This window comes from Diceros bicornis, chromosome 31, assembly GCF_020826845.1.
Source record: "Diceros bicornis minor isolate mBicDic1 chromosome 31, mDicBic1.mat.cur, whole genome shotgun sequence".
In the NCBI taxonomy this organism is placed as follows: Eukaryota; Metazoa; Chordata; class Mammalia; order Perissodactyla; family Rhinocerotidae; genus Diceros; species Diceros bicornis.
The window spans coordinates 16,893,364-17,028,789 of NC_080770.1; the positions used below are offsets into that span (position 1 = coordinate 16,893,364).

Consider the following 135,426-nt stretch of genomic DNA (forward strand, 5'->3'; position numbering starts at 1 on the left):
ACCTTCTCCCTCTGACTTATTTCACTTTGCATAATACCCTCAATGTCCATCCATGTTGTCACAAATGGCTGGATTTCATCGTTTCTTATGGCTGAGTAGTCAGAATGACTATAATTAACAGGAGAGGAAACAACATGTGTTGGAGAGGATGTGGAGAAAAGGGAACTCTCATACACTGCTGGTGGGAGTGCAAGCTGGTACAGCCACTATGGAAAACAGTACGGAGATTCCTCAAAAAATTAAGCATAGAACTACTATATGATCCAGCTATTCCACTGCTGGGTATTTATCCAAAGAACTTGAAAACACCATTGTATAAAGATACATGCACCCCTGTGTTCATTGCAGCATTATTCACAATAGCCAAGATTTGGAAGCAACCTAAGTGCCCATCAAGAGACAAATGGAAAGAAGCTGTGGTATATATACACAATGGAATACTACTCAGCCATAAGAAACGATGAAATCCAGCCATGGATGGACATTGAGGGTATTTGCTGAATCTTCTTTATACTTCATGACAGTCTAGGATGCTTCTATCCAACTTTCTCTCCTCTCCTTCACTTGGAGTCAGACTTGCATCTTGGTCTCACATCACTCTCAGCCTTTCCCAGGGCCCTCCCTATTTCCTTTTACACAGGCATTCCCCTAATAAATTTTTTCATGAGTAATCCCATCTTGGTGTCTACTTTTAGAGGACAGACTAACATATCCTGCCAATGGACATTTGAGTTGTTTCGAGTTTTTTCTACTCTGTACAATGTTATAAACTTTATTGTACATGTCAGTGTATTTTTTTTCATGGATATTGTATTAGTTTCCTATTCCTATTGCTGCTGTAACAAATTATCACAGAGTACTTGTCACTTCCTGTTCCTCAGGTCCAATGATGTCATTCCTATAGTGGACCAGAGTGATGTTCTACAGGTTTCCGGATGGCCAAGATCGCATAGGCTATACTGTTGCTGAGGAGAGTTAACACAGCCTTGGGGAAAGATTGGGAATGCATACTTATATCTATGCCAAGAGAATGTGCCTTTCCTCTGATCTTGCTTCCTGGTACGTGTTGAAGAGAATGCATTTCCAAATCAGTGCCAGTACATAGTGCTGGAGGCTGTTTGTCTGTTTTGGTAACAATGGCACATCTGGCACAGCAGCTGAGATCAGTGCTAACATTTGGCTAACTTTGTGGTAGTCCATCATCTGCCATAATTTGTTTGGTTTTTGCAGGGCCTGGACTGGTGAATTAAATGGGGCCATGATGTAGGCCCCCACTTGGGCTTTATTCTAGTTTCAGAGAGTGACACCATTTTAATCTCTTTCCACTCCACCTGGAGTGCTTCTGAGATACTTTTATGTTTACTGTCCCAACTAAATCACCTCCCCTTTCACTGTGGTGGTGGGTAACCATTATATTCTGCCTCTTAGCTTGAGTATCCTTGGCAGTAGTCTGACCTCTTTCTTAACATCATTGATCAGTTATCTATACAAAGAATAATATCAAGTATCTAAGATTAATCCATGAAATGTGTGATTTGCCTGCAAGGGAATGATAAAGATGCCATCCACACATCACTGTTAGAATTGCCCACTGCTTCTCTGGGTGAAATGACAACTCTGCTCTCCTTACTGTTCATAGTTCCCCATGTTATTAAATAATTGTCTCCACGTGTCTTCTGTGACACACACACTTCTGACCTCAAAAACAAAAACAAAATCAGTAATAAAAACAACAACATAAAAATCCAATTCTTCATCAAAAATAACAAAAAAGACAAAACCAGTTAGTTTTTGGAGTGAGATCTCTGATAACTTGCTTAAGTTACTAAAATAGTTTCACATATTTATTCCACAAAATGTGTGTTAAGAAACTAATAACCTCTGACCATTTTTTCATTGGGTTGTGTGATTTTTTGTTGTTGAGTTGTATGAGTTCTTTGTATATTTTTGATATTAACCCCTATCGGACATATGACTTGCAAATATCTTCTCCCAATTGATGGGTTGTCTTTTCATTTTGTTGATGGTTTCCTTTGCCATGGAAACACTTTTTAGTTTGATGTAGTCCCATTTTTAAACTTTTTCTTTTGTTTCTCTTGCCTGAGGATACATGATATTCCAAAAGATTTGCTAAGAATCTAAGACCAATGTCAAAGAGCATACTACCTGTTTTCTTATAGGCGTTTTATTGTTTCAGGTCTTACATTCAAGTCTTTAATCCATTTTGAGTTAATAATTGTGTATGGTGTAAGATAATGGTCTACTTTCATTCTTTTACGTGTGGCTGTCTAGTTTTCCCAACACCATTTATTGAAGAGACTTTCCTTTCTCCATTGTATGTTCTTTGATCCTTTGTTGAAAATTAGCTGTCCACAGATATGAACAGACATTTTTCTAAAGAAGATATACAGATGGCCAATAGGCACATGAAAAGATGTTCAACATCACTATTAGGGAAATGCAAATCAAAACCACAATGAGATATCACCTCGCACCTGTCAGAATGTCTATCATTAAAAAGACAAGAAATAACAAGTGTAAATTGTTGCAGCCACTATGTAAAACAGTATGGAGATTCCTCAAATAATAAAATTAGAACTACCATATAATCCAGCTATCCCACTTCTGGATATTTATCCAAAGAACATGAAATCACCAATTCAAAAAGATATATGCACCCCTATGTTCATTGCAGCATTATTCATTATAGCAAAGACTTGCAAGCAACCTAAGTGTCCATTAAGGAATGAATGGAGAAAGAAGATGTGTTTTATATATATAGAATGGAATATTACTGAGCCATAAGAAGGTGAAATCTTGCCATTTGTGACAACATGGATGGACCTTGAGGGTACTATGCTAAGCGAAATAAGTCAGACGGAGAAAGGCAATTACTATATGACATCACTCATGTGTGGAATATAAACAAACAAACAAACACATAGATATGGAGTCTAGATTGGTGGTTACCAGAGGGGAAGGGGACAAGAGGAGGACCAAAGGAGTAATGGGGCACATGTGTATGGTGACTGATGGCAATTAGACTTTGGTGTTGAACATGATGCAGTCTATACAGAAGGTGAAATATAATGATGTACATCTGAAATTTATACAATGTTATAAACCAATGTGATCTCAATAAAAAAAAAACTAATAATGTCAAGGTACTTAGGATCTGCTCTTTTATATCCTTTGTGCTCTTTCATTCTATCCTTCTGCAGATAACATGACAGAGACTTACTTTAAAATTTCATTCTGTGTGTTTATTTCCACTAACACTATCTTGATGTTGTTACAGGCAGTTGTTTCTGCCAAAAAGCTGGCAAAGTTCTGGCTGCTCTTTTACTTTTTTTTTTTAAATTAAGACTTTATTTTTCTAGAGCTGTTTTAGGTTCACAGCAAAATTGAGGAGAAGGTACAGAGATTTCCCATATACCCCGAGTCCCCATACATGCATAGTCTTCTCCATTATAAATATTGTCCTATGGAGCAGTACATTTGTTACAATTGATGATCCTACATTGACCCATCATAATCACCGAAAGTCTATAGTTTACATTACAGTTCACTTTTGGTATTGTACATTCTATGGGTTTGGACAATTGTATAATGACATGTATACATCATTATCGTATCATACAGAGTATTTTCACTGCCCTAAAAATCCTCTGTGCTCCACCTATTCATCCCTTACCACTCCCTACCCCTGGCAACCACTGATCGTTTTACTGTCTCCACAGTTTTGCCTTTTAGAGAATGCCATATGGAAGGAATCATACAATATGTAGCCTTTTAAGATTGGCTTCTTTCATTTAGTAATATGCATTTAAGTTTCCTCTATGTCTTTTTATGGCTTGATAGCTCATTTCTTTTTAGCACTGAATAATATTCTATTATCTGGATGGACCACAGTTTATTTATCCATTTACCTATGAAAGGACATCTTGGTTGCTTCCAAGTTTTGGAAATTATGAATAAAGCTGCTATAAACATCTGTGTGAAGGTTTTTGTGTGGACATAACTTTTCAACTCCCTTGGGTAAATACCAAGGAATGTTATTGCTGGATTGTATGGTAAGAGTATGTCTAACTGCCAAACTGTCTTCCAGAGAGGCTGTACTTGTTTGCATTCCCAGTGGCAATGAATGAGAGTTCTTGTTGTTCTACATCATGGCCAGCGTTTGGTGTTGTCAGTGTTCTGGATTTTGGCCATTCTAATAGGTGTGTAGTGGTATCTCACTGTTGTTTTAATTTGCACCTTCCTGATGACATTTTTGGAGCGTCTTTTCATATGCTTATTTCCCATCTGTGTATCTCCTTTGGTGACTGTTTTACTTTTCAACCCAGAAACAGCTGTGCTGGACTGCACCTTACCACTTTCAACTCATGTGAGAGTGTTCTGCCTGGATTTCAGGTCTTTTATTTTATGCTTTCATTTGTCCATTTGTTTATTCAACAAATCCAATGTTGAGCAAGTTACTTCCTCACTTTCATGCTTTTGCATTGCTGGGGACATTCCTCTCTCCTGCTAGCAGGATGAATCATACAATAATTAAGGAGAAAACACGGAGGGGAATTAACCAGAAGCAAGGATGTTACAGCATTTCCTATGTAATTAGGGATCTTTCCAACTATCCTTAGGGAGGAAGTGTTCTTTAATCCCCCTTAAGCCTGATATGGTGAAGTCAGTGGCTTTACAAACTAGTGCAGTATCAGAATCTCCTGGTAAAGTTACATTTTTAGTCCCAGTAGGTGTTCCTACTATACTTCCTACATTTTAAGACCTTATCTATTGAAAGAAGAAGCATTAGTTTAAGATGTGAACAGGTTCCCTATGTCATAAGCATTCAGTTGTGGTCTAACATCTCTACTGGATGCTTTGATGTGTCCAATTTTAACAATTTCAGTCCAATCTAGAAGAACTTTTTCTCCATCACTTTTAGAGCTTCTTTTACTTCCTTATTTCTCAAACTGTATGTCAGGGGATTCAACATGGGAATCACAATGCTATAAAATATGGAGGCCATTTTCATATTCTCCTGGGAATTATTAGAATGAGGCTGTAAGTACATGTATGATAGGGTGCCATAGAAAATGGTGACTGTTGTCAGGTGGGAGGCACATGTGGAGAAGGCTTTTTTCCTTCCTGCAGTAGAAGACATCTTTAGGATGGCAGCTATGATATAAAGGTAGGAAAAGATGACGATCAACACAGTGAACATCAAGTGAAATCCCACAAAGATGACAAGTAGCATGATGTTGATGTCAATGTTGGAACATGAAAGAGTGAGAATTGGGGGAACATCACAGTAAAAGTGATTGATGGTATTAGACTTGCAGAAGGACAGTGAAAATGTAAAACCTGTGTGTACAGAAGCATTTATTGAGCCCATGACATATGAACCAGCTACTAATTGGATGCAGGCTCTTTGAGACATCACTATGGGATAGTGAAGTGGGTTACAGGTGGCTACATACCGGTCCACTGCCATAGCAGCCAGGAGGTAACAGTCACTGGTAGCAAATGTTGCATAAACTAATAATTTTATGACACAGCCCCCAAATGATATTGATTTATTTTCTACTATGAAGTTTTGCAGCATCTTGGGAGTGATAGCAGAGGTATAACAGATGTCAACGAAAGCCAAATGTTGTAGGAAAAAGTACATGGGTGTTTGAAGTCTGGAATCTGTCTTGATGAGTAGGATCATTCCAGTATTACCCACCATGGAGATCACATAGATCACTAGAAATACAATGAAGAGGACATGCTGCAACTTGTGCTGGGCATCAAATCCCAGAAGAAAGAATTCAGTCACTTCAGTGCTATTTCCTTGTGTCATGGCTACCAAGTCTAGAAGACACCAAGAAAAGGACCAAGAAAAGAAGGGAAGTCTTTGTGAAATAAAGAGGCTCTTACATTTTTTATGTCACTTTTTTTTGAATTGGATTTTCACGACAAATACTCACATCAAGGCTTTTTGCTTTTCAAAATTCTTTTCTATTTTTTTAATAAGAAACCACCACATAAACAGTGATACGTGAGACATGAATTAATTTTGAAAATAAAGATTTAATACAAGAAGATTGACTTCTAATATGTGTGATTCTAAGAAACACATTAAAACACGTTTCTACTGTATTAAACAGGTATCCATATTTGCTTAAAGCAATATGTCAATATGGTTTTGTACCTTTTCAACAATGTATAGTTTTTCTCAGCCACTTATCATTTTAATCCTGGTTAAAACTATTGAAATTAGTGGTACTTATTAGAGAAATTTTCTGAGATATGTTCATGGACCACATACGTTTGAAGGCTTCAGGGTGTCTTTGTGCTACTATCGTTAGCAGGGAACTGCCATTTAGGTGACGTTCTTCACAAGCCACATAATCCTCTCATTTTACGTATATACATATATGTACGGGTTTCTGAGAAATAGTCCTGCATTTCCCATTGCATTGTTTTTCATTTTAGTTATAGCCTAGCTGTAGGACGAATCATCTTGTAAAACTTTTACTAGTATATAATGATGGTTTATTTTAAGTCATAAATCTCTTTGTTTTCTACTTTGAATCATGCTACCTCTGTACCTGGTTATGTAGACAGCTGAGATGCCTTCATCTGTGATTTTTCATATACTGAAAGCCCTCAAACTCCTTGATTCCAATGCTTTTACTTTTAAACACCATTCCATATTGCTGAGCACTGCTCATTGTGGAGGAATGTATCATGGACCCTTGGTATGGCAGAAACTGACTTGCTGCTCATCAATACATTTGTCTTTTCTTATGTGCACAGCATCAGCGCACATTGGCAACCAAACTTTCTCATGTGTGGCCATGATACGGTGTTCATGTAATGAATGCTGCTTCTAGGACTGAACCAGCTACTCCCTGCTCCTCTCAAACTGGAACCACATGACTTTCTACTCTCTTTCTCCTCATCTGGTGGCTGGGTATTGACATTATGGGAAAATTTTGGAGGCTATATTTTAGGGTTGCCAGATAAAATACAGGACACCCAGTTAAATTTGAATTTTAGGCAAATAGTGGAAACTTCTTTTAGTAGAAGTGTGACTTAAATATTGCATGGGAAATATTTATACGAAAATTACTTGCTATTTATTGCAGTTCAAATTTAACTGAAGCTCTTGTATTTTTTTCTTTTTTTTTTGTGAGGAAGACTGGCTTTGAGCTAACATCCATTTCCAATCCTCCTCTTTTTGCTGAAGAAGATTAGCCCTGAGCTAACACCGTTGCCCATCTTCCTCTACTTTGTATATAGGACAACACCCACAGCATGGCTTGATGAGCAGTGTGTAGGTCCGTGCCCAGGACTCGAACCTGTGAACCCCAGGCTACCAAAGTGGAGCATGTGAACGTAACCACTATGCCACTGGACCAGCCCTGAGCCTCTTGTATTTTTATTTGCTAAGTCAGGAAACCCTACCTGTGTTCCTTACTGCAGCCTCCTTCAGGCTGTGTTCTCAAATGTCTGTGTGCAGCAGAGCCCACTGCTAGCATCCCCTTTCTCCACTGGATTTTATGTGATTGAGAACTTCTATTGTGATAAGTCACTGAGATTTTGTGATTTATTTATCACAATATTAGTCTTATCTTTACCAACTGTCTTTGGAGTCACACACCACAAGAAGGATTTTTTTAAAAATTCATAAACATATGAAGATATAAGAATAGTACAAATTTTCAACCTGGAAAGTGAATTGATGAGTGATGAATCATTTATCAGAGCCAAGAAGATGAAATCCTGAGCCAGAAACGGAGAAAGCTGAGAATCAACTCGATTTGTACTGCAGAATCCTTAAAAGGCTCAGGAAGTGATATCAGCACATACACTGGAAGCAGGCTGAAGGATGCATTGAAAGAATGAGTATTGGTTAAGAGCAATACTAAGAATTATAAGAAGCAAATTATAGTGAAACACATCATCAGTAGCACATTTTGAGAAATAAGCACAGTGGGATAACTTTGTAGTAACAGAACAAGAAAGAGTTCTTTTCAATTCAACATTTAGTGAGGGCAGAGGAGAAATGTTAGTGCAAGTTCCTTCCTCACATTAATTTGCTGTAAAACGCTTGAAATGCAGTCTTTTCAGGGAGACGTTCATCCATTGAGTATAAGCACTTATCAGAGGAAGCTAGATCAGGGGTTCACTATATAGAATCTTGATAGAGTAAATATAATTACATTTATCATATCAATTTGATTTTAATCATTCTGATTCAATAATATGTCTTAACAATATGACATCATGGGGACTCTTTTCAAGAACTAAAGAAACTAGTACAAGCCCCACTGCCCACCTCCACACACAGACTCTGTTCATTAAAGATGGGTTGGCTCAGCATGAAATTGTTGTTTCATCTGTGATGAAAGTATTTGCTAATCAATAGAATGCTATGAAGAAAATTGCCAACTACCTGAGTATTTTGAATGTGCTTAACCCATACTGAGTCTCAATGCTTCTGAAGCTTCCTGCATACTCAGCGCTGGGCAGTGGAAAGGAAACCAGCAGACCTGGGTTTGAGTTCTTGTCCCATTAGTTAAAAGAGACAAAGAATGTAACCACTTCAGCCTCAGTTCTTTCCTCTGGAAAAGGGAGATCACAGAACTTACTTAGAAGTTAATGATGTCCTTTGAAACACTGTTTATAATAACAAAAGTTTGGAAATAGGGTTAAATAGATCACAGTGTAGAGTCATATTATGGATCAAGGCACAGTCCAAAATGGACGAGAGAATTATACACTTTTACAAAAAGGTGCCCATGTCGTATTATCAACTAAGGAAAGTAAGTGGTAGAATGACAGGTAGAGTGTACTCTTCTAAAAATCAAACTCTTTCTCTTACTCCCACTCCCTCTTGCTTTCATTCTCTTTATTTATTCACAGATCAAGGCCAGGTTGGATACACATCAAACTCTTAAGTAATAACTCTTTCTTAAGTAATCAAACTCTTAAGTTATCTGTAGGTATGGTTTTGGGTGAGAGAGAACCTCACTTTTTAAACTTATAAACTTCTGCACTATTACTTTCATTTTAAAGTGGGAATTCATGACTTTTATCATTTTAAAAATGAAGAAGACCATTTACATTTTATGTAGTCATTGATATGCTAAGGCTTAAGTCTGCCATTTTTTAAACTGTTTTCTGTATTTTTTGTTTCTGTGTTTTATTTTTCTTGCCTTTCTATGGGTCACTTGAACTTTTTTAGAATTCCATTTTGGTTTATCTATAGTGATTTTACTGCATATATTTGTATAGCTTATATATATATACGCACTATGCAATTTTATAATATAATGTTAATTCTCCTTAAATTTATATATAGATTTAATGCAATCCCTATCAATATTCCTGTGAGATGTTTTTTTACATATGGACAAGATTAATCTAAAATTTATATGGAAAGGCAAAGTGATTAGAATAGCTAAAACAATTCTGAAAAAGAAATAAATTGGGATGAGTCACTTTACCTGATATGAAGATTTATTACATAGTTGTAGTAATTAACACTTTAAAATTTGCAGAGGTATAGACACAAAGACAGAGAAGAATAGAGAACACACAGGTACAGGCAACTGACTTTTGATAAAGGTGCAAAAGCAATTGAATAAAGGAAGGATAATCTCTCCAATAAATAGTACCATAGGAATTGGACATCCATAGGCAAAAGAATGAAGCTCAACCCAAATATTACACCTTACGCAAAAATTAACTCAAAATGGATCATAGTTTAAAATGTAAAATATAAAACTATAAAAACTTTTAGAAGATAATATAGACAAAAGCTTCATGACCTAGGGCTTAGTGAAGAGTTTTGAGACATGACACTGAAAGAAAAATCCATAAAAGAAAAAAAAATCAATAAATTGTACTCCATCAAGATGAAAACTTGCTGTGTTAAAGATCTGGTTAGGAGGATGGATGGGCATGCTATAGACTTGGAGAAAATATTTTCAAACCAGCTATCTGACAAAAGACTCATACCCAGAATGTAAAGAACTCTCAACTTCAATGTTAAAAAAACAATCAAACTAGAAAATGGGTGAAAGACATGAACAGGCAATTCGCCAAAGAGGGCTATATGGATGGTAAATAAGCACATGGAAAGATGTCCAACATCATTAGGCATTAGGGAAATGCAAATTAAGAACACAATGAGATATCACTACACCTGTCGGAAGGGCTAAAATAAAAGCAATGACAATAGCAAATGCTGGCAAGGATGCATAGCAGCTGGATGTCTCATCCATTGCTAGTGGGAGTGTAAAACGGTATAGTCACTCTGGAAAATAGATTGGCAATGTCTTAAAAAACTATACACTCAGTATATGACTCAGTACTCGCACTCATGGGAAATTATGTTAGCACAAAACATGTCCGAACAAAAATCTGTACACTAATTTTTATAATAGCTTCATTTGTAAAAGCCAAAAATTGTAAACAACCAAAATGTCCTCCTAATAGGTGACTGGTTAAAGAAACCTTGGTACATCCATACTGTGGAATATTACTGAGCAATAAAGAGGAACAAACTATTGATATAAGCAGCAACTTGGATGGATTTCAAGGGTATTATGCTGAATGAAATAGAGCCAATCTCAGAAGGTCATATAGTATATGATTCCTTTCATATAACATTCTCAAAATGACAAAATTAAAGATATGAGAACAGATTAGTGATTTCTAAGGGTCAGGGTGGTAGGGGAGGGGAGTGGTGAGTATAAGGGGTAGCACCAGGGAGGCCTGCATGGAATCTGACATCTGTGATAGCATAGGTCTGTATCTTGATTGTAGTGGTGGTTGCATGAATCTACACCTGTGATAAAGTGACATAGAGCTACATACCACATTGTCACACACACCAACATCAAAATCCTGCTTTGATGTCATAGTATAATATAAGATGGAACCATTGAAAAAACAGAGGTGAAGGATACATGGGATCTCTCTGTATGATTTTTGCAACTTCCTTTGAATTTATAATTATTTCCAAATAAGTTTAAAATCTGAAGAAAGAGGAAAAAGTAAAACCTGCTTTGCAGTGGTGTGAGGTTCAAGTCAGCAAATTTATGTAATCTTGCCAACACAAGGCCAGGTATTGAATTAGTGCTCATCAAACGGGCATAATAATACATGCAAGTAACACATTAAGCACATATAATATTGATTCATTGATTGATTGATTCATTTAATTATTTGTTCATTGATATCCTTTCCCAAGGAACACTCAGCCCAGCTGAGTTCCCTGACTCCATTTCCACTACCTCACCAGTGATGAAGGGATTCCCCCTGGTCTGGGGGCAAAGCATGGTGGACGTGTGGCTCTGATCCTTTTGCTCTGCCACTTCCTGCACACACTGCGATGATACGTAGCTGATGTTGAAAAATGAGATTTGCTTTGTTTCACTTACACCAGTGTTGCCTCCAGATTCTCTTTCTGCAACTGGTGCAGGCTGATTGCCCTCCAAGGTCTCTCTGTGTGGTTCCTTCTAAGTGGGGATTTTGTAGCTGGGACCTAAGGGACCAATACTTGCTCCCTTGAGAACCTGAGGTTCTGGGGCTGAGATGGAATTGGAAAAAACAACATTAATTAGTTATTCTCTGCTGAAGAAAAGTTCCTATTTCCAGAGGGGATGAAATTTATTTTTGTGTTTCTGCCATTAGGGACTTCCTGCTTTCATTTTTGAGAATTGCCTTGCTATTGACAAATTATCTTCTGTCCCTCTCTTCCTTCCTTCTTGCCTCCCTTCCTTCCTGTCTTCTTGCTTTCCATTGTGTGTGTGTGTGTGTGTGTGTGTCACAAACCATCCACACGGTCAAGAATTCAGAAGTATAAAAGTGCATAGAGTAAAAACCAAGTCCCCCTCTAGTCCTTGATTTTAGTCTTTAGTTTCCCTTCCTGGAGGTCACCACTGTTATAAACTTCTGTCTTCTTCCAGATATAAGCCTTGTGTTGCATTTGCAAACATACTAATACTTATATTCTTTCTTCCTCACTCATATAAATGGCAGTGTATTATTGACATGTTTGTGCAGCTTGCATTTCACTTAATAATTCTGGGTGATCTGTCCATGTCAGTACAGAAAGAAAACTCTCACTCTTTTTAAGAGCTGTATTATATTTTATTGAACAGCTGCATTGCTTGACTAAACATTGACTATGCTAAGTCAAACTCTCCTCCCTATTGGTAGATATTTAGATGGTTTCCAATCTTTAACTATTACAAACAATGTTACCACATATATTAGTGTGCATAAGTATGAATACATCTCCAGGATTAAAAGATATTCAGGAGAGGAGTCTCCAAGTCAAAGGGTACGAACAGTGTAAGATTTGATAGATATTGCTCAACTGTCCTTGAGAGCAAGGCGCTGCCAATTTAAATTGTTTCTGGTGAATCTAGGGTGACTACTTCTCCAAATCCTCTCCCACACAATGTTAAGAAACGTTTATTGAATTTTGTCATTGTGATAGGTGAAAAAGAGTATATTTCAATTTTACTTTCTTTTCTCTCCTATAAACCAGATTGAGCATCTTTTCATATATCTCAGAACCATTAGTATTTTTTTCTGTGAATTATCTGTTTATATATGTTGTCGTCTTAAAAAGTATTTTGTTTGCTTTTATATTGATATTTTGAATCAAGAACCTTTCTTTATAAAAAAGTTGCAAATATTTATTTCTCAATATTAATTATTTTCATTGCTAATTGTGTAGTTTACCATGCAAAATATTTTATTTTTATGCCACAAATTTAGTTTGTATTTTGTGTCATTTTCATAGAGGCCTTCACTTTAAAGGTTTAAAAAAATTTACCATTTATTTATTGCCTTTAAGGTTTAGTTTTTATTTACTTATTTCTTTATTTTGTTTTACAATGTACAGTTATATTATTTTAGTTATTAGTCTCAAATATGTAATGTGTATTTTTAACCAAGTCTGAATTTGTTCATATCTGTAGTCTAGTGCAAAATAAGACAAGTTACTGACAGATTTTTATCTTCATCTGTAAAGCTCCTTCCTAAATTCCAAGAATTTTGCCTAGAATTTTAATTATAATTACATTTAAATATTTATAAGATTACTGTTATTATCTTATCACAATCATAGTCTTTAGGTTGGCCAAAATGTCCTATTGATTTTTTTTTATTAAGGTATAATTGGCATATGACATTCTATTAGTTTTAGGTATACAACATAATAATTCGATAACCATCATCATAGAGACGGTTAGCCAGAGAGAGTGCTTAAGATCTTCTTAGGTCTTTTCTGAATGTGAACACACCCCTGGGCTAGCTCACAGTATGACAGGTATTCATAGTCTTCAGGTTCTCAGAAATATATTGGGAGTTTTTAACACCCCTGTGGAAATTTCATTCCCCAGCCTTTATTTTTAAGCTTTTTGCCTTTCCTGTTGTTTGGCTCAACTTTTACGTGTACCCTTAGGCAGCTGCAATGTTAAAAAATTTCTTCATATTGTTTTAGACAAATGCCCTTGGGAAAAAAATCTCTTTACATTGGATGAGCTTTGAGTCGGTCAAATGGCATTTTGAGTGGGATTTCATTGAAAGTATTGATCAATCCTGTGAGAATTGGCATTTTAATAATATTGAGTTTTCCAATTCTTCAACATGATATATTTTTCTGCTAATGTAGGATTTCTTCATTTTTCTCAGAAATGTTTGTACTTTTCATCATACAGATATTATACATACTTTGTTAAATTTAAGTATTTAACAAACAATTAATTAACAAATAAATAATCTAAGTATTTTATGCTTTTGGATGCTATTATAAGTGGTATTTAAAAAACTTCATTTCCACTTTTTGCTATTGTATAGAAATAAGATTGATTTTTCTTCTATTATATTTTAGTTTGCTGTCTTACTATTTGGTTTAATGATTTAGGTATACTAATTTTTGTCTAGCGATGTTATTGATTTCTATTGTACATAACAGTTAATTCTCCTGGGATATCCAGAGAAAATCATGTCATCTTCAAATAATAAGTTTTACTCCCTTTTGATTTATTTCTTTTTATTGATTTCTACAGTCTAAGTGCATTGATCACTAGTTCCAGAATAATTTTGAGACTAACTTTGTGCAGGGCCTTTTTTTCACCTGTTCCCAACTCTAAATGGAATGCTCTTAGTGTTTTCTCATAAATATGATCAAGTCTTTGGGTTGAAATATTTTTAACTTTTATTAAACACCAGGATTAAGAATAAATGTTTAATTTTAGCAAATATTTTTCAGCATCTATGGAGAGGATTTCATGATTTATCTTTTAAAAATCAATTAATAAATGTATTATAATAATAGATTTTCTAATATCGAACTATTATGTGCTCCTACAATAAAACTAACTTGCTGTTTTATTCTTAAATATGCTGCTGAGGTTTTTTTTTTGTGTATGTGCTGGTATTTTTACTGTGTATTTTTGTATTAATATTTGAGGGCGGTATTGGACTATAGTTTTTGAGCTGTCTTTGATAGTCTCCTCCATAAAAAATTATTTTGAAACATTCCTTCTTTTCCCATGTTCTCCAACAGTTCAAGCACCATTGATATTGTCTAGTCCTTAATAATTGATTAGAACTCCACGGCTTGGTGCTTTTTTTTTGGGAAGGAGAAGGTTACACTTTCATGACTTTATTCCTTTTTTTTTTTTTTTTGTGAGGAGATCAGCCCTGAGCTAACATCCTCCAATCCTCCTCTTTTTTTGCTGAGGAAGACGGCCCTGGGCTAACATCTGTGCCTATCTTCCTCCACTTTATATGGGACGCCGCCACAGCATGGCTTACCAAGCAGTGCTTCGGTGCGCGCCCGGGATCCGAACCAGCGAACCCTGGGCCGCCGCAGCGGAGCGCGCGCACTTAACCGCTTGCGCCACCGGGCCGGCCCCCATGACTTTATTCCTTTGATGTTAATTGCTCTTTAATCTCTTCTGTGGTAACTTTTGGCAATCAAAATTCTCTTAGAAAAACCACCCATTCCATCAGGTTCTTGAATTCATTTGCTTATTGTTGAGCTGAACATTCTTCCCTCATTTTTTAAAATTTTCTTTGTTCCCCAGTAGTATTTTCCTGATAAATTAGCAAATGATTTATCCATTTTTTTGTTACTTTTAGCTTCAGAAAATAAGTTCTTGTATTTATTATGTCTGTCATTTAAGAGGTTTTAATGTTAATTAAAAGGAAGAATTATTGCCCTCTTTTCTTTAATATTATTTTCTTATAAATATTTATGTAATGGTTTGTAAAACACTATTTTACAGATATTTGGAAATTTTGTTTTTATTTCATCTTCAACCAGAAGGCTGTTTACATGATAGTTTTTGGTTTTAGGTGGTAGAATTTTAGTTGTTTTTACCTTCATGCTTTATTATTAAATTCTAGTTCTAGTTCATTGGATCAGAGAATATTTTCTATATTCTTTCTGATTTTTGGAATTTATGGTATTTCTATAATTCTTTCATGGACACATAAAAAGGAAGGAAAGAAGGAAGGAGACAAGGGAAGAAGGGAGGTAGGGAGAGAGGAAGTGAGAGAGGAAGGAAGGATGGATGGAAGGAGGGAGGGATAGAGGCGGAGAGAGAGAGAGAAAAAGAGTTGGAGGAGAAAAGAAAGATCTATTCTTGGTTTCAAGTTATTATGAAGTGAAAATCAGGTCTGTCAGTAAACCAAACTGTGATGTGTCTAATACAATGTCAATGGTCACAGAAAGCCAGTAAGAAACAGTGTTTCTAACTGAACTCCCCAAGTCCACAAGGCAACTGTACAAAGACTAACAACTCCATCTATCAAGTGACTGCTACTTTCTTATCAATGAAGTGACTATTCCTACTTTATTCCTGCCACCTTTGAGCAATGCTTACTGAAATATGTAGTCGCTGATTTGCCGCTGCTTTTTCACAGTATCCAAATCTAGAGGGAATACTTGCTTCCCTAATCGATATTTGGATTCATTCAGCAAAGCCCATATCCTATATAAAGCACCCCCCCCCCACCATTGAGATGTCTACAGCTTCTGTGTGGTGTGTGCTGCAGAAGCAAAATAAAATTTTGACTCCAGGTGTGTATGATTGGTGGGCTTTAACAATATAGCGTTTCTGCATATGAATTTATTCTGATTAATTATGTCAAACAGCTCTTCTGTAACTTTATTTTTAAAATTTTTCTCAACTTGATCTGTCATGGACTGGAAGAGGTAAATTAACATTTAGTATTAATATTGTGTTTCTTTTGTCCATGTATTTCCTGTTTTTTCACTTTACGAACATTAAGTCAATATTATTTAATACACGGATTTTCCATGAATATTTCTGCATAGAACAATTCATCTGTGCAAGACATTTACAGCCATTACATTTAAAAATGTCTGTATAAGGAGACATATCAGGATAATAAAACTTAGAGATGTCTCCCTCTCCAGAGAAGGCTCAGGATAGTAAAGATAAAGACGACTCCTTCTCTCTCTGGGGAAGATTTGCTTACATTCTAGAGTACAAGTGAGGTTTCTCTCTACAGAGATGGGCAGGTGACCAGCAATCCTAAGTAAGATCAGTTTCCTAATTTTGGGATTCCTGTCCTTTAAAGCACCCTGCTGCAATGGCTGGTACCATCTGTTTTCTCTTGGTATGGTTTGGGTTATGCTTGGTTCCATATCACAATGTTCCTGCCTCAGCCCTAGATTTGGAACTTCTGGAAATGTTCAGAAAGACAGTGAACTCCCATCCAGTCAATCCTCCCACAACTTTCTAGGGTTTAACTGATTAACGAGATTGAGAGAAGAGATATAACATGTGACCTCAGCCTTTTTGTTAACACTGCCTGTTCACAGGATGAGTATGTGCTTGAATATTTTTTCCCCAAGTGAATAGAACAGTCAAGACCAAGCCCAGGTATGACGTCTACTGTTTAACCTGGATTCCTCTATCTCTCCCCACTCATAGAGATTGAGGGAAATAAGGCATCAATTCTGGGTGAAAGAGTCTGCTCTGTAGCACCACAGTCTGCATTAGATTTTGTTATCTTAAAGTGTATACCTGCAAGTGGATATAGCTGGAGATTCAAGTTATATTTCAAATACAATTTTATCAATAATAAACTGATATGCTCTATATTTGCCTGTTTCCTGTGTCAATTTCCTAGTTGGTTAGAGACCCTGCATGGAAAGTAAGGATATTGATTCTATTGTCTGAACATGTATGAGGATTCATTCAAGTGTTCTGTCCTTCCTCTTTCTTTTTTGCACATTTTCTCCAAAGAAATGGCCGGTTCAATTACTCTTTACAATATTAAAATAACTTACCTATAGAGTAATAGCGAGAGTAACAGTACCTTTCAAGGGAAGACCAGAAAAGATTTTTGTCTTGGTGAGTCTTTACATTATAGTTGCTGGGGGCACTTAACAACGTTGATTACACACTTCTTTTTCTTTTTTTCCATTTTAAAAGGTAAGTATTTGAAAAAAGCACTCCTCAAAATGTACAAAAGCAGTATCAAAGGTCTTTTCAGATGTTTTCTCTGTAAGAAACACATGAATTAGAAGCTTATTTATGTAATCATATGAGATTTAAAAAAATTTTTTCAGATGTTATTGACATAATTAAGGAGTGCCTTTGTGTCTCATAAACATTTGCTACATCTTCTGCTGTTGAGAAACAAGAGAGAATTGTTGGTTTGTTTGTTGAACCATGCTGGGTTAGAAATCGAGGTTCAAACTAGAAATACTTCTTTCCAACTCCTTTTAGGGCTTCTTTCACATCTTGGTTCCTCAGGCTGTAGATGAGGGGGTTTAACATAGGAATAATAATACCATAAAACACAGAAGCCATTTTTTCTTGCTCTTGAGACTCTGTGCTACGATGGTGCAGATACATGTAAGAGAGAGTCCCATAGAAAATGGTGACTGCTGTCACATGGGAGGCACACGTAGAGAAGGCCTTTTTCCTCCCTGCAGCAGAAGACATCTTCAGGATGGCAGCCAGGATATATATGTAGGAAAAGATGACAACCAACACAGTGAATGTCAAGTTAAACCCCACAAAGACTGTTAGTAGTATGATGCTGAAGTAAATATTGGAGCATGATAGGGCAAGAATTGGGGGTTCATCACAGAAAAAGTGGTTAATTTTATTGGATTTGCAAAAGTTCAATGAGAAACTAAAACTTGTGTTTATAGAGGCATTTAGGAAACCCATGAAGTATGAACCAATTAAAAGTTGATTGCAGACTCTCTGGGTCATAAGTACTGGATAGTGGAGAGGGTTACAGATAGCCGTATAACGGTCCACTGCCATAGCAGCCAGGATGTAGCAGTCAGTTGTTGCAAAAGCACCATAGACTAGTAATTGCACTATACATCCTATGAATGAGATTGACTGCTTTGTCCCTACAAAGTTTTGCAGCATCTTGGGAATGATAGCAGAGGTGTAGCAAAGATCAACAAATGCCAGGTGTTGGAGGAAGAAGTACATAGGAGTGTGAAGGCAGGAATCAATCTTGATGAGTAGGATCATGCCAATATTGCCCACTAGGGTGGCCACATAGATCACCAGAAATATTATGAAGAGGATATGCCAAGACTTGTGTTGGCCAGCAAATCCCAGGAGAATGAATTCAGTCACTTCAGTGCCATTGTTTTGTTCCATGGCTAGCAAGATTAAATATCAGCTGAAAAAGTGCGAAGAAAAGAGAACTGAGAAAGCTAAGACAATTGTGATCCTTTATCTAATTATGGAATTGTAAATGGTATAATATTTGATTTCATAGTGGGGTCAGAGAATATTTTCTATCAGATAATTGACTTAGATTTTAATGGCTGAACCTTGACACCTGACTTTGATAATTTCATCTACAGTTGGGGTAAATTGCCTTGGACCAGTAGCTGTGTGCTCAGGATAGAAAGTGATTTATATTTCATAAATACATCAATTAGGGAACATATAAGAATATATTTTTATTTAATTATTCTTTTTTTTATGCTCTCTATTTTTTAATAGAAACCCTAATTTTCCTAAATACTAATTATTATATCTGAAATCGTGACATACCCATAGAGCTAGCTCTCTATTCTCATTTCATCCTTTTCCTTTCCTTAGTAACTATTCTCTGCCATGATGGACATCTGGACCTGTGGAGTCCTTTATAGACGTGTGCATCAAAATACAGATGGTAAAGGATAATTTTCTTTGTAAAACTTCCAATATGTAGTGGTCCAATATTTTTGCAAAAATCAATGTAAAGTTCCCAGTACTGGCAAAATTCTGTAATAGTTTAAATTCTCAATCTCACTTTCAGTAGCTACCTCATCATAGAGTGGAAACAGAGAGTCCAAAGACTGGTGCTGGTCCATGGACTACACATCATTGAGTATCACGCTCTATAGTGTCCATCCATCATATTTTACCTATATGGTTTCCTAGTGATGGATAGATGATTGCCTACAACTTGTCTCCACTACAAATAACTCAGTGTAAAAATTTTTAAAATATATTCCTAGGGACAAAATTTTTGAGTCTGAGGGTATGCACACATTTAACTTGGCCAGATTTTTCCAGCTCACTTTCTGTAATGGATGCACCAGTGTACACCTTTACTAATTGTGCATGAGGGTTTCCATGTCCTCAGTTCCTTGTGAACATTGGTATTTTCCTAGTATTTTTTATCCAGGAAAATAGGCGGAAAGTGATATCTCATTTTTATTTGTTTTCTTCCGCTTAATTAGAAGGAAATTTGATCATTATCTAATGTTCTCTTTAGAATTTGAGGATTCTAGTGTTTTGTAAATCGCCTATTTATATTTTTTGCCAATGTTTCTATTGAGTTGGTTTTAGATGTTCTTTGTTTATCCAAGATTTGAATCTCATGTCAGTTGTTCACTTGACAAAGTATTTCTCACATTCCTTCATCTATTAATTTTGTCCATGATATCCTTTATAGAGCATAAATCCTTAAATTTGAAGTAATAATTAATCATTTTTTTTTGCCTTATGGTTTGTTCTTTATGAAAAATAACTGAATAAAGTCCATTCCTTTCACTAGTTCCTTTCCCTGGGAAAGTAAAAAGCAATAATAAAACTGTTTTTCCATATTAAACGGGGTTGCTGGCACATGGTATTTATTGCACCATGATATTTTATACCATACACACAATCTGATAAACATTATTTTTGTTTTCTCAATATTTATTTATTTATTTATTTATTTATTTATTATTATTTTTTTAAAGATTTTATTTATTCCTTTTTTTCCCCCCAAAGCCCCAGTAGATAGTTGTATGTCATAGGTCCACATCCTTCTAGTTGCTGTACGTGGGACTCGGCCTCACGTTGGACGGAGAAGCGGTGCCCTGGGGCGTGCCCGGGATCCGAACCCGGACCGCCAGCATCAGAGCGCGCGCACCCAACCGCTAAGCCACGGAGCCGGCCCTCAATATTTATTTTTAAAAAAAGAAAGCAGACTAACAGGATAGAGAGTGATAGTAGTCAGTATGCGTGTGTCTTTCTGTGTGTGTGCATGCAAAATATTTTAAAACCATTAAGTCGTTTGACTTGTTATTTAAAAATTTACTCACATAGGCACTACATGAAATTATGTTACAGGAAAGTTTTATCAAACATTTATGGAACAACTAATTCTAATATTGTACAACCTTTCCCTGCAAGTAGCAAAAGAAAACATTCCCCAACTTATTTTGCGAGACTAATGTAACCTCGACACCCAAGTAAGTAAGGTTTGAGAAAAGAAAACTAGAAACAAACTTACTTGTGAATATAGATGCAAACAGCTTTAAAAATACACATTCGCTAATCAAATCCAACCATATATTAAACAAACGACTGCTGAGATCACATAGGAGGCTCCAGTGAAGAGGTATTCTCTTCTTTTCCTAGGAGTTGAACAAGTTGAGAAATAAAAGATAGTGTATATATGGAGACTATAATATCACCTTTAGACACTGGAGGAAGACTTGAAGTTTATTATTCAAGTTACTTGTTTCCAATGAACATCATAAGTAAACAGGCTTATCTACCCAGTCTTGCTGGCCGTGACTGGGGCATGACTCTTGAGCGTTGTGGGGAAGTGCCTCTGAAATACAGGGGAATGAGGGCTTCAGCAGGATGGCTAAGGGCAGAGCAGGGCATGCCAGGTTGTTCTCAGATTTACCAATCAAATATGTCACTCCACCTTTCCAGTACACGCGTGAATAAAATAGGGAGAGAAAGGCTATAATTACGCAAATTAAGCTCCCTTTGCAGAAAAGAAACTTCAGAAGCAGGAAAAAAATATTTTCCATCAGCAAGCAAGACCAAATTGTATAACATTGTATTTTTTCCCCATATTAATTTATAAATTCAATGTAATTCCGATGGAACGTTGAGAGAATTTTGCGTGCATCTTCACAGACTTATAAAGTTTATATGGAAGAGAAAAGAGCTAAAAATAGCCTAGAGAATTTTAAAGGAAAACAAGGTGGGAACTTGTCCTACCAAATATCAGAACTTATTATAAAGTGATAATAATAAAGACAATGTGGTACTGAGGGTAGACAAATAGATAAATGGAATTGAGAAAAGCAAATCATACACAGACTCACAAGTCTATGGATGCTTGATGTAAGAAAACAATACATGTACACCAATGAAAAATGGCTCAATAAACTGTGGTGCTATAAATGCTTATACAAGTGAAAAAGTATTGTATTCTTAATGTACATTTTAGAAAAATCAATTCCAAATGCGATAAAGACTTCAATTGTAAACTTGAGAGTAACACATAGCAGACTACCTATGACAGATATGCAGAAAAAATTAAAACGTCGTGAATGCACAAAACATAAAACATTAAAAATTCAACTATATCTAAATTAAGAACACAACATTATAAAAAAGAGAAGTGTAGACACTGACTGGAAATTTACTCAGGTAAATTTGTTTGCCACACATATAAATAGCAAAGAATCAGTATCCAGTATATAAAAATAATTTGTATAAATTACCCCAAGGGAAAAATTCACAAAAGATATAATCAGGATAATTATAAAAGGAAAAACCAAAATAGTCAATAGAAATATGGTAATATACACAACTCACTAGTATCAGATAATTATATATTAATACTGTATTGAAATATAATTTTACACCTAGTCTAACATGCAAAGTTTTGGTGAGAATGTGGAGACATATTTCTAGTGAGAAAATAAATTAGCAGTCCTGTTGGAGACAAGCTTGAAATAAATAGTAAAACTAAATATACGTCCTCCTATGGTCCAGAATTTCCATTGGTACATATTCTAGAGAAATTTTTGACCACATAAATAAGGATATACACACACACACATATACTTGTAAGTATATGTATGAATATGTGTACATATAAATACACTTATACAGACAAAAGTATGTTCATGCAGTGTTGTTGATCATAGAAAATAAACTATTATATATATTTATAAACATATAAAACAAACTATTAAATAAATCGGTGAAAATTCAGTAAACTGATGCTAGAACATCTACGTGTATAAATTTCTCACGTGAAATGATGAGTAATAAAAAGCAAGTTGCGAAAGTTAGATGGTGGCTACATGAATGGTTACATTATTTTAAATATATTTTTATACACTTTAAATGTTGTACAATAACAGACATTCTTCACAAAGGAAAAACCATGTCCCCAATATATCAGTAGCAGGCTGTTTTACTCTGATGTCGGTTAATGTCAGGCAGAGCCACAGTTCCCTAGATGAGACAGTCCATTTTAGATAAGAATGTGCCTTTAGTGGTGGAGAATATAGCAATGAAACCTGTTGTTGATGTTTCTTGGGTAACCTGGTTCTCTCAGATATCTTGAGAAATGAAGAGAGTGGGATAAGTCTGTAGTGATGCAACAGGAAACAATTCTCTTAAACTGAACATTTAGTGAGGGCTAAGGGCCAATAAATTTGTGTGAGTTGCCTCCTCAGGTAAATGTTCTGTAAAATTGATTAAATTCAGCCCTCTCAAAGAGGCTTCCATCCAGTGGGTAAAGGCACATGTGAGAGGAAGATAGAATTGGTCATGGGTCCACTTTTAAACTAGAATCTTGATAAGGTAATGATATTTACTATATCAATTTAATCCTTTTGAATTCAAATAAAATGTGTGACGTATTAGAGGACACTTTTCAAGAACTATGGAAAACCAGTACAAGAGACACAGCACACAAATACACATACACATACACACACACAAGCCATGTATCCGAGTATTTTGAATTTGCTAAACCTATTCTGAACCCTGGTGCTTTTGCTGAGGAAGATTGGCCCTGAGCTAACATCTGTGCCCATCTTCCTCTACATTATACGTAGGATGCCTGTCACAGCATGGCTTGATAAGGGGTGCATAGGTCCACACCCACACACCCATGATCCGACCTGTGAACCCTGGGCCACTGAAGCAGAGCACACGAACTTAACCACTATGCCACTGGGCCGGCCCCCACAACAAACTTTTAATGGTTATCCTTGGGCATGGGAGTGGGGAGAGAAAGTCTTTAAACTCATAAATTTTTTCACTTTTTCTTTTAAAAATAGCTTTAATTGTTTTAAAAAGGAAGAAGAAGAGAAAGAGATAAAGTCTATTTTGTAATGATGTGACTTAAAGTGAGGTGATTTATGTAAAATTCCCAGCACAGGGCCAAGTATTGAATGGTCATAATTATAAATGCAAATAAAACACTAAATGCATATAATATTCATTCATTCACTCTTCTAATCTTTCAATCATTGTTCATTCATATCCTCCTCAGGCAACACTGAGCCCAACTCAGTTCCTCAACTGAATTCAACTAGGTCTCCAGGGATGAAGTGATTATTCCTGGTCTTGGAGTGAAATATACGAGAACTTTGGCTCTAGCCCTTTTGCCCCATCATTTCCAGCACACCTTGGGATGATACACAACTGATGTTGAAAAATGGGATTGCTTTGTTTACTCACATCAGAGCAGCCTCCAGATTCTCTTTCTGCAAGTGGTGCAGGCTGATTGCCCACCAGGTTTCTCTGTGTGGTTTCTTCTACTTGGGGAGTTTATAGTGGGGCCTAAGGGATCAATACTTGTTCCCTTGAGAATCCGAGGTTCCAGGGGCTGAGATGGAATTGGAATAAACAATGTTCGGTAGTTATTTTCTGCTGAAGAACGTTTAAGTTTTTTAGAGAGGATAAATTTAATTCATGTTACTGTCATTAGGGACTATTTTTTTTTCTGTGAGTGTTGCCTTGTTATAGAACGGCTCTTCAAATATTTTTCTTGTTGTGAATCAGATTGAGTATCTTTTTATATGTCTAAGAATCTGTGTTTAGGTCTAGAAAATTGACCTTGTCCCCATAATCAGCAAAAAAACATAGCTATCTGAAAAAAAGAAATCCAAAGCTAATCAAAATTTCAGGGCACATGGTCACTAGTGTGACAAATAGAATGACTACTATTTGAACATATTTGATATTATCACTTTGACTATTTTTTATTCAAAGAAAAAATTTACTCTTCATTCTTTCTTTTTTTTCCTAAAAATGTTAACATTTCAAAAATCAGCCCTGGATAAAGACACTCTTTCTTTCAGTTGCACTTTACTTCATCAGAATATTTCAGATAACAATCTGCGGAATATGAGATTTTGAGTAGTGTTTAGCTATAAAGCTGCTAGGGCTAAACTTTTAATTTAATAAGTATGAAAGGAAATATCTAGATTCAGTGACTTTGTAGCTCTGTGATTAACAAGCATACCTACGAAGGAGAGTTATTGTCAAAAGGCTGGTGAATTGACATTCAACATTACTGATTGCATGACCAGTGTCTCAATTAGGAATGCCTTCAACTGCTAGTAGAAGAACACCCAACTTCCTTTGGTTTAAAAATAGGGCCTCATTTTCCTTCATAACAACAGTTTGGAAGACAAGACTCGCACTTTTGTGATTTGCTTAGTCTTTCCCATATGCTGGTTGCCTCACAGTCTAACAAGTCTACCACAGCCCTAGACATCACCTTCCCTTTCAAAGCATGAAAAAGGATCCAGGAGGGCAGAGTGACAACCACATATATACTCTCGATCAGGAAAACAAAAGATTTTCCCCAATCCAGCAGACTTCTACCTACATCAGTGAGGCGAGAACTATGTTATATGGAGTAGCAGAAATCTCTGTCTTGCACCACATCTCCTCAGCTAGTTGATTTCAGTGCATCTGTGGTAGGCAGCTTTGTCTGTGCTACTAGTGGCAGCTTTCCTATGGTTTTTCTCTGTGTCTCTGTCTCAAGAATATCTCAGAAGCCGTGGAAGATCTTTGGCAACCCTCAAACCCTGGGACAGGGAAACTGAATGATTGTTTTAACCTCTTGTCCTCAGAGGGGCAAATTTGTGGGACATCCTACATAGTTTATCAAGTTCCGGTTCCCAGGTGTGTCAGCTAAGTTATTCACTCTTTCCTTGGTTTTCTCCTTCTATATCTCACTCTTCCTTCTCTGTCTCTCTGCTGCTTGGAATAACCTCTTTCAAAAACCTTGGCAAACTGCACAGTGTGAAGAAACAGTTCCCCTAGGATTGATATCACTTTAGATGGCAGTCAAAAATTTGGAGGTCCTCAGAGCCACACTCGTTCATAGCTTGTCATAAATTTGGAGGTCTCCACAATCACCTTCAGGTCTCATAGTTTACTAGGAAGGACTAGGTGATATGGACTGAATGCTTGTGTCCCCCAAAATTCCTATGTTTAAATCCTAACCCCCAATGTGGTGGTATTAAGAGGTGGAGCTTTGGGGAGTTAATTAAGTCAGGAGGGTGCAACGCTCATGAATGGGATTCATGTCCTTATAAAAGAGACCCCAGATAGCTCTCTTTTTCTACCATGTGAAGACATAATGAAAGAATAGCAGTCAGCAACCCAGCACAGTATTCTCACCAGAAGCCGGCCATGCTGACAACTTGATCTCTGACTTTAACTTCCTTGTTAATAAGCCATTCAGTCTACAGTAATTTGTAATAGAGCCTAATCTCACTAAGACATTAGGAAAATACTATAGATACAATTACAGTTTTATTATAGCAAAAGGATACAAATTACAACCAGCCAAAGGAAGAACTATATAGAATAAAGTCTGTGAAGGTTCCAAACATGAAGATTCCATCATCCTCAGAGATGCATTACCCTCCTGGTGTCAACGTGTGCAATATGCATGGAGTAGGGCCAACTGGGGAAGCTCATTTGAGACTCTGGTGTCTAGAGTTTTTATGTGGGCTCTATGACATATTGTTCACATGGCTGAGCTTTAGTCCCCAAGCCCTCCTGGAAGTTCAGGGTTATATCTTTAGTCTCCGGTTCCTCTGGAGGTTGGAACTGACATGGCATGTCCCAAAGCTCCATCATAAGTCACACTTTTAAGCTGTCCAATGCCATAGCCTCCAGGAAAACAGAGAATTCCTATTAGGGAGGACATTCCAGAAGCTGTGAGATCACCTCCTAGTAGCTGAGGGGGAAGGACAAATCTTTCTTTAGGTAATATTAATTCTTCACAACAACCTCCATACATTACTTTTACCCAAGGCTATATTCTCAGGAATGCAAACTAAGACACATACCATCCTAGCTACAATGGAAGCTGAGAAGTAAAGTACCTATTTGTCTGGCTGCATTACCCTCCATATGACATGGGAGTTCTTTTAGGAAGGAATTAGAGGAGAATGGATAGTGGATAGACAACCAACTATATTTTGCCAAAGCCAGTCAGTACACATAAGAGATGGTGAATAGATTCTTTCTTTCAGCTTCTGTAGGTATTCTCTTCTCCATGTCATTCTCATGTGAAACTTTTAGATGTGATGCCACATTTTATTCCATCTCAGTCTAGATGAATATTTCCAATAAAGTTGGCCATCTTTAACAATCCTTGACTTCAAATTCTGGTTGAAGAGTTGAGCCTTTATTATAATGTTTTGGAGACAATTGCTGGACCTAAAAAGTCTTTACAAAACATGGTCTGCTACAAGAACAGTTAGCTCTACTGGGCTGTAGCTAGTGTTCTTTCTCATTGTAGTAACTACAGACACATTTTCTCTGTGCATTCTTTGTTCATTCATTCAGTAAGCATTTCATGAGTTTACTTATATAATTAATGAGCTTAATTTAACATATTCCATACAATTAATAGATGCTGGGGATATAATAGTGAGAAAAATACAAATTATAATTATGTTTTGAGAGATTAAATTTTAGTGTTTCTCATATATACACTTATGACAGTATGGATAGAAAGCAGATCAGGGTGTCAGCTAAAAAAACAACTTATTCTGGGCAGGAACATGGTGTGATAAGTTATAAAAATGGGCACAAATTCTTTCCTTCATGCACCTACACCATTGCAATGTAATGTTGCAGATCCTTCCAGTAAGTGGTGGAGTCAATTACTCCAACTCTTTGGATCTGGGTTGGCCATGTGAATTGCTATGGCCAATGTGATATCAGCAAATTCAGGAAAGCACTCACCACTTGGATACTTCCGGCCATCTTGGTTAGTAATTTATGCCCAAGCAAGAAGAACTTAGTCCTTATTGATTGTAGAGATTCTTTTACTTCATTATTTCATAGGCACTAGATAAGGAGGTTTAACTTGAGAATTGTAATGCCATAAAATATGGATGCTGCATTTAATGGCTCTTGAGACTCAGTAGATCTGGGCAGTAAGTACATGTAAGGGAGGGCCCCAGAGAAAATGGTGAGAGCTGTCAGGTGGAAGACATCTTTGGAGGAGGGCCTTTTTTGTCTCTTATTGTAGAGGGCGAGCCCTGGATTCTGGAGGATATATGTATACAAGAAGGTGGTGATCAGTACAGTGAAAATGAAGTTAACCACAGCATAGATTAGCAAACATTTTCATTAAATGTATTTTAAATAGAATTTTTCTTGAGATGATTATAGATTCATGAGCAGTTGTAAGAAATAATTCAAAGAGGTCCCTTGTGATGTTTGCCTAGTTTCATCCTGTAATAGCCAGAGTAACAGCTTCCCAAAGATGTCCATATCCTAATCCCTCGAATCTGTGAATATATTAGGTTACATGGCAAAGAGGAAGTAAGGTTGTAGATGGAATTAAGGTTGCTAATCATCTGACCTTGAGACAGAGAGACTATTCTGGATTTACCAAGAGTCTTTAAAATGGGAAGAGGGAGGTGAAAGAGTGAGAGTCAGACAGAGATTTGAAGATGGGATGCTTCTTTGAAGATGAAGAAAATAGGTTATAAACTAAGGAATATAAGTGGCTTCTGCAAGCCGAAAAAATCAAGGAAATAGATTCTCCCTTAGAATCCCCAAAAAGGAACCCAGTCCTGCTGACACCTTGATCTAGAGACCCATTTTGGCCTGCTGACTTATAGAATTGTAAGATAAGAAATGTGTGTTGTTTTAAGGCATTATATTTGTAGTAATTTGTTAGAGCAGCAATAGAAAACAAATACAGACCCAATAGAACATTTCACAAGATGATAGTATAATATCACAACAAGGATATTGACATTGATGCAATCCACCGATCTTATTCAGATTGCCCCAGCTCTACATATTTGTGTGTTTGTTAGTATTAACTTTTACAAAATTTTATCACCTGTGTAGGCTCCTGTATTCACCAGCAGAGTCAGGATATCGAAGAGTTCCCAAACCACAATGATCTCTTGTATTGTTCTTTTATAACCACCTTCACCCCATCCTTTATCTTCCCCTCCCTCCACCCTTACCTCACTGCATCCCCAACCCCAGGCAACCACTAATCTCTTATATAAATGGAACCATACAGTATATAACCTTTGGGATTGGCTTTTTTCACTGAGTACATTTCTCTGACAATTCTTCCAAGCTGTGTGTATCAATAGCTCATTTATTTTTATTCTTGAGTGCTTTCACTTTTTAGGAGGGTTTCATCTTGATGGTTGACCTTTGGACTTCTGCTTCATCGATATTTGCTTAGTCCATCCTGGTTTGGCCTCTAGCTGCCCTTCCAATTGTTCTTTCTGGCTCCTGAGCTGCTATTATAGGCTGTGAATGAGTCCTACATTTCTATCCCTCCCTTTCCTCGGGAAGCAGGGTGTTTTAAAAAACTTTCTTTCTCAATTATTTTATTGAAATCATAAAGTTTTATAACCTTGTGAAATTTCGGATGTATATTATTATTTATCAATTTCTGTACAGATTTCATCGTGCTCACCACCAGTATTCTAATTTTTATCCCTCAGCATACATATGTGCCACTTTACCCCTTTCACCCACCCCCCACACCACTTCCCCTCTGATAATCACTAATCTGTTCTCTTTATCCATGTGTTTATGTTCCACATACGAATGAAATCATTCACTGTTTGTCTTTCTTTGTCTGGCTTATTTTGCTTAACATTGTACCCTCAAGGTCCATCCATGTTCTTGCAAATGGGAAGATTTTGTCTTTTTTAATGACAGAGTAGTATTCCATTGTACATATATACTACATCTTCTTCATCCATGCATCTGTAAAAGGGCACTTGGGTTGCTTCCATGTCTTGGCTATTGTGAATAATGTGGCAATGAACATAGGGGTTCATAAATCTCTTTAGATTTTTGATTTCAAGTTCTTGGATAAATACCCCATAGTGGGATAGCTGGATCATAATTTATTTCTATTTTTATTTTTTTGAGAAATCTTCATACTGTTTTCCTTAGTGGCTACACTGGTTTGCAGTTTGCATTCCCCCCAGCAGTGCATGAGGGTTTCCTTTTCACCATGTCATCTCCAACATTTGTTATTTTTTGTCTTGGTAATTATAACCATTATGACAGGTGTAAGGTGATATATCGTAGTTTTGATTTGCATTTCCCTAATAATTGGTGATGTTGAACATCTTTTCATGTGTCTGTTGACCATCTGTATATCTTCTTTGGAGGAATGTCTGTTCATATCCTCTGCTCATTATTTGATCAGGTTGTTTGTTTTTTTGTTGTTGAGTTGTATGAGTTCTTTATATATTTTGGAAATTAACCCCTTGTCGGATATATGATTTACAAATATTTTCTGCCAGTTGGTGGGTTTTCTTTTCATTCCCTTCGTGGTTTCCTTGGCTGTACAGAAGCTTTTTAGTCTGATGGAGTCCCATTGGTTTATTTTTTCTTTTGTTCCCCTTGCCTAAGTAGACATGGTGTTTGAAAAGAAGCTGCTAAGACTGATGTCAGAGAGTGCACTGCTTATATTTTCTTATATGAGTTTTATCGTTTCAGGTCTTACATTCAACTCTTTAATCCATTTTGAATTAATTTTTGTGTATGGTGCAAGATAATGGTCTACTTTCATTCTTTCACATGTGGCTGTCCAGTTTTCCCAACACCATTTATTGAAGAGAATTTCCTTTCTCCATTGCATGTTCTTGGCTCCTTTGTTGAAGATTAACTGACCACAGACGAATGGCTTTGTTTCTGGGATTTCAATTCTGTTCAATTGGTCTGTGTGTCTGTTTTTGTGCCAGTACCATGCTGTTTTGATTGCTATAGCTTTATAGTATATTTTGAAGTCAGGGCTTGTGATGTCTGCCGCTTAGTTTTTTTTCTCATGATTCCTTTGGCTATTCGAGGTCTTCTTTGTTCCATGTAAATTTTAGGATTCTTTGTTGTATTTCTGTGAAGAATGTCATTGGGATCTGACTAGTTTTGCATTGAATCTATAGATTGCTTTAGGTAATATGGACATTTTAACTATGTTTATTTTTCCAATCAATGAGCATGGACTATCTTTCCATTTCTTTATATCTTCTTCAATTTCTTTAAATAATATCTTATAATTTTCACTGTACAGGTCTTTCATCTCTTTGGTTAAGTCTATTCCTAGGTATTTTATTGTTTTTGTTGCGATGGTAAATGGGATTGTATTCTTGACTTCTCTTTCTGCTAGTTCGTTATTAGTGTACAGATTTGTATAAAAATGCAATTGATTTTTGTAAGTTGATTATGCACCCTGGAAATTTGCTGTAGTTGTTGATTATTTCTAATAGTTTTCTGATGGATTCTTTAGAGTTTTCTCTATATAGAATCATGTCATCTGCAAACAGTGAGAGTTTCATTTCTTCCTTTCCAATTTGGATACATCTTATTTCTTTTTCTTGCCTAATTGCTCTGGCCAAAACCTCCAGTGCTATGTTGAATAGGAGTGGTGAGAGTGGGCACCTTTGTCTTGTTCATGTTCACAGAGGGATGGCTTTTAGCTTTTCACTAAGTATGGCGTTGGCTGTAGGTTTATCATATACGGACTTTGTTATGTTGAAGTGCTTTCCTTCTACATCCATTTTATTGAGAGTTTTTTTTAATCATAAATGGATGTTGGATCTTGTCAAATGCTTTCTCTGTATCTATCGAGATGATCATGTGAATTTTATTCCTCATTTTATTAATGTGCTATAACACATCGATTGATTTGTGGATGTTGAACCATCCCTGCACCCCTAGAATAAATCCCACTTGTTCATGGTATATGATCCTTTTAATGTATTGCTGTATTTGGTTTGCCAATATTTTGTTGAGGATTTTCGCATCTATGTTCATCAGTGATATTGGCCTATAATTTTCCTTCTTTGTGCTTTCCTTGCCTAGTTTTGGTCTCAGGGTAATGTTGGCCTCGTAGAATAAGTTAGGAAGCATTGTCTTCTTTAATTTTTTTGGAATAGTTCCAGAAGGATAGGTCTGAAATCTTCTTTGAATGTTTGGTAGAATTCTCCATAGAAGCCATCTGGTCCTAGGCTTTTGTTTTATGTGAGGTTTTTGATTACTATTTTAATCTCTTGTGATTGGTCTATTCAGATTTTCTATATCTTCTTGATTCAGTTTTGGGAGGTTGTATGAGTCTAAGAATTTATCCATTTCATCCAGGTTAGGCAATTTGTGGGCATATAGTTTTTCATAGTATTCTCTTATAATCCTTTGTATTTCTGCAATATCCATTATAATTTCTTCTCTTTCATTTCTAATTTTATTTATTTGAGCCTTCTCTCTTTTTTTCTTAGTAAGTCTGGCTAAGGGCTTGTCAATTTTGTTTATCTTCTCAAAGAACTAGTTCTTAGTTTCACTGATCCTTTCTACTGTTTTTTTTTTAGTCTCTATTTCATTTATTTCTGCTCTAATTTTTATTATTTCCATCCTGTTGACTTTGGGCTTTATTTGTTCTTCTTTTTCTAGTTCTTTTAGATATAGTTTAAGATCACTTATTTTTTATTTTTCTTTTTGTTGAAGTGGGCCTGTATTACTATGAATTTCCCTCTTATAACCACTTTTGCTGCATCCCATAAAAGTTAATATGTTGTATTTTCATTTTCATTTGTCTCCAGGTATTTTTTGATTTCTCCTTTTATTTCTTCATTGATCCAATGGTTATTCATCAGCATGTTGTTTAGTCTGCACATATTTGTGACTTTCCCAGCTTTTTTCTCGTAGTTGATTTCTAGTTTCACAACATTGTGGCTGGAAAAGGTGTTTCGTATGATTTCAATCATCTTAAATTTCTTGAGGCTTGCCTTGTTTCCCAACATGTGGTCTATCTTTGACAATATTCTATGTGCACTTGAGAAGAATGTATATTCTGCTATTCTTGGATGGAATGCTCTCTATATATCTATTAAGTCCATCTTATCAAGTGTTTCATTTAAATCCACTGTTTCCTTGTTGACTTTCTGTCTGCATGATCTAGCCATTGATGTAAGTGAAGTGTTGAGGCCTCCTATTATTATTGTGTTACTGTTAATGTCTCACTTTAGGTCTATTAATATTTGCTTTATATACTTTGGTGCTCCTGTGTTAGGTGCATATATATTCACAAGTATTATGTCCTCTTGATGGAAAGTCACTTTTATTAATATATACTGCCCCTCTTTGTCTCTTGTTGTCTTTTTTATCTTGAAGTCTATTTTGCCTGATATAAGTGTGGCAACACCTGCTTTCTTTTGTTTGCCATTTACTTGGAGTATCATCTTCCATCCCTTCTCTCTGAGCATACGTTTGTCTTTAGAGCTGAGATGTGTTTCCTGGAGGCAGCATATTGCTGGGTCTTGCTAATCCATCCAGCTAATCTGTGTCCTTTGATTGGAGAATTCAATCCATTTACATTTAGAGTGATTATTGATATATGAGGGCCTCATACTGCCATTTTATCTCTTGTTTTCTGGTTGTTATATGTTTCCATTATTTCTCTTCCTTTGTATTTCTGACTGCCCTTTCATTTTGGTGGTTTTCTGTGGTGGTTTTCTCTTTTTTCATGAATTGTGGCTCTGCTCTGATTTTTTTGTTCAGTGGTTACTGTGAGGTCTGTATAAAAGATCTCGTAGATGAGATGGTCTATTTTCTGATAGCCTCTAATCTACACAACCTGAGTAAGTTCCATCCCTTTCCTCTTCCCCTTCTGAGTTATTGTTGTCACAAATTATTCTGTTTTGTGTTGTAAGTTTGTGACTAAATTGAAGTGTTTATAGTTACATTTGATGCTTTCTTTCCCTTTATCTTTTAAGTTATAATTAAGTGTTTGCTACTCTTTTCTGAAAGAGAGCTGCAGTTTTCTGATTTTGTGTGTCTATTTATCTCCTTGCTCAAAGCTTTGTAGACCTTTGCCTTTTCGTTTCAGGCATGAGGACATCCTTGATCATTTCTTATAGGGGAGGTCTAGTGGTGATGAGCTCCCTCAGCTTTTGTTTATCTGGGAAAGCTTTTATTTCTCCATCCTATCTGAAGGATAGTTTCACTGTATAGAGTATTCTTGGCTGAAAGTTTTTGTCTTTCAGTATTTTGAATATATCATTCCATTCTCTCCTAGCTTGTGAGGTTTTGGCTGAGAAATCTGCTGAAAGTCTGATAAGGGTTCCTTTGTAGGTTATTTTTTTATTCCTTGCTGCCTTTAATATTTTTTTTCTATTGTTGACTTTTCCCAGTTTTACTATTATATGCCTTGGAGAAGGTCTTTTAGCATTGATGTAATTAAGAGTTCTATTGGCTTGATGTATTTGTAAGTCCAGTTCCTTCCCCAGGTTTGGGAATTTCTCAGCTATTATTTTTTTGAAAAAACTCTATGTTCCTTTCTCCCACTCTTCTCTCTCTGGAAGAAGGAGAATTCATGTTGCTTTTCCTAATTGAGTCTGATATTTCTCAAAGAATGCCCTCATTTTTAAAAAATCTTAGTTGTCTCTCTTCCTCCACCTGAAGTTTTTCTATGTTCCTATCCTCTGAATCACTAATTCTTTCTTCCATAATGTCAGATCTATTTTTTAAGGATTCTATATTATTTTTTATGTCATTAGTTGTGTTCTTCATTTCCAGAATTTCTTTTTTTTTTTAATAGTTTCAAATCTCTTTGGTAAGGTATTCTTTCTTCTCATCAATTTTATTCCTGAGCTCATGGTACTGTCTTTCTGAGTTTTCTGGTAAACTTGTTGAGTTTCTTTTTGACAGCTATTTTGAATTCTCTGTCATTTCGATTGTAAATTTCTGTGACTTCAGGGTTGGTTTCTGGAGACTTGTCATTTTTCTTCTGCTCTGACTTGTTGTAGTTTCTCATGGTGTTTGATGAACTAATCTTTTGCCAGCACATTTGTGGTAGTATCAGGTCACAGATTCTACCTGCTACCACTGCGGGGAAGCAGAGGCTGTGTTTCTGATCCCACGCCATCTGCTGGAAATTGTGTGGGTACAGTGGGTGGTCCCACAAGCTGGGAAAATGTTCACACATGGCTCAGGGATGCCGCTGTGCTGAGGCACATTCCTATTTGTTGGGACACAGCAGTACTGTGGGTGCTCATGCTGGCTGGGGTAGCATTTGCATGCATGTGTATATCTGCTGCCACCTCTTCTTACAGTTGCACCAGCCAATGTGCTTGGTGGATGGGGCTTATTCATGGGTTCTGAGCCTGGGGGACTTGGTGGGACTGCAGTGGCAGGATGGGTTCTCCCATAGTCCAGGAAAGCATTCATGCACGGGCCCAGGGCTGCCGCTGCCCCTTCCCACAGTTTTGCCAAGGCATGTTTCCACTTTCAGGGCTGCAGCAGAACTATGGGTACTCACACTGGCTGGGAAATCATTCAGGTGTGCAAACAGGGCTGCTGGGGAAGAGTAGGGGAGTGCTCATCTATCTCCCTGACTTCCTAGGGAGCCAGTTCATCCACCTTCAGATATGTAGCTGCATGGGTCTCTCAGGCGTCCGATTGTGTTGTGCAGGTATCCTCTGCTGGTCAGTGAACGTCCATTTAGTTGTAGTTCAAAGGGAGAGAGATAAAGGGAACTGCTCATTCTGCCATGTTGCTGTGTCATTCTTAAAAAACTTTTTTGAGTGACTCAGGTGCTTCCTAAATCTGTTACTAGAGATAGTATCTGATTCAGTTATGGGTGCCCAGTGATTCTATATGAGGCCCTCGATAAATGTTTGAAATTGCAAATAAATAAATGACTGCACAAAGTATTGATTTAGCCAAGTTTGGGGTCTATATTTCCTGTTCTCCCCAGTCTAGGCTGGGCTGAAACAGCCAAAGTTTAGCAGATGATTTATGAAACAATGTATGATTATGCCACATCAGACCATCACTACTCTATATAATGTCATAAAGGAAGGGTCTGTCTTGGATAAGTGCTAATAATTGCTATTCATCCCAGGGCCAGAACCCAGAAAACTGTTTCCTCCTTCATGTAAACCTCAGAGATTTTGCTACTTTTATCTATTTGTCACAGAACTTATTTCCTTTTGGGATTTCTTTCAGCCTGATATTGAATACATAGTACTGTGTGACTCTCCATTCTGTGCCCTATTTCCAGTTTGGCCACTTAGACTTCCCAACATGTACTAAGTTTTTCTTTTTTTGTCATCCATTTCCCCCTAGGTTTATTGAGGTACATTTCACAAAATTTGTATATATTTAAGGTATACAACTTTATTTTTAATATTGGTATACATTGCAAAATGATCACCACAATCAAGCTTAGTAATACACCCATTACTTCACATAGTTATCATTTTCTTTTTTTTGTGTGGTGACAATGCTTAAAGTATACTTGAAATCTTCACAAATTTCAAGTATGTGATACAGTATTATAACCATAGTCACGACGCTGTTACATTAGCCTCCAGTTTTCCTCCCCAGGGCCTCAGGACATCCTCTGTCTACTTTGCCAGTGACTCTCCAGCAACTGCCCCTGGTCCTGGTCTTGTAAGATACTTGGACCTGCCCAGGAGAGAAAATCTCTTCCTTTATAAAGACAATCTTTGCTAGGGAGATTCTGGTCATCGTACATTGACTTCAGGTTAATTTATGTAGGATATCTTATTAGAAAAATATATCTTCTTCTCTTGCCCAAATCTCTTTGTGCTCTTACCTAACAGGGCATTTTCTGGGCGGTTCATTAGAATGTTGCCTGTTATTTTGGTGTGAGTATTGCTCATTCATCTAGCTAGTATTGCATCTTTAGATTCATGAGGGGAGGTGCCATCAATCTGTCTATTAAGCACCTTAAATCTATCTACTAACATTTTTTTGTCAACAGTTCATCTTCTTTATTAGAATGGCTCTTGGCCTCTCATCAACTTCTCATTGAATTCCTATAGTTTAAAGTAATTTTTCTGGAACTAAAATGACTGATATGCCTTTCATAAATGAATGACGTTTAAGTTTTTAGATACATCCACAGTGGAGATTTTCTATCTCTATTGGAGAAAGATATAGAAAAGTTTTTCATGAGTTTCCTAACCTTATGCAAGAAAGAGATGGAGTCAGAATAAAAAGAAGTCATAACATCACATAAGAGATAAGTGTTTTCAAGTGCTCGAGAATGTAACTAATGTGGGAATATTAGGTTGAACGTATAGCCTGAGTCATAAGGTGTTTTTCAAAGAAGTGTTTATTTTATATCCAGGTTTATGCAATAACTGGAAGAGAACACATGAAGAACCTCTTCGTAGACAATTTACGGAACTTGTTTAAATGAATGGAACATAAAGAGCTTCAATTTTAATATTGATTACACACAAAATTGGGGTTTTCTAGTCTTTAGGAATATGTTTGAAATATATTTGAAAGAAGTAAACACTTTATAAAGTATACACATATTTCTTAATATTTTAAGCAATTTCAATAGAGCCATTCTTCATGGATAGGATGAGGTATATTTTTCAAACTATATTCAAGGGAAAATTACTCTCATGAGATATTACTATATTCCTGCATTCTAAAACGTATCTATTGAAACACGGAGCATTGGCTTCAGATTGAACGTGTTCCTAATTTCAGAAACATTAAATAAGGGTCAAACATCTCTACTAGATGCTTTCATGTGCTGAATTTTAACAATTTCAGTGCAATCTAAAAGAAATTTTTCCCCTCACTTTTAGAGCTTCTTTTACTTCCTTGTTTCTCAAACTATAGATTAGGGGGTTCAGCATGGGAATCACAATGCCATAAAATATGGAGGCCACTTTCATATTCTGCTGGAAATAATTAGAATAAGGCTGTAAGTACATGTATGATAGGGTTCCATAGAAAATGGTGACTGTTGTCAGGTGGGAGGCACACTTGGATAAGGCTTTTTTCCTCCCAGCAGTAGAAGACATCTTTAGGATGGCAGCCAGAATATACATGTAGGAAAAGATGACAACCAACACAGTGAACATCAAGTTAAATCCCACAAATACAACAATTAGCATGACGTTGATGTCAATGTTGGAACATGAAAGGGTGATAACTGGGGGAATATCACAGAAAAAGTGATTGATGGTATTGGACTTGCAGAAGTTTAGTGAAAATATAAAACCTGTGTGTACAGAAGCATTTATTGAGCCCATGACATACGAACCAACTACTAATTGCATGCAGGCTCTTCGAGACATCACTATGGGATAGCGAAGTGGGTTACAGATGGCTACATACCGGTCTACTGCCATAGCAGCCAGGAGGTAACAGTCACTGGTCGCAAATGTTGCATAAACCAATAATTGTATGACACAGCCCCCAAATGATATTGATTTATTTTCTACTGTGAAGTTTTGCAACATCTTGGGAGTGATAGCAGAGGTATAACAGACGTCAACGAAAGCCAAATGTTGTAGGAAAAAGTACATAGGTGTGTGAAATCTGGAATTTGTCCTGATGAGTAGGATCATTCCAGTATTACCCACCATGGAGATCACATAGATCACTAGAAATACAATAAAGAGGACATACTGCAACTTGTGTTGGCCACTGAATCCCAGAAGAAAGAATTCAGTCACTTCAGTGCTATTTGCTTGCATCATGGCCACCAGAGTCTAGAAAGGACAAGAGGAGGACCAAGAAAAAAAGGGAAATATTGGTGACTTCTTGAAAGGAAACAGGCTCTTATATTCCATGTCACCTTTTTTGAATTAGTTTTTCATTGCAAACACTTCAAACAGGGTTACTGCTTTCCAAATATTCTTTCTATATTCTTGTTAAGAAACCCCCACATAAACAGTGATATGTGAGCAATGCATTCATTTTCAAAATAAAGAAGATTTCATAGAAGAAGATGGACTTCTAATATGTGTGATTCTATGTAACATAGATTAAAACATGTTTCCACTGTATTAAGCAGGTATCCATATTTACTTAAAGCCATATGTGAGTATGATTTTGTACCTCTTCATCAACTTATAGTTTTCTCAGCCATTTATCATTTTAATCCTAGCTTATAGTCCTGAAATTAGTAGAATTGCAGAAATTTTGTGAGATATGTTCATGTTCCACATATGTTTGAAGGCTTTAGAGTGTCTTTCTACTACTGTCCTTAGCATGCAACTGTCATCTAGGTGACATTCTTCACAAGCCACATAATCATCTCTTTTTACATATATAGATATATGTATGGATTTCTGAGAGACAGTCTTGCTTTTCCCATGGCATTCTTTTTTTTTCTAGTTATAGCCTAGCTACAGAACAAATCATCTTGTAAAAATTTTATTAATATATAATGATGGTTTATTTTTAGTCAAAAATCTCTTTTTTTCTACTTTGAGTCATGCTACCTCTGTACCTAGTTAGGTAGACAGCTGAGATATCTTCTTCCATGATTTTTCATATACTGCATTCCCTCAAACTCCCTGATTCCAATGCCTTTACTTTTTTTTTTTTTTTTGGGTGAGGAAGATAGCTAACATCCATGCCAATCCTCCTCTTTTTGCTGAGCAGGACCGGCCCTGAGCTAACATCTATTGCCAATCCTCCTCCTTTTTTCCCCTTTTTCTCCCCAAAGCCTCAGCAGATAGTTGTATGTCGTAGTTGCACATCCTTCTAGTTGCTATATGTGGGACGCTGCCTCAGCACGGCCGGACAAGCGGTGTGTCGGTGCGTGCCTGGAATCCAAACCCGGGCTGCCAGTAGTGGAGCGTGCGCATTTAACCACTAAGCCACGGGGCCAGCCGCCCCAATGCCTTTACTTTTAAACACCATTCCATATTGCTGAGCACTGCTCATTGTGGAGGAAGGTATCATGGACACTTAGTATGGCAGAAACTGACTTGCTGCTCATCAATATATTTGTCTTTTCTTCTGGGCACAGCATCAGTACACACTTTCAACCAAACTTTTCCACCTGTGGTCATAATACCATGTTCTGCCCATGGAGTGTGAGCAAATGTAATGAACGCTTCTTCTAGGACTCAGCCACCTCCTCCCTGCTCTCCTCAAACTGGAACCGTATGACTTTCTATTCCTTTCACTCCTCGTCTGTCAGCTAGATATTGATGTTCAGGGAAACTTTGAAAACTATGTGTTAGGATTGCCAAATAAAATACAGGACACCCAGTTAAATTTGAATTGCACATAAATTGTAGAAATTCTTTTTAATAGAAGTGTGACTTAAATGTTGCATAGGAAATATTTACACTAAAATAACTTTCTATTTATTGCAGTTCGAGTTTAACTGAGCCTCTTTTATTTTTATTTACTAAGTCTGGCAACCCTACCTGTGTTCTTTATTGCAGCCTCCGTCCAGGTGTTCTCAAATGTCTGTGTGCAGCAGAGCCCCCTGCTAGCATCCCCTTTTCTCCACTGGATTTTATGTGATTGAGAACTTCTACTGTGATAAGTCAATGAGATTTTGGGATTCATTTACTACAATAGTCTTATTTTTACCAACCGTCATTGCAGTCACACAATATGAGTTCTTTTTTAAAGGAATAAACAGATGAAGATATAACAACAGGACAAGTTTTCAACCTATAATGTGGATTGATAAGTGATAAATGATTTATCAGACCCAAGAAGATCAAGTCCTGAGCCAGAAACGGAGAAAGCTGAGAATCACTAGATTTATACTGCAGAATCCTCAAAAGGCTCAGGAATTAATATCAGCAGGTACACTGGAAGAGGGCTGAAGGGTGTATTAAGAGAATGAGCATTGGTTAAGAGTCTTCCAAGAAGCAAATTGTAGAGAAACCTATCATTAGTAGCTCACCTAACATCTCAAATCTTCCTTCACTCATCAACAAACAAACACAGCTACTTGATAACTGAAGAATGAGGAAAGAAACCAAAGACCACTGGGAGGAAGCAGATGCTACAAATGGTGATGAAACATTTTCGAAACTCAACTATTTCCCCCTAAACATGTGTGCATGTGTGTGTGTGTATGAGATTAATGTACATACATTGTAGAATAGTTGCTACTTTCATGGAGGATAATTGGCAATGTACTTGTTGAAGGATACATGAATAAGTGGAATATATATGAATAATGAAATATATATATATTCCACATGAATTATATATATATTCATATATCCTCATATATCCTCAAAAATTACATTCCCAATTATATATATGTGTATATATATAAATTATATATTACACATCATTATATATTATACATGTAAAATTATACATCATTACCAAGTGGCATTTATTACAAGGATGAAAGACTGGTTCAATATTTGAAATCGATCAATGTAATCCACCATATCTACAACCTAAAGAACAAAAATCAGGGGCCGGCCCGGTGGCGCAAGAGGTTAAGTGCGCGCGCTGCAGCGGCCCGGGGTTCACAGGTTCAGATCCCCGGCGCGCACCTGACGCATCACTTGTTAAGCCATGCTGTGGTGGCGTCCCATATAAAGTAGAAGAAGATGGCCATGGTTGTCAGCTCAGGCCCATCTTCCTCAAGAAAAAAGAGGAGGATTGGCATCAGATGTTAGCTCAGGGTTAGTCCTCCTCACAAAAAAATAAAATAAAATAAAGAACAAAAATCACAGTGTCTTATAAATCAATGAAGAAAATGCATTTGACCAAATTCAATACCTATTCATGATTTAAAAAATCTCAGGAAACTAGGAATAGGAGGGAACATCCTCAACTTGATGAAAAACATCTACAAAGAACCTACAGCTAACATCATAGTGGTAAAAGACTGAATGCTTGGCCACTAAAATCAGTTACAAGGCAAAGATACTCACCCTCACCAATTCTATTCAGCATAGCTCTGGGGGTTCTAGTCAGTGGAATAAAGGAAGAAAAGGAATAAAAGTCGTACAGATCAGACAGGAAGAAATAAAATGGTCCCTCTGGCATGTGATGTGTTGGCTGTGTAGAAGATCCCAAGGAATCTAGCAAAAATTCCAGGCTTAATAAGTGAGTTCAGTAAAGTTGTAGAATATAAGATGATCATACAAAAATTAACTATATTTCTGTATTATCAAAGGATACATGGGAAGTGTAATTAAAATATAACAACCTTTACAATCACTCAAAAACTGAAATACTTAACTGAAAATCTAAGAGAACCTGTACAGGAGTTATAGGCTGAGAATGACAAAACACCAATGAAAGAAATCAAATAAGACCTAAATAAATACACATACTGGGTTCATGGATTAGAAGACTCCATATAATATAATGTTAATTCTCAAATTGATATACAGGCTTAATGCAATCCTTATCAAAAGTCCTGCAAGACATTTTACGGATATGGAAAAGATTATTCGAAAATATATATGGAAATACAAAGTGGTTAGAATGGCTGAAACAATTCTGAAAAAGAAAGTGGAATGAATCACTTCATCTGATGTGGTTTATTATATAGTTATAGTAATCAAAACTTTAAAATTTGAAGAGGGATAGGCAGAAAAATGGAGCAAAATAGAAAACACACGGATACAGCCAACTGATTTTTGATGAAAGTGAAAAAGCAATTCGATAAAGGAAGGATAGTCTTTCCAATAAATAGTGCCAGAGGAATTGGATATCCATAAGCAACAGAATGAATCTCAACCCAAATATTACACCTTACACAAAAATTAACTCAAAATGGGTCATAGATTTAAATGTAAAATATAAAACTATAAAAATTTAAAAGATAATATAGGACAAAACCTTCAGGACCCAGGGCTTAGTGAAGGGTTCTTAGACACGACACTGAAAGCACAATTCATAAAAGAAAAAAAAAATCAATGAATTGGATTCCATCAAGATGCAAACTTTTGGTCTGTTAAAGATGTGGTTAGGAGGGTGAAAAGGCACGCTACAGACTTGGAGAAAATATTTTCAAACCAGCTATCTGACAAAGGAATCATAGTTAAAACATACAAAGAACCCTTAGCCTCAATATTTAAAAAACAATCAAATTAGAAAATTGTGAAAGATATGAACAAACAATTCATCAAAGAGGGCTATATGGATGGTAAATAAGCACACGGAAAGATGTCCAACATCATTAGGCATTAGAGAAATGCAAATTAAGAACACAATGAGATATCACTACATACCTATCCAAGAGGCTAAAATAAAAAACAGTGGTGACACCAAATGCTGGTGAAGATGCAGAGTAGCTGGATCTCTCATACATTGCTGGTAGGAATGTAAAATGCTATAGTCACTGGAAAATAATTTGGCATTGTCTTGAAAAACTAAACATACTCTTAGCATACCACTCAGTAATTGCACTCCTGGGCAATTATGTTTGCACACAACTTTGTCCACACAAACACCTGTACATAAATTTTATAACAGCTTCATTTAAAATAGCCAAAAACAGTACACAACCAAATGTCCACCAATAGGTGAGTGGTTAAAGAAACTGTGGTACATCACATACAATGGAATATTACTCAGCAATAAAGAGGAAACAGCTATTGATACAAGCAACAACTTAAATGGATGTCAAGGGCATTATTCTGAGTGAAAAAAAGACCAATCTCAAAGGGTCATGTAGTGTATTATTCCTTTCACCTAACATTCTCAAAATGCAAAATTATAGAGATGGAGAACAGATTAGTGATTTCCAGGGGTCAGGGTGGTGGGGGAGGGTAATGGTGAGACTATAATGGGTAGCACAGTGTAAGTCTGTGTGGAATCTGACATATGTGATATCATAGGTCTGTATTTTGACTTTAGTGGTTGTTACATAATCTACACCTGTGATAAAATAACATAGAGCTACATATACACATTGTCACACACACCAATAAAAAATCCCACTTTGAAGTCGTAGTATAATTATGTAAGACATAAATATAGAGAGAAAACTGGGTGAAAGATACATGGGATCTGACTACAGTATTTTTGCAACTTCCGGTGAATGTATAATTATTTCAAAATAAGACGTTAAAAAGACAAAGAAAAAGAGAACAAGTAAAACCTGCTTTGCAGTGGTGCGAGATTCAAGTGAGCAAATTTATGTAATCTTGCCAACACAAGGCCAGGTATTGAATTAGTGCTCATCAAGTGGCCATAATAATACAGGCAAGTAATACATTAAGGGCATATAATAGTGACTGATTGATCGATTGATTGATTCATTCAATTATTTGTTCATTTATATCCTTTCCCAAAGAACACTCAGTCCAGCTGAGTTCCCTGACTCCATTTCCATTACATTACCAGCGATGAAAGGATTCCTCCCGGTCTTGGGCCAAAGTATGGTGGAACTGTGGCTCTGACCCTTTTGCTCTGCTACTTCCTGCACACACTGCAATGATACACAGCTGATGTTGAAAACTGGGATTTGCTTTGTTTTACTTACACCAACGTTGCCTCCAGATTCTTTTCTGCAACTGGTATAAGCTGATTGCCCTCCAAGGTCTCTCTCTGTGGTTCCTTCTAATTGAGGAGTTTATAGCTGGGGCCTAAGGGATCAACACTTGCTCCCTTGAGAACCTGAGGTTCTGGGACTGAGATGGAATTAGAAAAAAAAACATTCATTAGTTATTCTCTGCTGAAGAAAAGCTCCGATTTCCAGAGGGGATGAAATTTATTTTTGTGTTTCTGCCATTAGGGACTTCCTGATTTCGTTTTTGAGAATTGCCCTGCTATTGACAAATTACCTTCCTTCCATCCCTTCCATCTTTTTTTCTTTCCATTCTGATTCCTTGCTTTCCATTTTGTGTGTGTGTGTGTAAGTAACCATCCACATGGTTAAAAATTCAGAAGTATGTAAGGACATAGAGCCGAAACCAAGTACCCCTATGTTCTTTGATTCCCAGTCTCTAGATTCTATCCCTGGAGATCACCACTGTTGTAAGCTTCTGTCTTTTCCATCCATAAGCCTTGCATTGCACTTGCAAACATCCTAAGAGTTACACTCTTTCTTTCTCACCCGTACAAATGGCAGTGTATTATTGACATTTTTCTGCAGCTTGCATTTCACTTAATAATTCTGGGACATCTGTCTATACCAGTACAGAAAGAGAAGTCTGACTCTTCTTAATAGTTGCATTATATATATATATTTTTGTGTGTGTGTGTGTGTGAGGAAGACCAGCCCTGAGCTAACACCCAATGCCAATCCTTTTCTTTTCTTTTTGCCGAGGAAGACTGGCCCTCGGCTAACATCCGTGCCCACTTTCCTCCATTTTATATGGGACGCTGCCACAGCATGGCCTAACAAGCGGTGCATCAGTGCACGCCCGGGATCCGAACCGGCGAACCCCGGGCCACTGTAGCGGAGCACGCGCACCTAACCGCTTGCGCCACTGGGCCGGCCCTGTAGTTGCATTATATTTTATCCAACAGCTGCATCGTTTAATATGTTTATTCAAACTCTCCTCCCTGTTGGTAGATATTTAGATAGTTTCCAATCTGTTACTACTGTAAACAATGTTACCATAAATATTAGTGTGCCTAAGTGTGAATGTATCTCTAGGATTAAAAGGTATTTAGGAGAGGAGTCTCCAAGTCCAAGTGTATGAACAGTGTAATTTTGGTAGGTACTGCCAACTGTCCTGCAAAGCAAGACTCTCTCAATTTAAATTACTTCTAGCAAATCTACCATGACTGTTTCTCCAAATCCTCTCTAATGCAATGCTGAGAAATTTTTATTAAATGTCGTTATGATAGATGAAAACCAACATATTTTGGTTTTATTTGCTTTATTCTCCTAAAAACCAGATTAAGCATCTTTTCAAATGTCTAATAACCATAAGTAATTCTTTTTCTGTGAATTATCGGTTTATACATATTATCCTCTTAAAAAGTATTTTCTTTGCTTGTATATTGATATTTTGAATCACTGAAGCCTTCCTGATAAAAATTGCAAATAGTTCTCAATATTAATTATTTTACATTGCTAATTGTGTATCTTACCATGCAAAAAATTTTTATTTTTATACTAGAAATTTATTTTGCATTTTGTGTTATATTTATAAAGGCATTCTTCACTTCAAAAGTTTAAAAAAATTTACCAATTTTTTATTGCCTTTAAGGTTTAATTTTTATTTATTTAGACTTATAATCTACAGTTATATTATTTTAGTCACTAGCCTTAAATATGTAACTTGTGTATTGTTAACCGAGTCTGAATTTATTCATATCTTTTATCTAGCGCTGCATAAGACTAGTTACTGAGAGATTTTGACTCCATCTGAAAAGCTCATTCCTCAATTCCAAAGTAGTTTGCCTAGAATTTTAATTATAACTGCATTTAAATTTATATAAAATTGCTGTTATTATCTTATCACAGTCAGTTTTTAGGTTGGTCAAAATGTCCTATTGAGGGGCTGACCCAGTGGTGTAGTGGTTAAGTGCACTCGCTGAGCTTTAGCAGCCCAGGGTTTCCAGGTTCAGAACCCGGGTGCGCACCGATGCATTGCTTGTCAAGCCATGCTGTGGTGGTGTCCCATATAGAGTAGAGGAAGATGGGCACAGATGTTAGCTCAGGGCCAATATTCCTCAGCAAAAAGAGGAGGACTGGCATCAGATGTTAGCTCAGGGCTGATCTTCCTCACACACACACACACACACACACACACAAGTCCTATTGATTTTTTTATTGAGGTATAGTTGACATATAACATTATATTAGTTTCAGATACACAACATATGATTTGATATTTGTCCATCTTGCAAAATGATCACCATAATAAGTCTAGTCAACATCCATCACTGTACATAGTTCCAAAATTTGTTTTACTTGTGATGAGAACTTTTAAGATTTACTCTCAGCAACTTTCAAATATGCAACACAGTATTAACTGTTATTAACTATAGTCACTATGCTGTACATTACAGTCCCATGACTTATTTAATTTATAACTGTTAAGTTTGTACTTTTTGACCCCCTACACCCATTTCACCCACCCTCCACACCCCACCTCTGGCAACCAACTATCTTTGTTATCTGTGGGCCGAGTGTTTCTTTTTGTTCTTTGTTTCTTTTTTTAGTTTCCCCCATATAAGTGAGATCATGCAGTATTTGTTTTTCTCTGCCTGACGTATTTCACTTGGCAGAATGCCTTCAAAGTCCATCACCTTATATAATATTTTTATAGATATATATAAGACATTTTCTTATCCATTCATCCACCAATAGACACACAGGGGTTTTCCAATCTTGGCTATTGTAAATACTGCTACAATGAACATGGTGGTGCATACATCTTTTCGAGTCAGTATTTTCATTTTCTTTGGATAAACACCCAGAAGTGGAATTGCTGGATCAGACGGTAGTTCTATTTTTAATTTTTTAAGGAACCTCTATACTGTTTTCCATAGTTGCTATACCATTTTGACATTCCCACCAACAGTGTAGAAGGGTTCCAATTTCTCCACATTCTAGCCAATATTTGCTATCTTTATTTTTTGATAATAGCCATCATAACTAGTATGAGATATTACATTATTGCAGTTTTGATTTGCATTTCTCTGATGATTAGTGATGTTGAGCACCTTTTCACATACCTGTTGGCCAACTGTGTGTCTTTTTTGGAGAAATGCCTAAGTCATTTGCCCATTTTTAATTTGGGTTATTTGGTTTTTTATACTATTGAATTGTGGGAATTCCTTATATATTTTGGATTTTAACCCTTTATGAGATATATGGCTTGTAAATATTTTCTCCCATTTCTTTTCATTCTGTCGATTATTTTCTTTGCTGTGCAGAAGGCTTTTAGTCCCCCTTGTCTATTTTTGCTTTAGTTTTTTTGTGTTTTTGGTGTCATATCTAATAAATCATTGCCAAGGCTAATGTCAGGAAGTTTTCCCCCTATGTTTCTGGTAGGAGTTTTATAGTTTCAGGTCTTATGTTTAAGTCTTTAATCCATTTTGAGTTTATTTTTATACAGGGTGTAAGATAGGGGCCCAGTTTTATTCTTTGCCTGTGGACATCCAGTTTCCCCAGCACTGTTTTTTGAAGAGACTATCCTTTCCCCATTGTGTATTCTTGGCACCCTGTCGAAGATCAATTGACTGTATATGCATGGATTTAATTCTGGGATCTATGTTCTGTTCCATTGCTCTATTTGTCTATCTTTATGTGAGTACTATACTGTTTTAATTACTGTAGCTTTGTAATATATTTTGAAATTGGGAAGTGTGATGTCTCCAGCTCTGTTCTCCTTCTCGAGATTGCTTTGGCTATTTGGGGTCTTTTGTGATTCCTTATGAGTTTAGGATTGTTTTTCCTGTTTATGTAAAAAATGTCATTAGGGTTTTGATGAAGATAGCATCAAATCTGTGGACCTCCTCGGGTGGAATGAGCATTTTAACAGTATTTAGTCTTCCAATCCATGAACATAGATGTCTTCCCATTTATTTGTTTTTAATTTCTCTCATCAATGTTTTGTAGCTCTGCCTCCCTTTATGTTGTTATTGCCACATATTACATGTTTACATATTGTGTGCCTATTAAAATATATTTATCATTATTGTTTTATGAATTTGTCTTTTAAATCATATAAGAAAAAAAGAGGAGTTACAAACCAAAAATAGAACAATACTGGCTTTTATATTTATCCATTTGATTACCTTTACTGGTGTCCTTTATTTCTTCATATGGCTTCAAGTACTGTCTGTTGTTCTTTCATTTTAGCCTGAATGACCCTCTCTAACATTTCTTGTAGGGCAGGTCTACTTGTGACAAACTCCTTCAGCTTTTCTTCATCTGAAAATGTCTTCATTTCCCTTTCATATCTGAAAAATAGTGCTGCTGTATATAGACCTTTTGGTTGGTAGTTTTTTCTGTCAACGCTTAAAATATGTCACCCCTATGGCCTCCCTGCTTTCTGAAGAGAAAATAGCTGTTAACCTTATTGAGAATCCATTTTACGTGATGAGTCAGTTCTCTCATGCTGCTTTCAAGACTCTCTCTTTTTCTTTGAATTTTGACAGATTGTATATTGTCTAGGTGTGTATCTCTTTGCTCTTATTCTGCTCGGAGTCCATTGAATTTCTTGGCTGTGTAGATAAATGTTTTTCTTTATATTTGGGAATACTTCAGCCAATATATTTTAAAACATTTTCTCTATCTCTTTCTTTCTGTCCTCTCCTTCTGAGACTCCCTTTATATATATGTTAATATGCTTGATGGTATTGTGGGAGATCAAGATTTGGCCACCCCGAAATATATCTCTTTACCTTGATTGTTTTCTCTGATGGACATTTGACCTCCCCCAATACCTGCCTAAAGAATTTGACATAGTAACTCCTTTTCCTGGAACAGATCTTCTATCTGATGGCTGTAATATAATGTAAAATAGATGTTACAATAGAAAAGGCACCAACAAGCCCATTTTATCGGAAGTTCTGTCTTTCGGGCCACATTCTCTGGATGGCCCTGCGAGGAGTTGCCAGACAAACATTTACATTCATAAGGGAAATCTCCATTTGTAAAGTTATCTCCTTCTCTGTATTGGGAAGAGGAGGGATGACCTCATTTCTAGAAACTTATCAATGTGGAAAGTGAGGCTTTAAATCTGCATAATAACCTTAACTCTTGTTTACTGTGCTTTAGTGGTAATCTTCTGTAACTGACTCCCCCCACCCCCAACATCCTCCTTTGTCTTTAGCTGAACATGGTATTTAAGACAAGAATTTCTGCTATTGTGTTGAGAAATGCAGTGTCCCTGGTTTCTCTCATGTATACATGTTATTAAACTTGGTATTATTTTCTCCTGCTAACCTGTCTGGTTAATTATTTGGCCAGCCATAAGAACCTTAAGGGAAAGGGCAGAGGAGGATTCTCCCTCTTCCCCCACAGTATTCTACCAGTGTCTCGGGGCTGTTTATTTTTCTTTATATTTTTTTCTTTCTATTCCTCAGCCTGGATAATCTCAGTTAACTTTGCTTCAAGGTAACTGATTTTTTCTTCTGCCTGCTCAGATCTGCTGGTGAGCCTTTCTGGCGAATTTCTCATTTCACTTATTTTATGTTTAACTTCAGAATATCTATTTTTTAAAAAATAATTTCTTTCATTTTACTGATATTCTCTTTTTGGTGAAATATTATCCTCATATATTTTTTTTAGTTCTTTAAAAATGGTTTTCTTTAGTTCTTTGAACATATTAAAAACAGTCAATTTAAAGTCTTTGTCTAGTAAGTCTAAAGTGTGAGCTTTCTCAGGATAGTTTCTATTGATTGGCTTTTTATCCTGTATATGAGCCATATTTTCTTCTTTTATTGCATGTCTTGTAATTTGTTTTTTTTTGAAAACTGAACATTTTATATAATACAACATGGCAACTCTGGAAATCAGATTATTTTTCTCCCCTGCATTTGATATTGTTTCTGTTTGACGTTCTTAATATTTTTTTGTTTAGTGACTTTTCTAAATGAATCCTTTAAAGAGTGTCATCTTTTTCATGTGTCATTGCTGAGTTCTCTGCTCAGTTTAGTGGTTAGCTAATGATTGCAATAAAATTATTTAAATGCCTGAAACCAATAACTTTTCCAGTCTTTGCCAAGGAGCTCTGAGTGTATATTGGAGTATACCTTCAACACTCAATAAAGGCAGTTTATAACTCCAGCTCAGTCTTCACAGATTAATTTTGCCAATCTACGGTTCGTCTTTTCTTTTCCTTAATAGCATCTTTAGAACCAGAAATTTTAAATTTTGATAAAGAAAAAAATATATATTTTTCTTTTATGGTTTGTGCTTTTGGTTTCCTATCTGAGACTTTTTTGCTATCCTAAGGTCATGGAGATTTACTTCTATCTTTTATTTTAGAATTTTTAGTTTTAGCATTTACATTTGTATGTAATATACATTGGGTATATAATCCTTTTCAAATTAATTATGGTGCATAGTGTGAGAAAAAGATAAAATTTATTCACTTTTTCTCTATGGCTATATACCTTTTTTTCTTTTTTTGAAAAGACAATAATTTCATCATGGAGTTGGCTTATTCCTTTTGTTGAAAATCAATTTACCATATATTTGTTGATCTAATTTCTTCACTCTATCTTTGTTGCAGTGGTCAATATATCTGTCCTTATGTTATTATAAGACTAATTTATTTACTATATCTTTAAGTTAGTCTTGAAAATAGATAGCATATGTCCTCCAACTTTGGTCTTCATTTTCAAAAGTATTTGGCTATTCTAGAATTTTTGTCTTTCCAAATAAGTTTTAGAATTAGCTTATCAATCTCTACTGAAAACCTGGCATTTTGAGTGGGATTTCATTGAAAGTATTGATGAATCCTGTGAGAACTGGCATTTTAACAATATGAGGTTTTTCAATTCTTCAACATGATATATCTTTCTGCTTATGTAGGATTTCTTATTTTTTCTCAGAAATGTTTGTAGTTTTCATCATAAAGATATTACACATATTTTGTTAAATTTAACACAAGTATTTCATGTTTTTGGATGCTATTGTAAGTGGTATTTAAAAAATTTCATTTCCACTTTTTGCTAGGGTATAGAAATAAGATTGATTTTTCTTCTATTATATTTCAGTTTTCTGTTTTCTATTTAGTTTAATGATTAATGTATACTAATTTTTGCCTAGCCACATTATTGACTTCTGTTGTTTATATGAGAGAACTCTCCTGAGATATCCAGAAAAAATCATATCATCTTCAAATAATAATTTTTACTTTTTGATTTATTTCTTTTTATTGATTTCTATGGTCTAAGTGTTTTGATGAGTAGCTTCAGAATAATTTTAAGAACAACTTAGCAAAGCTATCTTTTACTTGTTCCCAACTTTAAATAGAATGCTTTCAGTGTTTTCCCGTAAATATGATGAAGTCTTTGGGTTGAGGTATTTTTAGCTTTTATTTAAACGTTGGGAAGAAGAATAAATGTTTAATCTTAGCAAATGTTTTTCAGCATCTATGCAGATGATTTCGTGATTTATCTTTTAAAATCACTTTAGAAATAGTATTGTATTAATAGATTTTCTTATATTTTACTATTTCGTGCTCCTATAATAAGAATAACTTGGTTTGGTGTATTATTCTTTAATATGCTGCTGAGGTCTTTTTTTTGTGTTTGTGCTGGAATTTTTATTATGGATTTTTGTATTAAAAATTATATTTAGTATTTGAGGATGGTATTGGAGTATAGTGTCTGAGCTGTCTTTGATAGCCTACTTCAAAAAATTATCTTGAAACATTCCTTCTTTTCGTGTGTTCTCCAACAGTTCCAACACCATTGATACTGTCTAGTCCTTAATAATTGTTTAGAACTCCAGGGCTAGTGCTTTGGAAAAGAGAAGTTTGCATTTTTACTACTTTATTTCTTCGACGTATACTGCTCTTTAATCTCTTCTGTGGTAACTTTTAGCAATCAACATTTCTTTAGAAAAAGCATCCATTCCATCAGGTTCTTGTATTCATTTGCATATTTGAGAGTAAGTATTCTTCTCTCATTGTTTAATATTTTCTTTGTTCCCCAGTACATTTTTCTTGATATATTAGCAAATGATTTGTCCATTTTACTTTTATTTTTAGCTTCAGAGAATGAGTTCTTGGGTTTATTATTTCTGTCATTTAAGAGGTTTTCAATATTAATTAAAAAAATTATTACTCTCTTCTCTTTTCCTTAATATTATTTTCTAATGCCCTGAAATGTTTGCTTACTTAATTTATTATTGTTATATCCTATTTATCATTAGTATTTATAGCGTTATAAATTTTATTTGAACAGCCTTTGTAGTGTATAGATATTTATGCAATGGTTTGTAAAATATGATTTTATAGACATTTGGCAATTTCATTATTTCCATCTTCAATCAAAGGGTTGTTTAAATGAGAATTTTCAGTTTAAGCTTTAGAATTTTTGTTGTTTTCACCTTCAACCTTTATTATTAATTTCTAAATACAGTTCATTGTCTCAGATAATATTTTCTATACTCTTTCCAATTTTCAGAATTTATTGTATATTTTATAATTCTTCCATGGGCACATAAAAAGGAAGAAAAGAAGAAGGAAGAGAGAAAGAAAGAAGAGAGAAAGAAAGAGAGAAGGAAGGGGAAGAAGGAAAAAAGAAAGATCTTTTCCTGGTTTCAAGTTATTATGAAGATGAAAATCAGCTCTGCCAGTAAATCAGACTGTGATGTGTTTAACACAATGTCAATGGTCACAGAAAGCCAATAAGAAACAGTGTTTCTAACTGGACTCCCCAAGTCCACAAGGCAACTGTACAAAGACTAAGAACTCCATCTTTCAAGTGACTGCTACTTTCTCACCAATGATGTGACTATTCCTACTTTATTCCTTCCACTTCTTGAGCAATGCTTACTGAAATATCTAGTTGCTGATCTGCTCCTGCTTTTTGACAGTATCCAAATCTAGAGAGAGTACCTGCTTCCCTAATCCATACTTGGATTCATTCAGCAAAACTTGTACCCCATATAAAAGCCTCTCCTATCCCTCTTACTGAGATGCCTGCAGCTTCTGTGGAGTGTGTGTTGCAGAAGCAAAATAAACCAAAATTTTGACTCCAGATGTGTTTGATTGGTGGACTTTAACAATATAGAGTTTCTGTATATGATTTATTCTCATTAATTATGTCAAATAGTTCTTCCGTAACTTTATTTTTAAATTTTTTTTATCCACCTGATCTGTCATGAATTCAAAGAGGTAATTAATGTTTACTATGACTTCTACGTTTCTTTTGTCTGTGTATTTCCTGTTTTTTTCACTTTTTGAATATTGAGGCAGTATTATTTAATATATAGATTTTCCATGAATATTTCTGCATAGAACAATTCTTATGTGCAAGGCATTTACAGCCACTACATTTAAGAATGTCTGTATAAGGAGACATATCAGGATAATAAAACTTAGAGATGTCTCCCTCTCCAGAGAAGGTTCGGGGTAGTAAAGATAAAGACCTCTCCTTCCCTCTTCGGGGAAGATTTGTTTACATTCTAGAGTGAAAGTGAGGTTTCTTTTTACAGAAGGAAATATGGACATGTCACCAGCAACCCTAAGTAAGATCAAAGTTTCCTAATTTGGGGATTCCTGTCCTTCAATGCACCTTGCTGCAAGGGCTGGTATGATCTATTTTCTCTTGGTATGGTTTGGGTTATGCTTGGCTCCATATCACAGTGTTCCTGCCTCAGCTCATAGATTTGGAACTTCTGGAAATGTTCAGAAAGGCAGTAAGCACCCATCCTGTCAATCCTCCCACTCGCAACTTCCTATGGTTTAACTGATTAATGAAATTGAAAGAAGAAATATAACATGTAATCTCAGCCTTTTTGTTAACACTGCCTGTCCACAGAATGAGTGTGTGTTTGAATCCTTTTACCCAAGTGTTATGAGAGGTTCAGGGATTTGATCGGAGATGTAAAAGAAACTTTCCACTCCAAACAAATGGACTGAAGGTATATTTTATTGTATAGAGGAGAGTAAAGGTGGTAGTCTGCAAACAGATCTTAATAGGTCAAATAATAAGAGGGAAAAACATCAGCCCGATCGGAAAGGGAAACACCAGATCAACTGAGATAGTGGCAGATTTGAATAGGTCATTAAATAAGAGGGAAAAACATCAGATCGATCGGAAAGGGAAACACCAGATCAACTGAGATAGTGGCAGATTTGAATAGGTCATTAAATAAGAGGGAAAAACATCAGATCGATCGGAAAGGGAAACACCAGATTGACTGAAGGGAAATGACAAAAATTAACTGGAAAGAGAAACACCAGGTTGACTGAAAAGAGAACAAGTCAGATCGGTTACTCACAACATACATGCCCCACTGCCAGCAAGAGTCCCTTCAATTGACACAGCTGGGCAGGAATCCAATCATCACAGGTCCTGGGCAGGGCATTCCCTCCACAGATGAGACTCTCACCAGGCCTCAATCTCCAGCAGTTTACATAGCATCGGTGGTTTCAAGAGTAAATAGTTACAGAGTTTATAGAGCAACAATTCAATGTTCCCATGCACAAATGGTTATCAGTGGCATACATGCACTGAGCCTCCTGGCTATCATCCCAGCCCGGGAGTTGTGTACGTGCATTGTTTTCCCTGATTATCACCCCAGCCCAGCACAGATGGCCAGTCTGCCCCGGACTGTGATGGCCAAAGGACCTTGAAATGTTACAAATTGAAACTATCTCTGTGGGAGAAAGGCCAGTTCCTGGGAAAAAGGCCAGTTCCCACCACACAGAAGGCAGCTTTATATTTCTTTGTGTGCTGGTGGCTGTAGGTTAATGGAACGGCCAAACATGGCTGTACTCATGTCAAGACACCAAGTGGATAGAACACTCATGTACTGTCCCAGTTATGATGTCTATTGTTTAACCTGGATTCCTCCATCTCTCCTCACTCATGGAGATTGAGAGAAATAAGGCATCAATTCTGGGTAAATGAGTCTGCTCTGTAGCACCACACTCCGCATTGGATATTGTTTTCCTAATGTGTACCCCTGCAAGTGAGTATAGCTGGAGATTCAAGTTCTATTTCAACTACAACCTTATCAGTGATAAACTTATATGTTCTATATTTGCCTGATTCCTTTGTCAGTTTCCCAATTGGTTAGACACCCTATGTGGAAAGGAGAGAGATTGATCCTAAAGTCTGAATATGTATGAATATTCATTCACCTGTTCTTTCTTTTATCTTTCTTTTCTGCACATTTTCTCCAAATAAATTGCCCTTTCAATTATTTTTTACAATACTAAAAGAGCTTTGCTATAGGGTAATAGCAAGAGTAACAGTACCTCTCTAAGGAAGACAAGAAAAGATTCTTGTCCTGGTGAGTCTTTATATTATAGTTGTTAGGGGCACTTAACAACATTTATTATACACTCCCTTTTCCTTTTCTTTTTTTTAAAGGCAGGTATTTGAAAAAAGGTTCCCTCAAAATGTGTAAAAGCAATATCAAAGATCTTATCAGATGTTTTCTCTTTCAGAAACACATGAATTAGAAGCTTATTTATTTAATATTTAAGATGTTTTTCAATATCCTTCAGATGTTATTGACATAATTAAGGAATGCTTTTGTATCTCATAAACATCTGCTACACCTTCTGCTGTTGAAATATAAATGAGAACTGTTGGTTTGCTTGTTGAATCATGTTGAGTTAGAAATCGAGGTTCAAAGTAGAAATACTTCTATCCAACTCCTTTTAGGGCTTCTTACACATGGTTTCTCAGGCTGTAGATGAGGGGGTGTTACACAGGAATAATAATACCACTAAACACAGAAGACAGTTTTTCTTGCTCTTGAGGCTCTGTGCTACAACGGTGCAGATACATGTAAGAAAGTGCCCCATAGAAAAACGTTACTGCTGTCAGATGGGAGGCACATGTGGAGAATGTTCTTTTCCTCTCTGCAGCAGAAGACATCTTCAGGATGGCAGCCAGGATATATATGTAGGAAAAGATGACAACCAACATAGTGAATGTCAAGTTAAACCCCACAAAGACTGTTAGTAGTACGAGACTTAAGTAAATATTAGAGCATGATAGGGCAAGAATTGGGGGTTCAACCAGAAAAAGTGGTTATTTGTATTGGATTTGCAAAAGTTCAATGAGAAACTAAAACTTATATTTACAGAGGCATTTAGAAAACCCATGAAGTATGAACAAATTAAGGGCTGAACGCAGGGTCTCTAAGTCATGAGTATTGGATAGTTACAGAGAGGGTTACAGATGGCCATATGACAGTACACTGCCAAAGCAGCCAGGATGTAGCATTGACTTGTTACAAAAGCACCATAGACTAGTCATTGCACGATACATCCTGTGAATGAGATTGAATGCTTTTTCCCAAAAAAGTTTTGCAGCATCTTGAGAGTGATCACAGAGGTGTAGCAGAGATCAACAAAACCAAGTGTTGAAGGTAAAGTACATAGGGGTGTGAAGGCTACAATCAGTCTTGATGAGTAGGATGATGCCAATATTACCCACTAGGGTGGCCACACAGATCACTAGAAATACTATGAAGAGGATATGGTAAGATTTATGTTGGCCAGCAAATCCCAGGAGAATGAACTCAGATATTTCAGTGCCATTGTTTTGTTTCACGGATAACAAAGATTAAATATCAGCTGAAAAAGTGCAAAGAAAAAAGAGCAAAGAAAGCTAAGACCCTTGTGATCCTTTAACTCTGGAATTATAAATGGTATAATATTTGATTTCATAGTGGAGTCAGAGAATATTTTCTATGAGATTATTGTCTTGGCATTTAAAACCTTGATACCTGACTTACATAATTTCATCTTAGTTTGAGGGAATTGCCATGGACCAATAGCTGTGTTCTCAGGGTGCAAAGTCATTTGCATTTCATAAATATATCAATTAGGGAACATATAAGAATATACCTTTATTTAATTATGCTTTCTTTTATGCTCCCTATGTTTTAATTAGAAACCCCAATACTAATAAATACTAATTATTATATCTGAAATCATGCCTTCCTATAGAGTGCTATATGACCTTGCTCCTACTTATCTCCGTAATTTCATTTTATCCTTTTCCTTTCCTTAGTCTCTTCTCTGTCATGATTGACTCATGGACATGTAGAGTCCTTTATAGAATTGTTTGTCAAAATATGTATGGTAAAAAATAATTTTCTTTGCAGAATTGTCAGTATGTAGTGTCTCAATAATTTTTTAAAAAGCAATAAAAAATTCCCAGCATTGTCAAAATTCTGTAATTGTTTCATGCTCACTCTCACTTTCAGTAGTTATCTCATTGTAGAGTAGAAACAGAGGGTCCAAGTAGTGTTGCTGGTCCATGGACCACACATTCAGTAGCATGCTCTATGTTGTCCACTCTATCATAATATACCTATGTGCTTTCCCAGTGATTTTCTAGCAGATTGCCTACAACTTTTCTTACTAGAAATAACTCTGTGAAAAATTTCTTTTGGTATACTCCTAGGGACATTTTTGACTCTACGTGTATGCACACATTTAACTTGACCAAGTTTTTCCAGATCTCTTTCCATAATGGATGCACCAGTAGATACTTTTACTAATTGTGAATATGATACTGAATCTCTTAATCTCAAATTCATATGCCCAATGCAGAGTAAGCCAAACACTGAGACTTCAGTTTTTGGAGATGGAGAAAAATTTATTCAAATTGGTGAAAACAAGAAGGCAGGAGCTTGGTTTTGCTGAAATCTGCCTTAATAAGAGAAGAAAGTAGGGGGTTTTATAGAGCTAAGCGGTGTAGCAGAAGGAGTTTAGGAGAAACAAAGTGGTAGTCTGTGTTTTTTCCACTCCCAATAAGCCCCTAGGCAGTCTGACTTCTGACAACTGCAGCTTCGGACTGGTTATCTGGTGATCCTTGTCACTTTCCCAGTTTTTTTTTCCTGGTTCATTTCCAATTTCATAGCCTTATGGTCTGAAAAGATGCTTGTTATGATTTCAATCCTCTTAAATTTATTGAGGCTTGCTTTGTTTCCCAACATATGGTCTATCCTAGAGAATGTTCCATGCGCGCTTGAGAAGAATGTGTAGTCAGCTGTTTTTGGGTGGAGTGCTCTGTATATGTCTACTAGGTCCATCTCGTCCAGTTTTTCATTTAAGTCTAATATTTCTTTATTAACTTTTTGTCTGGATGATCTATCCATTGCTGTAAGTGGGGTGTTAAGATCCCCTACTATTATTGTGTTGTTGTTGATTTCTCCTTTTAGGTTTGTTAATAGTTGTTTTATGTACATTGGTGCTCCTATGTTGGGTGCATATATATTTATAAGTGATATGTCTTCTTGATGGAGTGTCCCTTTTATCATTATATATTTCCCTTCTTTGTCTTTCTTAACCTGTTTTATCTTGAAGTCTACTTTGTCTGATATGAGTATGGCAACACCTGCTTTCTTTTGTTTGCCATTAGCTTGGAGTATTGTCTTCCATCCTTTCACTCTGAGCCTGTGCTTGTCTTTAGTGCTAAGATGTGTTTCCTGAAGGCAGCATATTGTTGGGTCTTGCTTTTTAATCCATCCTGCCACTCTGTATCTTTTGATTGGAGAGTTCAATCCATTTACATTTAGGGTAATTATTGAAATATGAGGGTTGAATGTTGCTGTTTTGTCACTTATTTTCTGGTTCTTTTGCATTTCCTTTGTTTCTTGTCCCATTTGTTTTGGACTGCCAATTCAGTTTGGTTGTTCTGTCTTATGATTCTTCTAGTTTTCTCTTTGTTTATCATATGTGGTTTTAATTTGATTATTTGTTTAGTGGTTACCTTGAGGTTTGGGCAAAAAATCTTCTGTATGAGATAGTCCATTATCTGATAGCCTCCTATTTCCTTATACTAAGTCAATTCAGTCACTTTCCTCTTCCCCTTCTAAGTTGCTCTTGTTATACCTTATTCTATCTTGTGTTGTGGCTGTGTGTTTACAGTGATGAGGTTAAATTTATTTTTGGTGAATTTCTTCCTTTGATCTTTGAGTTTAGTATTTAAGTGGTTGCTAACCTATTCCGGTAAAGATCTACTATTTCTCTGATTTTGTCTGCCTACTTTTCTCCTTACTCCAAGCTTTGTGTTCCCTTTCTCTTCTTGTTTTCGGGCCTGAGGGCCTTCTTGAGTATTTCTTGTAGTGGCGGTCTCGTGGCCATGAACTCCCTTAGCTTTTGTTTATCTGGGAGAGTTACTATTTCTCCATCATATTTGAAGGATATTTTTGCTGGATAGAGTATTCTTGGCTGAAAGTTTTTGTCTTTTAGTATTTTGAATATATCATTCCAGTCTCTTCTAGCCTGAAAAGTTTCTGTTGAGAAATCCGCTGAGAGCCTGATGGGAGTTCCTTTGTACGTTATTTTTTGTTTTTGTCTAGCTGCCCTTAATATTGTTTCTTTGTCGTTGACCCTGGCTAGCCTTACCACTAGGTGTCGTGGTGAAGGCCTTTGTCTGTTAATATATATAGGAGTCCTGTTGGCTTCGCTTACTGGTATTTCCTGCTCCTTCCCCAGATTTGGGAAATTTTCAGCTATTATTTCCTTGAATAGGCTCTCTGTTCCTCTTTCCCTCTCCTCTCCCTCAGGAATACCTATAATTCTTATGTTACATTTTCTAATAGAGTCCGATATTTCTCGGAGTCTTTCTTCATTTCTTTTTAGTCTTAGTTCTCTCTCTTCTTCCATCTGGAGTATATCTGTATTCCTATCCTCTAAAGTACTAATTCTTTCCTCCATATTGTCAGCTCTGTTCTTTAAAGATTCCAGATTCTCCTTTATCTCCTCCATTGTGTTCTTCATCTCCATCAGCCCTGATAGGTTTTTCTTTATGATTTCAATCTCTTTTGTGAAGAAACTCCTAATCTCATTGAATTGTTTGTCTGTGTTGTCTCGTATTTCGTTGAGTGTTTTTATGATAGCTATTTTGAAATCTCTGTCATTTAGTTTATGGATTTCTGTGTCTTCGGGGTTGATTTCTGGTTGCTTGTCATTTTGTTTCTGGTCTGGTGATTTCATATATTTTTGCATTGTGGTTCCTGTGTTGGTTTTGGTTTTCCTCATCCTGGAAGTCTCTGGTTGCACTTTCCACCTGCCGCCACTGTGTGGTGGTGAAGGGCTGTGTAGTCTAAGCCCCCTGCGCTCTGCCCCAGTTTTTCTGCTGCGATCCGCAGTTTTGTTTTGTTTTGTTTTGTTTCTTTTCCCCACTGCGATCCACGGGTCCAGTCCAATTTATTCAGGTCTGCCTCGGACCGCTAGATCTGGTCGAGCTGCAGACTCCGGGTTGTGGGGAGGGGGGAGCTCTCTCTTTTGCCCTCTGGGTCCCTGACGTGGGAGGCTTCTCGTTTGCCCCTCTTTATCCGCTCTCTGGGTTGCTCAGATGTTGATGGTAGCCCTGTGGCTCCTCTGAGCCCTCTGTGCGGGAGTTTCCCACTGGTTGAGAGCGCCCGAAGAGCTGCAGTTTCCCGCCGAGGGCCGCCCCTCCCCCCTCTCTGGGAGCCGCGCGGACCGGATCGCTGATCTGATGGGGAGGGAGCGGAGTTCTCCTTACCTCTCCCCACTTCCTCCGGGGGCCCAGCACGTTCCGCTCTCAGATGTGCGGCAGTGTGGATCCCTCCGCTCCAGCTTTTGACTGTCTGGGATTCCGTTGTTTGTCTGTGGCTGTTACTTTTGTTGTATTTTGTGGGGGAAGAATTCACGGGAAAGCTCACTCCGCCATGATGCTGACGTCACTCTCTATCTGGTGATCCTTGAAGGCATTCTCTTTCTTGTGTAAAACAAGTTCATAAATCTTTGTGATCTTTGAGTTACCCCTTAGGTTAAACAGGAAAATAGCAAATTGACAAGATTAGCTTCTTTTCATAACAAAGTTGAAAAGTAATCTTACTGAATATTTATAGTAACCCTCAGGTACCTGGCTTCAATCCCCACTGTCTTTTTTCCCTTCCTCATTTCTGTAGGAAGCAGGGCATAGATCATTCTGGCTACTTCCTTCCTAAAGGGGGCAAAGATGGGGAAACTGAGGAATGAAGTTTTCAACCTGAGATAGAAAATACTCTCAGGTACTAGGTTATATTTTGCAACTTGCATTATTAGAATTCTTGAGAAATTCTAATAATCTAAGTATCCTTCAAGGTTTGGGGGTCAAAGTCAACAAGGAAGCATAATAGCCAGTTCATAGATAGAAAACAAAAACCTCAAAGACAATCTACTAGAATCTAATATCCACAAGTGTGTATTATAGTTTCTACTGATACATAATTTCTCTCTCTAATGTCACCCTCATTTTTACCAAAGATAGCCAAATTAAGACTAATTGGTTAACTTGGCCTAATTATTTACATAAGTATAGCAAGAACAGCAATTGATCATATAGGCTCTTTTAAATCTGTTTTTCTGGAACTTTTTATGAGGAATCTCAGATTGAACTTTAAAGGCCTCTCGAGGCAAGGCCAAGCAAAGCCCAGGACTTGTCGTCGGACTCTGCCTCAACAACTATAGATTTGGGTGAATTCCTCTCTTCTCTTGAGGTTCCGCAAAATATCCTGAGGTTCCTTTCACCTGCCAGAGAAGTGATCTTCTTTACTCACCTGGTAAGGTTTCTGGGCACCTTGTAAGCAAGGGACCAGGCCGATATTTCCAAGTGGCTTTATTTCATGAAGTCAACCTCTGTCCCTTAGCTGCCTTGTCATATTCGAGCTCACATGTTTTTCTCAAATAAGACATTCCAGATAAAGCCTTGGTAATATAACCAATGTTTCTAATCTTGTAGAACAGATCCTTATTGAACTTATGCAAATGACTATATTGTCATGAAAATAAGAATATTTACTCACTAAGAGTTTCCAAATTCTGAAGGGATCAGGTAGAGAGAAAAAGATAAACATTTCAGTTCTGCTTACAAAGGTATAATTTACCAAATTACTATAAGTCATAGTTAGCTTAAGAGAAAAGAGAAAAAGATTTCCTTAAATCTGGAGAAAATAAAACAGTAAAAATAAGCAATATCTCAAATGAAAGTTATAAAAATTATAATCATCCTCATCAGTTCAGTTAGTCCCATGTAATCAATTTTCAATCTTTTTTTTAGCAGTTTCATGAAGTCATCAGTTTCTCTGTTAAGAGTTCTTTAATTTCTTACCCAGTTCAGTTTTATGATCTGAAAGTTTATCCAAAATCTGTATTCTACAATAAATGTCAGAGTCCTTTCCATGAATCTCTCTGAAGATGAAACATATTTACACAAGCAGAACTAGTATAATGACTAGTATAGTATAACCAGGACAGATAAAACACTTATATCAATAACATTTACCCACACAATATCATTGGTTCATATGAAACAATTTTTAGTTATCCATTTAACCATAGTGGCAATTAAAGATTTCCAGGCAAATGCACAAAATTAAATAGCTGTCCTGTTATTAAAGACCTCATAAAAACAGTACAGGAAATTAACTTTGCTAAAACATAAAATCCATACACTTCTGGTAGACTACTCAAAGAAAAATATTTCAGAATCACTTTATCAAGAGCAGACTAAAAGTTTAAGAAAATTATCCTTAAAAAACCACCAAATTCTGATTTTGTACCAGCTTTTGATATTAAAATTCATTAAGTTAATTGAATGAATTTTAATCGTAGCCAACTTGACCATGCACAAAATTCCTGTCTCAGAGTTTTTCTTCCATAAACCTTCTATAACCTTTTTTTAATAAACAAAAATATCTTCATTTCTTAATACCTTTTTACTGAAAAGATACATCTTACTTTCCTTGAATACAATGATGTGTCCCCTACTAATTTTAGTAGCTTTATTCACATATATTAATTAGAATTTTTAACCCTTAGAAACCTTAAATTTTGTTGAAAACTAAGAAGTAAGCAATTATAAACCATCTTTTACTTTAGCATCCTGTGGCTCGGCAAATTTATAAATACTTTTTACAATTTCTAGAAACATGCTACTTCATAGTACAGTCTTTTGAATTAAACACAAGACATTTTTACTAATTGACCCAAATGTCTTTTGGTTTCTGTGTAATAAGCCAAAGGTAGACAAACCTATATTTAGTAATTAATGTCTAATATTTTTTATTTGGAAATTATCTAGGTATTCAATAAATTTTCAATCATTTAATTTGACCTAGCAAAACTTAAAAGTTTCAAGTTACCAAAAGGTTTTTAAGTTTGGTACATACACCATAACATATAATTATTGTTAAAAACTTCACCCAAAAAATTTTATCTTACTTACATCTATTTAGTTTACTTGTGTCCAATAATTATGCTTAGATTCCCTACAAAAACTTCATGAGACATTAGACAAAATCAGCTTATCATTTTAAGTTATTATTTTGCTGATAAATTTGTAACAGGGATAACATGAGCTTATTTTACTAGTAAACCCAGGCTGCATATCTGTGTCATATTCAATGCTGATAACTCTGAGGACATGCCTATTTCAATCAAACAAACAAAATTAAACACACTTTCATTTACAAAGATGATTTCATATCATGTTAACTTGACACACTTTTGGGTTAGTTTCTATTGCATTTAGAAATAATTTATATATTACTTTAAGAAATCAAATAGAGCTCTTAATTTTGGCCATATCATATGGAGGTAGAAAAATGTCTCACACTGTGGAGCCAGCCCTGCGGCCTAGTGGTTAAGTTTGGCACACTCTGCTTCAGCAGCCTGGGTTTGCTGGTCTGGATCCCGGGTGCGGACCTTCCCCACTCATCAGCCATTCTGTGGCAGCAACCCACATACAAAATAGAGGAAGACTGGCACAGATGTTAGCTCAGGATGAACCGTCCTCAAGCGAAAAGAGGAGGATTGGCAACAGATGTTAGCTCAGGGCAAATCTTCCTCAGCAAAAAACAACAAAAAAATTCTCACATTGTATGGGCTCAGGCAACCCTATTGACTTCCTTTAGCATGTTTAATTAACATTGTCTGAAGGGAAGATTTATGTGCTGTTTTACAATATTAATACTGGGGGAAGGTTTCCCCCAGTGAGACACAATGTCTATCCCCACAATACAATTTATCACACAATCATGCAAAAGACGTGTAATCACTTAATTCCATCCAATCTTATATATCTAATCATAGCTTTCATTAGGACTTCATCAACAAGTCTCAGTCATTTTAAATAATGGCTCTCAGGTCCTAGAGAATACGAGAGCAGAGAATCTACATCACAAAGGCACAGAAAAAGCATTCAAGTTTTCTCCAAGATGAGTTTCTTGGGCATATTTGCCTCATCAGTCCCAGTACCTATGAGAAATTTTCAGAGGAACAGGCGAGTCTTTGGGATTGGCAAAAGGACAAGTGAACTTTGAACCACTTTCTAGATCCACACCTCTGGCCTTGCAGGGATTTGCAAGCAAAGATGGTTGTTTTCAGTTCCCCACAGAACTGGATTACAGTCTGAATGACAAGAGACTTTGACCCACACTTTCAGCTACATTTTTCCAATTGCTTCTTTATATCAGGGAGATTTTAACTTAAGAAGTGAATCAAAAGATTTTTATGTTCTAAAACTTCAGGACAATGTATTGTACCTTTAAAAAGTCTGCACAAAGAATTCAATAAAGTCCATATTTACAAGTGCACAGTTCAACTCTAGACCAATTTACTCTGGGTAGGCTGGTAGCTTTCATTAGCATCTATAAGACAATGAGAGGAAACTGAGACCCCAAATCTGATTAAGTTCTTAAGACTAGTCATTACAAGAGCTCTCTAATTATTTTTACAATTTAGAAGTTTTTCCAATTTAAGGATCTGTAAAGAGTATTGTGGCCATGTGGTGTTATAAAACAGTATCTTTTTCCTTTTTCATGGGTTTGTAGCTAAAAGTTGCCCAGTTTTGGAGACTGTAGCCCAGGAGGCTACAGGTAGGGATTGAATTAGTGTTCCCCACAGCTGACTCATACACAAGACAAATGTACCCACACAAAGCCAAAATCCGACTTCTGCAGGACAAAAACAGAAGGTGATGTCCAACAATCCCCTGGATGTCTCCCAAATGAGGGTCCCTCCTTTCTAACCACACAAAATGCAAACAGAGATACAGAGAATTGATGACTGTACATGTTGTAGTGACTCACCCAGTAAACACAAAGCTGAAAGTACTCACATATAAGACAAACACATCCAAACAAGGACAAACAGTAGGCCAAGGTCCAACATGTTTCTCCACTCCAAGCAATCATTGTGCTGAGGGCGGCTGATGCCAGCTGGAGGGGGGGAGCCACAGGGGAAGTCTCCTGGGCAAAGACACCTTGGCAGCTGCTGGGATCAACTAACCACCTCAACCCTCACTGGTGCCGTCCAGCCGCAGGCACAAGACTCCTGGCTGGCTCACCAAAATTGATACCAAACCTCTTGATCTCAAGTTCATGTGCCCAATGCATAGGAAGCCAAACATTGAGATGTTGGTGCTTGGAGATGGAGAAAGGTTTATTCCAACTGGCCAAAACAAGAAAACAGGAGTATGGACCCACTCAAATCTGCCTTAAAAAGAGAAGAAAGCAGGAGGTTTTATAGAGATAAGGGGTGTGGCAGAGGGAGTTTCAGAGAAACAAAGGGGTAATCCGTCTTTCTTTCACTCCTGATAAGCCCCTGGGCAACCTCATTTCTGGGCATCAACCACAGCTGGGGGCTGGTTATCTGGTGATCCTTGAAAGTACTCTCTTTGTTCTGTAAAATAAGCTCATAAATCCTTGTGACCCTTGAGTTGTACCTCAGGTTAAACAGGAAAACAGCAAATTGACAAGAATAACTTCTTTTCATAAAATGTTGAAAGGTAATCTTATTGAATATTTACAGTAACCCTCAGGTACCCAGCTTCAGATGGAGGTTTCTGTATCCTAAGTTCTTTGTGAACATTGGTATTTTCCTAATATTTTTTAGCCAGGAAAATAGGTGGAAAGCGGTATCTCATTTTTATTTGTTTTTTCCTTTTAATTACAGGTAAATACAATCACTGTCTCATGTTCTTAGAATTTTGGGATTCTATTGTATTTATTATTCATTTATTTATATCGAGGCAACATTGGTTTATAACATTATATAAATTTCGGGTGTACATCATTACATTTTGATGTCTGTGTAGAGTACATCATGTTCAGAACCCTAAGACTAATTACCATCCATCACCGTACACATGTTCCCTGTCACCTCTTTTACCCTCCTCCCTCCACCTTTCTTCTCTAGTAACTGTCAATCTAATCTTTGAATCTATGTGTTTGTTGTTGTTGTTGCTTTTATCTTCTACTTATGAGTGAGATTATATAGTATTTGACTTTCTCCATCTATTTCACTTATCATATTACCCTCAAGGTCCGTTCATGTTGTCACAAATGGCAAGATTTCGTCTTTTTTTTTTATAGCTGAGTAGTATTCCATCATGTATATATACCACATCTTCTTTATCCATTCATCCCTTGATGGGCACTTAGGCTATTTCCAAGTCTTCGCTATTGTGAATAATGCTGCAGTAAACATAAGGATGAATGTATCTTTATGCATTTGTGTTTTCAGGTTGTTTCAATAAATACCAAGCAATGGAATAGCTGGATCATATGGTAGTTCTCTTCCTAATTTTTTGAAGAATACCCTGATATCAAAACCAGGCAAGGACAACGCAAAAAAGGAAAATTACAGGCCAATATCATTAATGAACATAGATGCAAAAATCCTCCACACAATACTAGCAAATTCAATACAACAATACATTAAAAAGATCACACATCATGATCAAGTGGGATTTAGTCCAGGGATGCAGGAATGGTTCAACATCCACAAATGAAACAACATGATACACCACATTAACAAAATGAAGAATAAAAATCACATGATCATCTCAATATATGCAAAGAAAGCATTTGACAAGATATAGCCTTGATATATGATAAAAACTCTGAAAAAAATGGGTACAGAAGGAAAGTACCTCAACATAATAAGGGCCATAGATGACAAACCCACAGCTAATAACATTGGTGAAAAACTGAAAGCTATCCCTTTAAGAACAGGAACCAGACAAGGATGACTCTTTTTGCCACTCTCATTTAACATATTATTGGAAGTCCTAGCCAGTGCAATCAGGCAAGAAAGAGAATTAAATAGTAACCAAATTGGAAAGGAAGAAGTAAAAATGTCCCTACTTGCAGATGACATCATTTTATATATAGAAAACCCTAAAGAATCCACCCAAAATCTGTTAGAAGTAGTGAATGAATACAGTAAAAGTTTCAGGATACAAAATCAACATACAAAAATCAGTTGCATTACTATAGTCTAACAACAAAATAGCAGAAAGAGAAATTAAAAATACAATCCTATTTATAATTGCAACAAAAAGAATAAAATACCTAGGAATAAATTTTGCCAAGAGGTGAAAGATCTGTACACTGAAAACTATAAAACATTGTGGAAAGAAATTGAAAATGACACAAAGAAGTGGAAAGGTATTCTATGCTCTTGGATTGGAAGAATTAACACAGTCAAAATGTCCATACTTCCTAAAGCAATCTACAGATTCAATGCAATTCCTATCAAAGTTCCCATGACATTTTTCACAGAAATAGAACAAAGAATCTTAAAATTTATATGGAACAACAAAAGACCCCAAATATCCAAGGCAATCTTGAGAAAAAAGAACAAAGCTGGAGGTATCACACACCCCGATTTCAAAATATACTACTAAGTTATAGTAATCAAAATAACATGGTACAAAACAGGCATAAAAACAGACAAACAGATCAATGGAACAGAATTGAGAGCCCAGAAATAAACCCACACATCTATGAACAGCTAATTTTTGACAAAGATGCCAAGAAGATACAATGGAGAAAGGAAAGTCTCTTCCATAAATGGTGTTGTAAAAATTGGACATCCTCACATGCAAAAGAATGAAAGTAGACCATTATCTTACACGACACAAAAAATTAACTCAAAATGAATTAAAGACTTGAAACCATAAAACTTATAGAAGAAAAAATAGGCAGTATATACTTGGATATTGGTATTAGCAGGATGTTTTCAATGACCACATCTAATGGGGCAAGGAAACAGAAGAAAAAATAAGCAAATGGGACTACATCAAACTAAAAGGCTTCTGCACAAGCAAAAGAAACCATCAACAAAATGAAAAGACCACCTAACAATTGGGAGAAGATATTTACAAACCATATATCTGAGAACGGTTAATATCCAAAATATATAAAGAACTCATACATCTCAACAACAAAGAAACAAACAACCCAGTTAAAAATGGGCAAAAGATCTGAACAGACATTTTTCCAAAGAAGATATACAGATGGCCAACAGGCACATGGAAATATTTTCATTACTAATTATTAGGGAAATGCAAATTAAAACCACACTGAGATATCACCTCACGCCCGTCAGAATGGCTATAATTAACAAGACAGGAAACAACAAGTGTTGGATAGGATGTGGAGAAAAGGGAACTCACGTACATTGCTGGTGGGAATGTAAACTAGTGCACCCACCATGGGATTGTATTGTTTTATAAATTGCCTGTTTATTTTTTTTTGTCAGTGTTTCTATTGAGTTGATTTTAGATGTTCTTTGTTTATCCAAGATTTGAATCTCTTATCAGTTGTTCACTTGACAAAGATTTTCTCATATTCTATCTATTAATTTTGTGTATGATATACTTTATAAAGCAAAAATTCTTAGATTTGAAATAACAATTCATCATCTTTTTGACTTATGGTTTGTTATTTTGAAAAAATAATTGAATAAAGTCCATTCCTTTCCCCAGTTCATTTCCCCAGGATAGTAAAAAACAATAATAAAACTTTTTTCCATTTTGTACTGGGTCACTGGCACACGGTATTTGTTGCAGCATGACATTTTATATCATATGGATAATTTGATAAATGTTACTTGTGTTTTCTCAATATTTATTTTTTAAAAAAGAAATCAGACTCACAGGATAGAAAGTGATAGTAGTCAGTGTGTGTGTCTCTGTGTGTGTGCATGCAAAATATTTGAATATTTTTGTGTGATTAAGTGATTAGACTTGTTGTTTAAAAATTGACTCAGACAGACACTAGACCCAATCATGTTGCAGGATATTTCTACCAAACATTTATGGAACAACTAATTCTAATATTATGCAATCTTTTCCTATAAGTTGCAAAAGAAAACATTCCCCAACTCATTTCATGAGACTAATGTAACCTTGATACCCAAGTAAGTCAAGTTTGAGGAAAAAAATGAGAACAAATGTCACTGGTAAAATAGATGCATATAGCTTTTAAAAATACACCTTCACTAATCAAATCCATCCATAAATTAAACAAACGTTTGCTGAGGTCTCAAAGGAGGCTCCAGTGAATAGGTATTCTCTTATTTTCCCAGGAGTTGAACAAGTTGATGGCTCAAAGATAGTGTATATATGGAGACCATAATATCACCTTTAGTCACTAGGGGAAGACTAAGTTTATTAGTCAAGTTACTTGCTTCTAATGAGCACCATAAGCAGACAGGCTTATCTATCCAGTGTTGGTGGCAGTGACTGGGGTGTGCCTCTTGCACATTGTGGGGAAGTGCCTCTGAAATGCAGGGGAATGAGGGCTTCAGCATGAAGGCTGGTCCTGAGAATAAGGACAGAGCAGGGCATGCCAGTTGGTTCTCACATTTAACAATCAGATATGTCACTCCACCTTTCTAGGGACTGAGTGAATAAAATTGGGAAAGAAAAGACAGGATTACACAAATTAAGCTCCCTTTGCAGGAAAGAAACCTCAGAAGCAGGGAAAAAGTATTTTCGATCAGCATTGAAGATCAAGTTGTACAAACATTATATTTTTTCCCCATAAGAATTTATAAATTCAATATAATTCCAATGAAATACTCGAGAGAATTTTATGTGCATCTTCAAAGACATAAAATTTATATGAAAGAGAAAAGAGCTAATTATAGCTAAGAGAATTTTAAAGGAAAACAAGGTGGGAACTTGTCTTACCAGATATCAGAACTTATTGTAAAGTGATAATAATAAAGACAATGGGGTACCAGTGTGAGGGTGGACAGACAGATCAATGGAGTTGAGAAGAGGAAATCATAAACAGGCCTGTAAGTCTATGGAAGCCTGATGTAGGGACACAGTACATGTACACCAATGAAAAATGGCCCACTAAACTGTGTTGCTATAAATGTTCATACACATAAAGAATAATATTGTATTCTTACTTTACATTGTACAAAAATTAATTCCAAAAGGAATGAAGATTTAAATTGTAAAGCTTTGAGAGTAAAATAGCAGAATATCTATGACTTAGATATGCAGAAAAAATTTAAACAAGATATGAATACATGAAACATAAAACATTAAAAATTCAACCATACCTAAATTAAAAATACCAACATTATAAAAAAGAAAAGAGTAGATTCTGACTGGATATTATCTCAGGAAAATTTGTTTTCAACACATATAAATGTCAAAGAATTAGTATTCAGTACATGCAAATAATTTCTATAAATTATGCCAGGGGAAAATTCACAAAAGATATAATCAGGATAATTACAGAAGGAAAAATCTAAATGGTCAAAAGAAATATGAAAATGCACACAACTCACTAGTAATCAGATAATTTATATTAATACTGCATTGAAATATAATTTTACACTTAGTCTAACATGCAAAGTTTTGGTGAGAATGTGGAGTCACATATTTCTGGGGGGGAAATGAATTAGCATGATCATGTGGAGACAAACTTGAAATAGTTAGTGAAATTAAATGGCCTCCCTATGGTCCAGAATTTCCATTGGTACATATTCTAGAGAAATTTTTGACCACATAAGCAGGGATATATACACAACATAATACACATGTAAGTATATGTATGAATATGTGTACACATAAATATACTTATACACACAAAAGAATATTCATAGCAGCACCATTGATCATAGAAAAAATATAAATTATTAAATCAGTGAAAATTCAGTAAACTGGTGCTACAACACTTTGTGGATAAATTTCTCAAATTAAATGTTGAATAATAAAAAGCAAGTTGCAAAAGTTAGATGGTGGCTACATGAATGCTTGTTACATTACTTTAAATACATTTTTGTACAACTTAAATATTGTGCAATAATAGAAATTCCTCACAAAGGAAAAATCATGTCCCCGATACATCAGTAGAGGGCTCCTTCACTCTGATGTCAGTAACGCCAGGCAGAGCAGTAGTTCCCTAAATGACATGGTCAGTTTTAGATAAGAATGTGCCTTTAGTGGTGGGGAATATAGCAAATGAAATCTGCTTTTGATGTTTCTTGGGCAATCTGGTTCTTGAAAATATCCTGAGAAATAAACAGAGTGGGATAACGCTGTAGTGATACAACAGGAAACAATTCTCTTCAATTGAACATTTAGTGAGGACTAAGGGCCAATATATTTGTCTAAGTTGCCCCTTTAGGAAAATTTGCTGTAAAATAGATTAAATTCAGCCCTTTCAAGGAGGCTTTCATCCAGTGGGTAAAGGCACTTTTGAGAAGAAGTTAGAATTGATCATGCGTCCACTTAAACTAGAATCTTGGTAGGATAATGACAATTACCACAGCAATTTAATCATTTTGAATTCATATAAAATGTATGACATATTGGAGGACATTTTTCAAGAGCTATGGAAAACCAGTACAAGGGACACAGCACACACACACCGACACCCACCCACCCATCCACACACATACACACATGCAAGCCAAGTACCTGAGTATTTTCAATTTGCTTAAGTTATTCTGAACCCTGGGGCTTCTGAAGCTTCGTTTATATTTGGCACTGCAGTATAAAAGAAACAGGCTCACCTGCGTTTGAGTTCCAGTCTCAACACTTCATAGAAACAAAGATGTAACTCTCTTCAGCCTCAGTTCCATCATCTATAAATTGGGGATCCCAGAATTACTTAGAAGGTAATGATGTTCATCGTAACGCTGTTTACAATAGCAAAAATTTGGAAATAAAATTAAATAAATCAGAATAGATTCATATTACAGATCAATACATAGTCCAAAAAGAATGAGATAAATATATAGTCTGATGGAAATGTGCTCATGTCATATCAGCAAATGAGGAAAGCAAGTTGCAGAACAATACTTGGAGTGTGGCTCCTTTAAAAATGTAACTTGCTTTCGCTCCCACTCTCTCTTTTTCTCGTTTTCTTTATTTATCCACAAAAAATCTCAGGAAGGGGGTCTGGCCTGGTGGCTAGTGGTGAGGTTTGTGTGCTCCGCTTTGGCAGCCCTGGGTTCACTGGTTCAGATCCTGGCGCGGACCTACGCGCCGCTCATCAAGCCATGCTGTGGCAGGCGTCCCACCTATAAAGTAGAGGAAGACGGGCACAGATATTAGCCCAAGGCCAATCTTCCTCAGCAAAAAGAGGAGGATTGGCAACGGATGTTAGCTCAGGGCTAATCCTCCTCACCAAAAAAATAAAAAAACCCAAAAATCTCAGGAAGGATTCACACCAAACTTGTAATGCTTATCCTTGGGCATGGGGGTGTGGAGAGAAAGTCATTAAACTTATAAACTTCTTCACTTTTTATTTTTAAAATATCGTTATATTTTAAAAAGGAAGAGAAAGATGGGCCCAGCTCTGTGGCCAAGTGGTTAAAGCTCCATGCACTCTGGCAGCCTGGATTTGTGGGTTCGGGTCCCGGGTGCAGACCTTCTCCAGTCACCAGCCGTGCTGTGGTAGTGTCCCAGGTACAAAATGGAGGAAGACTAGCACAGATGTTAGCTCAGGGATAATCTTTCTCAAGCTAAAAACAGAGGAGGATTGGCAACGGATGTTAGCTTAGGGCGAATCTTCCTTGGCAACGACAACAACAACAAAAAAAAAAAAAAAAAAAGAAAGAAAGAAAAAAAGGAAGAGAGAGAAAGAAGTGAAGTCCATTTTGTTGTGATGTGACTTCAAGTGAGGTGATATATGTAAAATTCCCAGCACAGGGCCAGGCATTGAATGATACTAATAATACATGCAAATAAAAGACTAAAGGAATATATTACTCATTCCTTCATTCATTCACTTAATCTTTCAAACACTGTTCATTTATATCCTTCTCAGACAACACTCAGCCCAATTCAGTTCCTCACTCCATTTCCATTGCTACCAGGGATGAAAGGGTTATTCCTGGTCTTGGGGTGAAATATATGAGAACTTTGGCTCTGGCCCTTTTGCCCCATCATTTTGAGCACACCCTGGGATGATACACAGCTGATGTTGAAAAATGGGATTCACTTGGTTTTACTCATGCCAGAGATGCCTCCAAATTCTGTTGCCACAAATGGTACAGGCCGATTGCCCACCAGGTGTCTCGGTGTGGTTCCTTCTACTTGGGGAGTTTATAGCTGGGGCCTAACGGATCAATACTTGCTCCCTTGAGAATCTGAGGTTCCAGGGGCTGAGATGGAATTGGAGAAAACAATGTTCAGTAGTTATTGTCTGCTGAAGAACATTTACGCTTTCTAGAGAGGATAAATTTAATTGACGTTACTGTCATTAGGGACTTTTTTTCTTTGTGCTGCATTGTTATAGAACAACCTTTTAAAATTTTTTTCTTGTTATGAATCAGATTGAGCATCATTTTACATGTCTAAGAATCTGTGTTTAGGTCTAGAAAATTGACCTTATCAGCATTATCAGCAAAATACATGGATATATGAAAAAAAAGAAATCCAAAGCTAATCTAAATTTCAGGGCATATGGTCCCTAGTGTGACAAATAGAGTGACTACTATTTGAACACATTTTATATTATCACTTTGACTGTTTTTTATTCAAATAAAAAATTTACTCTTGATTCATTCTTCTTCTTCTTTTTTTTTTTTTTAAATATCTCAACATTTTAAAAATCAGCCCTGGATAAATACACCCTTTCTTCCAGATGTACTTTACACAAACAGAATACTTCAGATAATCTATGAAATAAAGGTTTTGAGTTGTGTTTGGCTATAACACAACTGCTAGGGCTAAACCATTAATTTAATCAGTGAACGGAGAAAGCTAGATCCAGTGAGTCTGCTTGCTTTCTTTTTTTTTTTTTTGCTGAGGAAGATTCTTCCCGAGCTAACATCTGTTGCCAATGTTCCTCTTTTTGTATGTGAGCTGCCACCACAACATGGCCACTGACACATGAGTGGTGTAGGTCCATGCCCAGGAACCAGGTCCTGGCCACAGAAGTGGAGTGTGCCAAACTTAACCACTAGGCCACCGGGACTGGCAAGTGTAGTTTTTTGATTAACAAGCATACCTATGAAGGAGTGTTATTGTCAAAAGGCTGGTGAATTGATATTCAACATTACTTATTGCACCACCTGTGTCTCAGGAATGTGTGCCACTGCTAGGAGAAGAAAACTCAACTTCTTTTGGTTTAAAAGTAGGGACTTATTTTCCTTCATAACAATAGTTTGGGAGCCAAGACTCGCACTTTTGTGATTTGCTTAGTCTTTCCCGAATGCTGGTTGCCTCACAGTCTAACATGTCTACCACAGCCCTAGACATCACCTTCCCTTTCAAAGCATGAAAAAGGATCCAGGAGGGAAGGGTGACAACCACATATGTGTTCTGAATCAGGAAAACCAAAGCTTTTCCCCAATCCAGCAGACTTCTACCTACATCTCGTTGGCGAGAACTATGTTATATGGAGTAGCAGAAATCTCTGTGTTTTGCACCACATCTCCTCAGCTAGCTGATCTCAGTGCAGCTATGGTAGGCAGCTTTGTCTGTGCTACTAGGGGCAGGTTTCCTACAGGTTCTCTGCTTCTCTGTCTCAGAAGCCATGGAAGATCTTGGGAAACCTTCAAGCAATTAGAGCGGGGGAATTTACTAAATTTTTTAGCCTCTTGTCCTTCAGAAGGACCAATCTGTGGGACATTCTACACAGTTTATCAAAGTCCCCTGGGGGATTGAGTTCTAGTTCTCAGGGTGTAAGCCAGCTAAGTTATACCCTTTTCTTGGTTTTCTCCTCCTATATCTCACTCTTCCTGCTCTGTGTCTCTGCTGCTTGGGGTAACCTCTTTCAAAAACTTTGCCGAACTGCATGGTCTGAAGAAATAGATCCCCCAGGACTGATATCATTTTAGACATCAGTCAAAAATTTGGAGGTCCTCAGAGACACCCTCATTTGTAGCTGGTCATAAATTTGGAGGTCTCCACAATCACCCTCAGGTCTCATATTTCACTAGAATGACTCAATGATATGGACTGAATGTTTGTGTCCCTTGAAATTTCATATGTTGAAATCCTAAACTTCAATTTGATGGTTTTAGGAGTTGGGGACTTTGAAAGGTAATTAAATCACGAGGGTGCAACCCTCATGAATAGTATTCATGCCCTTATAAAAGAGATCCTAGAGAGCTCTCATTTTTCACTGTCTAAGGACATGATGAGAGGTCAGCAGTCTGCAACCCAGAAGAGTATTCTCACCAGAATATGATTACGTTGACACCCTGACCTCAAACTTCTAACCTCCCTGTTTATAAGACACTCAGTGTATGGCAATTTGTAATAGAGCCTAAACTGACTAAGATGCCAGGAAAATACTATATATAGAACTACAGTTTTAGTATACCAGAAGGATACAAATTAGAACCAGCCAAAAGAAGAACTGTGTAGAATAAGGTCTGTGAGGTTTCTAAACATGAAATTTCCATCATCCTCAGGGATGCATCACCCTCCAGGTGTCAACGTGTAACAATATGCATGGAGTATGGTCAGCCAGGGAAGCTCACCTGAGCTTTTGGTGATGAGAGTTTTTATGTGGGCTCTATGATATATTGTTCACATGGCTGAGCTTTAGTGCCCAACCTCTCCCGGAGGTTCAGGTAATACCTTTAGTCTCCAGTTCCTCTGGAGGTTGGAACTGACATGGCATGTCCCAAAGCCCCCGTCATAAGTCACACTTTTAGACTGTCCAGTGCCAAAGCCTCCAGGCCAACAAACACACTTGTATTAGGGAGGATGTTCTAGGAACTTCGAGACCACCTCCCAGTAGCAGAGGGCAAAGTCCAGACCTTTTTTTTAGGTAAGGTTAATTCTTCATTACACATTCTTACATACATTACCTTTACTCAAGTCCATGTTTCAGGAATGCAAATTAAGACACATATCGCCCTAGCTACAATGGCAGCTGAGAAGTAAAGAACTTATTTATCTTGCTGCATCACCTTCCTCATAACACCGGAGATCTTTTAGGAAGGAATTAGAGAGAATGGACCATGGATAGACAACCAACTGTATTTTGCCACAGTGGGTGAATACACATAAGGGATGGTGAATAGATTCTTTCTTTCAGCTTCTGAAGGTATTCTCTTTTCCACGTCATTCTTGTCTGAAACTTTTGTGTGTGATGCCATATTTTCTTCTATCTTGGTCTAGATGACTATTTCCTATAGAGTTAAACATCTTTGCTAATCCTTGACTTCAAATTTTCGTTGAAGAATTGAGCCTCCTTCATAATGTTTTACAGACAGTTGCTGGACCCAAAAAGTCCTTATAAAACATGGGCTGCTACAAGAAAGCACAGTTATCTAGACTGGGCTGTGGCTAGTATTCTTTCTCACTGGAGTAACTACAGTAAAGTTTTCTCTCTGCATTCTCTGTTCATTCATTCAGTAAGTAGTTTGTGAGCTTACTTATATAATTAATGAGCTTAATTTAATATATTACAGACCATTAATGGCTGCTGGGGATACAATAATGTGCAAAATACAAATTACTATTATGTTTTCAGAGATTAAATTTGAGTGTTTCTCATATATACATTTATGGCAATATGAATCATATCATGATCAGAGTGTCAGTTAGAAAACGATTTACTCTGGGTAGGAACACGATGTGGTAGGTTATAAAAATAGCCCCAAATTCTTTCTCTCCATGCATCTACAGCGTTGCAATGTGATGTTGCAGAGCCTTGCATTAAGTGGTGGAGTCAATTACTCCAACTCTTCGAATCTGGGTTAGCGATGTGACTTGCTATGGCCAATGTGATATCAGCAAATTCGGAAGAGCACTCACCACTTGGATGCTTCTGGCACTCTTTGTTAGTAATTTACGCCCAAGTGGGAAGGACTTAGTCCTTATTGATTGTAGAGCTTCTTTTACTTCTTTATTTCATAGGCACTAGATAAGGAGGTTTAACACGAGAATCGTAATGCCATAAAATATGGATGCTGCTTTTAACTGCTCCTGAGACTCAGTAGATCTAGGCGGTAAGTACATGTAACAGAGGGCCCCAGAGAAAATGGTGACAGCTGTCAGAGGGAAGACATCTGTGGGGGAAGGCCTTTATCTTCCCCTAAAGTAGAGGGCAAGCCCAAGATGCTGGAAGATATATGTGTATGAGAAGATGATGATCAGCACAGTGAAAATAAAGTTAACCACAGCATAGATTAACAAACATTTTCACTAAATATATTTTAACAGAACTTTTGTTGAGATGATTATAGATTCATGTGCAGTTGTAAGAAATAATGCAAAGTGGTCCTTTGTGCACTTTGCCTATTTTCCTCCTGTGATAGCCAGAGTAACAGTTTCCCCAAGATGTCCATATCCTAGTCCCTGGAATCTATGAGTATGTTAGGTTACATGGCAAAGAGAAAGTAAGGTTGCAGACGGTATTAAATTTGTTAATCACCTGATCTTGCTGTGGAGAGTCTTTTCTGGATTTTCTAAGAGTCCTAAAATTGGAAGAGGGAGGTAGAAAAGTGAGAGTCGGGGAGATTTGAAGATGCTGGGATGGTAACATTGGAGGTGGAGAGAAAGTAGGCTATAAGCTAAGGATACAGTTGGCTTCTACAAGCTGAAAAAATCAAGGAAATGGATCTCCCCTAGAATCCCCCAAAAGGAACACAGCCCTGCTGACACTTTTTTCTAGAGGCTCATTTTGGTCTGCTGACTTATAGAACTGTAAGATAATAAATTTGCATTGTTGTAAGCCACTAAATTTGCAGTAATTTGTTACAGCAGCAACAGAAAATGAATACACCTCCAATGGTAACTTTTTGCAAGATGATAGTATAAATATCACAACCAGGATATCGATATTGATGCAATCCACTGATTTTATTCAGATTTCCCCATTACTGTGCGTGTTTGTTAAGTTCTATAAAATTTTATCACTTCTGTAGTTTCCTCTACTCACCACCACAGTCAAGAAACTGAACAGTTCCCAAACCACAAGGATCCCTTGTATTGTTTTTTTATAACCACTCCCACTCCTTCCTTTTCCTCCTCCTTCCCCCACCCCTACTTCACTGCATCCCGAACCACAGGTAACAACTAATCTCTTAAATAAATGGAACCATACAGCATATAACCTTTGGGATTGGCTTTTTTCACTTAGTACAATTCTCTGATGATTCTTCCAAATTGTGTGTATTAATAGTGCATTCATTTTTCTTTCTTTTGCTACATATTCAGCAGGCTTTTATTACTAATTCATATTTTAAATAACTTTTTTTCTTTATTGTGAAATTTTTTTTGTTCATTATTGGTTGTCAGTCACCATATAAATGCCTCCCTTCACCCCTTGTGCCCACCCCTCACCCCTCTTGCCCCTGGTAACAACCAAACAGTTCTCTCTATCCATGTGTTGGTTTATCGCCCACTTATGAGTGAAATCGTGTGGTGTTTGTCTTTCCCTTTCAGGCTTATTTCACTTAACATAATACCCTCCAGGTTCATCCATGTTGTTGCAAATGATATGATTTTATATTTTTTTATGGTTGAGTAGCATTCCATGGTGTATATATATATATATATATATATATATATATATATATATATACACCACATCTTCTTGATTCAATCATCAGTCGAGGGACGCTTGGGTGGCTTCTATGCCTTGGCTATAGTGAATAATGCTGCAATGAACGTATGGGTGCATAAGCCTCTTTGGATTGTTGATTTCAGGTTCGTTGGGTAGATATCCAGTAGTGGGATAGCTGGATCATAAGCTATTTCTATTTTTAATTTTTTGAGGTATTTCCATACCATTTTCCATAGAGGCTGCACCAGTTTGCATTCCCAATGGCAGTGAATTAGTGTTCCCATTTCTCCACAGCCTTTCCAGCATTTATTGTTTCCTGTCTTGGTGATTATGGCCATTCTAATGTGTGTAAGATGATATTTTAGTGTGGTTTGATTTGCATTTCCCTGATGATTAGTGATGTTGAACATCTTTTCATGTGCCTATTGGCCATCTGTATATCTTCTTTGGAGAATTGTCTGTTCATTTCATCTACCCATTTTTTGATTGGGTTGTTTTTTTGTTGTTCTGTTGTGTGAGGTCTTTGTATACTATGGAGATTAATCCCTTGTCAGATATATGGTTTACAAGTATTTTTTCCCAGCTGGTGGGTTGCCTATTCATTATGATCCTGGTTTCATTTGCCTTGTAGAAGTTCTTTAATATGTTGTCCCACTTATTCATTTTTTTCATTTGTTTCCCTTGTCCAAGTAGACATGAAATTCAAAAAGATCCGTTTATGATCAATGACAAATAGTATACTGCCTATATTTTCTTCCGGGAGTTTTATAGTTTCAGATCTCACCTTCAGGTCTTTAATCCATTTTGAATTAATTTTTGTGTATGGCGAAAGAAGATGGTCTACTTTCATTGTTTTACAAGTGACTGTCCAATTTTCCCAGCACCATTTATTGAAGAGACTTTCCTTTCTCCATTGTATGTTCTTAGCTCCTTTGTCAAAGACTAGCTGCCCGTAGATGTGTGGTTTTATTTCTGGACCTTCAATTCTGTTCCATTGATCTATGTGTCTGTTTTTGTACTAGTACCATGCTGTTTTGATTACTATCGCTTCACAGTATGTTTTGAAGTCAGGGATTGTGATGCCTCCAGCTTTGTTCTTTTTTCTAAGGATTGTTTTAGCTATTTGGGGTCCTTTGTTGCCCCATATGAATTTTAGTATTCTTTGTCTATGTCTGTGAAGAATTTCCTTGGGATTCTGATTGACATTGCATTTAATCTGTAGATTGCTTTAGGTAATATAGACATTTTAACAATGTTTATTCTTCCAATCCATGTGCATGTGATATTTTCCCATTTCTTTATGTTATCATTGATTTCACTCAATAATATCTTATAGGTATTATCTTATAGGTATAAAGACCTTGTATAGGTCTTTCACTTCCTTGGTTAAGTTTATTCCTAGATAGTTTATTCTTTTTGTTGCAGTTATAAATGAGATTGTCTTCTTGAGTTCTTTTTCTGTTAGTTAGTTGTTGGCATATACAAATGCAACTGATTTCTGCAAGTTGATTTTGTACCCTGCAACTTTGCTGTAGTTGTTAATTATTTCCAATAGTTTTCCAATGGATTATTTAGGGTTTTCTACCTATATGATCATGTCATCCTGAAACAGTGAGAGTTTCACATCTGTGTTACCTATTTGTATTCATTTTATTCCTTTTACTTGCCTAATTGCTCTGGCCACAACCTCCAGTACTATGTTGAATAAGAGTGGTGAGAGTGGGCACCCTTGTCTTGTTCCTGCTTTCAGATGGTTGGCTTTCAGTTTTTCCCCGTTGAGTATGATGTTGGTTGTGGGTTTCTCGTATATGGCCTTTGTTATGTTGAGGTACTTTGCTTCTATACCCATTTTGTTGAGAGCTTTTATCCTAAATGGATGTTGGATCTTGTCAAATGCTTTCTCTGCATCTATTGAGATGATTGTATGGTTTTCCTTCCTCATTTTGTTAACGTGGTGTATCACATTGATTGATTTGCAGCTGTTGAACCATCCTTGTGTCCCTGGTATAAATCCCACTTGATCACGGTGTATGATCTTTTTAATGTATTACTGTATTCAGTTTGCCAATATTTTGTTGAGGAGTTTTGCATCCCAGTTCATCAGGGATATTGGTCTGTAGTTTTCCTTTTAAGTATTGTCCTTGTCTGGCTTTGGTATCAGAGTGATGTTGGCTTTATAGAATGTTTGGGGAAGTGTTATATCTTCCTCTACTTTTTGGAATAGTTTGAGAAGGATAGGTGTTAAATCTTCTTCGAATGTTTGGTAAAATTCTCCAGAGAAGCCATCTGGTCCTGGACTTTTATTTTGGGGGAGGTTTTTATTACTGCTTCAATCTCTTTACTTGTGATTGGTCTATTGAGATTCTCTATTTCTTCTTGATTCAGTTTTGGGAGGTTGTATCAGTCTAAGAATTTATCTATTTCTTCTAGATTACCCAGTTTGTTGGAATATAGTTTTTCATAGTATTCTCATATAATCCTTTGTATTTCTGTGGTATCCATTGTAATTTCTCCTTTTCATTTCTAATTTTATTTATTTGAGCCTTCTCTCTTCTTTTCCTTAGTGAGTCTGGGTAAGGGTTTGTCAATTTTATTTATTTTCTCAAAGAACCAGCTCTTTGTTTCATTGATCCTTTCTACTGTATTTTGGTTTAGATTTCTTTTATTTCTGCATGATATTTATTATTTCCCTCCTTCTGCTGATTTTGGGTTTTGTTTCTTCTTCTTTTTCTAATTCTGTTAGGCATAAGTTGAGGTTGCTCACTTGAGCTTTTTCTTTTTTGTTAAGGTGGGCCGGTATTACTATCAGTTTCCCTCTCAGGACCACTTTTGCTGCATCCCATATGAGTTGGTATGGTGCATTTTCATTTTCATTTGTCACGAGATATGATTTGGTTTCTCCTTTAATTTCATCAATGATCCATTGGTTGTTCAGTAGCATGTTGTTTAGTCTCCACATCTGTGTCACATTTCTGGGTTTTTTTTTTTTCCCCTTATAGTTGATTCCTAGCTTCATGGCATTATGGTTTGAAAAGATGCTTGTTATGATTTCAATCTTCTTAAATTTATAGATGCATGCCTTGTTTCCCAACATATGGTCTATTCTTGAGAACGTTTCATGTGTGCTTGAGAAGAATGTGTAACCTGCTGTTTTTGGATGGAGTGCTCTCTCTATATATCTATTAATTCCATCTCATCCAGTTTTTCATTTAAGTCCATTATTTCTTTATTGACTTTCTGTCTGGATGATCTATCCATTGATGTAAGTGGGGTGTTAAGGTCCCCTACTGTTATTGTCTTGTTGATATCTCCTTTAGGTTTGTTAATAGTTGCTTTATGTACTTTGGTGCTCTTGCGTTGGGTGCATATATAAGTGTTATGTCTTCTTGGTGGAGTGTCCCTTTTATCATTACACATTGCCCCTCTTTGTCTCTCATTACAAGTTTTATCTTGAAGCCTACTTTGTCTGATATAAGTATGGCAACACCTGCTTTATTTTTTTTGCCATTAGCTTGGAGCATTATCTTCCATCTTTTCACTCTGAGGCCATCTTTGTGTTTAGAGCTGAGATGTTTTTCCTGGAGGCACCATTTTTTGGGTCTTGTTTTTTAATCCATCCCACCACTCTGTGTCTTTTGATTGGAGAGTTCAGCCCATTTACATTTGGGGTAATTATTGATATATGAGGGTTTAATGTTTCTATTTTATTGCTCATTTTCTCGTTCTTTTGCATTTCTTTTGTTTCTCTTCCTATTTGTTTCTGACTACCAATTCAGTTTGATAGTTCCATATGATGCTTCTCTTAGTTTTCTCTTTATTTATTGTGTGTGACTCTGTTCTGATTATTTGTTTAGTGGTTATCATGAGGTTTGCATAAAAAATCTCATGGATGTGACATTCCATTTTCTGATGGCCTCTTATTCCCTTAGACCAAGTCAATTCAATCCCTTTCCTTTTCTCCTTCTAAGTTATTGTTGTCACAACTATTCTGTCTTGTGTCTTGAGTTTGTGGTTAAAGAGATGAGGTTCTATTTATTTTTGATGTTTTCCTTCCCTTGAACTTAGGTTTTATAATTAAGTGTTTGCTAATCTATTCTGATAGAGAACTGCACTTTTTCTGGTTTTGTTGAACTATTTTCCTCCTTTTTCAAATATTTGTATCCCCCTTCTCTTTTTTTCCCCCAGGCATGAGGGCTTTCTTGAGTTCTTCTTGTATGGGGGTCTTGTAGCAATGAACTCCGTTAGCTTTTGTTTATCAGGGATAGTTATTATTTCTCCATCATATCTGAAGGATATTTTTGCTGGATAGAGTATTCTTGGCTGAAGGTTTTTATCTTTGATAATTTTGAATATGTCGTTCCACTCTCTCTTAGCCTGTAAAGTTTCTGTCAAGAAATCGGCTGAGAGTCTGATAGGAATCCCTTTGTATGTTATTTATTTATTTATATTTTTGTCTAGCTGCCCTTAATATTTTTTCTTTGTCATTGACTTTTGCCAGCTTTACTGCTATACGCCTTGGAGAGGGTCTTTTCATGTTGATATATTTAGGAGATGTATTGATTTCATTCACTGGTATTTTCAGCTCCTTCCCCAGGTTTAGGAAGTTCTCAGGTGTTATTTCTTTGAACAAGCTCTCTGCTCCTTTTCCCTCTCTTCTCCCTCTGGAGTACCTATAATCCTTATGTTGGATTTCCTAATTGAGTCAGATCTCAGAGAGTTTCTTCATTTCTTAAAACTCTGGTTCTCTTTCCTCCTCCATCTGAAGCATTTATTCATCACTGTCCTCAATATTGCTAATTCTTTCCTCCATATTGTCAGATCTGATGTTTCAGGCTTCCAGATTTGTCTTTATCTCCTCTATTGTGTTTTTCATCTCTAAGATTTCTGATTGGTTTTTCTTTATATTTTCAATCTCTTTTGTGAAGAAATTCTGGATTTCATTGAATTGTCTATCTGTATTTGCTTGTATTTCATTAAGATTTTTTATGATAGCTATTTTGAATTCTCTGTCATTAAGGTTATGAATTTCTGTGCTTTCAGCGTTGATTTCTGGGTGCTTGTCATTTTCCTTTTGGTCTGGAGAGTTAATATATTTTTGCATAGTGCCTGTTGGCTTTGGCTTATTTTTCATCATATTGAAAATATCTGATTGCAGTTTTCTCTTGCCACCACTGGGTGGGGGTCAAGAGTTGTGTATTCTGTGCCTGCCTCAATCTGAGGGAGCTCTGGTTTGCCCATGGCTGAGCTGAGGTGTGGCTGAGCTGAAGCATAGCTGGATTGAAGCACTGCTGAACAGAGGCTGCTGGGGCTGGAGCGTGGGAACAGCTGGAGCTGGAGCACAGGAACAGCTGGGACTGGAGTGTGGCTAGGCCAAAGCAGCTGGGGCTTGGGAGCGGGTGATCTGAAGAAGCCGGAGCTGGAGCACGGCCAAGCTTCAGTGCAGCTGAGTGGAAGCAGCTGGAGCTGGAGTATGGGAACAGCTGGATCTGGAACACGGCTGGGTTGAAGTAGCTGCAGCTGAAATGTGGCTGGGCCAAAGAAGCAGGAGCTGCAGCTGGAGCACCACTGGGCCCAAGAAGCTGGAATTGGAGTGCAGCTGGGCAGAAGTACCTGGTGCCAATCTGTTGGAGTCTGAACGCGGCCAAGCCAAAGCAGCTGGACATTCATTTTTATTCTTCAGTGATTTCACATTTTAAGAGGGTTTCCACTCGATGGTTGAGCTTTGGGATTCTGCTTCATGGATATTTGCTTCGTCTTAATCCTGTCTTGGCCTCTAACTACCCTTCCAGTTGGCTCTCTCAGGCTCCTGGGCTGCTATTCTAGGCTGTGAATGAGTCCTACATTTCAATCCCTCCCTTTCCTTGGGAAACAGCATCTTTATAAAACACTTTTTTGAGTGACTCAGGTGCTTACTTAATCTGTTACTAGAGATAGTATCTGATTCCATTATGGGTGCTCAGTGATTCTATACTAGGCCCTCCATAAATGTTTGAAACTGCAAATAAATAAATGGTTGTGCAAAGTATTGACTCAGTCAAGCTTGGGGTCTATATTTCCTGTTCTCCTCAGTCTAGGGTGGGCCCAAACAACCTAAAGTGTAGCTGATGATTTATGAAACAATGTATGATTATGCCACATCAGACCATCACTAATCCATATAACCTCAGAAAGGAAGATTCTCTCTTGGATAAGTGCTAACAGTCACTAATCATCCCCAGGCCAGAACCCAGAACAACTCTTTCCTCCTTCATATATGCCTCGGGGATTTCATTGCTGTTGTTTATTTGTCACAGAGCTTATTTCCTTTTGGGATTTCTTTCACTCCAGTATTGAATGCACAATGATATGTGACTCTCCATTTTGTGCCCTATTTCCAATTTGGCCACTTAGACTTCCCAACATGTACTAAGCTTTTGTTTTTTATCACCTTTCTCCCATCTTTATTGAGGTACAATGACCAAATTTGTATATATTTAAAGTGTACAAATTGATATTTTGATATTGGTATACATCATAAAATGATCACCACAATCAAGCTCATTAGCATAACAATCACCTCACATAGTTATTGCATTCTTTCTTTTTAGGGGGGGTGATATTACTTAAAGTATACTTGACATCTTAGCAAATTTCAATTGTATGATACAATATTTTAACTATAGTCACCATACTGTACATTAGTCTCTAGTTTTCCCCTCCAAGGGCTCAGGACATCCTCTGTCTATTTTGCCAATGACTCTCCAGCACCTGCCCCTGGTCCTGGCATTTGAAGATACCTGGGCCTGCCTTGGGTAGACGATCTCTTCCTTTATAAAGACAAACATTTTGCTGGGGAGATTCTGGTCATTGTACATGGACTTCAGATTAATCTTTTCTCTTCTTTTAGAAGTTATGCAGGATATTGTATTTGAAAAATATATCTCCTTCTCATGCCCCAAACGCTTTGAGATGTTACTTAACAGTACATTTTCTGGGCAGTTCATTAGACTGTCTACTGTTATTCTGATGTGAAACTTCCTTTCCTTTTCTTTTTTTTTTGGTGAGAAAGATTAGCCCTGACTTAACATCTGTTGCCAATCCTCTTTTTTTTTTTTTTTTTTTGCTGAGGAGGATTGGTGCTGGGCTAACATCTGTGCCCATATTCCTCTACTTTATAAGTGGTGCATAGGTCCACACCTGAGATCTGAACCTGCAAACCCTGGGTCATCAAAGTGGAGCATGTGAACTTAACCACTATGCCACTGGGCCAGCCCCTGAAACTTGCTTTTTCATCTAGACAGTATAGCATCTCTAGATCCCTGTGGAGATTTTCATCAATCTTTCTAATAAGCACCTTCAATCTATCTACTAACACTTTTTCGTCAACAGTTTATCTTCCTGATTCAAAGGGCTGTTGGCCTCTCTTCAACTTCTCATTGAATTCCTATAGTTTAAAGTTGTTTCTCTGGACTAAAGTGATTGGTATGCCTTTCGTAAATGAATGACCATTGTTTACTTTTTTGGATCCATCCATGTTCTAGATTTTCTATCTCTACTGGAGAGAGATATAGAAAATGTTTCTAGGAGTTTCCTTACCCTATGCAAGAAAGAGATGCATTCAGAATAAAGAGAATGACAAAAGACTAACGATAAAAAGAAGTCATAACCTCACACAAGAGATAAGTGTTTTCAATTGCTAGAGAATGTAACTAATATGAGACTATTAGGTAGAACATATAGCCTGAAGGTGCTCTTCAAAGAAATATGTTTATTTTACATTAAGGTTTATGCTATAATTGGAAGAGAACATATAAAGAGCCTCTTTGTGGGCAATTTAGGAAACCTGTTTATATGAAGGGATACTAATGAACTTCAATTTTAATATTGATTATATACAAAATTGGGATTGCCCAGGCTTTAATAACATATTTGAAATATATCTGAAAGAAATAAATACCCTGTAAAGTCTATACATCTTAATATTTTAAATAATTTCAATAAAACCCTTCTTCATGGGTAGTATGAGATATGTTTTTCAAACTATATTTACAGGAAAATTACTCTTCTGAGATGTTACTGTATTCTCACATTCTAAGAACTTATCTATTGAAACAGGTAGCATTGGTTTAAGATGTGAATGTGATCCTAATTTCAGAAACAATAAACAGTGGTCAAATATCTCTACTGAATGCTTTCATGTGCTGAATTTTAACAATTCCATTCCAATCTAGATGAAATATTTTCCCATCAATTTTATAGCTTCTTTTACCTCCTTATTTCTCAAACTATAGATCAGGGGATTCAACATGGGAATCACAATACCATAAAATATGGAGGCCACTTTCATATTCTCCTGGGAATTATTAGAATGAGGCTGGACGTACATGTATGACAGGGTTCCATAGAAAATGGTGACAGTTGTAAGGTGAGAAGCACATGTGGAGAATGCTTTTTTCCTCCCTGCAGTAGAAGACATCTTTAGGATGGCGACCATGATGTATATGTAGGAAAAGATGACAACTAACACAGTTAACATCAAATTAAATCCCACAAAGACAACAAGTAGCATGATGTTGATGTCAATGTTGGAGCAGGAAAGGATGAGAATTGCGGGAACATCACAGAAAAAGTGATTGATGGCATTGGATTTGCAGAAGGACAGTGAAAATGTGAAACCCGTGTGTACAGAAGCATTTATTGAGCCTATGACATATGAACCAGCTACCAATTGTATGCAGGTTCTTCGAGACATGACTAGGGGATAGCGAAGTGGGTTACAGATGGCTACATACCGATCCACTGCCATAGCAGCCAGGAGGTAACAGTCACTGGTAGCAAATGTTGCATAAACCAATAATTGTGTGACACAGCCCCCAAAAGATATTGATTTATTTTCTACTGTCAAATTTTGTAGCATCTTGGGAGTGATAGCAGAGGTATAACAGATGTCAACGAAAGCCAAATGTTGTAGGAAAAAGTACATGGGTGTTTGAAGTCTGGAATCTGTCCTCATGAGTAGGATCATTCCAATGTTACTCACCATGGAGGTCACATAGATCACTAGAAGCACAATGAAGATGATATACTTCAATTTGTGTTGGTCACTGAATCCCAGAAGAAAGAATTCTCTCACTTCAGTGCTATTTCCTTGTGGCATGGCTACAAAAGTCTAGAAAGGACCAAGAGCAGGACCAAGAAAAGAAGGGAAATATTGGTAACTTATTGAAAGGATAAGCCTTTAACATTTCATATCACTTTATTTGAATTGGATTTTCATGGCAAATACTCCCAACATGGTTTATAGCTTCTGAAATATTCCTCATATTTTCTTGATAAGAAACCACCACATAAACAGTGATATGTGCGCAATGGATTCATTTTCAAAATAAAGAATATTGAGAAATATAGATTAAAACATGTCTCCACTATATTAAACAGGTATCCATATTTGCTTAAAGCAATACGTCAGTATGATTTTTTACCTTTTCAACAAGCTATAGTTTTTATCAGCCATTTATCATTTTAATCCTGGTTCAAACTCCTGAAAATAGTAGAATTAATTACAGAATTTTCTGAGATATGTTATGGTCCACATGTGTTTGAAGGTTTCAGGGTGTCTGTGCTACTGTCCTTAGCATGCACCTTCCATTTAGGTGACATTCTTTACAAGCCAGATAATCCTCTCATTTTACATATAAATACATATATGTATTGGTTTCTGAGAGATAGATTTGCATTTCCCATTGAATTGTCTTTCTTTTTAGTTATAACCTAGCTGCAGGACAAATCATCTTTAAAAAATTTTATTAATACATAATGATAGCTCATTTTTAGTGATAAATCTCTTTGTTTTCTACTTTGAGTCATGCTACCCCTGTATCTGGTTAGGTAGACAGCTGAGATGTCTTCATCCATGATTTTTAATATATTGAAAGTCCTCAAACTCCCTGATTCCAATGCCTTTACTTTTAAACACCATTCCATACTGCTGAGCACTGCTCATTGTGGAGGAATGTATCATGGACCACTGGCATGGCAGAAACAGACTTGCTGCTCATCAATACACTTGTCTTTTCTTCTGAGCACAGTGTCAGTGCACACTTCCAACCAAACTTTCTCATGTGTGGCCATGATACCATGTTCTGCCCATGGAACATGAGCCATAGTAATGAACACTACTTCTAAGAGTGAACCAATCTCTCCCCACTCCTCTCAAACTGGAACCATATGACTTTCTACTCCCTTTTCTTCTCATCTCTTGGCTCGATATTGACATTCAGAGAAACGTTGGAAGCTATATGTTAGGGTTGCCAGATAAAATACAGAACACTCAGTTAAACTTGAATTATAGATATATACCAGAAATTTTTTAGTAGAAGTGTGACTTAAATATTGCCTGGGAAATATTTATATGAAAATAACTTGCTATTTATTGCAGTTCAAATTTAACTGAGCCTCTTTTGTTTTTATTTGCTAAGTCTGGCAACCTTACCTGTGTTCCTTATTGTAGCCTCCTTAAGGCTGTGTTCTCAAATGTCTGTGTGCAGCAGAGCCCCCTGACAGCATCCCCTTTCCTTCATTGGATTTTATGTGATTGAGAACTTCTATTGCAATAAGTCACTGAGATTTTGGAATTTATTTGTTACATCAGCAGTCTTATTTTTAGCAATGTCATTGAAGTCACATACCACAATAAGGATTTTTTTTTCAAAAGGCATAAACATATGAAGATATATGAATAGTACAAGTGTTCAACCTGGAAAGTGGATTGATGTGTGAGAAATAATTCATCAGACCCAAGAAAACCAAATTCTGAGCCAAAAATGTTGAAAACTGAGAATCAACTTGATTCATACTGCAGAATCCTCAAAAGGCTCAGGAATTGATATCAACAGGTACACTGGAAGAGGGCTGATGGGTGTATTGAAAGAATGAGTATTGGTTAAGGGCCTCTAAGAAGCAAATTATACTAAAACACATCATCAGTAGCTCAGCTAAGACCTAGAGATTTCCTTCACTCATCAACATGAACAGAAAAACATGGCTTAACAATTAACTGAAGAACAAAGAAAGAAAAAAAGGCCACTAGGAGGCAGCAGAAACTACAAATGGAGAAGGAACATTTTTTGAACTAACAAACAACCTTTCCCCCAAACACACACACACACACACACACACACACACACACACACACACACACAAACAGACACATGAGATTTATATACATACATTGTAGGATAATTGTTAATTTCATGGTGGATAATTGAAGGGTACATAAGGGGTCTAAATATATCAGCCATTATTTGTATTTTGAATTATATCATGGCTAAATATGTTGTAATTGCATTATTCTTCATATAATTTTCTGCATTTACACACATAAAATACTATGTAATAAAAGAAGTTGATCATAGTGGGAATATCCACATCCCCAGTGCATCGTTAGAGGGTTCCTTTACTCTGATGCCAGTAACTCTGAGCAGAGCTATATACGCACATAGATGAGATGGTCAGTAAGAATGTGTCTTTAGGGGGAGGAATGTAGCCAACTGAGCCTGTTGTTGATACGGGCTTCTCTGGTTCTTTAAATATTTTGAGAAATATGCACAGTGGGATAACTTTGTAGTAAAAGACCAAGAAACAATTCTCTTCAATTCAATGCTTAGTGAAGGCTGAGGAACTATTGCAAGTTCCTTCCTCAGGTTAACTTCCTGTAAAACACCTGAAATGCAGCCCTTTCAAGGAGGATTCCAAGCAGTGAGTAGAAGCACTTATCAGAGGAAGCTAGATCAGCAGTCCACTTAATCTAGAATCTTTATAGGGTAATTATAATTATATTTATTATACTAATTTGACGTTAATAATTCTGATTCAATAATATGTCATAATGATGACATCATGGGGACTCTTCAAGAGCTAAGGAAACCAGGTCAAGCCCCACCGCCCACCTCCACAGACAAAATCTGTAGTTAAAGACAGTTGGCTCAGTATGAAATTCTTTGTTTCATCTACGGTGAAGTCATTTGGTAATCAATAGAATGCTATGAAGAAAATCACGAACTACCTGAGTATTTTGAATGTGCTTAGCCTATAATGAGTCTCAGTGCTTCTGAAGCTTCCTGCATATTCAGCACTGGGCAGTGGAAAGGAAACCAGCAGACCTGGGTTTGAGTTCTTGTCCCACAAGTTAAAAGAGACAAAGGACGTAACTCCCTTCAGCCTCAGTTCCTTCCTCTGTAGAAGGGAGATCACAGAACTTACTTAGAAATTAATGATGTCCTTTGAAACACTATTTACAACAACAAAAGTTTGGAAGTAAGGTTAAATAGATCACAGTAGATTCATATTATGGATCAATACACAGTCCAAAATGGACAAGAGAAATATACACTCTTACACAAAGGTGCCCATGTCATATTATCAAATGAGAAAAGTAAGTTGTAGAATGATAGATTGAGAGTGGGCCATTTTAAAAATCAAACTCTTTCTCTCACGCCCACTCCCTCTTGCTTTCATTCTCTTTATTTACTAAGGGGTAAAGGTTGGGTTGGATACACAGCACACTCTCAAGTAGTAACTGTTACTTAAGTAACCAAACTTAAGCTATCCATAGGTATGGGATTGGGTGAGAGAGAACTTCACTTTTTAAACTTATAAACTTCTGCACTTTCACTTTCATTTTAAAAATGGGAATTCATGACTTTTAGCATTTTAAAACTGAAGAAGACATTTGCATTTTATGTAGTCATCGATATGCTAAGGCTTAAGTTTCCCATTTTATTATTCTTTTCTGTCTTTTCTGTTTCTGTGTTTTATATTCCTTAGCTTTCTGTGGGTCACATGGACTTTTTTAGAATTCCATTTTGATTTATGTATAGTGTTTTTAATGTATATCTTTGTATAACATATGTATACATAATTATACACTATGACCAAGTGGTGTTTATTATATTGATAAAAGGCTGGGTCAGTATTTGAAATCAATATATGTAATCCACCATATTTACAATCTAAAGAAGAAAAATCACAGGATCTTTTAAAGTGATTAAGAAAAGACATTTGACCAATTTAACACCTATTCATACTTTTAAAAAATCTTAGAAAATTAGTAATAAGAGGAAACATCCTCAACTTGATGAAAAACATCTACAAATAACCTACAGTTAATATCATACTTGGTGGTCAGAGACTGAATGCTTGCCCCCTAAAATCGGTTACAAGGCAAAGATATTCATCCTCACCAATTGTATTCAGCATAGCTCTGGAAGGTGTAGTCAGTGGAATAAAGGAAGAAAAGGAATAAAAGTCATACACATCAGAAAGGAAGAAATAAAACTGTCCCTTTTGCAGATGATGCGATGGTTATGTAGAAGATCCCAAGGAATCTAGCAAAAATTCTAGACTTAATAAGTGAGTTCCGTAAAGTTGTAGACTGTAAGATGATCATACAAAAATTAATTGTATTTCTATATTAACAAAGGACACATGGGAACTGAAATTAAAATACATTATCCTTTACAGTCACTCAAAAATTGAAATACTCAAGTGGAAATCTAAGGAAACCTGTACTGAAGTTGTATGCTGAGAATTACAAAATGCCAATGAAAGAGATCAAATAAGATCTAAATAAATAGACATGCTGTGTTCATGGGTTGGACGACTCAATATAATATAATGTTAATTATCCTTTAAATTAATACAGGTTTAATGCAATCTTATCAAAATTCCTGAAAGATGTTTTATGGATATGGACCTAATTATTCTAAAATTTATGTGGAAATACAAAATGCTTAGAACAGCTGAAACAATTCTGAAAAGGAAAGTGGGATGAATCACTTGACCTGATAGGAACATTTATTATATAGTTATAGGAATCAACACTTTAAAATTTGCAGATAGATACACACAAAGATGGAGCAGAATAGAGAACACACAGGTACAAGCAACTAATTTTTGATAAATGTGCAAAAGCAATTCCATAAAAGAAGGATAGTTTATCCAATAAATAGTGCCAGAGCAGTTGGATATGCATCTTCATTTGCAATAGCCAAAAACTGTAAACAACCAAAATGTCATCCAATTTGGGATGGCTAAACAAACTGTGGTACATTCATACTGTGGAATATTACTGAGCAATATAGAGGAACAAACTATTGATATGCACAACAACTTAGGAGGATTGCAAGGGCATTATGCTGAGTCAAAAAGAGCCAATCTCAAAAGGTCACATAGTGTATTATTCCTTTCATATAACATTCTCAAAATGACAAAATTATACAGATGAGAATAGACTAGTGATTTCCAGGGGTCAGGGTGGTAGGGGGAGGGGAGTGATTTGACTATAAGGGGTAGCACCAGGGAGGCCTGCATGGACTCTGACATCTGTGATAGCACAGGTCTGTATCTTGATTGTAATGGTGGTTGCATAAACCTGTGATAAAGTGACATAGACATACCACGTTGTCACACACTCCAATATCAAAATCCTGCTTTGATGTCATACCTTTGTAAGGTATAACCATTGAAGGAAAACTGGGTGAAGGATACATGGAACCTTTCTGTAGTATTTTTGCAACTTTCTGTGAATGCATAATTTTTTCAAAAGAAGAAGTTAAAGAAAAAGAAGAAGAGGAAAAAGTATAACCTGATTTGCAGTGGCGTGTGGTTCAAGTGAGCAAATTTATGTAATCTTGCCAGCACAAGGCCAGGTATTGAATTAGTGGTCATCAAATGGCCATAACAACACAGGCAAATAATACACCAAGGACACGTAATAGTAATTGATTGATTGATGGCCTGATTCATTCAACTATTTGTTCATTTATATCCTTACCCAAGCAACACTCAGCCCAAATGAGTTTGGGCTCTCTCCATTTCCCTTACATCATCAGTGATGAAGGGATTCCCCCTGGTCTGGGGACAAAGCATGGTAGACCTGTAGCTCTGACCCTTTTGCTCTGCCACTTCCTGCACACACTGCAATGATACATAGCTGATGTTGAAAACTGGGATTGACTTTGTTTTACTTACAACCATGTAGCCTCCAGATTCTCTTTCTGTAACTGGTGCAGGCTGATTGTCCTCTAAGGTCTCTCTGTGTGGTTCCTCCTAATTGGGGATTTTATAGCTGGGGCCTAAGGGATCAATACCTGCTCCCTTGAGAATCTGAGGTTCTGGGGCTGACATAGAATTGGAAAAAACAACATTGATTAGTCATTCTCTGCTCAAGAGATGTTCAGTTTCCAGAAGGGACAAAATTTATTTGTGTGTTGCTGCAGTTAGGGAGTTCCTGCTTTCATTTATGAGAATTGCCCTATTATTGGCAAATTACTTTCCTTCCCTCACTTTCCCCCTTGTTTCTTTCCTTCCCGTCTCCTTGCTTTCCATTGTGCGTGTGTGTGTGTGTGTGTGTGTGTGTGTGTGTGTGTGTATAACAAACCATCCACATGGTTAAAAATTCAGGAGTATGAAAGTGCATAAAGTAAAAACCAATACCCCCTCTATTTCTTGAATCCCAATCTCTAGTTTCACTCCCTGAAGATCACCATTGTTACAGGCTTCTGTTCTTCCAGACACAAGCCTGGCATTGCATTTGCAAGTATACTAATAGTTACATTCTTGCTTCCTAACCCATACGAATGGCAGTATAGTATTGACATTTTCTGCAGCTTGCATTTCACTTAATAATTCTGGGTGATCTGTCTATCTCAGTAGAAAAAGAGAACTCTCACTCTTTTTAATAATTCTATTATATTTTATTGAACAGCTTCATTGCTGAATATGTTTAACGAAACTCTCCTCTCTATTGGTAGATATTTAGATGGTTTCCAATCTTTTAAACTTATAAACAATGTTACCATAAATATTAATGTGCTAAATGTAAATATATCTCTAGCATTAAAAGATATTTAGGAGAGAAATCTCCAAGTCAGAGGATATCAACACTATAAATTTTGATAGGTATTGCCCAACTGTCTTTCAGAGAAAGGCTCTGTCAATTTAAATCGCTTCTAGCAAATGTAGAGTGACTATTCCTGCAAATCCTCTCTAACACAATGCCAAGAAACTTTTTTTTTGTGTGTGTGAGGAAGATCAGCCCTGAGCTAACATCCGATGCCAATCCTCCTCTTTTTGCAGAGGAAGATTGGCCCTGGGCTAACATCCACGCCCATTTTCGTCTACTTTATGTGGGATGCCACCACAGCATGGTTTGACAAGCAGTGTGTCAGTGCGCGCCTGGGATCCGAACCTGCCAACCCCGGGCCTCAGAAGTGGAGCGCGCGCACTTGACGGCTATGCTACCAGGCCGGTCCCCAAGAAACTTTTATTGAACTTTGTCATTATGATAAGTGAAAAACAGTTTTGCTTTTTTCTCCTACAAACCAGATTGAGCATCATTATTTCATATGCACAAGAACCATTAGTATTTCTTTTTCTGTGAATTATCTGTTTATATATGTTGCCCTCTTAAAAAGTATTTTGTTTGCTTTTGTATTGATGTTTTGAGTTGAGAATACTTCCTTATAAAAGTTGCAAATATTTATTTCTCAATATTAGTTATTTCACATTGTTAATTGTGTATTTTGCCATGCAAAAAACTTTGACTTTCATGTAGCAAATTTATTTTGTAGTATGAGTCATATTTATAAAGACCTTCTTCATTCCAAAGGGGGTTAAAAAATTACCATTTTTTATTACCCTTAAAGTTTAGTTTTTATTTACTTTTTTTTTTTTTACAATCTACAGTTACATTATTGTAATCATTAACCTTAAATATGTAATGTGTGTTTTTTTAAACTTTTTTCATTGAGGTCACATTAGTTTATACCATTATATAAATTTCAGGTGTACATCATTACTTGTTGCCTTCTCTATAGACTGCATCATGTTCACCACTAAAAGTCTAGTTGCCATCTCTCACCTTACACATGTGCCCCTTTACCCCTTTTACCTCATCCACCCCCCTTACACTCCGTTAACCACCGGTCTATTCTCTGCATCTATGCGTTTGTTTCTTTATCTTCCACATATGATTGAAGTCATATGGTAATTCTCTTTCTCCATCATACTTATTTCTCTTAGCATAATACATTCAAGGTCCATCCATGTTGTAGCAAATACCACGATTTCATCTTTTTTAAGGATGAGTAGAATTCCATTGTATATATACTACATCTTCTTTGTCCATTCATCCCTTGATGGGCAGTGAGGTTGCTTCCAAGTCTTGGCTATTGTGAATAACGCTGCAATGAAAATAGGGGTGCATATATTTTTTTGAATTAGTGTTTTCATGTTGTTTGGAGAAATGCACAGAAGTGGAATAGCTGGATCATATGGTAGTTCTAATTTTAACTTTTTCAGGAATCTCCATAGTGTTTTCCAAAAAGGCAGCACCAATTTACATTCCCACTGGCAGTGTATGAGGGTGCCTTTTCTCCACACTCTCTCCAACAACCATTGTTTGTCATCTTTTTAATAATAGCCATTCTGATGGGCGTGAGGTGATATCTCATTGTAGTTTTGATTTGTACTTCCCTAATAATTAGTGATACTGAACCTCTTTTCATGTGACTGTTGGTCATCTTTGTATCATCTTTTTTTTCTTTGTGAGGAAGATCAGCCCTGAGCTAACATTCGTGCTAATCCTCTTCTTTTTGCTGAGGAAGACCGGCTCTGAGCTAACATCCATTGCCAATCCTCCTCTTTTTTTTTTCCCCAAAGCCCCCCAGTAGAGAGTTGTACATCATAGTTGCACATCCTTCTAGTTGCTGTATGTGGGACACAATCTCAGCATGGCCGGAGAAGCGGTGAGTCAGTGTGTACCCGGCATCTGAACCACCAGTAGCAGAGCGCGCGCACTTAACCGCCAAGCCACGGGGCTGGCCTCTCTTTGTATCATCTTTGGAAAAATGTCTGTTCTTATCTTCTGCTCATTTTTTGTCATGTTATTTTTTGTTTTTGAGATGTATGATTTATTGATATATTTTGGATGTTAATCCCTTATCAGATATACGATTTGCAAATATCTTCTCCCTCCCAATTGGAAGGTTGTCTTTTTGTTTTGTTGATGGTTTCCTCTGCTGTGCCGTAGCTTTTTAGTTTGATGTAGTCCCACTTCTTTATTTTTTCTTTTGTTTTCCTTGCCTGTGGAGACATGATATTCAATAAGATACTGCTAAGACTGATGTCAAAGAGTGTACTGCCTTTGTTTTCTTCCAGGATTTTTATGGTTTCAGGTCTTATATTCAAGTCTTTAATCCATTTTGAGTTAATTTTGGTGTATAGGGTAAGATTATGGTCTACTTTCATTCTCTCGCATGTGGCTGTCCAGTTTTCTCTACACCATTTATTGAAGAGACTTTTCTTTCTCCATTGTATGTTCTTAGCTCCTTTGTTGAAAATTAGTTGTCCAAAGATTTGTGATTTTATTTCCGGGCTCTCAAATCTGTTACATCGATCTGTGTGTCTGTTTTTCTGCCAGTACCATGATGTTTTGATTACTACAACTTTGTAGTATATTTTGAAATCAGAGAATGTGATACCTCCAGCTTTGTTCTTTTTCTCAGGATTGCTTTGGCTATTTGGGGTCTTTTGTTGTTTCATGTAAATTTTAGGATTCTTTGTTCTATATCTGTGAAAAATGTCATTGAGATTCTGACAGGGATTGTATTGAATCTGCAGATTCCGTTAGGTAATATGGTCATTTTAACTATGTGAATTCTGCCAATCCATGAGCATGGAATATCTTTCTATTTATTTACGTATTCTTCAATTTCTCTCAATGATGTCTCATAGTTTTCAGCATTCTTGTCTTTCACCTACTTGGTTAAATTTATTCCTAGGTATTTTATTCTTTGTATTGCAATTGTAATTGAGACTGTATTCTTGATTTCTCTTTCTGGTAGTTTGTTGTTACTGTATAGAAAAGAGACTGATTTTTTTATGTTGATTTTTTACCCTGAGGCTTTAGTGTATTTGTTAATTATTTCTAATTACTTTTTTGGTGGATTCCTTAGGGTTTTCTATATATAGAATTGGGTCATCTGCAAATAGTGAAAGTTTTATTTCTTCTTTTCCAATTTGGTTACCTTTTATTTCTTTTTCTTGCCTAACTGCTCTGGCTAGGACTTCCAATACCACGATGAAGAGTGGTGAGAGTGGGCATCCTTGTCTTGTTCCTGTTCTTAGAGGAATAGCTTTCAGTTTTTCACGATTGAATATGATGTTGGCAGTGGGTTTGTCTTATATGGCCTTTATTATGTTCAGTTGGTTTCCTTATATACCCATTTTATTAAGAGTTTTTATCATAAATGGCTATTGATTTTGTCAAATGCTTTCTCTTCATCTGTTGAGATAATCATGTGATTTTTATTCTTTGTTTTGTTAATATGGTGTGTCACATTGATTGATTTGCAGATATTGAACCATTCCTATGTTCCTGGAATAAATCCCACTTAATCATGGTGTATGATCCTTTTAATGTATTGTTATATTGATTTGCTAATAGTTTGTTGAGGCTTTTTGCATCTATGTTCATCAGTCATACTGGCCTGTAATTTTCCTTTTTTCGCATTGCTCTTGTCTGCTTTTGGTTTCAGGGTAATTTTGGCTTTCTAAAATGAGTTAGGAAGCAGCCTGTCTTCTTCAATTTTTTGGAACATTTGAGAAGGATAGGTATTAAATCTTCTTTGAATATTTGGCCAAATTAACCAGAGAAGCTGTCTGGGTCTGGACTTTTGCTTTTGTGGAGGTTTTTGATTACTGTTTCAATCTCTTTGCTTGTGATAAGTCTATTCAGATTCTCTATTTCTTCTTGATTCAGTTTTGGGAGGTTGTATGATTCTAAGAATTTATGCATTTCTTCTAGGTTATCCAATTTATTGGCTCATAGGTTTTCATGGTATTCTCTTACAATCCTTAATATTTCTGAAGTATCCATTGTAATTTTTCCTCTTTCATTTCTTATTTTATTTGAGTAATCTCTCTTTTTTTCTTAGTGAGTCTAGCTAGGGGTTTGTCAATTTTTTTATCTTTTCATAGAACCAGCTCTTAGTTTCATTGATCTTTTCTGTTGTCTTTTTAGTCTATATTTCATTTTTTTCTGTTCTGATTTTTATTATTTCCATCCTTCTGCTGATTTTGGGCTTTGTTTGTTTTTCTTTTTCTTATTCTTTTAGATAAGGTGTTAGATTGTTTATTTGAGATTTTTCTTGTTTCTTGGGGTAGGTCTGTATTGCTATATATCTTCCTTCTTAATATTGCTTTACTGCATCCCATAAGTTATCATATATGTTTTTATTTTCATTTGTCTCCAGGTATTTTTTTATTTCTCCTCTGATTTCTTCATTTATCCAATAGTTATTCAGTATTATGCTGTTTAGTCTCCACATATTTGTAACTTTCACAGCTTTTTTCTTGTAGCTGATTTCTAGTTTCATACCATTGTTTTCAGAAAAGATGCTTTATATGATTTCAATCTTCTTAAATTTATTGAGATTGCTTTGTTTCCCAACTTATGGTCTACCTTTGTGAATGTTCCATGTGCACTTGAGAAGAATGTTTATTCCACTGTTTTTGGATGGAATCTTCCATATACATCCCTTAAGTCAATCTGGTCTAGTGTTTCATTTAAGGCCACTGTTTCTTTGTTGATTTTTTGTCTGGATGATCCATCCATTGATGTAAGTGAGGTGTTAAGGTGCCCTATTATGATTGTGTTTCTGTCAATTTCTCCCTTTAGTTTTGTTAATAGTTGCTTTATATACTTTGTTGTTCCTGCGTTAGGGGCATATGTACTCATAAATATTATGTCTTCTTGGTGGAATGTCCCTTTTATCATTACATAACGCCCATCTTTTTTTCTTGCTATCTTTTTAGTCTGTTTTGTTTGATATAAGTATAGCTACACCTGCTTCCTTTTGCTTGCCATTTGCTTGGATTATCATCTTCTAACCTTTCACTCTGACCACATGTTTTTCTTTAGAGCTGAGATGTGTTTCCTGGAGGCAGCATATTATTGGGTCTTGTTTTTTAATCCATCCAGCCACTCTGTGTCTTTTGATTGTGAATTTAATCTGTTTGCATTTAGAGTGATTGTTGATTTATGAGGGCTTAATACTACCATTTCAACTATTGATTTCCGGTTGTTCTATACTTCCAGTGTTTTTTTTCCTTATATTCCTGTCTTCCATTTCAGGTTGGTGGTTTTCTGTGATGTTTTTCTTAGTTTTCTCTTTATTTATGATTTGTAACACTGCTCTGATTTTTTATTTTGTGGTTACCATGAGATTTGTATAAAAGATCTTGTAGATGAGGTAGTACTTTTTCTGCTGATAGCATCTTATCATCAGCAGCCATGCAAGTTCAATTTTCTTTCTCTTTCCCTTCTACGTTTTTGTTGGCACAAATTATCCTTTTTTGTGTTGTGAGTTTGTGACCAAACTGTAGTGTTTATAGTTATTTTTGATGCTCTCTTTCCCTTTAGCCTTTATGTTATATTTAAGTGTTTACTAACCAATTCTGATATAGACTTGCAATTTTTTGATTCTGTCTGTCTATTTATCACCTAGCTCAAAGCTTTGTAAAGCTTTGCTTTTTTTGTTTCAGGCAGAAGGGTTCTTTTCAACATTTCTTGCCAGGCACTTCTATCTCATCTTTCGTTTCTCTGGAAAGCTTTTATTTATCCTTCATATCTGAAGGCTAACTTTGCTGGATAGAGTATTCTTGGCTTATAGCTTTTGTCTTTCAGTATTTTGAATATATCATTATTCTCCCCCAGCCTGTAGAGTTTCTGCTGAGAAATATGCTGACAGCCTGATGGGGGTTCTCTGTAAGTTATTTTCCTTCCTCTGGATGTGTTTAATATTCTTTCTTTGTCATTGGCTTTTGACAATTTTAATATAATATGCCTTGGAGAAGGTTTTTTTGCGTTGATATAATTAAGAGTTCTATTAGCTTCATGTACTTGTATATCCAGTTCCTTCCCCAGGTTTGGGAAGTTCTCAGGTATTATTTCTTTGATTAGCTCTCTGCTCCTTTTTCCTTCTCTTCTCCTTAAGGGATATCTATTATCCTTATGTTGCTTTTCCTAATTGAGTTGTATATTTCTCATACAATTTCTTTTTTTAAAAATCTTAGTTATCTCTCTTCTTCAAACTGAATCAGTTCTAGATTTCTATATTTAAGCCCACTAGTTCTCTCTTCCATGTGGTCTACTCTATTTTCAATGCATTCTACTTTATTTTTCATCTAGAGTTTTTATCAGAAAAGGATTTTGAATCTTGTCAAATTCTTTCTCTGCATCTATTGAGATAATCGTGTGATTTTTGTTCTTTGTTTCATTTATCTGGTGTAATAACATTGATTGATTGGCAGATATTGAACCATTCCTGTGTCCATGGAATAAATACCACTTGATAACAGTGTAAGATCCTTCTATTTCATTGTGTCCAATTTGCTAACATTTTGTTGAGGCTTTTTGCATTTATGTTCATCAGTGATACTGGCCTTAATTTTCCATTTTGCACATTGCCCTTATCTGCTTTTGGTATCAGGGTAATTTTGGCTTTCTAAAATGAGTTAGGAAGTATCCTGTCCTCTTCAATTTTTTTGGAACAGTTTGAGAAGGAAAGGTATTAAATCTTTGAATATTTGGTTGAATTAACCAAGAAGCCATCTGGTCCTGGACTTTTGTTTTTTGGGAAGTTTTTGATTACTGTTTCAATCTCTGTGCTTGTGATTGGTCTATTCAGATTATCTATGTCTTCTTTATTCAGTTTTGGAAGGCCGTATGACTTTAAGAATTTGTCCATTTCTTCTAGGTTATCCAATTTGTTGGCATATAGTTTTTCACAGTATTCTCTTATAATCCTTTATATTTCTGTGATTTCCATTGTATTTTCTCCTCATTCATTTCCAATTTTATTTTTGGAGCCTTCTCTTTTTTTTTTATTACTGAGTCTAGCTAAGAGTTTGTCCATTTATCTTTTAAAGAACCAACTGTTAGTTTCAGTGATCTTTTCTACTGTCTTTTTAGTCTTATTTCATTTATTTCTCCTTTGACTTGTATTATTTCCTTATTGGGCTTCATTTGTTCTTCTTTTTCTAGTTCTTTTAGGTGTAGTGATAGAAATTTTTCTTTGAGGTTTTTCTTGTTTCTTGAGGTAAGTCAGTATTGCTATATGCTTCCCTTTTAGTACCAATTTTGCTGCATTCCATAAGTTTTATGTTGTGCTGTCATTTTCATTTGTCTCCAGGTATTTTTTTATTTCTTCTTTGATTTATTCATTGATCCAATAGTTGTTCAGTAGCATATGGTTTAATCTGCACACATTTCTGACCTTTCCAGCTTTCCTCTTGTGGTTGATGTCTTGTTGCATACCACTGTGATCACACAAGTTGCTTGATATTATTTCAGTCTTCTTAAATTTATTGAGACTTGTTTTGTTCTCAACATATGGTCTATCTTTGAGAATGTTTCATGTGCACTGTAACGTGTATTTTTAACCAAGTCTGAATTTATTTATATCTTTAGCCTAGTCATGAATAAGACAAGTTACTAACAGATATTCACTTCCATCTGAAAAGTGCATTCCTGAATTCCAAGGTATTTTGTCTAGAATTTTCATTACAGTTGCATTTAAATATATAAAATTACTGTTGTTATCTTATCACAATCATATTATTTGTGTTGGCCAAATATGCTATAGATTTTTTTATTGAGATATAATTGACATATGTTATATTAGATTCAGGTGTACAACATAATGTTTAGTATTTGTATATATTGCTAAATGATCACCATAATAAGTCTAGTTAATTTCTGTCACCATTTATAATTACACAATTCTTTTTTCTTTTGCTGAGAATTTTAAGATTTATACTCTTAGCAATTTTCGAATATGCAATACAGTGTTATTAACTTGCCATGCTGTACGTTACATTACATTCCCATGACTTATATATTCTATAACAGTAAGTTTGTACTTTTTGACCCCTTTCACCTATTTTGTTGACCCTCCACTCCACAGTTCTGGCAACCACCCAATTTGGTCTCTTTTTCTATGAGCTTGATTTTTTTTTTCAAGTTTCACATACAAATGAGATCATATGGCATTTGTCTTGCTCTGCCTATTTCACTTAGTATAATGCTGTCAAGGTCCATGAATATTGTTGCAAATGGCAAGATTTCATTCTTTTCTGTGGCTGAATAATATTCCTTTGTCTATATATATACACATATATATGTATATATATGTGTATATATATTTTTTTTTCTTTATCTATTCATCTATTTATGGACACTTGTGTTGTTTCCCTATCTTGCTATTGTAAATAATGCTGCAACGAACATGGCAGTGCATATATCTTTACCAGTTAGTGTTTTCATTTTCTTTGGATAAATACCCGGAATTGGAATTGCTGGATCATATGGTAGTTCTTTTTTAAATTGTTTGAAGATCCTCCATACTGTTTTCCACACTGGTGGTATCATTTGTACATTTCCACAAACAATGTAGAAGGGTTATAAGTTTTTCACATCCTGGTGGACATTTGTTATCTTTTTTTCTTGCTAATAGACATCCTAACTAGTATTAGATGATATATTACTGTGGTTTTAATTTGCAATTCCCAGATGATTAGCTTCTATGTTAAGCCCAGAGTATACGTTTGAAATTGCAAATATGTAAATGGCTACACAAAGTACTGATTCACTCAACATTTGGGTCTTTGTTTTTCTGCTCTCCCCAGTCTAGGCTGATCCCAAACAGCCTAAAGTATAGCTGATGATTTATGAAAAAATGTATGATTCTGCCACATCAGACAATTACTACTCTATATAATGTCAGAAAAATAGATTCCTTCTTGGATAAATGCTAAGAATCACTAATCATTCTCGGGTCAGAACCCAGATCAACTGTTTCCTTCTTCCCATTAGCCTCATGGATTTCACTATTTCTCACAGAGCTTATTTCCTTTTCAGGTTTTGTTCACCTCAGTATTGAATGCAGAGTACTATGTGACACTTCCTTTAGTGCCCTATTTCCAATTTGACCACTTAGAGTTCTCAACATGTACTAAGTTTTTTTTTTTTAATCATCTTTTCTCCCTAGGGAAAATTGACCAAGCTTGTCTATATTTCTGGTGTACAACTTGATATTTTAATATCAGTATAAAATTGCAAAATGACCACCACAATCAAGCTCATTAACATACCCATCACTTCACCTAGTTATCCTTTTCTTTATTATTTTTGCTATGTTGACAATGCTTAAAATATACTTGAAATTGTAGTAAATTTCAAGTGTATGGTACAATATTTTAACTATAGTCAACATGCTGTACGTTAGACTTTTTCCCCTCCAGGGCATTAGTACATCCTCTGTCTACAATGCCAATGATGCTCAAGCAACTGCCCCTAGTCCTGGTTTTTGAAAATACTTACACCTGCCCTGGAGAGAAGATCTCTTACTTTATAAAAACAGAGTCTTTGCTGGGGAGATTCTAGTCATCCTACATAGACTTCAAATTAATTTTTCCTCTTCTTTTAGAATTTATGCAGGACATCTTATTTGAAAAATATATCTTCTTCTCTTGCCCAAATTTCCTGTGCTGTTACTTAGCAGTACATTTTCTGGGTGATTCATTAGACTGTCTGCTGTTATTTTGGTATGAAGCTAGTTTTCCTCTAGCTAGTATGACATCTCTAGATTCATGTGGGGGTTTCCATCAGCCTATCTATTAACGCTTTCTTATCAACAGATTATCTTCCTGATTCAAAGAGCACTTGGCCTCCCTTCAAATTCTCACAGAATTCCTATAGTTTATTTGTCTAGATTAAAATGATTGGAGTGCCTTTCATAAATGAACAACTATTGTTCAGGTTTTTAGATACATCTACAGTTGAGATTTTCTATCTCTATTGGAGAGAGATATAGAAAATATTTCCAGTTTCCTTACCTCATGCAAGAAAGAGATGGATTCAGAATAAATAGGGCAACTAATGACAGAAGTCATAACATCACATAAGAGATAAGTGTTTTCAAGCAATAGAGAATGTAACTAGTATAGCAATATTAGGTAGAATGAACAGCCTGAGTCATAAGGAGCTTTTCAAAGAAGTATGTTTATTTTACATTCAGGTTTATGCAATAATTGGAATAAACATATGAACAGTCTCTTTCTAGATGATTTAGGAAACATGTTTAAATGAATGGGAAATAATGAATATTAATGTTAATATTGATTTTAAATAAAATTGGGATTGTCTAGGCTTTAAGAACGTATTTGAAACAACTAAATACTCTGTAAAGTTTATACATACTTCATAGCTTATTAAAGAATCATAACAATGTACTTCTTCATGGGTAGTATATGTTTTTCAAATTATATCCAAGAGAAAATTAGTCCCATGAGATGCTGCCGTATTTCCTGCATTCAAAGAACTTATCTGTTGAAGGATGTAGCACTGGTTTAAGATGTGAATGTGTTCCTAATTTCAGAAACATTAAACAGTGGTCAAACATCTTTGCTGGATGCTTTCATGTGCTGAATTTTAACAGTTTCTGTGCAATCTAGAAGAATTTTTTCCCCATCACTTTTAGAGCTTCTTTTACCTCCTTATTTTTCAAACTATAGATTAGGAGATTCAACATGGGAATCACAATGCCATAAAATATGGAGGCGACTTGCATATTCTCCTGTGAATTATTAGAATGAGGCTGTAAGTACATGTATGATAGTGTTCCATAGAAAACGGTGATGGCTGTCAGGTGGGAGGCACATGTGGAGAATGCTTTTTTCCTCCCAGCATTAGAAGACATCTTTAAGATGGCGACCATGATGTATGTGTAGGAAAAGATGACAACCGACACAGTGAACATCAAGTTAAATGCCACAAAGACAACAATTAGCATGATGTTGATGTCAATTTTGGAGCAGGAAAGGGTGAGAATTGGGGGAACATCACAGTAAAAGTGATTGATGGTATTAGACTTACAGAAGGACGGTGAAAATGTGAAACCCGTGTGTACAGAAGCATTTATTGAGCTCATGACATATGAACCAGCTACCAATTGGATGCAGGCTCTTCGAGACATCACTATAGGATAGCGAAGCGGGTTACAGATGGCTACATAACGGTCCACAGACATTGCAGCAGAAGGTAACATTCACTGGTAGCAAACGTTGCATAAACCAAGAATTGTATGACACAGTCCCCAAATGATATTGATTTATTTTCTACTGTCAAATTTTGCAGCATCTTGGGAGTGATAGCAGAGGTATAACAGATGTCAACGAAAGCCAAATGTTGTAGGAAAAAGTACATCGGTGTTTGAAGTCTGGAATCTGTCCTGATGAGTAGGATCATTCCAACATTACCCACCATGGAGGTCACATAGATCACTAGAAATACAATGAAGAGGACATGCTGCAACTTGTGTTGGCCACTGAATCCCAGAAGAAAGAATTCAGTCACTTCAGTGCTATTTCCTTGTGTCATGGCCACCAAAGTCTAGAAAGGACAAGAGGAGGAATGAGAAAATAAGGGAAATATTATAGAGACTTCTTTTAAGAGGCTCTTACACTTCATGTCACTTTTTTTTTTGAACTGGATTTTCATGGCAAACACTCCCAGCTAGGTTTATTGCTTTCCAAATATTCTTTCTATTTTCTGGTTAAGAAACCACCACATAAACAGTGATACGTGAGCCATGGATTCAATTTCAAAATAAAGAAGATTTCAGAGCAGAAGACTGACTTCTAATATGTGTGATTCTATGAAACATAAATTAAAACATATTTCCACTATATTAAACAGGTATCTATATTTAGTTAAAGCCATATGCTGGTATGATTTTGTACCTTTTCAACAACCCAAACAGTTTTTCTAAGCCGTTTTTCATTTTAACCCTGGTTCAAACTCCTGAAATTAGTAGCATGAATTAGAGAAATTTTATGAGATATGATCATGGTCCACATAAGTTTGAAGGCTTCAGGGTGTCTTTGGACTACTGTCCTTAGCATGCAACTGCCGTCTAGGTGACATTGTTCACAAGCCACATAATCCTCTCATTTATATATGTATACACATATACATATGGATTTCTGAGAGTGTCTTGCATTTCTCATTGCACTGTTTCTCTTTTTAAGTATATCTTAGCTGCAGGAAAAATCATCTGGTAAAAATTACACGAACATATAATAACAGCTTATTTTAAGTCATAAGTCTTTTTATTTTCTACTTTGAGTCATGCTACCTCTGTATCTGCTTAGGTAGACAGCTGAGATGTCTTTGCTCATGATTTTTCATATACTGTAAGCCCTCAAATCCCTGATTAAGTGTCTTTACTCTTAAATACCACTCCATATTGCTGAGCAGTGCTCTTGTGGATTAATGTATCATGGACTCCTGGTATGGCAGAAATTGACTTTGCACTCAACAATTCATTTGTTTTCTTCTGGGCACAGCATCAGCCCACACTTTCAAACAACCTTTCTCGTGTGGGCCATGATACCATGTTCTGCCTGTGGAATATGGGAAAAGTAATGAGTGCTGCTTCTAAGCCTGAGCCAGCTCCTCCTCACACTCCTCAAACTGGAACCATATACTCTCTACTCCCTTTCTTCCTCATCTTTTGCCTGGATATTGATATTCAGGGAAACTTTGGAAGCCTTGTATTAGGGTTGCCAGATAAAATACGGGACACCCAGTTAAAGTTGAATTTCTGAAAAACAACAGATTTTTTTTAGTGTAAGTGTGATCTAAATATTGCTTGGGAAATACTTATATTAAAAAATTACTGTTTATCCAAAACTTACATTTAACTTGGCATCTTATTTTTATTTGCTAAGTCTGACAACCCTATGCATATTCCTTATTGCAGCTTCTTTCGAGCTGTGTTCTCAAATGTGTGTGTGCAAATGAGCCCTCTCAGAACAGCCCCTTCCCTCCACTGGATTTTATGTGATGGAGACCTTCTATTGTTATAAGTCACTGACATTTTAGGATTTATTACATCAGTAGTCTTATTTTTAGCAATGTCATTACAGTCACACACCATAATAAGGATTTTTTTTTAAAGCCATAAACATATGAAGATATATGAATAGTACAGGTTTTCAACTTGGAAAGTGGATTGATGAGTGATAAATAATTTATCAGACCCAAGAAGATCAAATCCTGAGACTGTAATGGGGAAGATGAGAATCAACTCGATTTATATTGCAGAATCCTCTGAAGGCTCAGGAATTGATGTCAACAGTACACTGGAAGAAGGATGACGGGTGTATTAAAAGAATGAGCATTGGTTTAGAGCCTCTAAGAAGCAAATTATAGTGAAACACATCATCAGTAGCTCACCTAAGAGCTCAAAGCTTCCTTGATACATCAATACGAACAGACAGACACAGCTCACCTGATAACTGAAGAACAAAGAAAGAGAAAGAGGACACTTGTAGGAAGCAGAAACTACAAATGGAGAAGGAACACTTTTGAAACTCCCAAACAACTTTTCCCCTAAACATACACAAACACAGACACACAAATATGATATTCATATATATAAATTGTAGGATAATTGTTTTCTTTATAGAAGGTTATTGGGAATGTAATTATTGGAGGATACATAAGGGGACTAAAAATTACTGGCCATTATTTGTATTTTGAATTGTATCATGGCTAAATATGTGGTGGTTGTATTATTCTTAATGTAACTTTATGCATTTATACACGTAAAATACTATGTAATAAAAGAAGTTGATCATAGTGGGAAAATCCATACCACTTGTGCATCATTAGAGGGTTCCTTTACTCTGATGTCTATAACTCTAAGCAGAGCTATATACCCACATAGATGAGATGGTCAGTAAGAACGTGCCTTTAGTGGCAGAAATGTAGCAAACTAAGCCTGTTGTTGATATGGGCTTCTTTCATTCTTTAAATATCTTTAACAAATAAGCACAGTGGAATAATGCTGTAGTAACAGAACAAGAAACAATTCTCTTCAATTCAACGTTTAGTGAAGGTTGAGGAGAACTAAGTCAGTGTAAGTTCTTTCCTCAGGTTAATTTGCTGTAAAATAACTGAAATGCAGCCTTTTCAAGGAGGCATCCATCTATTGAGTATAAGCGCATATCAGAGGAAGATAGAATAGATCAGGGGTCCACTTAATCTAGAATCTTGATAGAGTAATTATAATTACATTTACTATATCAATTTGACTTTAATCATTTTGATTCAATAATATGTCATAATGATATCACATGGGGACTCTTTTCAAGAGCTAAGGAAACTAGTATAAACCCCACCACCCACCTCCACACACAGACTCTGTTCATTAAATATGAGTTGGCTTAGTATGAAATTGTTGTTTTATCTATGATGAAGATATTTGCTAATCAATAGAATGCTATGAAGAAAATCACCAACCACCTGAGTGTTTTGAATGTGCTTAACCCACACTGAGTCTCAGTGTTTCTGAAGCTTCCTGCTTTTTCAGCACTGGGCAGTGGAAAGGAAACCAGCAGACCTGGGTTTGAGTTCTTGTCCCACAAGTTAAAAGAGACAAAGGATGTAACTCCCTTCAGCCTCAGTTCCTTCCTCTGTAGAAGGGAGATCACAGAACTTACTTAGAAATTAATGATGTCCTTTGAAACACTATTTACAACAACAAAAGTTTGGAAGTAAGGTTAAATAGATCACAGTAGATTCATATTATGGATCAATACACAGTCCAAAATGGACAAGAGAAATATACACTCTTACACAAAGGTGCCCATGTCATATTATCAAATGAGAAAAGTAAGTTGTAGAATGATAGGTTGAGAGTGGGCCATTTTAAAAATCAAAATCTTTCTCTCACTCCCACTCCCTCTTGTTTCTGTTCTCTTTATTTATTAAGAGACAGAGGCCCGGTTTGATACATACCAAACTCTTAAGAAATAACTCTTATGTAATCAAACTCTTAAGTTTTCCACAGGTGTGAGATTGGGTGAGAGAGAACCTCACTTTTCAAACTTCTAAACTGCTTCACTTTTAATTTCACTATAAAAATGGGAATTTATAACTTTTATCATTTTAAAAATGAAGACCATTTACATTTTATGATGTCATTAATATGCTAAAGCTCAAATATGCCAGTTTATTTTTGTTTTCTATCTTTTTTCTGTGTTTTATATTCCTTGCCTTTCTGTAGGTCACTTAAACTTTAAGAATTCCATTTTTATTTCTGTATAGTGTTTTTACTGCATATCTTTGTATAGCTTTTATATATATGTGCTATATAATTATATATATATATATAAATACATTATACACCACGACCAAGTGGCATTTATTACACGGATGAAAGGTTGGTTCAGTATTTGTAATAAATCAATGTAATCTACCATATTTACAACTGAAAGAAGAAAAATCACAGGATCATATAAATCAATGAAGAAAATGCATTTGACAAAATTCAACACTTATTCATGATTTAAAAATTCTCAGAAAATTAGGAGACAAAAGAACATCCTTAAATTGATGAAAAACATCTAAAAATAACCTACACTTAACATCATACTTAATGATCAAAGACTGAATGCTTGGCCCCTGAAATTGGCTACAAGGCAAAGATACTCACCCTTACCAATTCTATTCAGCATGGCTCTCGAAGTTCTAGTGAGTGGAATGAAGGAATAAAAGGATTAAAAGTCATACCAATCAAAAAGGAAGAAATGAAACTGTCCCCTTGCAGATGACGTGATGGCTATGTAGAAGATCCCAAGATATCTATAAAAATCATCTAGACTTAGTAAGTGAGTTCTGTAAAGTTGTAGAATACAAGATGATCATACAAAAATTAATTGTATTTTTATATTAGCAATGGACATATGACACATGGGAACTGAAATTAAAATACAATATCATTTACAATCACTCAAAATACGAAATACTTAAGTATAAATCCAACAAAACCTGTATGGGACTTGTATGCTGAGAATTACAAAATACCAATGAAAGAAATCAAATAAGATCTGAATAAACAGACATACTGTTTTCATGCATTAGAAGACTCAATATAATATAATGTAATTCTCCTTAAATTGATAAATGGGTTTAATGAAATCCTTATCAAAATTCATCCAAAAGTTTTTATATGGACAAGATTATTATGAAATTTACATGGAAAGACAGTGGTTAGAATAGCTAAAACAATTCTGAAAAAGAAAAATGTGGGATGAATCACTTCACCTGATATGGAGATCTATTATATAGTTATAGTATTCAACACTTTAAAATTTGCAGAGAAATATACATAAATATGGAGTAGAATAGAGAACACACAGGTACAGTCAACTGATTTTTGATTAAGGTGCAAAAGCAATTCAATGGAAGAAGGATAGTCTTTCCAATAAATAGTACCAAAGTAATTGGATATCCATAGGCAAAAGAATGAACCTCAACCCAAATGTTACACCTTATACAAAAATTAACTCAAAATGGATCATAGATTTAAATGGAAAATATAAAACTATAAAACTTTTAGATGATAATATAGGACAAAACCTTCAGGACCCAGGGCTTAGTGAAGGGTTCTTAGACATGACACTGAAAGCACAATCTATAAAAGAAAAGAAAAGTCAATAAATTGGACTCCATCAAGATGAAAACTTTTGCTCTGTTAAAGATCTGGTTAGGAGGATGAAAAGGCATGCTACAGATTTGGAGAAAATATTTTCAAACCACCTTTCTGACAGAGGACTCATACCTAGTATACATATAAAAAATTCTTAACGTTAAATAAACAATCAAATTAGAACATGGTGAAAGACACGAACAGACAATTCATCAAAGAGGGCTATATGGATGGTAAATAAGCACATGAAAAGATGTCCAACATCATTAGGCATTAGGGAAATGCAAATTAAGAACACAATGAGATATTACTACACATGTACCTGAAAGGCTAAAATAAAAAACAATGGCAGCACCAAATGCTGGTGAAGATGCAGAGCAGGTGGATCTCTCATACATGTCTGGTAGCAATGTAAAATGTTACAGTCACTGGAAAAAGTTTGGCAGTGTCTTAAAAAACTAATCATACACTTAGCATACACTCAGTAATTGCATTCCTGGGCAATTATGTTTGCAAAAACCTTTGTCCACACAAAAGCTTGTACATAAATCTTTATAACAGCTGCATTTGTAATAGCTAAAAGCTGTAAACAACCAAAATGTCATCCAATAGGTGAGTGGTTAAAGAAAGTGTGGTACATCTATACTGTAGAACCTTATTCAGCAATAAAGAGGAACCAGCTATTGATACATGCAACAAGTTAGATGGACATCAAGGCCATTATGCTGAGTGAAAAAGAGCCAATCTCAAAGGGTCATGTAGTGTATTATTTCTTTCATCTAACATTCTCAAAATGACAAAATTATAGAGATGAGAACAGATTAGTGATTTCCAGGGGTCAGGCTGGTAGGGGGAGGGGAGTGGTGACTGTAAGGGGTAGCACTAGGGAGGCCTGCCTGGAATCTGACATCTGTGATAGCATAGGTTTGTATCTTGACTGTAGACTGTAGTGGTGGTTAAACGAATATACACTTGTGCTAAAATGACATGGAACTACATACACACGTTGTCACACATACCAATATCAAAATCCTGGTTTGATGTCATAGTATAATCATGTAAGTTATAAACACTGAAGGAAAACTGGGTGAAGGATACACGGGACCTGTCTGTAGAATTTTTGCAACTTCCTGTGAATGAATAATTATTTCAAAATACCATGTTAAAAAGATAAAGAAGAAGAGGAAAAGTAAAACCTTCTTTGCAGTGGTGTGAGATTCAAGTGAGCAAATTTATGTAATCTTGCCAGCATGAGGCCAGGTATTGAATCAGTGCTCATCAAATGGCCATAATAATACAGGCAAATAATACTTCAAGGGTGTATAATAGTGACTGATTGATTCACTCATTCATTCAATTATTCTTCATTCATATCCTTTCCCAAGCAACACTCAGCCCAGCTGACTTCCCCAACTCTATTTCCATTACATCACCAGTGTTAGGGGGATTCTATCTGGTCTTGGGGCAAAGCATAGGGGAACTCTGGCTCTGACCCTTTTGCTCTGCCACCTCCTGCACACACTGTGATGAAACATAGCTGATGTTGAAAACTGGGATTTGCTTTGTTTTACTTACACCAATGTAGCCTCCAGATTCTTTTTCTGCAACTGGTGCAGGCTGATTGCCCTCCAAAGTCTCTCTGTATGTTTCCTTCTAATTGAAGATTTTTTTTAGCTGGGGCCTAAGGGATCAATACTTGTTCCCTTGAGAACCTGAGGTTCAGGGGCTGAGATGGAATTGGAAAAGTCAATATTCATTAGTTATTCTCTGCTGAAGAAAAGTTTTGATTTCCAGAAGGGACAAAATTTATTTGTGTCTTTCTGCCTTTAGGGACTTCCTGCTTTCAGTTTTGAGAATAGCCTTGCTATTGACAAATTACCTTCCTTCCCATTCTTCCTGCCTCCCTTCCTTCCTGTCTCCTTGCTTTCCACTTTGTGTGTGTGTGTGTCTGTGTATAACAAACCATCCACATGGTTAAAAATTCAGAAGTATGAAAGTGCATAGTGTAGAAACCAAATCTCCTTGTATTTCTTGATTACCAATCTCTAGATTCCCTCCTGGTGATCACTACTGTTATAAGCTTCTGTCTACTTCCAGATATAAGCCTTGGATTGCATTTGCAAACTCACTAATACCTATATTCTTTCTTCCTCACCCACACAAATGGCAGTGCATTATTGACATTTTCTGCAGCTTGTATTTCACTTAATAATTCTGGGTGATCTTCGTACATTAGTATAGAAAGATAATTCTCACTCTTTTTAATGATTGTATTATATTTTATTAAACATCTGCATTGCTTAATATTTAATCAAATTCTCTTCCCTATTGGTAGATATTTATATGGTTTCCAATCTTTTACTATTATAAGCAATGTTACCACAAATATTAGTGTGCATAAGTGTGAATAACTCTCTAGGATTAAAAGATATTTAGGAGAGGAGTCTCCAAATCAAAAGGTATTGACACTGTATGATTTGATAGATATTGCCCAACTGTCCTTCAGAGCAAGGCTCTGTCAATTTAAATCACTTCTAGCAAATCTAGAATGACTATTTCTCCAAATCCTCTCTAACACAATGCTAAGAATCTTATTCAACTTTGTAATTATGATAGGTGAAAAACGGTGTATTTTAGGTTTTTGCTCTATAAACCAGATTGAGCATCATTTCATATGTCCAAGAATCATTAGTATTTCCTTTTCTTTGAATTATTAGTTGATATATGTTGTAAATATTTATTTCTCAATATTAATTATCGTACATTGTAAAATGTGTATTTTGCCATGAAAAAACTTTGAAATTATGCAGCAAATTTATTTTGTATTTTGTGCCCCTTTACTCCTTTTACCTCACCCTGTTCCCTTCCCCCTGTAACTACCAACCTGTTCTACAAGTCTACGTGTTTGTTTATCTTCCACATATGATTGAAGTCATACGGTAATTTTCTTTCTTGATATTACTTATTTTTCTTACCAGAATACCCTCAAGGTCCATCCATGTGTGGCAAATGGCACGATTTTCTAGTTTTTTTTATAGCTGAGTAGTATTCCATTGTATGTGTAGACCACATATTTATGCATTCATCTGTTCATGGGCACTTGGGTTGCTTCCAAGTCTTGGCTATTTTCAATAATGCTGCAATGAACATAGGCTTGTATATGTCTTTTCAAATTAATGTTTTTGTGCTCTTTGGATAAATACCCAGAAGTGTAATAGTTGGATCATATGGTAGTTCTAATCTTAATTTTTTGAGGAATCTCCATACTGTTTTCCACAGTGGCTGCACCAATTTACATTTCCACCAGCAGTGTAGGAGGGTTCCTTTTTCTCCACATCCTCTCCAACATCTGTTTCTTGTCTTTTTAATAACAGCTAATCTGATGGGCATGAGGTGATATCTCATTGTAGTTTTGATTTGCAATTCTCTAATAATTAGTGATGTTGAACATTTTTTCAAGTGACTGTTGGCCATCCGTATATCTTCTTTGGAAAAATGTCTGCTTAGTTTCTCTGCCTATATTTTGATTGGACTGCTTTTTTGTTGTTGAGTTGTATGAGTTCTTTATGTATTTTGGATGTTAACCCCTTATTAGATATATGATTTTCAAATATTTTCTCCCAATTGATAGATTGTCTTTTCATTTTGTTGATGGTTTCGTTTGCTGTGCAGAAGCTTTTTAGTTTGATGTAGTCCCATTTCTAATTTTTTCTTTAGCTTTCCTTGCCTGTGGAGACATGATATTCAATAAGATACTGCTAAGACTGATGTCCAAGAATGTACTGCCTATGCTTTCTTCCAAGACTTTCATCGTTTCAGGTCTTACATTCAAGTCTTTAATTCATTTTGAGTTAATTCTTGTGTATAATTAATTCTTGTGTATAAGATAATAGTCTCCTCTTATTCTTTTGCATGTGGCTGTCCAATTTTCCCAACACCATTTATTAAAGATACTTTCTTCTCCATTGTATGTTCTTAGCCCTTTTGTCAAAAATTAGCTGTCCATAGATGTGCGAGTTTATTTTTGGGCTCTCAATTCTGTGCCACTGATCCGTGTGTCTGTTTTTCTGCCAGTACCATGCTCTTTTAGGTACTATAGCTTTGTAGTATATTTTGAAATCAGGGAGTGTGATATCTCCAGCTTTGTTCTTTTCTCTCAGGATTGCTTTGCTTATTTGGGGTCTTTTGTTATTCCATATAAATTTTAGGGTTCTTTCTTCTATTTCCACGAGAAATGTCATTGGGATTCTGATTGGGACTGCATTGAATCTGAAGGTTCCTTTAGGTAATATGTTCATGTTAACTGTGTTAATTCTTCCAATGTATGTGTATGAAAGAACTTTCAATTTCCTCATATCTTCAAATTCTTTGAACAATGTCTTATAGTTTTCAGTGTATAGGTCTTTCACGTCCTTGGTTAAATTTCCTCCTAGATATTTTCTTCTTTTTGTTGCAATTGTAAATGGAATTGTATTCTTGATTTCTCTTTCTGCTAATTCATTGTTAGTGTACAGAAATGTGACTGATTTTTGTACGTTGATTTTGTACCCTGCAACTTTACTGTATTTGTTAATTATTTCTAAATAGTTTCTTGGTGGATTCTTTAGGGATTACTTTATATAGAATCATGTCATCTGAAAATAGTGACAGTTTTACTTCTTCCTTTCCAATATGAATACCTTTTATGTCTTTTTCTTGCCTAATTGCTCTGGCTAGGACTTCCAGTACTATTTTGAATACGAGTGGTAAGAGTGGGCATTCTTGTCTTGTTCCTGTTCTCTAGAGGAATAGCTTTCAGTTTTTCAACAGAGTATGATATTGGCTTTGGGTTTGTCATATATGGCCTTTATTATGCTGCAGTACTTTCTTTCAATATCCATTTTATTGAGATATCTTATCAGAAGTGGATGTTAATCTTGTCAAAGGTTTTCTCTTCATCAATTGAGATAATTATGTGATTTTTTCCTCCCTCATTTTGTTAATGTGGTGTAGCACATTGATTGATTTGTGAACGTTGAACCATCTCTGTGTTCCTGGAACAAATTCCACTTGATCATGGTCTATAATACTTTTAATGTATTGTTGTATTGATTTCCTAATATTTTGTTGAGGATTTTTACATCTATGTTCATCAGTGATATTGGCCTGCAATTTTGCTTTTTTGTGTTGCCTTTGTCTGATTTTGGTATCATGGTAATATTGGCCTCTTAAAATGAGTTAGAATGTCCCATCCTCTTCAGTTTTTTTGAAAGAGTTTGAGAAGGTATTGAACATTCTTTGAAGGTTTGGTCAAAGTCACCAGAGGAGCCTTCTGGTCCTAGACTTTTGTTTTTTGGGATGTTTTAGATTACTTTTTCAATCTCTTTACTTTTGATTTGTCTATTCAGGTTCTCTATGTCTTCTTGACTCAGTTTTGGGAGGTTGTATGATTTTAAGAATTTGTCCATTTTTTATAGGTTATCCAATTAGTTGGTGTATAGTTTTTCATAGTATTCTGTTATAATCCTTTATATTTCTGTGTTGTCAATGGATACAATGGTAATTTCTCCTCTTTTATTTCTGATTCTATTATCTGAGCCTTGTTTCTTTTTTTATTAGTGTGTCTCGCTAAGGGTTTTTCAATTTTGTTTATCATTTTGAAGAATCACCTGTTAGTTTCATTCATCTTTTCTATTGTCTTTTTAGTCTTATTTCATTTATTTCTGCTTTTATTTTTATTATTTCCTTCCTCCTACTGACTTTGGGCTTCATTTGTTCTTCTTTTGCTAGTTCTTTTAGGTGTAGTGTTAATTTTTTTTTTTGAGATTTTTCTTGTTTCTTGAGGAAGGTCTGTATTGCTATATACTTCCCTCTTAGTACCACTTTTGCTTTATCCTATAGGTTTTGGTATGTTGTGCTTTCATTTTCATTTGTCTCCAGGTACTTTTTTATTTCTTTTTTGATTTCTTCATTGATCCAGTGGTTGTTCAGTAGCATGTTGTTTAGTCTCCATGTATTTGTGACTCTTCCAGCTTTCTTCTAATAGTTGATCTCTAGTTTCATACCATTGTGATCTGAAAAGCTGCTTAGTAAGATTTCAATCTTCGTAAATTTATTGAGACTTGTTTTGTTTCCAACATATGGTCTATCTTTGAGAATGTTCCATGTGCACTGTATCATGTTTATTTTTAACCAAGTCTGAATTAATTTATATCTTTAGCCTAGTCCTGATTTAGACAAGTCATTAACAGATTTTCACTTTCATCTGAAATGCATATTCCTAAATTTCAAGGTATTTTTTCTAGAATTTTCATTATAGCTGCATTTAAAGATATATAAAATTACTGTTATCTTATCACAATCATATTTTTTCTATTGGCCAAAAGATCCTATTGATTTTTTTATTGATGTATAATTGACGTATAACATTATATTAGTTTTAGGTGTACAGCATAACGATTCAATATTTGTGTATATTGTTACAGTATCACCATAATAAGTCTAGTTAATATTTGCCAGCATATATAATTATAAATTTATTTTTCTTGTGATGAGAACTTTTAAGATGCAGAACTTTTAAGAACTTTTAACTCTTAGCGACTTTCAAATATGCAATATGGTATTATTAACTACAGTTACCATACTGTACATTACATTCCCATGACTTATTTTATAACTGTAAGTTTGTACTTTTTGACCCCCTTCACCTATTTTGCCACTCCCCCACACACTTCTGGCAACCAGCCAATCTGGTCTCTTTATCTATGAGCTTTTTCTTTTTTTATTCCAACATAAGTGAAATCATATGGCATTTGTCTTTCTCTGTCTGACTTATTTCACTTAGGATAATGTCCTCATGATCCATTCATGTTTCCACAAATAGCAAGGTTTCATTATTTTTCATGGTTGAATAATATTCCATTGTACAAATGTAACACATTCTCCTTATCTATTCATCCATTGAAGGACAGTTAGGTTGTTTCCACATCTTGGCCATTGTAAATAATGTGATGATGAACATGGGAGTCATATATCTTTTTGAGTTAGTGTTTTCATTTTCTTCAGAAAAATATGCAGAAGTGGAATTGCTGGATCATACAGTAGTTCTTTTAAAAATTTTTTGTAGAACCTCTATACTGTTTTCCATAGTTGCTATATCATTTTTATATTTTACACCAACAATGTAGAAGGGTTTTAATTTTCCCACATCTTAGGCAACACTTGTTTTCTTTCTTTTTTGATAATAGACATGCTAACTAGTATTAGGTGATATCTTATTATGGTTTAGTTTGCATTTCCCTGATGATTAGCATGTGATTCTATACTAGGTCCTCAGTAAATGTTTGCCATTACAAATAAATAAATGACTGCAGAAAGTCCTGATTCAAGATTGGGATGTGTATTTTCTGTTCTCCTCAGTCTATGCTGAGCCCAAACAGCTTAAAGTATAGCTGAGAATGTATGAAACAATGTATGATTATGCCATGTCAGACCATTATTACTCTATATAATGTCAGAAAGGAAGATTCTCTCTTGGATAAATGTTAACAATCACAAATCATTATCGAATAAGAACCCAGATCCCTCTTTTCTCCTTCACATAAGCCTCGTGGATTTCACTGCTTTTGTCTATTCGTCACAGAGCTTATTTCCTTTTGTGATTACTTTCATCCCAGTATTGAATTCAGAGTACTATGTGGCCCTCCATTTTGTGCCCTATTTCCAATTTGGCCAGTTAGACTTCCCAACATGTACTAAGTTTTAATTTTTTTTTTTTTGGTGAGGACGACTAGCCCTGAGCTAACATCTGTTGCCAATCCGCCTGTGTTTGCAGAGGAAGATTGGTCCTGGGCTAACATTCACACCCATCTTCCTCTACTTTATGTGTGTGATGCCTGCCACAGCATGGCTTGATAGTGGTGCATAGGTTTGTGCCGAGGATCCAAACCCACAAACCTCAGGTCACTGAAGCAGAGCATGCAAACTTAACCATGATGACACCAGCCCAGCCCCAAGTTTTTCTTTTTTTATCATCTCTTTCCCCCTAGGTTTACTGAGGTAAAATCGACCAAATTTATGTAAATTTAAGGTGCACAACTTGATATTTTGAGATAGGTATACACTGTAAAGTGACCACCACAATCAAGCTCATTAACAGAGCTATTACCTCACATAGTTGTCATTTTCTTTCTTTGTTTGTGGTGACAATGCTTAAAATCTACTTGAAATAAGGCAAATTTCGGCTACATGATACAGTATTTTAACAACAGGCACCATGCTGTACATTAGTTTCCAATTTTCTCCTCCAAGTCCTCAGGATATCTCCTGTCTACAATGCCTATGACTCTCCAGCAACTGGCCCCGGTCCTGGTCTTTAAAGATGCTTGGACCTGCCCTGGAGAGAAGATCTCTTCCTTTAAAAAGACAGAGTTCTTGCTGGGGAGATTCTGGTCATCCTACATAGACTTCAGGTTAATTTTTTCTCTTCTCTTGGAATTTATGGAGGATATCATATTTGAAAATATATCTTCTTCTCTTGCCCGAATCTCCTTGTGCTGTTACTTAACAGCACATTTTCTGGGCAGCTCATTAGACTGTCTGCTGTTATTTTGGTTTGAAACTTCCTTTTTCATCTACTAGTATGGAATCTCTAGATTCATGTGGGGGTTTCCATCAACCTATCTACTAACACTTTTTTGTCAACAGTTTATATTCCTGATTCAAAGGACTCTTGGACTCCCTTCAACTTCTCCTCAAATTCCTATAGTTTTAAAGTTCTTTCTCTGGACTAAAATGATTGGCATGTTTTTCATAAGTGAAGGACCATTCTTTAGGTTTTCAGATAAATCTACAGTCTAGATTTTCTATTTCCATTTGAGAGAGATATAGAAAATGTTTCAGGCATTTAACTATGTTAATTCTTCCAATCCAAGTGCACAGAACATCTTTCCATTTCTTTGTGTCTTCTTCAATTTCTTTCAACAATGTTTTATAGTTTCAGTGTACAGATCTTTCACCTATTTGGTTAAGTTTATTCATAGGTATTTTATTCTTTTTGTTGCAATTGTAAATGGGATTGTATTCTTAATTTCTTTTTCTGCTACTTTGTTTTAGTGTGTAGAAATGTAACTGATTTTTGTATGTTGATTTTGTATCCTGCAACTTTACCCTATTCATTTATTATTTCTAGAAGTTTTTTGGTGGGTTCTTTAGGGTTTTCTATATATAAAATCATGTCATCTGCAAATAGTGACAGTTTCACTTCTTCCTGTACAATTTGGATCCCTTTTACTTCTTTTTCTTGCCTGATTGCTCTGGCCAGGAATTCCAATACTGTGTTAAATAGGAGTGGTGAAAGTGGGCATACTTGTCTGGCTCCTGTTGTTAGAGGTATAGCTTTCAGTTTTTCACCATTGAGAGTGATATTAGCTGTGGTTTGTCATATATGGGCTTTATTATATTGAGGTACTTTCCAAAAGCAAACCACAGATTCTATGCAATCCCTATCAAAGTTCCAACAACATTTTCCACAGAAATAGAACAAAGAATGCTAAAATTTATATGGAACAACAAAAGACCCCGAATAGCTAAAGGAATCCTGAGAAAAAAGAGCAAAGCTGGAGATATCACACTCCCTGATTTCAAAGTATACTACAAAGATATAGCAACCAAAACAGAACGGTACTGGCACAAAAACAGACACACAGATCAATGGACTAGAATCGAGAGCCCAGAAATAAACCCACACATCTATGGACAGCTAATTTTTGACAAAGGAGCCAAGAACATACAATGGAGAAAGGAAAGTCTCTTCAATAAATGGTGTTGGGAAAACTGGACAGCCACATGCAAAAAAATGAAGGCGGACTACTATCTTACACCATACGCAAAAATTAGCTGAAAATGAATTAAAAACTTGAATGTAGGATGAGAAACCATGAAAATTCTAGAAGAAAACATAAGAAGTATGTTCTTTGACATTGGTCTTAGCAACATATTTTTAGGTACCATGTCTGACCGGGAAGGAGAAACAATGGAAAAAATAAACAAATAGGACTACATCAAACTAAAAAGCTTCTGCAGAGCAGGGGAAACCATCAACAAAATGAAAAGACAACCTAACAATTGGGAGAAGATATTTGCACACCATATATCTGATAAGGGGTTAATCTCCAAAATATATGAATAACTTAAACATCTCAGCAACAAAAAAACTAACAACTCAATTAAAAATGGGCAAAAGACCTGAACAGACATTTCTCCAAAGAAGATATACAGATGGCCAACAGACATATGAAAAGATGTTCAAAATCATTAACTATCAGGGAAATGCAAATCAAAAATACAATGACATATCACCTCGCCCGTCAGATTGGCTATAATTAAGAACACAGGAAACAAGTGTTGAAGAGGATGTGGAGAAAAGGGAACTCTCATACACTGCTGGTGGGAGTGCAAACTGGTGCAGCCACTATGGAAAACAGTAGGGAGATTCCTCAAAAAGTTAAGAACAGAACTACCAAAAAAAAAAAAGTCTAAAAAAAAAAAAAGAACAGAACTACCATACGATCCAGCTATTCCACTTCTGGGTATTTATCCAAAGAACATGAAAACACCAATGGATAAAGATACATGCACCCCTGTGTTCACTGCAGCATTATTCACGATAGCCAAGACTTGGGACCAAACTAAGAGCCCATTAAGGGATGAATGGATGAAGAAGATGTGGTATAGACACACAAAGGTATACTACTTAGCCATAAGAAATGATGAAATCCGGCCATTTGTGACAACATGGATGGATGCTGAGGGTATTATGCTAAGCGAAATAAGTCAGAGAGAGAAGGTCAAATACCGTATGATCTCACTTGTAAGTAGAAGATAAAAACAACAACAAACAAACACATAGAGACAGAGATTGGATTGGTGGTTACCAGAGGGGAAGTGGGGAGGGAGGAGGGTGAAAGGGATGATTGAGTACATGTGGGTGTGATGGATTGTAATTAGTATTTGGGTGGTGAACATGATGTAATCTATGCAGAAATAGAAGTATAATGATGTACACCTGAAATTTATACAATGTTATAAGCCAATGTGACGGCAATAAAATAAAAAAAAAGATTTAACATGTTCTAAAATCCTTGTACTTTAGACTTTTACTTAGATGTGTATATTTTCAATAATGACAAAAGATAAAAATGAAATTTCTTAGAGTGCAGGGGAATAGATGGAATTTTAAGGTCAATCTAAATAAATATAATAAAGGAAATCAAAAGAATAATAGAAAAATTAAGACAAGTAGAAATCAGCTGAGAAGGCATAAATAAATCCAAACTAATTAGTAACAAAAATAAATATAAATGGATTAAACTCATCATTAAAATTCAAAGATTGTCATATTAGATTTTAATAGTATAAATCAAGCCATGTGATATAATAGAGAAAAAGTTGAAAAGAAACTAAACAACTAATGATTAATGGTATAGAAATAATGATATAGAAAAGATATTATGCTTCAGTGACACTGAATTCACAGGAGCTACACTGCTCAACCCAAATGTTAAAAATATAATGTTGAGGAAAAGAGCTTATTGACTAGAGTATGATATAATACTGGGGCTTCAATGGTAATGCTGATATTTTATATCCACGGCTATTTGGTGGTTACACGTGTCCATTGTATATTCTATATGCCTTTATGTAATTATTAAATACTTTTGTATGTATTTACACCCATAATTTGCCTTTAAAACACAGGGTACAGACATACCATCTCTCAGCAAGTCAAACTGCTGGCAGTTTTATTAAATCAAACCCACACTTCCTTTATAACATATTAGAGAAACAAGGGTATTACCATTTTAAGGTTTAGAAGAGGTCAATTCAGTCCAAAGAAAAAATTGAGCATCTCAATTGTTAAAAACAATGTTTAGAGACTTAGAGTCTAAAATGGTGAATAAGTCACATCCATAGTCCTCAAGTTCAATGGTTATGGTGATTCTTTGTGACAAAACTCAGAGTAAATAGTATCCAAAAGGAGATACAAACCAAATACTGTTTGACTTCAGTTTAGGGAAAGATCTCATCTTGTTAGAGGATCTAGAAACCTTTCCTGAAATATGTGGCATTAAAATTTGTTTTAGAAATATGTTTGGGATTATATAAGCTGGTTATCTGTACAGCCAGGGAAGGCAAATCCAAGCAGAAGAAGGACTTGGAACAAAAGCATGGTGAAATTCCCCCAGATGCTAAGGACAAGAGGCAACAGAGACTCACATGATGTACAATTAGGGAGTGTCGGTCTAATTAGTAGCAACTTCTACATTGAATCACAACAGACATTCCTGTATCTCTTTCAGAGCTATACTTTTTTCCCCAGTTTTATTGAGATATGACTGACATATAACATTGTGTAAGTTTAAGGTGTGGAATGTGATGATTTGATACACATATATAATGTGAAATGTTTACCACAATGTTAGTTAACATACCCTTCACCTCACTTAATACCATGTTGTTTTTGTTGTTATGATGAGAACATTTAAAATCTCTCTTACGGTGACTTTCAAATATACAATGCAATATTGTTAACTGTAGTCACCATTCCGTACATTAGATCCCCAGAACTTATTCCTCATATAACTGGAAGTTTGTACCCTTTGACCAACATCTTGTTTCTCCCACCATCTGGCCCCTGGCAACCAGTGTTCTACTCAAAGATATTCTTAAGTAAAGTAAAATTTGAGTCTAGACCTGACTTCTCCCTTTCCCAAAGTGTTAGCTGATAACTAAGATGAATTATTTCAATTGCAAAACTTTTACTGAGCACTGACAATATTGGAGACATTGTTTTAGGTACTGAATGTCCAAAGTGCTCCAAACTCGCCCCATCAGCAGATCCTGCTACTCTGTTTCTACTTTTGATTTTTTAGATAAAGATTTTCTAAGAGCCTGCAAAGAACCAAAAATAAAATTTCTGGAGTATTTCTCTGACTTCTAGACTTCGATCTTCCTTCCATACAGTACAGCCAACTTCTGCTTAGAAAAATACAAGAGTTACTTTCTAAAAAGTCGTATTTATGTTAGAATATCCCTTTCTACACCTATTTCAAGGAGATATATTTGCTTTTGCTACAAATTTGGAGATTTATTTTTGAGGGCAATGGGATTAAAACCTATTCCCTTGAGAATCTGCGACACTGGGGGCTGCATTGAGTGTATAGTATTGAGCTTCCCAGGTAAGATCATTAAAAATTTTTCCCCTATGTTTCTGTCCTTTAGGGACTTTGCATCTTGTTTACTTCCATGAGCTTAGGGAACATCTGTTCTAACCTGGGGCTGATCTTGGATTTTGAAAACCAGGTTTTGCATCCTGGATCTTCCACTCACTCTAAACCTCCGTTTCTCCATCTGTAAAATAGGGCTAATGACACCAGAAAGGGCTGCCTCAGCAGTGTTGGAAGAGCAAGTGAGGGAATGTACATGAATATACCTTTTGAACTGTGAAAGGCCATGACATGAAAGGGATTATCATTGTTAGAAGGTTTCTCTTAACCTAGGTGCCAGTCTTTCCTCTTTCACTGCTGTAACTGTTGTCATTGTTACATACCTCAAGGACTCTTTGGGGCCTTACACTGCCAGCATCCTCAACTGAAGCTCTGTCCCCAACATCAGCAGAGACATTCACATGCCTTTTTAATTTAACTCCATGCCTCACTTTATTAACCTGTGGTGTTTATTAGAAGAAAGTTCACAGGCATTACCCTACAGTTCTAGACCATCATTTCAGAAACCTCTTTGTGAATCCTCCGTGAGCTCCACTGCTGAGTGATTCTGCACAATTGAAATCCTTTCTTGCACAGGCAGTAGATGCACTGGCAGGGACTCTGCCCGAACAACAAAAGGTTGGTATAAATTTGTATTTTATTGCCTACTCTTCTTAAACTCAGTGAACTGCCAGTGTTTAGCATGAAGCAATGAATGACTATCTTCCTTGATCTTTTTCCTAGAAGGATGGGCCCAGTGATAGGCAGTATGGCATAGGGCTTTAAAGTATGAACTTTCTGAGTCATTCTGCGTGCATCCAAATCCTGGATCTATCACTTATTAACTGAGTGAACAATGACAAGTTACTGAACCTCATGAAGACTTTAGACTTTAGGTTTCCTGGGTTTAAGGACTGTATCATGCATTTGTTTATTTAATCCACGTTTATTGAAGAGCTCAATACATTTGAATTTGTTGCCTGAATCTCTACCAGGTAGCAGGCATCAGGGTCTACCAGTAGCCAGCCCTGGCAGTCTAGGGGTTAAGATTTGGCCTCTCACCACCACAGTCTGGGTTCACTTTCCAGTTGGGAACCATACCAAACATCTGTCCATTGTCATTCTGTGGCAGCTGCATGTTTCTGTGATGTGGAAAGCTATGCCATCAATATTTCAAATACCAGTAGGGTCAGCCATGGTGGACAAGTTACAGTAGAGCTTCCAAACCAGACAGGCCAGGAAGAAGGCGCTGGCCACTCACTTCTGTGATGGCACTAAAAGACCGGGCAGGGTTCTGCTCTGCTGTACATAGGGGTCACTATGAGTCAGAACTGACTTGATGGCACTAACAACAATAAAGCAGGCAATATTCTAGTTGCACTTTGATTGAACAAATGCTGACAGTACTAGAAGGATAATCCATGTTGAACACTGCTAGTGATGACCAGCATTGCTTACCATATTTCACTCTCATCAACTGTCCCACTATATCTTGATCACTGGCTGTGCACAATCACTCTTGCATCAAGGCTTACAGCATGCCTAAGAGGAAGTAAATTTCTCAGTCCTAAAACTACTGAGGTCTATGGTTCCCTTCCATTGGCCACAATTGGGCTTCTCAAAGTGGTCTTTGCTTGAGCATCTCATAAATCCCAGTTAATTCTACTTCTCTTTCATATGCCTCCTACTTTCCATCTCCACAGCCACTGACTTACTTCATACCTTTGCTACTTCTGCTCATGATTAGAAGTTTGATTGCTAATCAACCTCCTGCTCACCACTCTCACCTTTCACAAATCCAATCTTTCTTAAATGCACATCAGGTAACGTATCTCCTCTGACTAAATTCTATACACGGCTCCTCATTCTTTCAGGATAAAGTTCAACCTCTTTGACTCAGTACACAAGGCCCTTCAAATTTGCCCACTGCTGTACGCTCCAAATTTATCAAAGGCACCACAGCTGCTCTTCAAACTATGCTGTTGCCTGCAAAGTTTTCTGAAACCCTCTGTCCCTTCCTTCCCTCCACTTTCCCACCACTCAGCCTTCTTCTGACTAATTCATACTCATTGTTTGACTCTTGGTTCAGGGAAATGTGCATCTGCTTCATCTCCATCCCTTGTGACTTAGATCTTTCTCTCTTTCTTCCCATAGCCAATAGGCATATATCTGTTTTTGTCCCCATGTGTTTACTACTAATGTGAATCACTTGTTTGCATTCGATGGTGAGCTCCTTGAGGGCAGATATTTGTATTTGTATACGTAGTGCCTAGCATGCTCTCTGGAACCAGTATGTATTCCAATCTTCATGGAATAAATAAATGAATGAATGTGAATGAAAGAGGCAAGATCCTTGATAGAAAAATCTACCCCTTCTACTTTATAGTGATGACTACTGACAGCACAAAACCCACAGCGACAGCAGTAATAATTTTTACTGAATGCTTGCCATTTCAAGACATTGGGCTGAAAGGTTTTATACTTATTGTCTTTTTAAATCTGCACACAACCTACAGATGCTATTATCTGTATTTTCCAGAAAAGGAGCTGAGGCTCAGAGACATGAAAGGAATCAGCCATGACCACATGGATAGCATAGGATAAAGAGAGAATTCAAATAAGTCAGTTTGAATTCAGAATTTATGATTTCAGTAATCAGAATTTAAGGACCAGATCCAAGTTTGAAAAGAACTAAAATGGAGAAATATTCTGTCTTCTTGAGGAAAAACATAAATTCAATGGTTCTATGTTAAGTGTTCTATGTTAACGCAACAAATAGTATTAGCACCTACTGTGTGCCAGACACTGTTCTAGGCACCAGGACACATAGGAAACAGGAACATATGGCTATGACTCTCACAGAATTTGTATCCTAGTGTGTGTGGAAAACAGAGTATAAACAAGGAAACTCACTAATAAGCAAGAAAATTTCTCACAGGGCTAAGTGATAGAAGGAAAATAAAATGCTATAGAGTGAAGGTGCCTGAGACTTGGCACCACTTCAATCAGGAGAGGCTTCTTTTTAGAGATGCTCCAGTAGGAAAAGCAAACACAACTGAGGGCTAAGATGGTTCAAAATCTTTAAAGTGGGAACTAGAATGAGCTTGGCTTGTTTGTGTGTTCCAAGGACAAGAAAGCAGCCTTGAGCGAGTGAAGAAGAACATAGTACACATTGGTCAGAGGCCCAGCAAATGGCCTTATCATACAGGGCCTTTGGGGTCTTGGTGAGGAGTTTGGGTTTTATTCTAAGTGTGACAGGGAGTCATTGTAGGTAAGTGGGGGAAGTGACATTAGAGAGATCATTGCACTGGACAGATTATTCTTGCTGCTGACCGGAGTATAGATTATAAGAGCAAGAATGGAAGTTGGGAGACCATATATGAGGCTCACGCAGTCTTTCAAGTGAGAGATAACAGTAGCTTGACTAGGGTAGTGTAAGGGAAGTGGAGACAATGATACTTAATTGCACTATTTTGAGAAGGTATAGTTTAGAGGAATTGCTTTTCATTAGAATGTAGGAAGTAAAAGAAATGGAGAAATGAAATTTGACTCTAGATTCTTGTTCTGATCAATTGTGTGAATGGTGGTGTCATTTAACTGAGATGGAGAAGATAGAAGGAGTAGGTTAAAATAAAGTGCAGATAAATCAGATCTTACCAAAAAACCCCACAGAAATAAGCCTCAGTATAATTGAAATATAAAATGGATTGCAGAAGGCTTGGTAAGGGACTTTGTCAAAACTACAAATGGTGAAAAGCTGCTCACAGGGGTCCAAGGAGACAAAAACTAGATTCTGTCGGCCCCTTTATAGAACTTCTCAGTAGCCGAATCTCAGAGTAAACAATCCCGGGGAGCACCCCTCAGCAGCATGGGGTAGGTGATCCAGGCCACCTGCTGCAAAAGCAAACAGAAACCCAACAACCAGAGCTCCCATTCCAGCTGACCCATTAGCTGCTTAAACTCCCCCAGGGGAGGTCAGCTGAGTCCTTGCCAGCCTCCTGTAGACATGAGCAGGTAACCCACAATGAGACCAACAGCTCTGAGAGAGCAGGAGTAGCTGGTTTCCATATCACTTCTTTTTCGACAGTCTACAGCCTGTTATTGAGGCAGCATAAGTACGGCACATTGATCATTTTCACCGGAAACACCTGCCTGATTATCACCACTCCATACTGCTATACAAAGAATGTGAGGCTTACCTGGACACCTGGCTCTGATTCATTTTGTTCACCCTCCTCGTGTCAGCTGATTCTATGCTGTGGCCCTTAATTCCTAAAATACCTTTGATAGAGGCATTTCCTAAGTTAATATCACCATAATCATTTCAGTAGTTCTGTAAACAGGGAAACATACGATGTATAGCGATACTGTTTACCTGGAATTTTTCTGTTGTCCAAGATGATGGATGCCTCATGATTTCTTCATGACCAAGGGATTTTTTTTAGAAAAGTTGGAAGAGGCTCAATCATTCAATCATTAAACAGATACTTATAAAGTACCTGATTTGATTCTGGCACAGTTCTAGGCACTTAGGATCTGGCAGTGAACAAGAGACAAGTTCTCGACTCTCAAGAAGTCTACATTCCGGTAAGGGAGATGTATGAAATACTACTGAAATTATTAATACAAATTTTGAGGGCACGTTGAAGGGTGCCAAGACCTATAGATACAAGAGAATCCATCTGGCTATGGAAACTATTAGAATATCAGAGCTAGATGAAAACTTAGCTATCTTCCTGCCTAACCTCCTTCTTTAATTTAGCACACGAGAAATACAATGTACAGAGGCCGAAGCCCAGTAGGCATTGTTGCCAGTGGTTTCTTTTTCTAGAAGACTGTACTGACGCCTTCTTAGAGTTTTCATCGTTGCTGGCACTATTTTTGCTTAATTTGAATGATGATGGATTTATTGTCACTTTCAGATTTAAAACTGGTGTTTTTGTTATGCTTTTAAGAAGAAAATGTATATATTTTACATACATATTGAAATATTTATGGATTTAATGATATGATATCTAGGAATTGATTGAAAATAGTCAGGTGAGGGGAATGGAGGGGGTTATAGGAAACAAGATTGGTTCTGAGTTAAGAATTATGGAACTTGAGTTATGGTTACATAGAGGTTCATTACAGTAGTCTCTTACCTTTGTATTTGAAAAATTTTCCATAACAAAAATGAAAAAGAATATATATAGCACGAGAATTAACTGGGTACAGATTCCCTGAGTTACATACCAGCTCCTGGGGTCCTTCCCAGAAGCCATCAGCCTATAGACAGTCCCCCACGTAAGATGGTTTGACGTGTGATGTTTCAACTTTACAATGATGTGAAAGCTATACCCATTCATTAGAAACCATACTTCATATTTTGAATTTTGGTCTTTTCCCAGGTTAGCAATATGGAGTAGAATACTCTATCATGATGCTGAACGGCGGCAGTGAGCTGCAGCTCCCACAGTCAGCCACTCAATTATGAGGGTAAACAACTGATACCCTTACAACCATTCTGTAACCAGACAACCATTATGTTTTTCACTTTCCATACAGCATTCAATAAATCACGAGATATTCAACACTTTATTACAAAATAGGCTCTGTGTTTGATGATTTTGCATAACTGTAGGCTAATGTAAGTGTTCTGTGCCCATTTAAGTTATGATGTTCAGTAGGTTAGATATATTAAATGCATTTTCAACTTGCGATATTTTCAACTTACAATGCATTTATTGGGATGTAACCCCCATAATAAGTCAAGGACCATCTGTATATGCCTCTGAGCCTGCAGAAAGCTCTGCAGAGTCCCCTGAAACAGGGGCCATGCCTCCTGCACTGGGTTCATGTCCAAGGGGCATGAAAACAAACAAACAAACTCCAAGAGGTAAAACAGAAAAAGAACGAGAGACTGAAGGAGGAATCCCAAGGACGATGTCTGTCCTGGCAGGATGGCAGGCATGCCTTCTTCCTGCCAGTACCCAAGCAGTACTTGGCCCCAGCCCTGTGACCCGCCCTAGCTGCAGACACAGACAGGCGCGCAGCGGCACAGGTGCCTGTCCGTTGGTGCTTCGAACGTGGCCCTGGACTGTCTTAATTTTATCTTTCTTTTCAATTTATATTAGTCTTGGCTTGTTAATAAAACTGTCAACTGTTTGAGGGCAGAACAATGGCGTGCTGATATTTCATGTGCCTGCAGTGCACCTTACAATGTAGGTTCTCTGTAGTTACTTTTTGGATTCTCTGAATCCGGGCATCGGAAGTGCTTCTCCAAGTAATACTCCATTGCATGCTGCTGGTGGCTTTGCGCGTGGAAACTCCAGCCAGGTCTGGGCCTTGTACCCTCCACAGAACCACTCTGAGATGAGATGTGTTTGATGGCTCGAAGGGAAAAAAGGCTGTCCTTGAAGAACCATTATTTATTGAGTACCCACTCTGGGCCAGCGTTGGTGCTAGAGATGTAACGGTAAGCAATTCGGTAAAAAAATCACTGCTCTCAAGGAGCTGATGTTATTTTCCCATTTTCCTTCTGTTTTATAAATGACAAGGGTTTCCTTAAATTCACTTATTCATTTGCCAAGCACTCTTTTAGATTTCTGTAGTAAAACTTAGCTTAAAAAGCAAATTTCCCTGGTATTTTATCTCGAAATGAATTTATTGGGGAATAGCCAAAAGAATTGCAATCTAGGGTGCCCGTGCTATATGGCAAACGATGGGAAAATCCAGAAAACAAAGGAGGATAGCTGCCTTTATAGAGAAAAAAGGGAAGTAGGAAGACACCTATCCAAAGAAAGGGCATTGGGGGAAAATAACAGTTCAGAATGGCAATGGCTTCTCATGACTGAGCTGTGGCATTTCGTTGGCTGGACTGTTGCTGGGTGGAAAGAGAAATCTTCCTTCAGTGGTAAAGTAGTTTTACTTCCTGTCAAAGATGTAAGCTTCCAGTCTCTTGCTGGTTGGTGTAATTGACGATGTGTGATAAGGCATGAGAGCTCACCCTACAGGCCTTCCAAACTCCAATTTAGTTAAGGTTTCTTTTATTAATTTCCACAAATTTATATTCCAATGAGATTAGATGACTAACAAATGAGATAATTTCAGATGGTGTTAAATATTATGCAGGAAATCAAACAGGTTATTGGTTCGAGAATGATAAGCAATCATGGTGGGGGAGGACACAGGGATTCTGTGCATGAATTGGCTTGGATATAAGGTGACCAGAAAGATAAATAAGTACCCCTCATGCAAAAATCCAGGACGTTCCGGGTAGATAGAACATCAAGTTCAAAAGTGTTGCTGAGAAAGAAGAGGAGAAGCGAAGAGAACAGTTAGGAAGCTAATGCAGTAGCCCTTGAAATCTGACCAGTGTCAGGCAGGGTACTGACACTTTAACATACATTGCATTTTTGAAACTCAAAACTACTCCTTGTATTTCATTCATCATCTCTGGATAAAAGAGGTAATCTCTGGAAAGGAAGGGGCAAGTTCATGATCACATGATTTTTTAGGAGGAAAAGTATAACTATTAAGAGAACCCAAGAATAGGGCTCTGGTCACTGCATCCCCATGGCTATAAACTCCCCATAGTGGTTTAGAACAGCCTCACTTTCTGGTCTCTTCAGCACTGCCTAATCTTTCCTTTAATAAATCATATGCCAGCACACAAACTCTTTTGGTGTGAGTCAATGTTTGTGTTCGTCCCCTTGAGAAGGGAATCAAATCTCTCATGTGAATCCTTTTGCAATTGCCTGGGCTAAGAGTTCCCAATTACAGGCTTTTACAGTTTCATACACATAGGCAATTTTTTTGGGTTCCTGTACGGAACAGAGAGTATCAGAATAACTATTGGATTTTGGGCAGCAATTACTAGGAATTTTTGGAATGCTGGTCATGAGGAGAAATATTATTTACTGTTTTCAATACCGGGTAGTGACATTTTGTGGCTTTGGTTCTTGCTCTTAATTGGGAGATTTTGTAGGTCGTCTTAAAGTGGTCTAGCTCAAATAATCTGAGGTCTAGAGCTTAAATTTTATTTTGGACAGGATAATTGTCTTTTGTAAATACGATGCTTTCTCAGTATATTGAACGGGCCTTAAAATATAGGGAAAATTACCACCCTCTCATTGCCATTCTAGGACAGCTGGGGGGTGTGTTCTGGTAGAAATTGTAGGAAGTGAAAGTTGGAGTTGAAGTCTCCCTACCACCAGTCAGGGAAAGGGAGTTGTGGGAATTAGGATAGAGGATAGTGGCTATTTACCAACTGATATGATAGTGTCTCTAGCTAGCCCTGGTGGTACAGTGATTAAGATTTGGTGCTGTCACCACCAGAGCCCAGTTTTGTTTCCAGTCAGGGAACCACACCACCCGTCTGTAGGTAGTCATACTGTGGTAGCTGCCTGTTGCTATGATGCCGAAATGTGTGCCAATGGTAGGGTCACCCATGGTGGAAAGGTTTCAGAGGGGCTTCCAGAATAAGATATATTAGGAAGAAGGACCTGACCACCCACTTATGAAAAAATTGGCCATGAAAACCCTATGAATAGCAGCAGAACATAGTCTGATACAGATCACCGGATGGTGCAAAAAGATGGGGCAGGGTTCAGTTCTGCTGTACACAGGGTTACTAGGAGTCAGAATCCACTAGACGGCATTAACAACAACAACAACAAAGGTAGTGTCTCAATCTTCTAATAAATGATACAGCTGAATGAGCTGACTACTATCTTCTGCCTGGAGGAATAGCAGTGAAATCCAGACATGTCCCCTGAGGTGGTGTGGACCGGAATTTTCCAACCTGTGTACTGGACATCCTGATATGCTGAGATATTGATCTCCCTATCTTTCAGTTTAGCTGGATGAGGCTTAGGGAAGCCATAGTTCCCAATTGGTTCATCTTGGTGGATAAGCATCCTTTTCCATTTACCCTTATGCTTTATATAAACATTCTAATTTTATATTTGTGCCATTACAGAACAATTTTGAGTGGTATGCAAAAATAAAATCCTTAATGTTGTTTTTAAAATGATGACAAACTTTCAAACATTAGCAAAGTAATCCGTGCAGAATATGGTGGCAACATGTTCAGTACACATTCTTCAGCCTGGTTGTTTAGTTCCTTCTTGAGATGAACGCAACTCAACTCGTGATAACTAAACAAAGGTAAATGAAATTAAATCCACTTTTGCCTATAATGCCTTCTCTCAGTATTTGACTTTGTTCATTTGCCACTCTCTAACCTTTATCCCCTCCCATCTTATGCCTCTTACATTCTCTTGTGTTTGCTGCTGGGAGGCAGCTAATCTCATTTATTTTTACTGGCTCATTATTCTCCCCCTCCAACTCTAATGGAAACATCCTTAAAATTATCAGCCAAATCAAGTCTCTCCTTCTACTTTTTTTCTCACTGACCCTTTGGAGAGTACGATGAAGCTGGCCTCTTTTGTCCTTATTTCCTTCCCAAGTTCCAGAAGGTCATCCCCTCCAATTACCTGCTAGACATCTCCACTTAGGTTTTCTTGCAATAACGTAAACTCAAGACATTTAAAAGTCACTCTTCACTTTTGCTTCATCTTCTACTTTTCCTCCCTTGGTTAATGTCACCACCTAAAAATGCAAACTTTAGTTTGTCTTTAGGTTTCCCCAATGTTTAATCACTTACCATGTTCCGTGGACCCAGCCTGTACAATGTGTCTCCATTTATTGCTTTCCAATTCATATTTGTACCACCCGCCAAACTCCGGTTCCTCTTATCTCTCACCCAGGTTATTGCAATAGTCACCTCCATGACACTCATTCTTCCAGTATTCCCTTTGTGTGTCTTCAAAAAGGGTCCTTCCAGAGCCCAATTCCAATTACACTGCTCTCCAGCTCAAAGATTCTCTGTAGACCCATGTAGTCTACTTAATCAAGCATATATGTATTCCAGCCTGGCATTTTAGGTTTTTCTCAATATGATCCCTAATTATACTTTTCAGGCTTATCTAGCATTGCTCTAATTAATTAATTAGTTATTCATCAACATATTTATTGAACACCCAGTCAAGGCCACACAATGGACTAAGGTTGGTGATAAAATGGTGAGTAACAGCACACTGCCCTCATGGGGTTTTCAGTCTAGTGGGTGTAGAGGCAGAAATAAGTTGTATCAGTGAGGTGCACAGGGCACAAGAGCTTATACAAGGAGAATTATCCTGGTCATTAAATCAGAGAAGACTTCTCGAGAAAACTAAGATCACACAAATAACAGAAAATCATTTTTGAATGCTGTTGAAAAGCCAAGGTAGAACACACTCTTGAAGAAATGAAGTTGAAGAGACAGTGAGGAAAAAACCTAGCATAATATTCCACAGTCATACAGACCTCCCGCTCTGTTCTTTCAACAGGAGCTTCGTCCTACCTCAGGGCCTTTGCAATTGCTTCTGATGATCCTGCTTATCAGAATCTCATGGCAGGCTCCTTCACATTCTTCTCAAATTCATCTTCTCCTGACCCCATTATCTAAACTAGTCCCCTGCTTACCATTCTCTCTTATAACACCCTTTCAGTTGCTTTTTTTTTTTTTTTATTGTTTGGGGAGGAGGATTGGTCTTGAGCTAACATCTGTTGCCAATCTTCCTCTTTTGTTTGAGGAAGAGTGTCCCTGAGCTAACATCTGTGCC

General features: G+C 36.4%; 4 protein-coding genes and 2 pseudogenes across 4 annotated transcripts; all 6 read right to left on the bottom strand.

Annotated features, from left to right (window-relative positions):
* Positions 1-4,912: 4,912 nt before the first annotated feature.
* On the bottom strand, positions 4,913-5,842 carry LOC131395602 (putative olfactory receptor 5AK3). Its single transcript, XM_058527462.1, has one exon. The coding sequence runs from the start codon at positions 5,840-5,842 to the stop codon at positions 4,913-4,915; it is 930 nt and encodes a 309-aa protein (XP_058383445.1).
* Positions 5,843-17,753: 11,911 nt separating this feature from the next.
* On the bottom strand, positions 17,754-18,683 carry LOC131395603 (olfactory receptor 5AK2-like). Its single transcript, XM_058527463.1, has one exon. It carries the CDS (start codon positions 18,681-18,683, stop codon positions 17,754-17,756), a length of 930 nt encoding a protein of 309 aa, XP_058383446.1.
* An 18,701-nt stretch (positions 18,684-37,384) lies between these two features.
* LOC131395346 (putative olfactory receptor 5AK3) lies at positions 37,385-38,323 on the bottom strand. The gene has a single exon (XM_058527259.1). It carries the CDS (start codon positions 38,321-38,323, stop codon positions 37,385-37,387), a length of 939 nt encoding a protein of 312 aa, XP_058383242.1.
* Positions 38,324-55,880: 17,557 nt separating this feature from the next.
* On the bottom strand, positions 55,881-75,206 carry LOC131395347 (putative olfactory receptor 5AK3; annotated as a pseudogene).
* Positions 75,207-87,139: 11,933 nt separating this feature from the next.
* Positions 87,140-88,069, bottom strand: LOC131395604 (putative olfactory receptor 5AK3). Its single transcript, XM_058527464.1, has one exon. The coding sequence runs from the start codon at positions 88,067-88,069 to the stop codon at positions 87,140-87,142; it is 930 nt and encodes a 309-aa protein (XP_058383447.1).
* A 17,416-nt stretch (positions 88,070-105,485) lies between these two features.
* Positions 105,486-106,414, bottom strand: LOC131395606 (putative olfactory receptor 5AK3; annotated as a pseudogene).
* Positions 106,415-135,426: the final 29,012 nt, after the last annotated feature.

Coding starts and splice junctions, on each gene's coding strand:
- LOC131395603 (XM_058527463.1), bottom strand. CDS start 18,683: ATGGAACAAAACAATGGCACTGAAGTGACTGAATTCATTCTCCTGGGA.
- LOC131395346 (XM_058527259.1), bottom strand. CDS start 38,323: ATGATGCAAGCAAATAGCACTGAAGTGACTGAATTCTTTCTTCTGGGA.
- LOC131395604 (XM_058527464.1), bottom strand. CDS start 88,069: ATGCCACAAGGAAATAGCACTGAAGTGAGAGAATTCTTTCTTCTGGGA.
- LOC131395602 (XM_058527462.1), bottom strand. CDS start 5,842: ATGACACAAGGAAATAGCACTGAAGTGACTGAATTCTTTCTTCTGGGA.